Here is a 143,323-nt window from a genome sequence, read left to right as displayed (position 1 = left end):
GTCGTACCTTTTTAATATCAAGTGCAAGTATTGGATATAATACTGTATACATGCTGCTGGAACTTTATCATGTTATACATTATTTAAAATGTGGCTCTACATTTGCGTCTGTTGCTTTTAAGATGTGCTTACTAAAACTACTCCGTATGCTTACGTGTTAGCGCCATTTGTTCAGTTTAGCAACTTTCTCCGTACACACGTTCCATTCCCGTTTTTCCTGGTGTTCCTGCTTTTGAGGTGTGTGTTCGGAATATCGTACAGAAGGGACCATACAGAAAAGCCTGGTAAAGACAACTTACAGCGCAAGAGCTGGAGGATGAGGTGGAAACTGACCCAGTACCATCCGAGTAAAAGGAAGCAGGGTTCATACACTAATCATTGTGACGATGTAAAAAAAAAAAAAAAAATGAATGACTCTTCCAAGTGTCCAATACATTAATACATTCAATACAAAGCAGCTTGATAGCAAAATGACGCCAGACATAAAAATAATGTTTCTGCAGTGTGCAAGGCCATCCTGCACGTGAAGGCGTACACGAATGTGGAGGGCCGTTCTGGAGGGCGGGGCAGGGCGGGGCGGGGCTGGGCGGGGCGGGGCGGGGCTCCCGGTCATAAGTCTCGTCTCCAGCTCGGCACAGCTCTGTGAGGGGTATGACACCACGCACGGACACGTTAAGCTCAGCCAATGAAAACGGACCGCCGGTCGCGTGCATCTGCATTACGGGACGTGAGAAGTACCTGTGGAACCTCTGCGACACGGGTCCTCCCCCCGTCGGCCCGACGACTTTGGTACGTTCCTGCCACCCCTGGGTGGGCTTGCACAGTCTGGACGGGTCGCGGCTGACGTGCGCTTCCACCTGCATCAGTTCGGCAGACGGCAGACCGTGACCGGGAGAGCGATTCTCAAGGTACACACCGCTAAAGCTGCATTTTGTCTAAAAACGTTTCACGTGTATACATAATTACATAAGAGCGGTGAGCTTGACTGCCACCCACTTCAACTGAATAACTCTGATGGGCTGCAGAACATGAGCCATCAGTGACTGACGGACAATTTAAGCGAGTAACCCCGTACGTTGGCACGGCATGTATGCCCTGGGTTGCCAGAGCATATCCCGTATCCATACAGAACAGAGAGTTTTCCGCTTTAAATTTTAAACAGCTGGCTGCCCTACGCGCTGCACCACACGGTCTACCAGCTCCGTTTTATTCCACTCCATAAACCCCGCAGAGAGAGATGATCCGGCCCACTGCACCCCACTCACTTTCTCCTTCATCTTGGCCAGCCTCTTCTGTCGTTCTGCCTCCTCCTCCTCCTTGATCTGTTTCTCCTGCAGTTTTACCTCCAGCCTGAAAAGATCCTACAGCCACATATACGTTCTCTCACCACTTCAGTAAAAATGCTCAAATGTAATTTCATTAGAGTACGTGTCATCATAGCTTACATTCAGTCACAGCATAACATGTTACGTGATAAGCAATGCACCCTTCCTTGAAATGACATTCAGATTCCGATGACTATTGATGACACACCCCTTGACTAGGTTAAGAATGAGAATCTTAACCTAGACCCCATCACGATAAATATTACTATTTTTAAACAAATTTCCAGAGTGGTTTGCCACTTCGACATATACTGCTTCCGGCAACTTTCTGAAAGTGTTCCTGTTCCCTGAATAACCCTCTCCTCACAGAATTAGCCACCGCAGCTGTGCACTGAAGCTTACCCTTTCCTGGAAGATTTTAATCCCGACGGCAGCAGCCCTCTGTCTCTCCTCCATCTCCTCCTGCTCCTGGTACTCCCTCTCCATGAGGAGCAGCTCCTGCTGCTGCCTCCGCGCACGCATGTGCGCCTCCAGGGCCAGCTTGGCCTCCTGCTGCCTGCGCCGCTCCTCCTTGGCCTTCTTCCTGTGGAGCACCTCCTCCCGGACCTGCTTCTCCCGCTCCGTGTCCTCCTGGGCCCTCCTCTCGGCCTTCCAGGCCTCCAGCCGAGCTGCCGCCTCCCGCCGCTCCTCCTCCTCCTGCCGCTGCTGCACCTCCGCCAGCTCCGCCTCCTCCCGCCTCGCCGCCTCCTCCTCCTCCTTCTGCCGCCTCAGCTCCTGCTCTCTGCTCCGCTCCTTCTGAGTCCTCCATTTGAGGATCGCCTGGCAACCACGCATTACCCAGAGGAGCACGGAACAATACAAGTTCAGTTAAATAGTCCTGAAGCAGCTTGTGCTCGAAAGACAAACAAAAACATCCTGGGTGTTGATAAGACAGCCAATCAGCAACAAGATCGCACAGCTTCCATGTGATCACGTGATGTGTTTTTATCAATCACATGGACGCTGCAGGATCTTCCTGCTGATTGGCTGTCTTATTAATATCCAACAGATAACAGTATTGACGTTTTTTCTGGAAGCATTTCACAAAAAGAAAGGCAATACACCACACGGTAGCAGCAACCATTATTCACTCTAAACTCAACATGTTTATTAAACAGAGAAGAAGTGAAAAACAGGCGAAGGGGAGGCCTCACCTCCCTCTTCTTCTCCTCGAGGAGGAGCAGCCTCTGGTACCACTCCTCGTGCTGCGCCACCTCCTCCCCCCGCTTCCCCGGCACGTGGGGGAGGACGTCCCGCCCGCTCCTCTTGACCCGCTCCCGGAGGAAGACCTCGTGGTCGTACTGGTCCCACCCCCCCTGCCGCCCCCCCGTCAGCAGGAGGAAGCGCTCCAGCTCGTTCACCTCGGGGGGCAGCGCGTTGGGCAGGCACACCTTGGCCGCGTGGGCCGGGGGGGCCGGGGGGGCCTTCGAACCCGACGCCCCGGCCAAGGCCCACGCCCCGATCTTCTTCTCCAGGGTGCACACCTCCTGCCAGCACGTGTACTCTCTCTTCAAGAGCTCCTCGTAGCTGAACCACACAGAGCACGAGGGGGGGGGGGTGGGGTGCTGTGTTAATATACTGCAGAGCGGAGGCAAGCTGCGTCAATTTCTGGATTTCGTGCCAACTTAATTATTTAACTGGGCTGGCCGTTTATAGACCTGCCGTTTTTGGTAAGTCCGTTAATAATAAACCCATGAATCACAGCCGATAGCCGCTTTGAGTCCCTGTATGACACATTTTACCGTGAGCTAATTTATGAGCGAGCCGCCGTTCGTGTTCAGAGCTAATTAGCTAATTGAGCCTGGGTAACCGCTGGCAACAAAAGCCTGCAGACACAGCGGCCCCCCCAGGAATGGAACTGCCCACCCCCACTGCAGAGACATATCACTACCACCATCAATCATTATAAAACATTAATGATTATACAATGTTACATGTGTAAAATAATGAAGAGGCGTATACAGAAAATATGTTGCACCACTGTTTTAAAGCGCAAAAGTTAAAATGTGCGAGGAGTTAAAATGTAAAGGCAGGCCAACATCAGTGAGAGAATGCTATTAACAGGCAGTGTAATGCTTCATGCTGGAGGATACAATTAATTAGAGTGAAAAAAGCACTTTAGTGACAATGTACAGTACCACTTGTTATTCGGTAAGTCAAAGATGTAAAATTTCTATATTATTATGTGTAAAGTAAAATATATATTTCTCTTCACTGTGATCCTTGAAAATGAGGATTGTTAACTACGTTATACATTAAAGTGAAAGAGTGCACACTTTGACAAGGCTGTGGAAAAATGTATGCACAGGTACAGGGCACGCCGCCCCGCCAAGGCATAACTTCAACTCCCGCTCGCGTACCTCTGGTGTTTATCTTCTTTGAAAGTGCGGATGGAATTTTCAACTTCGGTCATGATCTCTTTCAGCTTCTCAATTACTGAAAAACACAACGTCAGGACTAATACAGTTATTTATTTATTTAAATTTTTTATTTCTGTATGAATACACCTTTGAGTTTTTGCGTTCACTCAGAGCACATGTCTGTAGCACTGCCGAAGGAAGCCCTTACGTTCTGGCGTGGGCTTCACATCCATCAGCTGTCTCTGGAACCGGGTCACACCGGCGCGCGTTTTCTTCAGCTGCTGCTGCAGCTTCGTCACTGTCGGGGAAAAGGAGGGAAAGAGCCACTGTAACGGACGCTCTGGAGCGCTGCCTCGTCTGCACTGCAAATCCCAGCATCCCGCTCTCAAACGGACAACGCTACCGTTACCGTGGAGCTGGAACGCGTCTTTTTGAAGAGGAAAGTTTTTGGAGAGTTTTATGAGAAAAGAAAAGAAAGATCTTAGCGCCCACGCCACGTCCACAGCATCGCTCAAGTGGACCGATGGATCAAAGCAAAGGAGAAAACTTCAGCAGAAAGGTCACTGTCAGTAACTGCCTTTTAACGGAACATTAAAAGACTGTTTGTGTGTTTCTGTGTGTGTGTGTGTGAGTGTGTGTGAGTGTGCGCGCGCGTGTGTTTGTGCGTGTCTGATTAAAATCAGTACCACTTCACATATAAAGTGAAATGACTTCCAATTCATCAAAGGTCACAGCACCAAATGAACAAGCATACACGACTGAATGCGTTTTAGTTCATTTTTTAAAATGGCATTTGAATTGCCTTGCCCTATCTCTTACCATTCAGATGCATTTAAAAATATATATTTAAAAAAAGCAAACAGCAATGTGAAGATATGGAAATGGTGGCCTGTAGAGCAATCGTGCCAGAGCGCTCAAATGATTACAGGTACACAGATAAACTGTGGGCTGGCTAATGGAAAAAGGACAGATGAGAGGCACTTTAGAAGGCGATGTGTTATCAGCCTGTGACCTAAAAAAGCTTTTAAAGTGAAGAGCCAATCACCGGCCAAGTGAGAGACTGGTGACCAGGGCGAGATTTTTTATTAACCCTTTATTTATCCAGGTAAAACCAACCGAGACAAAAGTTTATTTTAAAAGGGGCACCTGGCATGACAGAGTTCAGGGCAGGAGGAATGCCTTTTTCTGATAATGCCATTGCCACAGGTACTGAGAATATGACTGAGGGGGATGTGGTGCAGAGGATGCTGGGATTTGGAGTTTATGAAGGTGGAAAAACTGAACTGTTATTGAAGAGAACGTAAGATTGTTCAGTCCACCATTAACTACATCTGCTGACATACCAGTTTTATTTAACCTTCAATTAGAATGAAACTACAATTAAAAAAGATGAATTATGTTCAATCTTAAAAAATGAAATTAAAATCTACAAGTCTTAAGGGCACACACAATGCTAAAACCGATGGCTAGCATTTGGAATAAATGAAGAACCTTGTGTGTCAACAGCTGAGATGCTGTAAACCACAAAATCATTCATGTCTGGCTTATTATGTCAGCAACCACAGCAGAAACAACAAACTGAAAGAAGCATATTGAGTGCAACCTGTACATGAATAATTGAGACCATAATATGCAATTCCTGCTGGTTTTTCCCATTTTAGCACTTAGCCTAAGTGATAACAAAATCGTCAATTGGCTAAAGAGTCCAAGAGTTACAAGGCATTAGCAATCCCAACATACCCTCCGTTGTACGGTCATGCGTGAGCTTGCTTTCCAAGTCTTCTATCGTTCCGGAGTCATCTCGAAACAAATTCCTGCTTTGATTACTGAGGCCCTTTTCTTTTTCAAGTTTGTCAACCCTGGATTTGCAAATTGAGCAGAATGATAGCTATAAATACAACAATAGCTATGATGTCATTTCACAAGCACACAACTTTAAACAAACCACGCAAATTCAGATTTCATTTCAACTTTACAAATAAAGCAAAAATAGCATTTCTAACAGCACTATAAGGTAAGAGTCGAGCAGTTCAGCATTGACAGTTAGGACATATATGGAAACTTCCCATGTCCGATACAGTGCAACATGCAATATTCTCTCTCCAAATCTGGGCTGCATTTTTCTGCGTGCAGATACATACTGTCTCCTGAGGTTCTCTGCGGTTCGAAGGAACTGCATCTTTTTTCCTTGCGAAGCTTTCTCCATCCTGTTCTGATTACCATGGTGACCAGCAACCCTGAAGTCATCCCCATCCCCACTCTGTGGAAACACACAATCGTGGATAACGTGGGAGTCAACTTGACAATTATTTGAATGATCCTCGTTTTCGTCCAAATTCTAATTTCAAAACAGGTGGGTCTAGTTATCCTTGGAACAGGTCTGTAAATCAGAAGGATGTTTTATTTGTTGCATTATTCCATGTGTTGAAGGGTGCTAGTCTAAAAACACATCTTGATAACTGGTGTACTGCAACCTATATAGTATACAAGTATAGTCTAGATTTACTAGCTATCTAGGTATAATTTCTAACATGGTTAGTCTCCCTAACTTGCAAGTGCTGTTAAATCAACATGTGCCAAAACATTTAAAAATATATATTGTAAATGGATAATATTTTACATTACTGAATTTAATTCAGCTAAAATTTAATTATATCTCACATTAAATGTTTCAATGAGACTAGCTACAGTACATTGATTAGTGAGCAAAATCATAATTTTAGCAAGCTGGAATAGCAGCCGGTTGCTGTAGTTACCAAGCTAGCAACGGAGCCTAATTAGTTTGCCAGTTAGCTTGCCACGATTTTATAGCGTAGCCTCGGTAAAAAGTCGATGGGACGCTAGCTAAGTAAGTTAGCTGAATTAACAATATACACACAAGCAAAGGCGTCCATTAGTAACGTCCTGTACACCTTAAATTTGTGCGATAATTCAGACAAACTACTTACGTCGTGAAGTGCATCTCCAGACGCCGCGGTTGCTAGGTCAGCCATTTTCTATTTTGAATAAGAAAACTTTAGTGACAAAGCTGAAGCAAGATCCTGTCGCAGACCAGCATTTGCTAATACCATTTTACACCAGCAGGGGAAGCTCACCCCATAGACGTACCTCTTCGCATATGCGAGTGTCTATGGGAAAAATACCAAAAGGAGCGGACTCCGTTATTGCTCAACAAGACCGTAAATGGTATTCTATCGCTCTAATACAGTAGAATTCCAAACAATGTTCTAATTCCATGTCTGCTCTGAAACATATGGGAAAAGCAAGCATTTACTTATATGGCCATTGTACGCGCAATTTACTGTGATAAGCCTTGTGGGTTGTCAAATATATTGGAAATTCATAGTCATATTATAGTAGACTTGAGCTTGTTTCTTTTAAAGTCCAGTATGGCAAGTGACAGGTTTCATTTTGAAAGTTCACCAGGCCTGTGTTGAATCTAAAGAGCTTGTAACTATGAATAGCAGCTCAAATCCACCGAGTGGTGACATCCGAAATATTCTGTGCTCTTGGTGTGAAGTCATAGTTGTCCTAACAACATAAACAGCAACCAGCCCTAAGAGATTTTGGTAACGGGAAGCGGCTTCCTAATTTTGCCTCCAACTCAGCCAGAAAGAATGGATCTGTGGAACAAAGACACAGGCGTCACTGGCAGTTGTTCACAGCACTTCCAGGAACGGCCACCATTTTCATGGGAACCGCATATAGGCAACCAAGTGTCTGTGAACCTCCGAATTCCTGAATATCGGATGTCTGTGACTACACAGGAGCTGCAGTGCTTACCTCTGATTAATTTACAGAGGGCTAGATTCCACAATGAAGCCAAATATTCTGCAAATGTTCAGTGTACAGTAGTAGTTGCACTTTTGTGCTTGGTAAATTGATACCCCCTGGCTGAGTATACAGCAGTCACCTTTTCCAGAGTTCAGCTGCTTTGGACGTGGTTCTGATAGCATCAGGCTAATTTGGGATGAAATCTTCACCTGTCGCTGCTGTGCGCTTGCATGGACATGCTTTCTCATGCTGGTATAATTTTCTAAATGGAAATCATCTTTTTTTAGTGACCATTGTTAAGCGTAACCAACAGAAATGATTTGTGTTCTGTCCTCGGCAGTCCTTCCTGTCTTACAGATTTTCATAATGGTCTGGTGATAATTCAGTGTGATTGCTGAAGGCACAATAAGACAGAGATCGTGTATTTATTTCAAAGTGTGATTGAATCTGAGTACTTTCTTCAAAAAAATCTGTCTGACTTCACTGTTGTGAAATAATATGGTGTTAAGTCTGTCCGGAAATTTCCTGTCTTATGATTCAAACTTAAAGAAAACAGGAGCTGTACAGGCCTCTACCTTCTTTAGACCTTTCAGCCCTACCTGCCTTTGATAATCTGTGCAACTGGGATATTTTGTGTCATGAGTGGCTTGTTTCATTTTCATTCCCTGTTCGGTTGCTCCCCCCCCCCCGAGGAAGAGGTCCTTTTTTAAATAATTTGGCCTACCGTGGGACAGTTTTTCCTGATTGCAACAGTCTCAGTCTCACTGGGTCGACGCCCTTACGTCAGCTTAGCGTAGCCTGTCACCAACAGCGCTGTTGGCCTCAGACTTCGATGGGCCCCCGCTCGGAGTCGCAGTAAATTCAGCTGTCGTCAGAGCAGTGCCACTGCTCCGTGTGTGAAATTTGAGCGGAGCAAGTCCGTTGGCGATACGCGCTTACATCTTAAAGGCCTCTTAAGGTCACCCTGCACCACATCGGGGTGAGCCTACAATCACCGGGAAGAAAGTGCCCGTAGTGTGAATTTCCTTCGGTGGCACACGCAGGGAAGCCCTTTTAGAGAAAGATCCTCCTCAATAAATATCTCGGGATCAGGGTGGAGACCCCTGCAGGCCTCTGGTGGAGGGGAAGACATGTCCCAGTGGGTTGTTGAGAAAGAATCTCAAGAAAAACCGGAAGGAGATTTATTTTTGTAATGACCTAAATAAATGGCATACAAATGTCACCAAAGTGGCGATGCTTATTGTTTCTTCGTTCTGCAGCTCTACAACAAGAGGATGATTATACCTAATTTAATTTTTGACAAGAATAGGATAGAGCAATGCCCTTTTGTCAGTGTACATATCAAATCATTGGCCCGCTTATTAAAAATGTCAAATGAGTCAAAGCTTTGTGCAGATAAAAAACCCACTTGTTTCAGCCTCTCCCTTTTTAAAGCACTATAAAAAGGATAAATGCAGCATCTAATCTAACATCACAACAGCGTGGTTTTGAGAGGAAATAGGAAATGGAAACACCCAGAATGATCTCGTTTTTATAATGGGGGAAAAAATAGGTCACTCGAGATGGGAAATGAGGTCTGTGTATTCGCCGATCTCTTAAAGTCAGAAGGCTCTTACACGCTCAGCACCTGGTCAGGCGGGCATCAGGACTAGCGCTGGTGAGTGAAGGTGTCTGAACGCTGCACACTGCGACGTTGAGCACTCCGTTTACAGTGCACCTGCGTAAACAAACTGTTTGGTGTCATAAAGGGCAGCCCTCAGTCTTCAGCGCTGACAGGAGCCGCAGTCATCAAAGGTTATCTGGCCATGAAAGTAAAACATTCCTTTGAGGACGGAGAGCATTTCTTTGCAGTGTGGGTGTGTGTGTGTGTGTTGAAGGGTTTGTGGCCAATAGGATATTTGTGACTGACGAAACCTTACACTACACGCCCCTACATTCTACCCGTGTATGAATGGTGCTGAATTACTTCTGTTGTTTATATTTTGTCACACTTGAGGCAAGGATGCCAGGCAAGCTTCTTACTGGACCAGTCAGACCTGACTCAGCACTTTCAGAAACCATTGTTCAGGGTCCATGTTTATTAAGCACCTCAGATTAGGAGTACTGATCTAGGATTCCCCTGTCCATCTGCGAACCAAAAAAAAAAAAGCTGATCCTAAATCCATACTCTCAGTTTGAGATGCCTTTTAAATATCAGCCCAGATATTCATAAACATTCTGGGGCACCAGTGGCCTGTGACTGCTGTCAGGATCTTTGGGTGGTGATCAGTCTCGGTGCAAGTAAACAACTTAACCCACACTGTTTCAGTAACTCTTTGAGTGTTTGGGATGGATCTCCGAGCCAAAACTGCCAAATTTCCAATCACTGCACCTGTATTCTCATCACTGCATTTCATAAAATGATCACCTTTACAATGCGCAATTACAATGCCACAATAATTGTGTCGTTTCGTCAGCCTTTCAGGCCTGGAGTTACTGCGCACAGTAATTTGTTGCAACCAGAAACTAAAGCATCACTTCAGTTGTGACTCTGAAGTAAGATTTAATGGAGGTTTGGTTTATCTGTTGGTACCAAAGTTATTGGGCGCAATTTTAAGAAAGATATTAAACATTAAATAATAACGACTAAAACCTGATATTCTATCAAAATTGCTTCTTACGCTAGTTTTAAAGTACTTTTTTAACTACAGAAACTCCTTTGCCAAATATGGAAGGAACACCAAGTGCTTAGACGAATTAATGATTAATATGATATTAATATTATTCCATATATAATGTGCGGACTGCTTGCAGGGACTGCTGCTGTAAAACAACATATTTTTTAAAGGAATCACTGCTCTAGTACTTCATAACATGGCCTGACCGATATTAAAATCAATCATCGGCATTAATAACAGATGTCACAGATGTAAACCACAATGGGCCTTATTACGCACACATTTAGGCAGCGCCACTGCACTGATGTGTCCAGTTCCAAAAAAAAAAAAAAGAGTACAAAAATACAAACTGCAGACTGAGCTGAGCTGTGGCTAGTCTGCCCTGCAGCGGCGATGAATCAGCAAAATAGAAGTATCGGGCAGGATTTTATTTCTCATAAGACATGCGCTCAATACCTACAGCGCGAAACCGTGACCTCTCTCCGTACCGCCCCAGGGCAAGGGGAAGGTGAACAGGGCAAGTAAGGCGAGTGCTTGGGAATCTTCCATTTAATGAAAACGTAACCCGCCGTGGCCTTTTACTTCTTCGCAGGGGGAAAAAGGTTGAGGAGGTCATGAGGAGGGATTGCTGCGTTTCCAGGGCTATTAATAAATACGTCCAGAAGCCAACCGCCACACGAGCTATTCTGAAATCATGAGGACTGTATTTCTTGGAACGGTATTTGCGTCACAGAGCGCTACACGAACACGCTACCAGTAATATTTTTACCCCTGTAGCCCCTACATCTGCAAGGCCTCTTCTGCGACAGTAGGGCATGTCCGTGAAGAAGCTATCAGACGGGGTCACGGCGGGATAATTTCTCCACGAATAAGACTGTACGAGACTTCATACTTAGCTGGGTAGACGAAACACAGGCTGTTGTGACACGGTCACGCTGATACTAGCTTTCCGCTGATTTCAGACAGCTCCATTAAGTTTACTAGCTCTGGGGAAACGCTCGTCTGTTTTCCGAAGAAGGGGTCACATGATCATATACTAGGAAGGTAAACAACCCCTATGTTTACTTGCCGATGCTGACGATTCATAGAAGCCATAGGCTTATTTTTCTGGTGTGTCTGACACTTCATAGAAAACCTAGTGAGAGAAACTGTGGCAATGGTCATGCATTGGCTATTTTGGGCCAGACTTTCGTACACAACCAATCAAATCATATTTGAAATTATACTGTGTTCTTAACTAAATTAATTGTACAGAAGTGTCTTACACAAAGTAAATCGCATTCCTTTAAATCTGTGATCAGATTTGCCCCACCTCTTAGAAGAAAGAGGATGTGGTACAACTCCAAAAGATAAAGACTCAAACAGACAAAAGCTTAATTTCAAGTTTACTATTTATTATATAAATGTTTTTTTTCTTTTTAAACCCAGCTATGAAAGTCACAACAATTCATTTTGGCTGGACTAGTTTTGTTTTCTTTGCCTTAGTGTGCAATTCACAGCTGATTTTTAAAATATTTTTAATGCTAACAGTGTGAAACAGTGTGGAAAAACTGCTAACAGTTTATGAGCCATTATCTGTCATTATCTATATGAGCCATTACCTGTGGGAGTGGTGCCTATTTCCCATCAGGAGGCTGGGAAATATGGTTTTTCTCATGCGACCCAAGCTTGTTCTCGCAGTACGACTGTTTCTAATGCACATATTTTGAGTAAAGTAGTGCAAAGATGCTTTTGGTAATGGAAAACAAATCCCCGAGCGTGATAAAAACAACAAGATCATTTTTTATCTGAGACAGAGGGGTGTCCTGGTGGAATACCATACTGTCATATGCACCTTAGTACAGTTTCATATGAGCAAATTCACTTCAAAGAGTGAAAGTTCCCAAGAAAACCTCATACTTTAGCTAAGAAATAAATGAAATATTGTTGCTTAATCCCCCAGTGACAAACAAAGGCAATTGTGGAGAGCTGATTCACTTTGTCTGTCAAGGCTGACCGCAAAACAGAGCAAACCTGAAGGGCAACCAAGTTGCAACACATTCTCAATTCACAGCGTCAATGGTGATGTACAACAAAGATGTAAAACGCATGCACTGTACACGCATGAACACATACGCACCGGCTCAATTTGGTTCGATTCGCTGCAGTATTTTAAAAGAAGACAAAGGCGACTGCTATTTTTGCTCAAGTGATTTATTCAGCCTAACCCGTGAGCATTGAAATTGAACAGTGATGTAATAGCAGCTGTGGCGAAGGAAAGTATGTCATGGTCATTGGTGTACGCTGTGTGGGTTCGAGAATGGGGGAGCTATGCTCAGAATGGCTTGCTGTGTGCTGCTTAGATAGAGTAAGGTAGGTGTTGACTGCCAGACTGCACATGCAACCTCAACTGCATCCGGTAGTGGGGGGGGGGGGGTGTAAATGTATAAGGCCAGTGGGTCCCCCGTAGCGTAAACGATTCAGTCCGTGCCAAGGTGATATGGAACCTAACACAGCAGCCTGCTATGTATCATATCCATGGACATTGCATGACAGGCATTTAGCAGTTGCTCTTATCCGGATTTTTACTCAGGATTTAAATTGCATCCATTTACATTGCATCCATGTATACAGCTGGAGATGTACTGAGGTAATGCAGGTTAAGTACCTTGCAGTACACAGCAAAATGCAGTACACAGCAGAGAAGGGCTTTTCTGCATCGTGTGTGTGTGTGTGTGTGTGTGTCATTTTGACTCAGTTCTTTACAAATACTTAAAGCCCTTATTTTAAAAAACATGGAATTCCATTGTTTGGTGGAACATTTTTTAAACATAAAAAAGGCCATAGAAACAGGCAACATGGAACAAAAAGGGAAATATTCCAAATGTGAAATTGAAAATGAGAATTAACCAGAGAATAGTAAGCTGAAATTCATTATAGAACGCTAGCCGTATAAACATAAATATTCAAAATAGATAATAATCAATTTGGATGAAGTACTGAGAAAATGTCAATGAATACTGAGAAATGTAATTCACAGAGCAAGTGGCAGGAAAAGATGACTGGTTTGATCTGGTTACATTTTAAAATGCATACCTCCGTGTAGAGAACGCAGCATCATATGCATGTGTTTGGTAATTTAGGCCTCTGCCAGATGGTTTTCAAACTCAGTCCCAAGGACCCAACATGAACTCTGGTTTTCGTTACAGCAAATCTCTCGATCAGTCGAGGTTGCTGAAAACATGTGTTTCTGTTCAAACACAAATTTTTCCCTTAAATGTGTTTTAATGTTGTGCAGGTGTTGCTCATTTCCACTGGCTTTGTCTTTGGACTCTTCATTTTCTTCAAATTATCTAGTTTCAGTGACTAGGTGCCCACACCTTAGGACCAGTTAGGACCCCAATAATTGTGAATGTGAATGTGTGACATTTAGCCTTTATGGCATAGTGCACATATCAATTTCTGACATAATGTGACCTTTAATAGACAGCTAATTAGGATTTAGTTTTGTTTGCAGCAAAAAATAGCGTACAAATTGGTTTCCCGGTATCAAGCTCGAAAACCCCTAGACTTGGCCATATGTGAACCTATGGCTTCAGATTACAAGCCCTCGTCTGCTGTTGCTTGGCAACATGGAAGTCCCATCAACACATTTCACAACTGTCAGATTTTCCTAAACAAATATTGAAAACACACCCTCATCTGTACATTACCTGGAGCTACTATTGCTTCCAAATGGTATCTGCTTATAGCCTATATACTGGCACACTGAAATGCTTGTAAACAGCTACATACACTATGCTCTGAATGACCAGAGAATTATAAAAATATTACAGAAGTGTACAAACATGGTTCAGAAGCTCATATTGTTGTGGTTGTTGAATCTGAGCACAGATGGTACCTGCTTCCAGAATGGGTGTTTAAATTCACACAGTATTGGGAAGATTTATTCAAAATGGGAAGATGTATTTGAGGTACTAACAAGGTCCTAATTAAATGTCATTCCTGCTCCTAACTAATTTAGTTGCAGCAACTGAAATGAATTATAAGACACTTAATAGCCTAATATATTTTAACAGTATGAAATTCACAAGCCCAAGGCTGCTCATAAATGTAAATCAAACAAATGGAAAGAAACCTAAAACATTATTTATTCTTACCTGCTGAAGCTGAGGTTTCTATGAGTATGAGAAACATTTAGGATTATTAGGATTAGGCAGTGAAATTCATAGAAACACATTTAAACAGGCACACATTTTATTCCAATTCATTAATTTTAGAAAATTATACAAAGCTTGAGGCTGATCCAAGAGTAGCTTTACCCTGAGCATAATATATTCCACGTGAGTTTGTTGATCTTTGATCAGCTTGCCACGTGGTAAACAAATCCTGTCTTTAGCCAAGGAAGAGTCTCACTCTGTCCTGGAAACTAAGGCTGCGGTTTGCTGTCTGACGTCTAACCTTGTTCAGTCACGTCTTATTGCCGGGCTTCTGAGTCTGAGAAGTATTACTGAAGCTGGGAGGCAAAGCAGAAGTTGGCCTGAGCCTGATTGCTTAATGTGGTGATGGTTCTCATTTATAAAAATAAAAAAAAAATTTTTTTTTTAAAAACACTTCCCACGCGATTCAAATTTTTACCTCAAGTTAGAGACTGAACAACACAGTGGGCGTTTGTGATACAAATACAGTCAATTCAAAAAGATTCTGTTCTGTTACAATGCATTTGATAAGAACATGGGCTCCCTGATGCTGTAAACTAAACACAGGTCATTTTCTCATTTGAAAAACAGGATTGCCCACAACTTGCAATCTGTTACCTGTATCGGTTTTAAATTAGACAAAAAAAAAACAGAACGTCTTTGGTGTTACCATGTTAACGGGTAACTGTTCTGAGATTTCATCACATAGCATGCGATGGTTAATTCACTCACAGATTTGGCCATACTGAGCTAACCCCATCTGTCTATCTGGCTTTACAGTCATCTGTCCTCACTTAGTCACCAGCCATTACAGACGTTCAGCTCTGCTGAAGTTTCCATTACTCTGAGACTCAGTAACTTAATTTCCTGGCTGCCACTTTGAAAAACTCCTTTCGTTTTGTATGGCCATTCCATAATAAGCCATTACTACTATTTAAAAATCACTGCGTTCACCTCTAATGACACTCAGCAGTTCTCATTTTCGGAAGTTCTTTTGAAAATAAGTTTCCCATTGTGTCAGAGGGCGAGTCCCTTTCCAGTGACTCACACACACAAGCTGCCCCTGCTTGTTCAATTTCAGCGCTCACGGGTTAAGTCAAATAAATCACCTGAGCACAATAGCAGTCTCCTTTGTCTTCCTTGAAAATATCACACCGATATCAAGCCAAATGATACTGCATGTGTGCACGTGTCCGTGTGTGTGTAATACATGTGTTTTAATCTTTGCTTGAAAGTTAAGTTTCGTGTTTTTTTTTTTTGTGCCCCCACCCAGACTCCCCAATCACCCCGAGGTCCGCAGAGGTGGCAGCTGAGGATGTGGGCAGGCCAGACAGAGCCCCCCGTCAGTTATATAATCTCCCGGTTAGCCGAGAGCCATGGCATGGGAGGATCGCGTGTCGGCGGCTATCGGGGCTAATCGAGAGTAACACACACCGCCCGCTCGCGCCAGGGCCTGGATGTCCTTGCCAGGCCGCTCGAGGAGAGACTCTCGGGCGGATCGAGTGCCCGCCTCCCTGGGCTTCGCCGTCCCTGGTAAACAGGAGCTCCACCGAGACTCCCCGGCTCTGAATGAGTCCGCCCTCCTCAGATCAACCGAAAGGCAGAACTGAAAACTTAACCACTCCAGGCCTAGCTCGGCGCACGCCGAATTCGTTCCTCTTGAAAATCCCCACAACGCCCCAGTCCTCCTCCTCACCGCCACTGAAAAATTCAAGTCGCTGGTAAAAATCTGTACACAATGTTATACAAATAACAGCCAAGGAAGAATGAACACACACATCATCATACTTCACTGTGCTGTAAAGCACAGCTTGCAGGACAGTACTGGAAAAAAATGTGTATTAAAACATTACAGAACTGAACACATTGAATCTGTACAAATATAGGAAGTAGTGCAGTTTCCTTTCTCCAAAGTTTTTGATGACTCACATACACATGGTATATATTTCAATGGCATGCTTACTGACCAAGTTGAACACTTTCCTTTTTATTTTTTCAAATATGTTTGGTTGTCAGGCCAGGAATCTAAAAAAAACAAAAAAACATTCTTAACAAGAGCAACTTGATATCTCTTGGATTATACCAAATGTTTCTAAAATATATCTTTGTTTACATTGTCCACCACTCTCGTGTTACCAAAACATCATGTGCACTGTCATGAAATTTTGCCAAAAATAAAGTGTTGCAATTTTGGCATTGCAGTAGCTTACTGAAAATATTTTCTTCTGTCATGGCTGGAAGTGAAGGGACACAAGTTTGTTTCCCAGGATACATGCAATTTAAAATGTATAAACATCAAGCGATAATTTGCTGTTACTATGTGCACAGTGTCCCTGAATTGGTGTACTGGAAATAGAAATGTATTTTAAAACCTGGTTATATTAAACATGAAAATCAGTGGATTACTATGGATTATTATAGAGTGGGTGCAGCATTTCGGGTAATAAATATGTCACCTTTTGGAGTCTGATTACTTAACACCACTGTCAGGTTCACAGGGAGGGCAAATAACAAGGAGAACATTGAAAATGTTCATAACGAGCTTTTTTCATAATGCAAATTAATTCCATTACAAAAGATGCACATTGTAGGACCTGTTTTTTTCCCCATTAAACGGACTCATAGATAACTTTACTACAATAATATCCCTTTTAAAAGGCTGCACAGTCTATGATACTGAAGCCAAAGGTGTGCAGAGATTCATCTTCATGTCTGCGCCCTGTCAAAAAAAGAATTAACCTTTACAATGTGAAGACACAGGGAGCAACTGCAACACACCTCAGGCCCATCTCCCCAAACCACAGAACAGCACTACGGCAGGAACAGCTGCTCCTTATCGCACATATTAGGAAGTAACCGTTCCAAATGGGATCCAGTTCTGCGGTGTAATAAGAGGTTTAATCTGCTGCTGAATTAAATTGGTTGCAGTTGCCCCGTTGTGGCCATATTTCAACAATTTGGGGACCACACCGGGGGTTTGTTGTGCCCTGTTTGTCAGCAGACGAACGCGGGAGGAAACCAGATGAGAACAGAACAAACTCCGTTTTCCCAGGCGCATCGTATCTCCCTTTGAAGCGTTATCAAGACATCGGACGTCACAACGCCACGGCGCTAGCGCTGGGCAGCCTACATTTCCTCATTCGCCGCCGTATCGCGATCGGAGTCATCTGACCCAAGTGCTTTATCACGGTCCTTTTGAAGAAAATCAAGAACCATTATACGGGTTTGTAATAAGGAAACTGCTGTGCTGTTCTCAGGCCGCGGGATTTTGTTTTTGAGTCCATTAAAAATATTCAGCCCTCCAGTGAACTCGCCAGCGTTGCCACGTGACTAGGAGGTAAAAATATTGTTTCTCTTTTTGGTCGCCGTTGGGGGGGCTTTGGTGTTTAATCCTCCCTGTGGCACGATCGCCCGATCGCTCTCAGCCGTCGTAAATCATTTTGTTTTACGCAGGAATCTGACACCGGGGCGAAAGGGTCTCGCCCGACATGCAGGGATTAATCTCGGCTAATGCGTCGTCACAAACCGAAATAAAAAGCTCCCACCTGTCGCAAGCTTGTGCTGCAGTTAAATACAGCACCGACACCGCCCCTGTTAAAGACGGGAGAAAAACAGAATCTGTAACAGCGACGTCAAAATGGCCGCCCTTGAATCCCGCCGCCCTCGCCCTATAAATACGATGTCTGTTCTTCGCACAGACGACCGAGGGAAAAGCGGCTGCGCGCGGCGATTGGCGGATGCCGGCCAGCTCGTGTGTCGCCCTCGTCGATCGAAGCATTCTCGCCTTAACGTCCCGCTGACATCCCAAAGGATCTTCACCGTGGCCCCTAGTGTTGGTTTCAAAGCGGCTCCATGCGTGCGGTTAACAGCTGTCCATTGAGGTGTTGTTTTTCAGACCTTGGTAAAGCATCCCACAACACGAGACTGGCTGAAGCCTACAGGAGATGAGGGTGTCAGCTGGCATCAGTAAGCTCTGGTCTTAAGAAGTTCCCCCTTTCAACCCATGTGTTGTCTCCATATTATGTAAGCACCCCGTGTCCATGACCCCCCTGTGATAAAGCCTCTTCGTTGAATTTTAAACCCTAAATTCGAATCTGTAACTCGTTAATATCGGTCAATGACAGTTTTTAGTGATCCTCAACCCTGGTCCAGAAGAGACACCGATGAAACAAACTGGCTTGAAATAAAGATAATGTCCTTCGTAGCCAACAGCTACTCCGGTTTCACCTATGACAATTAGCACTTAGGAATGTGATTTTGGAGAAAACCCTTTAGAACAAAGACATCCCTGCACCCATCATACAGTAGTGAGATGTGGTCAGAGGACAAGGTGTCCCCCCTCGGAAGACCATTCCCTGTCACACAACCTTACAATGCAAAATGTCAGTTAAAAAAAAGAGCGGGAAAAAAAAATCCCTCCATTTTCACAAGGGCTTCATCCTTGGCTTTTATTTGCCATGTGACACACACACACACAAGGGGGAGGGAGGAAGGGAGATCCAGGAGCAGGAAGATATGAAGTCAGTCGCTCTGAAAGCAGTGCATCTCATCGGAGCGAGTGTGCGGAGCGACGGGAGGGGAGGGACAGGGACCAGGAGCGGCCGTGCGCGATGGGGGAGAGCTAACAATAGAATATCAATTATACCCCGCCGTGTCCCGGCTGAAAATAGAGCGCCCGCCGCGTCTCCGGGGACCCTGCGATCCGTCCCCGCAGAGAGGCCCGAGCCGAGCTGCGAGAGGAATCTGTTTATAGCCCCCGTTAAGGACAGGCCGCCTGGGCCATTCCTGTCAACGCACATCCGTCCCACCGTCCGACGCTCATTCCGGTCCGTGGAATTTGTAATGGGCCAATTCTGTGGATGGATCCCCACCGCCCACCTCACACCACAGACTCCCCATCGAACATGAATGGCTTTCTATATTTAATGGTCGATCTCAGCTTGCAGGTCTTCCAGCCATAGAGGAGGAAAATCCCCTCAGAGAGACCCTCCCCCACCACTTAGAAGGTGGCCATATTGCCCATAGTCATGACAAAGTGGAAAAATAGTGGTTAAAAAAAGAAGCCTAAGCAAAAAATGTAGAAACACAACCTATTCAACATGTGAAGACTTGTTCATGCACCTTTCCAGATAAAGCCAGTAAGAGCATTTTGAAACAAGAATGGAGAAAAAAAATGCCATACGATATAAACCAATTCGTCAGAGGGTTTCTAAGTATGCTAAAAAAAAAAAATGGGACATTGAGTGTGGAGTCACAAGGCATTTACCCTAGATCACAAATGCGTGATCAGAATGTTCTTAACTGAACATTCTAATGCTGATGATGTCACAGTCACTACTGGTGACTGAAAGCGGTGGAGTTCTAGAACTCTGAACTGTGTAGCAGGGGGTTTACCTGGCAAGCAGCAGGACGATTCGGGGGACATTCACGCAGGGGGAACGGGCTCGACGTGCTCCTCTCCCTCCTTCGCACCGCCTCCTGGCACCTGAGGGGGCGCTCCGGAGCCGGAGCCCGTGAAAGTAGGACGCGCTTTCAGCGGGGCATTATTCAGAGGCTATTTTAAGACACAACAGAAGTAGGCCGAGCGTCAGGCGCCGAGGCCGAAGAGGAGGAAGAACGGGGAAGACTCCGGCTTTCAACACCCGAGACCGGGGCGCACCTCCGTCGCGGGTGAGTCACCTGACAACACGCCAGCCCGGCCAGGTTCACCGCGAAGGCGCGACGCGTGACTGCGTCTCGAAGGCGAGCCAGAAAGGAGTTACACAAGACCTGGAGGTCTGGATGGCGCAACGCACGGGACTCAGGTGCCATGGAATGGGTCTTCCCCTCTTTCAGATCACACAGGTCACCGATAACAGTAAAGCACATGGCCGCCTCATTACACGCTGGGGGGGAAAGTCGGAATATTACAGCACAGGTATAATTCCTTGAAGAACATCCCAGAGCAGGACTGGAGAACAGACTTCAGAGTGAACTCTGAAAGCGAAACTGGCCAGTGAACGAATCCCAAACACGATTCGGGTTTTCAAAAATTTTGACCCACCCGTGGGACGGGATGACGACACACTTAATGCTGACAACCCGGGTCCTGCCTCGAACCTGAGAAATGGAGTAACTGAGTATTGCCGTGGGCCCTCTCCGGTCCTGTGCTTCACTGCCCTCCAGGCAACCCGGATCAGAACCGCCATTTTGGCTCTGTGACACTCATTACAATGGACATCTTCTTTCAGGTTAAAGTCTTGAAAAGCCTACTCTATTCGGTTTGCAGTGAGTGGACCTCAGTATGCTTTGTTCCTGCTCCTCTCTTGATCTTTTTCCATATTCCCGTTAGACTCCAAGGCACTGGCAATTCAAATGCGTGGTATGTAAAGTCGTTCTTAAAAACTACCGAACCAGAAACTCCATCTCGCCCTGTGTCACATTTTTGATGAATGCAATCACGAACGTTAACAGAAATATTTCGCGAGTCGAGTTTCTGGGAGGAAGGGTGAGAAATTTGATTTAACAGATTTCAAGGAACCTTAAGCATTTACAGCTATCGGTCTGGCGTGAAAAATCAGGATACGAACGGATACGGCTTGTTCAGCCATCCTAACGCGGCTGGTGGAGACAGCGAGCACCTCCACGCTTTCTAAAAATAACCTCCATACACCACCTTTCGCACCAGACTGGTGAGAACACTTCAAGTACGAGACTAAACAAACAAAAAAATAAATAAATAAAAATCCCATTCACACTTTTCATTCGCGTACTGGATGAACAGCCAGTTCAGCATTTTCAAGTATCAAAGCCAACGGCCATACAAACACCCCCCCTCCCCCACCCCCACCCCCACCCCGCCTCCCTTGGCAGACACTACAACCCACAATAAAAAGCCCAGGAGAACTGCACGGTAAACATCGCCGCGGCAACTTCACGATGACTCATCAAGCAGGGAACATTCCGTTACAGCCGTGTGACATTCTGTAGCTTCTAGGAAGTGGAGAGGCCGACAGAGCTCACCCCCACGGACCAAACGGGCGAACGAGTCGCAAACCAACAAGCCGGCTGGACGTCGCGTTTCCGCAAAACGTCTAACTCAAACGTACGATGCCCAAGAGTTGGGGGGGGGGGGGAAAAACTGAACACACAGAACAAGTGCAACATGGGTTTATTGTCAAATTTGCTCTTAAGACATTAACAGGACTTATGCCATACTGCCATATGAAGTATTGTACTCTGTGGTAATAAAGTGCGCAATACAGTCAATCACCTGATGGTCTGTCTGTAAAGTTCCTTCGGTAGGGAAATCTGCTCCTAAAAATATGAAAAGCCCTTTTTTTCGCCACATGACTAAAGCTAATGTGCATTTTTAACAAAGTGCTGCCTGTATGGAAAAGGCAGCGCGTCCGTTGCCGACTTCAAAACGATGTCAGCAGTAGTAAAAACAAATTTTTGCTCGACCTTGACATCGGCGGAACTCCTGACGGTTTCTGAACGATATGCCGCATAAAGCTCTAGAGGTGAAAATGAGAAATTACTCGAAAAAATTTTAAACCACATGCACATTCCAATCCTAGCGCTGGACCGACCCCTTAACACTCCTCGTCTCGTGTCGAAGGGTTTGCCTGACGACAACAGGGGGGGGTCCACAGAACATGACAATGCATTGTTAATGTTGCACACACATCATCTCCTGCTCACAAGACATTCTTTGTTGGGATGCAATAAAAGCACTTCTGTTACTTAGTCTGCGTGCTCACTTACACTCATTCAAGACGAGTCTAGCGAAATCCGTACACCCTAACCCATTTTTGCGTAGTGTAACGTATTCTAGAAAGTTCTGAGAGGAAAAAAAAAAAAAACAAAACAAAAAAAAAAACAAAACAAAACACAATCCATTCAAAGAAACAGGCATTTATCACAAAAATCGTAGGTATTGCACAGACGAGTGCCAACACAGAACAGTCGCATATCATAGCCTGTGCATAGGAAGAGTAAAGCACTTACGGTATCTGCAAACATGAACATCCAAACTTCGTAAAGCTTCTTTGTGGCTGGACAGAATTAAAAAAAAAAAAACAGTCCATTCCGTGCACTCTACTCAGTTCCGTGCAACCGACGCTGACAACATAAACACTGAATTAAGAGCACAGCAAGCATTTTACAGGGATGCAAATTTACAGAATGTCCTTCCTTGGCAGAGGAATTCAATTTTTTTAAAAAGGTTTACCCAAACGAATCCCACAATTCCCTGCAACCTTTGCATAGTGACAGGAACGGAAAGCAGAAGGGGTCACGGAGAGGGCTTTCACGCGGATCCTCATAAGTAGCGTGAAATATGAAGAAATCCTTCAAGCAAACAAAAAAATTTTAAAAAACAAAACCAACAAAAAAAAAGAGAAGCAAAACAGAAAAACAAAGAAAAGCCAAACTTTGTACAAAATTCTGTGTAGGCCAAAGTTACAGAATCTTCGAGGAAGTGAACTCGCCGTCCGATTCTGGCTTGGCAGGAAGCCATCGAAAAAAGTCTCACAAAGTTGCTTTTATTTTTGTCTTTGTACAATCATGAAGCACACAGTGGGGGGGGTGGAGTGGGAGGGGGAGGAGGTCACTGAATTCAGCCTCGCCATCCGGGCAGCCACTCTCGGCGGTGGGTTTTGGGTGGGGGGGGGGGGGCGGTCACTATCTGTGCAGCAGCACGAAGGCCTCCAGCTTCTCGGGGATGCAGCCGCGGTAGGCCAGCCCGTGGCGCACGATGGCGCGGGCGGCCAGGCACTGCAGCGTGGTGTGGTTGATGGGCTGGATCAGGTTCTTGGCCATCTCCTTCTCGTCCAGCAGGTCGCAGGCCGTCTGCCGGAAGGCGTTGGTGGCGTCGAAGTGCGCGCCGCTGGCCACCAGCAGGTTCATGATGTCGGGGTGGTTGTTGGCGGCCGCCACGTGCAGCGGGCTGCTGTCGTCCTCGTCGCGGCTGTCCACGTCGGCGCCGCACTCCAGCAGCACCGACGCCACCTGGTAGGACGGGAACTTGCAGACGGGGTAGCGGCCCACGCAGGTGGTGTTGCGGTCCACGGCCAGGTGCAGCGGGCTGTAGCCGCCCTTGCCCCGCGGCCGCAGCTTCAGGAAGCGGTAGATGGCCTCCTTCTTGGCGTGGTCCTCCTCCGGGGCGCAGGGCACCTTCTCCAGCAGGCACACCAGGTGCAGGATGATGGACAGCGCCTTGCTGAGCTGGGCGGGGTCCGGCGCGGGCTGCGGCTGCCCGACGGCCCGCTCGATCTCCAGCACGCTCTTGGTCAGGATGCCCATCAGGTCCTGGAAGGAGACCTGGGTGCCCAGCAGGCCCTTGGCGCGGTCCTGGAGCATGAAGGAGAAGAGCTCGGCGAAGGACAGCAGGCTGCTGGCGGTCATGGGGCTGAGCGGGTCCAGGTTGCTCTGCTGCATGTCCAGCGCGTACTTCCACAGGTTGATGCAGCGCTCGAAGTTGCCCGAGTCGGCGTACACGGCGCCGCGGTAGCGGATGTAGTAGGACGTGTCCGGGTGCGAGGGCCCCAGCACGCGCTCGCGGATCAGCAGCGCCTGCATGCGCATCTCGTCCGGGTCCGAGATCAGGCCGTCCAGCTCGTCGGCGCTGTCCACCTCGCGCGCGTAGTCGTACGCCATGATCAGCTGCTTGGGCTCGGCCTTGCGCAGCACCTCGCCGTCGTCGCCGCCGCCGTCCCCGTCGCCGTGGCGCAGGTCCATGGCCCGCTTCCAGTACTTGAGCGCCCCCAGCAGGTCGCGCTTCTTGTCCACGAAGGTGGCGCCCAGCAGCTCCAGCGCGTTGATGCGCTCCAGCCGGCCCGTCTGCTGGTGCTGCGTCAGGAAGTCCACGATGTTGGTGTGCCCCGTCACGCTGGCGGACAGCAGGGGGGTCATGCCGTACCCGTCCCGCTCCATCCGCGCCCCGTACTTCAGCAGCATCTTCATGATGTCCAGGCTGCCCGACTCTGCGCAGTCGTGCAGGGCCGTGTTACCTGGGGGGGGGCGGGGGGCACAAAGAGAGGCCGTTAGCCGGAGCACAGGCGGGACACCTCGTCCGTTTCAGACGTACCGGAAAAAGACGGCACAGGTAAACCAAGAACCACCGTACCACCCACACACACACGCACTCACTCACTCGCTCGCTTCAGCAAAGTTGAAAAGTTCATCGCTTCAGAAAGGATTAACAGGAATTAATTATTAATTAAGGAAAATAAAAACACCAGCTTCAGCAAAGTTTATCACTCCAGGAAGAACTAACACTTTGAAGGAGGAAAAGAAAAACAAATGCTGATTAATGGAAACAAAATGTTTCCTCATCACTTATCCAGGCTGAGCAGGTGCCAGACGTAAGGCCACGCCCACTGTGACAATGCAGAAATGTATATCTTTACAGCCGAGCTATTTCTAGCCTGATAATGACACATTACTTAATAACTCCCAAACCTGCCATAATGCATTCCAACAGCAGCCAAAAGGCACTAGGGGCCCACACAGGGCGTGAGGGGCCCACACAGGGCGTGGTGTGCGGGTTCACCTGCCGGGGCCAGGTGTGTGCGGAGTCTGTTCAGCGGCGTGAACGTGTTCGCTGGGTAAACCCCCGGGAAATCCAGGCTGAGCGGGCAGCCAGACGGACAGCCACGCCCACTATGACACTGCTGAAACGCGCAGCCTATCTTTACGGCCGATCTGTCTCGGGCGCTGATGATGTCACGCTGTCTATTAACCGGTGAACCTTACCCGGCTCTCACCGCTGCCAGCGACCACAGACTGACTGCGGCCGACTGGATTCAATTTATCAATCAGAATCTGCTTAACCTGGGGGGGGGGGGGTGTATAGAGTCAACATCTGCAGCAGAGTGACGTTCCGTGCCCCGTTCAGGATGAGGGTGCAGAGAGGGGACTCCGAATTGGCGCAGAGAAACCACCAACGCGTTCTCAACCCTGCTCAGAGAAGCAAAGAGATGCACGCGCCAGATCGAGAGAGAGGAAGGCGCCGTTGTCACGGGAACGCCACCGTCATGGCGGACCGTCGCCACCTGCTCACTGGCAGACGGCTGCAGGTGAAATGATCCTGGTGTCCCACGACTATTTTGTTTTCCTCTGCGGGGCGGGGGGGGGAGGGGGGATTTGCGACATTCGCATGTAGGGCGAAGGTCAGCCGGCCTGCACAACGCAGTCTCCCTGCAGCACTGCACTGTCTGAAATTTACTGCATAACTAACAGAGAACATAATGAACTTAAGCTATAAAGTGTCAGACCACTATTCCACCTATTCAACACAAAAATCAGCTAAGACCACTGTCAGCCAGGGAAAAGACAGGCTACAGGCTCCATTTTGTACAAGGCCATTTTGTCAAAAAGAAGACATGATTTGGCCTGAGGATGACGTTTTGCATAATCCAGCAGCTATTTATGCATAATAGCCTATTTGGAGAACAATTCTCAGTTCACCTGCAATTCACACCTAGTATTTACAAACTTTTTCCCTAATGGGGGGGGGGGAACCCACTCATTCAGATACTGGCCTTCCTGTTTGCATAAATGTCAACATCAGCCTTGAAAAAAAAAAAAATTCAGTTTCAGTCAAGTGCTGCATCATACACGTGTTTCAGAGTGGGGAAAAAAAAATTCCAATATGGTAACAATATCACTTCTCATCCTTAGACAGCATCACTTCAGAAGGAAAAGATCTTTGGAAGTAAGTACAATAAACTTCCTTGTTACGGGTTCAAACTTTCTGACAGAAATCACAACCGCCAGGTATTAATCAGGACTTTAAATAGCCTTCCTCCCAATTCACGCTCCTCCAGTGCGCTCGAACACCTCTGGGATTTCTCACGCGCGTCCGGGATTTCACAAGGAGAATCTCGTCTCCGGGTCACCTCCACCTACTACGCCGTCGCGCCGAGCCGACTCCGATGACCCGTAAGACGGGACAACATCGGCCCGGAGCGACAGCCCTGCCGCTCGTCGACGTGGCTGCTCGCTAACGCGGCTGCTCTCTAACGCGGCTGCTCGTCGACGTGGCTGCTCTCTAACGCGGCTGCTCTCTAACGCGGCTGCTCGTCGACGCGGCTGCTCTCTAACGCGGCTGCTCGTCGACGCGGCTGCTCGTCGACGCGGCTGCTCTCTAACGCGGCTGCTCGCTAACGCGGCTGCTCGCTAACGTGGCTGCTCGCGAACGTGGCTGCTCGCTAACGGGGCTGCTCGCTAACGGGGCTGCTCTCTAACGGGGCTGCTCGCTAACGCGGCTGCTCGCTAACGGCAGTTCACCGGGGGAATCGCGCGCGTCTACAGCGCTCTCCCACAACCAGCGGCCGCTGAGACGAGGGTGTGAACAAGAACCCGGAGCCCGGCGTCGGCTAATTCCACCAGAAAGACAGGATTCCCGGCCACCGACATCCACGCCCACAATCAGCTACACCTCAGCGCCAGCATCTCCAAGCCTCCCGGCTAAGGACCCGCATTAGTTCCCAATGGCTCTGAAGCATTTCAGAGATCACAAATGCATTCCAGTATGCCAAACAAAACACTTTTCTTTCCAGTGCTTTAAATTGCTGTACAACCCATCACACTTAAAGTTGTATAACTATAGGAAATGGACCATCACACAATTCCACCTCACACTCAAAATGAAGTTTTACAACTATAGGAAATGGAGTATCATACAATTCCACTCCACACTAAAAATAAAGTTTTATAGCTAGGCTATATGAAATGGTCCATCATACAATTCCAAATCCCATCAGCAGCTACAAGCACGCCCAGGTAAATTTAAATAAAGAGTCAATCAAATAACACTGACAGCATTAAAACTATAGGCCTGCGACAGCATTCTGTGTGGCCACTTGGTTTAGAAGAGCGATTCTTAGAAGGCCTCAGTCAACAGTGATGGGAAAAAGGAACTCGCAAATCCATGCAGAATATTCACAAGACAACTTCTCCATTATGAAGGCTTTTCTCAAGATCCCTCAAAACACAGGAAAATGTATTTGCTGTAGTAAGTCATTTTTAAATGTCGGAGGGAAATTTATTTAGTCCCATTTGTTGATCCCGATTAATCACCCTGTGATACACGCTCAGGCCCTCATATAAAAGACCCTGAGCAGTAAAAAAAATATGACTTAATAGATACTGTACATAAAAAGTCAGTTGAGATTTGAATGAGGCTCACACCTGTAACTCAGTACTGCTGTATATTCAGCGCTCAGTACACATTCAGAAAGTGCACTAGGTCTTTAAAAAAAAGGGTAGCATGTCCAAAATCACAACTCTCGAATGATTATATTATAGAATATAATATTTAATGTTGGCTAATATTCGGGTTCTGGTGGCAGCACATCAGAGGTGACCGTTCAAATGGGAAAAAAAACAGGAATAAATTGGGCCAAATGGCCCAACGTGGAAGAACTTGAGAAACTTTGATATGGAAACACTCCATATGTAAAAATTACAAGGAAGTGATGAGAGAGAAAAAGCCTACAGTTTAAATGCAGCACAAATATAAACAGTCACGTTTCCGTCCCGCTCAGAGAGCGTTCCTGTTGTGTTCCTGTTGTGTTCCTCTGGGGAAACTGCTATGCAAGCAGGCCACATGGAAATGAACAGGGGCTCCCGGGCAGTGTCCCCATTACTGCAGAATCCGACCTTAAAAACGCAGGAAGGTCGCGTCCCCTCGCGTTTCTGAAGCGCACGTTAAACACACCTCACACAGCCTACTCTGTTTACCGCAGTCACCTTCGAGCGCCACATCAGCGCGGCCTGTGCGAGGCTTCCCCTGCCCCCAGGTATTCCGCTGTAAATTCCGCTGAATCTCCGGGAACAGCTGAGCGACGCGTTGCGCAGCCAACTCCCCACACCGCAATGCACCGCAGCTCGTTTCGGAAAGCTCATAGGCCGGGCAGGTACGGAGTGAATCGCACAGGAATTCCGCTCTCCCTGATTGGCTGAATTGGTTCCCGATTTGACCTCGGTGACTGACGTCGCTAAACGGATGTAGCAGCTCATAAAAAGGCTGTGCTCCTGACAGGTAACAAGTACACGTCGTGCGAGCTTTTGAAATGAGCACGTGCCGTATTTGGATAAAAGCCACTTTCGATGGCCGACGTCATCCGCCCTGATTGTCAAATTCAATGGATGTTCCCTTTTGTATTAAAATGGTTTAGTAGGCTACAGTTTCCATCTAGGACTCATAGCTCAACTGTGTACCAGTTTTAAAAATTTTAAACGACATAATAGCCCATGCTAGTGTTAGCTGATATTAGGCTTGAGTACTGCCCTTAACAATGACAACAGCATCCCATGATTCATACTCGAGTTGAACACTTCGTAATGACTTTGGCTATAGAAGGTTGGGAAGGAAATGACCACTACGGCTCCGGGTAATTTGTGCAAGCCCCTAATAAACAGAAGATCATTGAGCCCATTTGTTTGAGAGAGACTTCTTAGCTCATAGGTGACAAATATACAAAATATGAAGTCGTTATCAGGAAGGTCCAAATCATCTAAGTAAACATAACACATTGTGCATGGATTATGCAAATTAACACACCCTCATGAGTTGAAGAACCATATAAGTCCACAATTTTCTAAATTTGGTAAATATATACTTATCATTGGACACTGGACATTATCAAGTCATTCACCATTAAAATGCTAAGTGCGCACATCATTCAAAGCTATGTAGTAAGACACTGTTCCAGTTATACCCCTGAGGTGGTGTCCTAACCACTACGCTATATGAAGCCAGCCATCTGTATGTATATGTGTGTGTGTGTGTGTGTGTGTGTGTATGTATGTATAAATAATTGTGTGACTAGTGAATTTCCACAAGCCAACCTGACTGGTTCAATCAAGGTTGAGTTCAAGCCTTGCTATGAGGCCAACATATCAAACACAAAAATAGACACTTCAAAGCCTCAATCGCCGTGATCTACATACGGAGCAACTGGGGACAACATGTTGAGGGCCTATCAGGGCAAAGAGGCCGGCCTTACAACCGGGGACAACATGTTGAGAGCCTATCAGGACAAAGGGGCCAGCCTTGTAGGAACGCGCATCGTAAAACCGACATCTCAATGACAAAGTCTTCCCACGATCCAGCTCAACGATGGATCCTGCCGTCCCATTGACCGATTACCCACAATTCCACTGATGCTTCAAAAGTCTCCCCAAGAGTGCGGATTTAAAAATGGTTTTTGGTTTTGGTTCACGGCACTCTTCCAGTCATTCCACAGGACTGAATGGACTTGCAGTGCATTTACCGTCCTCCAGTACACAAATTCTCCAAGTTCACACCTCTTCTCTTTATCACCCCCCGACTGGCCAACAAATGCACCGCTCACATCTCAGCAGACTGGTGCTGGTGAACCTTGTAGCAGTGAACCACACTGCCAGTATTACACGTGAGCCTTCATCTCTCTCTCCTTGCATGCACGTGCTTCTAATTACCGGCCATCTCTGTCAGTACCTCTGTTCTTCCTCCGCCCCCAACCCCCCCCCCCCCCCCCACTGTAGGGACCTGCTCAATTTCTGACCCCCTCAGTCAAACTGTCACAACCAACAGCATACACTCATAGTACTGGAAGTTCTTACGAAGCTTGCCAACCAATCATACTTTTCCCAGCTAACTGGCCAGTGATGGGCCTGCACCATATTAATTTTCTTTTGCATACCACAGGTAGTAAATCAAATCATTTTAATCAAACACACACAACTAATTATCTTTGTAATAAATCTTGTGCTGGCTCCAATTTGAATGAATTTGCTGGGGGGCCCTTGTTCAGCCTGCAAGTTGAACAACCAGTCTGTGTTAAACACCAAGTCAATATTGTATTACACAGACATGAAATGCAATTTCTTACCTTTAACACTTTTCCTATTAACATCTGCACCTTTTTCCAAGAGGTACTGGGCAATCTCCTTATGTCCTTTGTAACACGATATCATGAGGCAGGTGTGCCCGTGTCTGTTCGCTACTTCCAGATCAGCCTTGTGCTCTACCAGGTATTTCACAATGTCAAGATGCCCGTCAAAGCAGGCGGCCCGCAAAGGGGTTGAATTCGTGAGCGTCGTATTGTTCACCGCGGCACCGTGACCCAGTAATGACTGCACCACTTTCAGGTGCCCGGCAGCAGAGGCGGCCCACAGCGGCGGGGCTCCCTCGATGGTTTCGCCATCAAAATTCACTGACCCACCGATTTCAACCGGGGCAGCACAACACTCCAAAAGGTACTCGACCAAATCCAGATGCCCGTAGCGCGCAGCCATCAGCAACGGAGTCGCTCCATTGGTCTTTTCTTCCATGAGCTTGGTAACTTCATGTCCAGCTTTGTTCTCCAAAAGCTTCTGTAACAACCGCAGCTTGCCGTCCCTGGCTGCGTTGTACACTGCCGTCTTGAGATCCATTGATCTAGTCAACTAGCAAACGCCAGCCAATTACTCTTGAGGTATTACACTATCACCGCGTCGCAAGCAGCAAGAAAGGAAATAATGGGGTGTATCTTTTACGTTAGCTCCTTGCTAGAAATACGTTGTCCATCAAGCAAGTCAAACTAGATTTGTTAGTCCGGACAGGTCAAGGTACCTGGTTAGCCAACAAGCATCAAATAATTAGCTAATCAGTATTCTCACATATAGGCAAGTTAAACAACCACAAACGATTTCTAGGGGTGGGTGGAGATCTCCCAATACAAACTACACACTGCTATTATTTCTTTGATAATCGTGAACCATTCCCTCCCCCCTTTGTCTAACAGGCTTGCTACGGCAGCTTATGCTGGCTAACAAGCTACTGTAGCTAGTTAGCGCGCAAGCTACTCTTTCAGATCGCTTGCTAGGTCACTCTGCTATATCCTCGACGTCGATTTCCATAACAGCAAACTGTCGCTCCGCTTTCGATAAAATACAAGGACGAGACATTTTCTTAAAGAATCAATTCAGTTTGTTTAGACATGATACCTTAAAATAGTACTCCCGATTAATTATCAAATTTAACGTGGGCCAAACCGAGGTAGCTCACGGACTGCTAGTTAGATGCTTCCACCCCCGCTTTGGTTTCCTGTGTGTATCTCCAGAAAAAGATGATGATGACGTCCAGTCCCTTCTTTTGGTCGCCGTCTTCCTAAACACTTTATCAAAATGCGATTTCTTGGTGATGCCAGTAAATCAAATCCCCATAAATCTCTATTAGGTAAAAATAAACATTCGTCAATAACAGTGTCGATATGTATACTTGTTCAATAGCTAGCTACCAATCACCAGGGTGTACCCGTCCACCTACACGCCGGTTTCATCACGACCTAATACCCACAGTACAATTCTGCCTGATGAAAAACAAAGCTTTCTTAACTCTCCTGTTTATTGACAGGGCTGTGGTCCAATCACAGCGCTGATATACTGCCACGGCATTCTGACGAAAAATTACTACCCCGTTGCTTAATGGAAAATGCTGCAATATCCAGGCGGCTAGATTCAGAACTTTTCGATACTAGTCAGCTACTATGATCACGATGTCGATGACGCTGATGAATATGCAACACTTTTTAAAGCAAACAGACTATTGGAGTTGAACTGTTAAAACGGTTTGGTCTTGTGTTATGGCAAAATGTTCTTGAAGCTATTTGAATACATTCCTATTCTCTCATTAAAATTAATTCGCGAAGTTCCAAAGCCTGGGTGGAAAGTACATTCGTTGTTAATTTTATATTTACAACTTTAGAGGTTTCGAGTATAAAATAATCTATTTGGGAAATTTTGAGTCTAAACTGCAGATCATTCTGATTCAGCTTGGTGTGAGGTATATGGACAGCCAATTTTTTTGTGACGTTCATTGTTTGGTGATGGTGACTAATAACAGCTAAACAATTAACTTTTACTAGTTACATAGTAATTATATGTGAGCTTCCAGGTGAAGATGACGTCAAACAAGACAGGTAGTGCTGGGAGGCTTACTTGACCATGGTTATACTTCGAAAAGCGAATGTTTCAGCATTTTATATATAATCTTCCTAAGTGTTCTGTGATGAACTTATGCGAATTGGCCACTGTCCACCATGAGGCAAAGCTAGCCCCTGTAGACCTTACATTTAAAGCTTGGAAAGTTATATGAATATTTGCAAATGCAAAGTTGTACAGGCTGGCAATAATTTTGTCAAGATTATTTAATCTGATTGGCTGACCCTGGCTGATACTGTAAAAATGGCAAATAAAATATATAAATATAATTATTATAAGTGTATAAGCAAAAAAAAGTTGATAAACACAAAGAAGAGATCAGCTCTGCGTATTACATTTACTCTTATTAGACTTATTACAGCTCTGGGTGTTAAAACACTTAAGGTCTTTAGCATCAGCAGTTTAAAAAAAGGCATTCATAAAGTGGATTAATGAAGTCATTTCAAGAGCTAACGACAGAACGAGAGGACGCACGTGGACATGAGTAAAAGGTAAATTTAATAGCTATAGTTGTGAGTTTTTCTTCACAGACAGTTATTAACGGATAGAACAGCTCACCAGGGGTTCCAGTGTTAGCAGAGACTTTGAACTATTCAAGACCAGGCTTGTCATAGTGTTGGATGTTGTACCTAGTTAAGACTGTAGACAAAATGAAGAGCCTTATAGGCGGAATGGTCTCTTACAATTCAGCTTTCTCATTAAAAAAAAATGTTCATATGTATTTTAGGACAAAGCTCAGGGAAGGTTATGATTGGGGTAACAAAAATATACAAAGTGTGTAGTCCTACAAATAATGTTTGATATGCATAATAAAATGTTCCTTGTTCTGTTTTAACACAGAACCTACCTTGTCACCTTTTCCATAGTCTATGAACATTGTAAAGAGTAAAGGTGTGATGAAGAAACTGGTCTTGTATAATCTGTATACACCACACCTTTGGCAGGTGTGAGCTCATTGAAGAGAGCACATGTACAGGCCAACGCCCATGACCAAATTCCATTTGAAGCTTGTCACCTATGTCACGTGATCGTAAGTTGTGAATCAAAACTGGAGAGAAATTAGTGTCCTACTTCTTAAACCTTTGACTCATTTCCACTTGGGTCCTGTTGTATATTTATATTAAAATACTATATCATATTGGTTTATAATTTTTAAAGGACCACAATTATATGGAAATATGTGGAGTAGTATTCACTGAGGAGTATGTCTTGAGGGCCACCTGTTTCAACACAAACTATTACAGTCATGTGCATTTAAAAGGCTTAGTGAAGTATGCCTTTTTAGAGTCCTGACTCTGAAAATGCTTTTATATAATTAATAAATGACAAGCCCATATTGAACGAATGACCTGCCATCATTATGTACTCTTATATTTATGTAAATGTAACGCCTGATAAGAAAATTTTTTGTTATTGATTTTTTGATAAAATGAGCAAGAAATCGTTGAATTGGGAAAAAAAGACAGGAAAGATAACAGTTCTAAGAAGAAGAAAAGGAACCATTCAATGCAGTGGAGCAACAGACACATTTATAGGGTTTGCGTTGTCACACCTCCTCCTAGTGGCTGAAGGAAGAAACACAGCGAAAAAGACCGGCGTTATGCAAGCGGAACAGAAAATATAGATCGGCACGCTTCCACAATTGAACGTGGAACAATTTGCACAATTGAATGCATTCAATTCAAACATTACAAAAAAAGTTAAATATTGATGAGTGAGAACTTACCTCATCAAGTACTACTTTAGTATAAACAAATGAAAAAAATGTGTTTGTGAAACAACAGTGTAGCTGGAGATCCCACTGTATTTTCACATTTGCTTTATTAAAATATGTTTGTAGAAAGTAAAAGTGCAGACCAAAAATGGACAAATTTTCCATCAATTGAATTTAGATGACAAGCCCAGAATTAAAAACTAGCAACTGCGGTGTTGAATTTTGGAGGTGCCAGTCCATATCATTTGAATACTGCTCCTTGCAAAAATTGCACAGCTCAATAGCCTGGCAAAAAAGCTAAACATTCACATTGGCTAACTCTAATGTTAGCAGTACGGATTCAATTCATACCAGAGTGCAGTTATTTTTTTTCTTTTTTTCCTTGATATTCAAGGTCTAAAAACTAAGAGAACTAAATACAGTGATTTGAACCGAGTTGGCCAAAGGTAAGTTGAACTCGTTGAAGCAGTACAAACTGATCCTGTTTGCATACCGTTTGTGCTTTGCACAGTGTTTTGGCACAGATCTGTGCAAACGTCATCCTGGGTGTAAGATTTGTTCAGTAAATGGGTTACAAAAATAGTGGGGTTTCACACAAAATGTTTATTCGCCATTGTGAAACAGACAGATGTCATTGCCAATGAGTTCTGACAAAACCGTCTGTGTGTGGAAACAATACGAACATACCCTAACAGCGGAAACAAAGACCACATAATTAAAAGAACGGGCTAAAAAACAATACCATAAAGTTATGTGCTTACAACTTTTTTCAATTTATTTCCGATTTCACTATACATACCAGAGAAGGGACCAATTACGTTCAAAGAAAGAACTTGCTCTTGAATCAACCGATAATGTACGAAAGCCAAATTTACAAAAACAACTCAAAAGTGGGACAAAGTAGAGGCCAATCTCCCAACTTGTACAATTTTGTACACCAAAAATAAAAATTCTGTAACCTTAGCTTACATTTCGGTTCTGACTCAAAGGTAGGAGTTGTATCGCTGTAGACGGTGCAGTGAAAGAGATTTGGAACATGGGGGAGGAGTCTCCTTGTTTGGACTGCTGGCACGGCATGAGTGGTGCATTCTGAAGAGATGAATTAACTTCTAACACTACAGTTTAACATCTAATAAAGAATCAAAAGCATCTCAAGTTCAAGACCTGCAAGACAGAATATTAGTATTTTCATATATTCAGGTCCACAGTGGTGTAAAAAAAACCAAAAAAAAAAAAAAAAAAAACCCATATCCTTATTATAATAAATTAATTTGCAACCTTTCCAGGTAGCATTTCCTGCACTTACAACCTTTAGAATAATTAATTGGGTCTTTAAAAGTAAATACAGAGCGTGACTTTTTTTTTCTTCTTTACGCATTAACAAAGAAAATGGAATCTTAAAAAAAAAAAAAAACTTGTGAACTTCCACTGGCTGTGGTCAGTCTGTCGAAGTCCATCCGGCATGGGGCTCTGAGCCAGAGCTCGGGTGGGGGTGGGTTTGGGAGGGGAGATGTTAAGACCCCACGCGGGTGGTGGTGGTCTTCTTGTCTGAGAAGAAGCTCCTGAGCAGCACCACCTGGCTGATGCTGACCACCAGCAGGATGAAGGCCTCGCCGATGGACCAGAAGGCCACCCTGGTGTTGAGGTCTTCAGCCCGGCTGCGGCCCTGGGCCTCCCGGAGACGGAAGTGGGTCTGGTAGTCGATGACGGACTTCAGGGCCTCGTGGATGGAGACGCAGGCCGATTCCATCTGCCAGGGAGGACATCGAGCCAGAGTTAGCGGGAAAGCGCGAGGCACCCCGCGAGGTTCTCTACAGACAAACCTGAGGGGATTCAAGTGCTCTCTCCCACCCCAAAAAACACAGCAATGTGTTATAAGTACAGCTTTGCTTTAAGAAACCCATACGTGTAATCGGCATCAATGACTTCTGGCAAATTTCCACCTTTTAATGAGGGCTTAACAAAGCTGCATGCATAGCATCAGATACCGTAACACATGCTTTGCGAAAGAACAGAAGCAACATAAGAGCGATACTTCATAAGGAAAACAAGCGACAGATCAATCGGAGCTCAAAGTAGTCTCCTCTTCTTGGCTACAAATAATATGCCTGGCAGCCTTCTGTAGGAGATTAGAAATAATTTAAGTAATTCACATTAGTTTGAAAAGACAGTTTGGAAAAGGCTGTGAACACACAACGTTCCAGACGACATGACAGCCCAGTGTCCACCCTTTGAGATCCCAAAGGTCTCCTTTTTACCAGGTAGCAGGTGGTCATTTAGGTCTACATTTACCATGTTGCCCTCGCCCCTACAGGAATGCATTTGAGAGAACTTTCAACAAACTGTGGCCATTATCTGTAATATGTGCACTTTGACTGAAGGAGCCTGTCTGGAGTCATTCTCCTTTCAGTCAGAACCCGTACTCACTGCTACTAAACCCAAGACAAATTAACCCTTTACGTGAATAGAGTACCCTCCCAGAATGCACAGTGACATGCTTTCCCACTCAAACCGCGATTAACTCTTAGATGACGACCACGTCTAAATTTGCTTATTACACTCCCCCATAACCAACCTTAACTAGTCCAGATATGAGGCACGTAAAAGCAAAGGCTGGATAAACCGGTAAAAATTTAAATAAGCACGACAGCTGACACAATTTCAAAAAACTGAATAGCATATCTGGCAGGAAGCTAATGTGGGAGACGGTCACGTAGGAGTGGAGGAGGAACGGATAAGGCTTCTGTTGACAGGTCATAAAAGTCACTGTGACTACAACTGTGTTAACTGACAGAAAAGAGATGGAAGCTATGAAAACAGAACAAGTCATCCTGAACACTAGATGAACGTCAAATTATGATTTATTATGAGTTATTTGGTAGAATTCTTTGTAGTTACCTGTAACTGTCTCTTAGGATAGCGGTACCCAAACTCAGTCCTCATGGAGCACTGCCTATGCTGGTTTTCATTCCAACTACAATTCCAATCCCTGAATTTTAACAGGCTGTTATTTTCCTTAATTAAAGTGCTTTTCATGTTTAGGGGGATTTTTTACCCACTGTTAAAATTCTGGGACTGCAATTGTTGTTGGAACAAAAACGACCACAGGGGTCCCTCGGGACCGAGTTTGGGAACCACTGTCTTAAAATTAAATTTAAAAAAAAATCACATGAGGTTTTGTCATAGATTACACCAAAACACAAACATAGATACAAAAATAGACATTAGACACCAATATTACAGGCATTTCCTAACATTACTGGAACAGGAAATAGGAAATAGAGCATTGGGCTCATAATTGGACTCAAATAGTTCAACTGTAATTTTACCAAAGACCAAAAGTTTTTTTTTTTAATTCCTTGCATACCTGGGTCAAAGCAGTCACTCTGTTCTCATTGGGAAAGAGAGGAGGATCTTCTCCGACTTGAAAATCAAAGTAGACCGTCTTGTGTGTGAACGTGGAGAACTCGTTGCTGAAGCAGAACTTGTACGTCCCGTTTTTCGCAGCCGTGAAGGTAAAGCTGTCGTACTGCTTTTTCATTTCTTTGTACAGGACCACCCCGTCCGCGTCCTCCAGGCGACAGTCAACGTCATAATGGCCTCCGGTCACCACCTGTGCGTGATCAACACATCCTGTTTTCACGCGCAAGTTAGGCTGGACACGTCTCAGAGTAGAGATCCACTTAGCAAAATGACTTTCAAATGAAGCACTCAGCTATGACATACAGCACAGTTAATGTGTTTGTCTTCACTTACTCCAGATTAGCCAGGACAGTTTGCAAAGTAATTCTAAATGTTTATCATCAACTAAAATGGCAGAAGATATTATCGCATCCAGATTTGATTTCAGATCAGAGCTTTCAATCCACTGTGTCAGTTACGGTGTGTTTTAAATTCATTAAGACAGGTTACTTATGAATTTATTCTTAATGCATGGGTATCAATAACTGAGAGAATCCATGAAAACATCATACTTTAAAGACTGGAATTATCCTCAACTGGACAATCTGATACCAAGTGAATGCCCCAAGTTTAATTGGCAAGCCAACTGTCTGCATACTGTACTGATTTTAAATTCAATTCAGATAAAAATGGGAGATGACCCATTAAATGAATATACATCATGCTGACACCACAAACTGTATGATGATGATTATTCTTATAGGTGGAGGATGTGGTAGTAGTTGCATGTATGCACGTAGATTAAAACAAACAAACAAAAAAATATATATACACACACATACATACACATATATAAATCATTTTTACATCTTACTCTAATTACTACCACACCCGCCTCCACATATAATAATAACAATATAAAACGTCTCGTCCACCGAAATAAATGTATACCTGAAATTCAAGCGTGCACTTCGTGCCGATCGTGATGTCTTCATAGAAGCACTGCTTGGCGTTGTCAGGAAGCTCGAAGGTTAGTTCCGAGCCGAACACCCATCCGAAAAGCAACTGGGCCCACAGCACCTGAACCACTGCTCTGACGTGTCCGTGATGGGCGCCGCACATCTTAATGACTGGATGGCAAGGATATGCAAAAACTGATGAAGTAACACGCTCCTGTGGGTTAAAAATCACACAGTGTAACTCCGGCAACACCGACTCAAGAACCAAACGAACATTTAGGGTATTTATTAACCGATATAACGAATAAAATGAACACACGGATTGACAAAGCCAGCAAACCCGGATATAGCTGGCTAGCCCTAGCAAGCTAGCTCGGCCGATATCGGCCAAGAAGAATTTCCAACGCTTAGTTGGCTCGCTGACTTAGCTCGTTGAATTAATTGCTTTCTAAGGCTGTTCCGTTGTTAACACAGTGGTTTAAAATAAATTATAGCTAGCGACCGAAACAGCTGTGGCAGGTCAAGACATATATTCTATTTTACGTTTAAATAATTGTCATCACAATATGATTTTACGCACAGCTTACCTCCAGTTCCTCACCCGGATGAAAGCAAATAAGCACCTCCTGCGTGGCAAATGATTATTCGAAGATTATATATTTTAATAAGATACTGAACTCTGTATTGTTAATTCCGGAAAGGTCGGTCCCTGCTCTGGTTCTATCGTCGCTGTCGTAAAACCCGGATCTTAATACTATTTAAAGTTCTTCAGTGTAAACCGGAACTTTCTTATTGTGCAGAAAAGGAATTTGGAGAGTGGATTCTCTATTGTGGCGGAAGTGTTGACCTTCCATCACGGAAGAAATACCAACGTTACTAAAGAGAAGAAGCCACAATATCTCATCTAGCGCCCCCTGCCACTAGTAAGTACAAACAACCTCTTAAATGACGGGGCGAGATAGGGCTAAATTGTTAAAGTTGTAATTTTTGACTCAGAAGCATTTGATCTTCATTTTTTCCAGGTCTTGGAAACTACTGAGTACAATATTATTCACACGACCACTTGTTTCTGAATTTTTGAGATTTTTTCTTCTAACTTCCGTAGCGCTATGTGTCTAAAGACATGTCAGGTGAACCTGGACGCTTGACTGCATTACGACGAAGCATATGGAGCCAGTCGTTTGCAATGAGCACAAGCAAATGAACACTTCTTAAAAAGTGTAATAAATATTTTCTCTGAGCAAAATGCACGTGCTGTTCCTTCTTTGTCTATCCGACACTTATTCTATTAAGTCCCTGGAATTATGCCTGTCATTTTATTTAACTTAAGGAACACATAAGCGGGCATTATGTTGAAATGAGTTAAAGATTCTGCGTAACTAACAGGAATTATTTCTTAACACGTAGTTTTCAATGTAAGCTATACAACAACTCGCCAGATCGTGGGGTAGATGCAGAGACTTGGTGTATTCCTGGTCTGCTGCATTGCTATAACAGTGTCCACCAGATAGCAGTAGAATGCTATCATAGGAGTTACTGGACGGGTGAGTCGGCAGTGAAATATGCAGTGGTATTCCAATTACATTCTGAGCAAATATTGTCCTTTCTGAATTATATGGACTATATGACAGTATAATAATAATAATAATAATAATAATAATAATAATAATAATACATAATAATAATGTGTACAGTCTGATGACGGATTGTGCGGTCTGATGACGGATTGTGCGGTCTGATGACGGATTGTGTGTTGAGGTGTTGTGTCCTTGATCACTGTATTTGATTTTATCTGTTTAATTGTCTTCCTTTCCTGTGGTGGGGAGGGGACCGGTGGGGGAGTCTTCCATACATTATGCATTGTGTATCCCTGTTTTATTTTGTGTTCTTTTATAAATTTTGTTTTCTTATTTCAGTAAACCACTGCACTTTTCATGCAGAAACAAAATTAAATCAAATAAATAAATAAATGCACGCAGTAGTAGCTAGTATAGAAAGGTAAAGAAGAGGTAATAGAATATATTGACGTATTCTAGGAGGCTGGTCAACAACTGAGCCTCAAATTTCGGAATAAGCGGATATGACCAGCAGAGACCAGCTGACACGCTTACGGGAAGGTAACAGCATTTGCCAGAATTCAGCGGGACTGGGACCTGGACCAGGAGTTGGGTAAAACTCAAAGTGAGAAGGAGCGTGACTTCTTATCTTAAAAAGGGTAATAAATATTTTCTCTGAGCAAAATGCACGTGCTGTTCCTTCTTTGTCTATCCGACACTTATTCTATTAAGTCCCTGGAATTATGCCTGTCATTTTATTTAACTTAAGGAACACATAAGGGGGCATTATGTTGAAATGAGTTAAAGATTCTGCGTAGCTAACAGGAATTATTTCTTAACACGTAGTTTTCAATGTAAGCTATACAACAACTCGCCAGATCGTGGGGTAGATGCAGAGACTTGGTGTATTCCTGGTCTGCTGCATTGCTATAACAGTGTCCACCAGATAGCAATAGAATGCTATCATAGGAGTTACTGGACGGGTGAGTCGGCAGTGAAATATGCAGTGGTATTCCAATTACATTCTGAGCAAATATTGTCCTTTCTGAATTATATGGACTATATGACAGTATAATAATAATAATAATAATAATACATAATAATAATGTGTACAGTCTAATGATTGACTGTGCGGTCTGATGACGGATTGTGCGGTCTGATGACGGATTGTGCGGTCTGATGACGGATTGTGTGTTGAGGTGTTGTGTCCTTGATCACTGTATTTGATTTTATCTGTTTAATTGTCTTCCTTTCCTGTGGTGGGGAGGGGACCGGTGGGGGAGTCTTCCATACATTATGCATTGTGTATCCCTGTTTTATTTTGTGTTCTTTTATAAATTTTGTTTTCTTATTTCAGTAAACCACTGCACTTTTCATGCAGAAACAAAATTAAATCAAATAAATAAATAAATGCACGCAGTAGTAGCTAGTATAGAAAGGTAAAGAAGAGGTAATAGAATATATTGACGTATTCTAGGAGGCTGGTCAACAACTGAGCCTCAAATTTCGGAATAAGCGGATATGACCAGCAGAGACCAGCTGACACGCTTACGGGAAGGTAACAGCATTTGCCAGAATTCAGCGGGACTGGGACCTGGACCAGGAGTTGGGTAAAACTGAAAGTGAGAAGGAGCGTGACTTTTATCACGTCGCAGGGGACAAATCTGCGGCCGCTGGCACAGCGTCCCCTGCTCATGTTCGTCACCGGGGGTGATACCACCCCGGCTAATCCAGGGGACTCCGGGAGGGGAAGTACAAAATGTTTGTCCAGTTGTTGATGATTCACTGAGCATGTGTCATTTTATCTTTTGTTTCTCTTTCCAGATGATTCAGGTTACATTACGCTACCTTTTTTCCCTGCTAAAGTAAAGACAAACTGCTAATCTGCTGACTGCTTCACTGAATCAATCATTTATTATCCCCATTATAACATTAGTAAGAATTATCCATGCACAGTCCAACGCCAGTTCAGACATTCCGTTTCACTGTGGAATGAGTGTGATAATCCGACACCATGCCTGTTAATGAACTGAGGAAACTTGAATTGTTCAACTCATCACTTTAGTGATTTTAAACACAATGCTTTGAGACTTCCAAGTGAGATAGATACAGTGTATATAGTACTGGGTTTCTGGGTTTCATGCTGTTTCGGAGGCTTTCGTAATGGCTTTTTCAGGGAAAAGGGTCACTGCTGACATGAAACACCCAATCGGATGTATGGGATCTGAGGTTTCAAGCAAATAAACACTAATGTGGCTGTAAAAGTAGCGCCACTTCCCTTTTCACTGAAGTTTTGTGCTTTTTTTCATTTAAACTGAATGAGGTTTATCTTTTTGCCCATGCATGCTTTTTTTCTCCGGTGAAGTTGCATTTTACCTGCTTGTTTAAATTATGTTAGGCTTTTCAACACATCTGCTGCAGACAAAGAGCAGTAGAATGCATTCAGAATCAAAGCTGCCTCAATGTCCTGGCGGGTTAATTAATGTACCTTTCAGTTTAACGTTGCCTGTTCAAACTCACCACTTTAAAACTATAGTTAAAATTTTACCCATAAGGTCCTCCGGATTCAGCCAACCGCAAATGAAATATTTTGCTTTTTACAAACACAATATATGTTATCATTTAATCAATAGTAAAGAGTTCAGTGTTCAGAAGAAGCCATGCAATGTTTGGAGTGTACTTATACTACCCTGCGACCCAGCAATGAATTTTTGTCCCCTGTTGGGGACATGAGTCTTCATCTCAAGAACAGGATATTATATTATACTGAAACCTATACTACAAGGGACATTCAATAAAAATAAAACGAATAATATTTTTGAAAATGTTGTCACTGCAGCATGTTTCATTTAAATCCAGGACACTTGAATTTTGTCAAAAAAATGTAAATAATTTTTTTCCGCTGGTGTCAGGATAAAGAGTGCAAATGTCATTAATATTTTATGGTTGATGCCAGGTTAAAGTTTCAGTGAAAATCTTTTACAAATACAAAAAGCTAATAAACCTATTCTGTGTTTTGCAGACATAATGGTGTGTAAGATTTTGGTACTTAGGTATTTTGGCACCACTACCAAATGTCTGTGACTGATGTCGCTGCATGAACACAAAGCCTGCCGTGGACCAAACAGTCTGTAGATTCATGAAATGGTGGAAATTCTATGACTCATTGGCAAGATGCATTTTTATGTATGTCCAGGTTGATACTTTTCTGTTATGCATCGACAGTACAAATCTTTCAAACATTGGGGCTTTTGCCTTTGCTTGGTTCTTGTTTAATGAATGGGATTAGCCTTTTTGCCATTTAGTTATTAGTATTATATCATCATCACCATCATCATCATCATCATCATCATTATTGCCTTCACCAATGCATCATCATCATCACCATCATCACCATCATCATCATCATCATCATCATCATCATCATCCCTGCCTTGGCATGGCATTGGGCCTGGACTTTCGCCCCATTTGAAGAGGTGCCCAGTCATAGCTGAAAGCTGGCTTGCAAGTTTCCAGAGGAACTTGGGTCAATTCCAGTAGTACTCAGCCCATTTGAGCTTCCCTTTTCATAATGAATTACCCTTCCAGGAACGGGTAACCTGTCAGCCATTTGTTGCCAAACTCTTATGTATAGTTTAATTTTGTCTTTCAGCTTGCCACAATAAAGCTGCAATCAGCATGTTACCCTAGAAGTCTATTCCATGGTCTACCATAGTCTAAATCTATACGAGATGCTTCTAAAGTGATTTTCCGTCTTAGAAAAGGATACGGGCAATTATTTAACAGTTGGTGAAAAATGTAATATTCAAAAGTGGTCATGCACAGCTTGCGTTGGGGGCATGTGTCACGTTAGTTCTATATTGGATGGAATATTCTTTTTTAAATATAGATATGCATAATAGGAACGAGCATTAAAAATGTTTTATGAAGCACTCACAAAATCTCTTCCTAGGGACATTTGATGACATTTACAGATGTAATGATATGCAAAATCTTGCTAATTATCTCTATCAAATGTCCACTATTGATCTTGCTCCATAAACAATATGGCAACCCTCGACCTAACAGATGACAGCTTTATTAAATCATTTTCTGCTGGGTCACAGCATTTTTGAATACGGTGTGATATAACATTATACCACATACACAAACATATTTTTTTTCTGTGAAGTACCAGTGTTAGCGTCTGTGATTTTTACATAATTATATTTGTTCTGATCCATAAATTGGCCTTATCATGATTCATTACTAAATTGCGAGTGCACCATTATAATGCACATATTAGTACATCATTGTCATCATGCTGACCGTGAAAAAAATCTCTCTTGTCTTGTGTCTGTCTAATGCATGTACACACATTATGTCATTAATATTTGGTTGGGCCTGTTTGTCTGTGCCTGGTGGTTGTTTCATCCTGGGGTGCTGAGAGAGGGAAAAGACCCAGTTTTCTACTCAATTCAAATGTATCTACTTTCAACACCAACACTAAGGCTTCAACCTCTATTTGTTTCATCGGCCTAAACAGTAGAAATAAACCACCCACGTTTGTGCAATTTATTTCTGCATGACACTGCCCTTATCGAAACCCCCCCTGACCTGAACTTTCAGCCCTGAACCGTCCAATGAGGCACACTCTCTCTCGACAGCTAAAGGCACCCTTCCAAGTCTGCCCAAAATGACGTGCGTCCCTTCCAGCAGACCGTACACTGCCCGACAGATAACGCTTCACTGAATAAACTCTCCAGTTTATGATAAATGATCTTCTGCCAGGAAGTTTCAACATGCCCTCCCGCCCCTAACCCCCAATTTCTTCATTTCCCTAATTAGGATTACTCAAACATATCTGCAAACCCATTCTAACATTGCGACATCCGCCATCATCTGGGGAGTTTGTAGGCTTCTGGTGCAAGTGCTATTGCAGCCGGGCAGGGAATATCCAATGTTAGGCAGTTGCTTGTTGCTGATAATCTGGTGCTGATTACACAGCACTAATACATCTTCTGAATGACCCTGGACACATCATCAGCAATATAAGACAGTTTTTGGAAAAGTTTCCCCACTTGCATGACTTTGCGACATGTTACAATTCCAAAAAATAAACAAATGAATAAATAAATAAAACATTCTTGAAACCCTGACGAGGGCTCAGGTGATCTGAAACGCGTCCGTGTTTTTAAACCTTTTTGTGATGTTCGGGTGGCAGTGCCTGCGATGCTGAGACAGTACTCGTCTACGACTTCTCCTTTCTTCAGAACCTGGGCTGATCACAGTTATTTCATGTTTGTGATTCAGTTAGCACCAGGGACTGGTGACTGGTAGCATTTGTATTCAATTCATCTGTTGTGACAGATTCAACACCTCAGTTCCCATTTAAAGGGAAAATTGCCGAAGCAACTTGTAATGGACAGACTTGATATTTTCATTCCTATCTATTTTTACACAAATATTTTCATCGTGTTAGCAGAATCAGTATTGTTCACACAATCAATCCCAAGCATTAGTTTAGTAAAAAGAACACTATTACGCATTCATCCAAACAAAGATAAAGTATATCCGTAGTCACACGAAATACAATATTTTTTACCACAGACATCCGTTTTGACAAATTGTGGTTGAACAGCATTCTGAAAGTGTGATTACTAAAAGCCTAAAGACATTTCCTGGCTTGTTCAGGCAGCATGAAATGACAGATGTACAAACTCAGCAAAAGTTTATTGACTTTCCTAGTGCTAAATGTTTCTAGAAGGATCAAGGGGAGTCTTTATTACTGTACACAGTAGAGGGTAAAAATAGACATCAACTCAAAAACTCTAGTTTGTCTCAGCGAGGGATAACTGGGTGTTCTTCATGCAAGCTTTGACTTCTCTGTAATATGAGTGAAGATCTTTGCACAAAGGCAAGATGGTGCTCAAAAACCCCACATCTGGGTATGTTTTTTGAGTCCAACCCCTCCCCTTGTCTTTTTTTGGCTGTTTTCATTGGGTTATGTAAAATTATGGCAGGCAGCCAAATTTCCTTTGCAAAGTCGTCTAACTAACTGGGAACGATATGTACTTTTGGATCAAACATTATTATTTTGGAGGGGAGCAGGAGCATGCTGCTTTTTCAGGATTGCTCACGGGAATGTTGCCAAAGTTTCAACATGCAGTAGATATTTACACCCGCTCTTTTATATTTGTGGGTGATCATTCGAGTTAAAATGAACACGGTTTTAATTTAATTTTTAATGTCTGAACACAGTGAATTCAGAGGAGTGCTGAAGCCATTTATTGGTGGTCCAAGATGCCTCAATAAAAGCAAGCAAGTGCCATTTTTGACTCACAAATTAATGAAGATACATATTGTATCATAAAAACAAATAGCAGGCTCAAGAGTGGCTTGGGACAGGAGGCAGGTGCCCCTACCTGAGGGTAACAAGAAACAAAAATTGGGAGTTAGGGAAGAGCTATGGGTTGCAGATAGGCAGTGTTGGGGAGTAGTTTAACTACATGTAGTTAAACTCGTAGTTGCAATAGTTTACTGGCAGTTCAACTACATTCAACTATTAATTAAACGACAGGAACTATTAACTACTTTTGCCCCAAAACATTTTTTTTCCAAAACCCTTCGACCCTTTGAGCAAATATCACCGTCTCTCTCTTTTCCCTCTAATCCTGATTGGTAAGAAGCAGGCTGCTCCACCATAGCTCCCAACGATCAACTGACAATCGCCACACATTGCTGGTGCTTCCCATTGAGCTGTATGATTCTTGCCTTGTGCAAAAAGAAGGCACTACTCACCCCATGGCTGGGGAGCGTGATAATAATAACCTTTCTTGATAATTTTTGCATTTCTTAGTCGTTTGAACTACAGTTTTGAGAAGTTAGGTTTGCAAGCTACATTTCTCCGTAAAGTGGCTTTGCTGTAGTTAGACTACCTTCAGCGAGAAACTACTTCAGCGCTTTTCCAGCAGTCTCCCCGACACTGCATGTGGGAGATGGCCGCACGGCACCCCCCCCAGGAGTATAACCACTGGGACCGGGCCTGAGAATCTGCACAGTCATGAGAAAGGCGAGGAATCCACCTTCCCTCCTAGAGCCTCTCCATTAAGAAATGGGGTCACAGCTGTCGACAGGAGACAGTAAGGAAAGTTTATTGCCCTCCCAAGCGGGTAATAATCCTGCCCACATCTCCTCCTGCTCTGTGTCCATACTGCGACCGATCACCGGGTTTTCTGTAAAGGTTTGCTTTTAATCCGCACTAACATATTAGGGATTGTGTCTGATTCCCATGCATGTCTCGGAAGGTTATTTCATAGTAAGAGGAGCTCTGTAAGAAAAAAGTTCCACCCATTATGTTTGTTGAAGTTCTCAGGATGGCTAGATAGCTACTCGCATAGCGAGCAGCTGCAGGCCGGGTCTGCTCCCTATTCCAGAATCGGCCCAGAGTCAGCCCAGATCCGGCCCAGATCCGGCCCGGAGTCACTTGCATTCTGGGAAGCATGTTGGGATTATGTTCCCTTGCAGGCTTTAAGGCAGAAGCATGGCTGATAGGTACACTGGTGCCAGTCTTTGTAGTGTTTTGAAAGTTTGGAGGAGAACCTTAAAATCAGCCCTTAATATAAGCTATAAATGAAAATTCTCTGTAAATACTGGTTATACATGTACGCCTGTGATGTCATCAGGTTAGCATATGTATTCCCTATATTTCCTGTGAAATCATTGCATGGTTCTTCATCTGCTTGTTGTAGTGTGATCATGTTGGACGAGCCATATTCTACGGTACAGAACCTACCAAACCGTATGATTTATTGTCTTTTCAATTCATCGACACAATGAATAGTGCACCACTTTTAACCGGATGAAAAAAAAAGAAAAGTTTCTTTGCCGAAGAGGCATCAGGAATTCATTTTTCAAAATCATTGTTTCAAATATACAGTGACTTGTTTGTATTGTCTGTGTGGCTGATCAAGCTCTAACTGCAGCACTGCCAGCTGCGTGGGGTGCTGTGTAATGTGCCAGGGCTTCGCCCAGTGAGGAAATATTTGTGATGGTAGGACTTTTTCTCGCCTCGTGACCCAATGACAGCCTCTCTGGTGTGCTGGTGGCCCGAGCTTTGGCTGTTCCAACTGTGTAGTCATCCAGGACAGTAACGCCACTTTGTCAGTGTATTGCAGAGATTCCACAGAGTGCGGACATGCTGCGTGTCGTCCTGAATCGAATGACACTGTTGCAATGACAGGAAAAGCTACAATTACCGATAATTATATAATTATTATATGATATAATTATTATATAATATTTATTGTAAGCACAATTTCACCGAGTCTTGTGGAAACAGAACGTGCGCATGAAATGAAACTTCTTCCTCCTTTCAAGATATCAGCATTTGTCTTTACAAAAGAACAGGAGGTTTATGGCTCCCTGCTTGTACCTTTTTCGAAGATAGTCGCAGTCCCCGGCGATAAGGGCTATGAGAGTACAATGAACAAGCCGATATCTCCCCTCACAGTAGGCGAACCAAATAACCATAAAACGAATGTTAATACAGCACTTCAATGGAGATTCGCTGGAATATATCTTCACTCATTATCTGTGTTGAAAGATATATTGCATTCACTTTTGAACCCACTAGAAGTTCTTGTTGTTTTCCCAAACTTTTGCTAATACTTTTGACCATTAGTGTGACCAGAATAACAAATTACGTAACTACGGATATTTTCAACTTCATTCGATGGTTTTGGTTTAGTTATGACAGAACTTTTCTGCTTGTGGAAAGTATCTTTCACTGGTATGCTATACTCCATATGATAGACTCACATAATTGCTATGAGATCATTAGTAGCATGTGGAGCTATGTGTGATGTGTGTGTGTTCTCACATGGGTGTGTGTGTGTGTGTGTGTGTGTGTGTGTTTGTGCTCACATGGGTGTGTGTGTGCGGTGGGGAGAGAACAAAAAGTACTTAAACCATTTTTCTGCAAATATCCAGCAGACACTGCCAAGAAAACAGATGGGAATGTTTTAAGTGCATTTAAAATTTTCACCACTGGGCATTGTCAGATGTAGTAGGTGGAAAAAAAAACTGAAACAGTCAATTGAACATACAGTACTAACAGGATAATAGGGAAAATATTTCAAAAAGACACTTTCTGTAAAAGACTGCGCATGATTTGTGAGACAGAACGTTTGAGGTCCACACCTTGTGCCAAACCCAGATACAAATCCATCTGGATTAATGTGCTGTACTGTATTACTGTATTACTGTAAAGCGACAGCACTGCAAGGAGAGAGAGAAAAAGGCTCAACCAACACCAACCACCACCACTCTCCCCTGCCCACGCTGCACCAAAGTACGCGGATCACGGATCGGCCTCCACAGCCATCTGACGACCCACAAGTAGAAGACCCCATGGCGAGGACAGTCATACTCACCTCAAGTGACCGCCGATGATGACTGTATTACTTACTGTCAGCATCTTACAACCGAAAGGGAAACCTGTCTGCCCTAACTTCCTTCCACAATCACCAACTGTACATATAGTACAGAGTTATTTCAGTACTTCCAGCTTCCAGTACATGAGCGCCTTCCTGCTTCTATTTTTTGAGTTTCCAGGTCATTTTTCTGGAGAAGCGCTTTACGGACCTTACGCAAGGGGTGGCTGAAGATGGACGCCGGATGAAGATTAATTTCACGAGCCTTCGTTTTGTCAGCCTTCAGAGTGCGTCTGATCAAAGAGGCACAGCAAATCATTCAGACTGAGGCAGCAGTGTCCCAATAGTACGCTTCAACTAACGATCATGGTAAATGGTAAATGGACTGCATTTATATAGTGCTCTTATCCAAAGCACTTTACAATTGATGCCTCTCATTCACCCATTCACACACACACACTCACACACCAACGGTGAAAGGCTGCCATGCAAGGTACCAATCAGCTCGTTGGGAGCAATTAGGGATTAGGTTGCTCAGGGACACTTTGATACGCCCAGGGTGGGGGATCGAACTGGCAACCCTCCGACTGCCAGACAACTGCTCTTACCTCCTGAGCTATGTCGCCCCATCATCACCTGGTGGTCCAGAAAAGTCCAAAGAAGAAAAGAAACATTAAAAATACACAAGCACAGGCGAACGTACAGGAACATACTAATATTAAAAACCCAATGAGAGCAGGCCATGTAATGGATTTGGGATTTGTTTAGTATGTGTATTGCTGGAGCAGTGAAAGAACAAACACAGCTCTGCCCAACCCTTACAAAACAAAAGACTCTTCAGTGACATTCAAATATAAGGTGATAATTTTTTTACTTGTCTGAATACTGCACGAGCATTTCTTTATCCTGTCATTACCAATCCTTAAAGGTAAACAATGTCTCACTGAAGTTCAAATGCACATAGGTTAGGTTTGCATAGATATTGAATTGGGTCCCATGATACTGCCGCAAATTTGCCATCAGATAAAAAGATCACGTGACCACGATTGATGCCCTATAGATACCTTTAGAAATTATGTAACGCTGGATTCTGTTGACCATGCAACTGAACGAGAACTCTCTTGATTAGATTCTGTGTTGATTTTTATCACTACACATGCACATATACACGCACACACACAAACACACACCCAGGCACACCCACAATTTGTATTGTCCTGGCTTGTTACAATGAACAAGTAGCCTTGAGTTTAAAATAAATTGATAATTTGCTTGATTATTACATGAACTGCCTCTCACACAGTTATATGAAGGCTTTCTGTCCTGCAGGTTACTATGGTAATTATTAACAAGTCTCTGTCCAACTCTGTCCAGGAATTGTTAACTGACAACAGCAATCACCTACCAACACGTGTCTAAACCCTGTTCTATACCAATAGTTAATGTGCTCTTTCAAATGTGATGTATATGACACATCAGTGCAAGTGAAAGGCTGGAAATAATCTGCAGATAGTGACTGACATCCAACCAGGCAGGTACAGATTTTCAGTAAAATGTTCAGTGTCAATGTAACTTTTACTGTGTATACGTGGTTCCTATTGAAAAAAAAAAAACTTGTTAGGGTTGAATTAATACTGGACGCTGTACTGTCTAACTGGGTCCTCAGCAAAACAGAAAAAGTGCTTGATATACACCAACGTTTACAATAAAATATTTGGTCTTGTTACATGGAGACTAACTACAAGGGGGAATCATCCATCATCAGGGCACAAAAAAGAAAGAAAAGTGGAAGAAAAGCTGCTGACGCACATTTAAAAAATATAAAGGAACTGATCAAGTCACATTCAGTATGTACTCTATGAGTCAACACTCGACAAAAAGGCAGAGATCCGCCATTTACACAAAGTTCACACACTTCTGGGAACCGTTAAAATGGGTTTTAGCATCATCCACGGGGTTGTGAACTTTCGGGTGACCGCTTGCCAATGCTCACAGATGAGTCATCTGATGCCAGGAACAAGCCATTTGACCAAAGTTTTTGGAAAATGGTTTTAAAGTAATTACCAGTAATTAAACGGACAATGATTGACAGTGTGCTTTGCAGGCAACGCTCTTGCTAAATTTAGTCCGGTTATTTGCGCATGTGGCCATGTGGCAATATTTTAAAATGTTGGTTTTTGTTAGTAATTTTGGGAAAGACACATTAAAATGAAAAAATAAGTAAATAAATAAGTGATAATGAAACTGTTTGCAGCAGAGGTGTATTCAAAAATCAATGAAAGTGGGAATGTCATGTGCACAGTTCAAATGAAAATGTGAGGTTTTTAACTCTTCACTCCAACCTTAAACTCTAGGCACTCTAAGTCCTCTAAGCATTTCTCGATTCGTCCACGACTGAAGACGAATTCATAGCAGTGAGGTACACTTGGTTTAGTGCATCAGCGTGGAAATGTTTGAATCACCTGGAATTTCCTTCAAGAATGAATAAAATATAGAAGCGTAACTGTCTGGCCCATCTGCTGATTTTGCAGTTTTTTTCGATTTTGATTTTATGGAAAACAGCAGTTTGTGGCGCATGCTTCTGTCAAAGCTACCTTCGATCTAGGGCATGGATACTCAAATCTGCACCTCAAATCCAAACCTGGCCCTGATTTTCTAATCCCTCAGGTAATTAACTGAACAATTAGAGCTACTGATTGGCCACATGTATTCACACCTGACTCCCAGGAAAGGGAGGGTGGAAAACCAGCAGCTCTTGGACCATAATTTGAGCAACAGGGGTCTACGGGGACCCCTGTGTATGCTGGTTTTCATTGCAACCATACTGTCGCTCAGAACTCCATTTGATGGAATGTGTTCAGTACCATTTTTTAAATAACCCCCAGGGTTGCACAACAGGGGCTGATCTGAATTGGTGCTAAGTTCTTCTCTTATCTTAATTATTCAATTAATCATATCTTAATCTGATGTCGTTCCAGCTACAGCCACAGACTGCAAGTGTATCCTAAAGAGTTTGCTGTTCTCAGGTACAGGAGTGACTCAGCATAGTTTATAGAGCTGTCAGAAAACTAAAACAAAGGTAACTTGTGGGAACAAAAACCAGAACGCAGACTCTCCTCCAGGACTGGAGTTGTGCACCCCTGTCTTACACCTTAAATCAGGGGTGTCAAACCAAATCCCAAAGGGGCCACAGTGTCTGTGGGTTTTTGTGGTTTCCTTTCAATCGGCTGCCAATTAAGGCCTTTAGAACAAGGTGTGTGGATTTCTTAAACAATCAGTGACTTAAATGAAACACCTGTGCCAAGGACACCCCAAAAACCCAGCAGACACTGCGGCCCTTCAGGACTTCAGTTTAACACCTGTGGTCTACAGGGACTCCTGGAGGATGATAACTGAAAAAAGTTGTTTAAATTCTGGTGAGTCATGCAACTGAGAAGCTGTAGATCTACTCAAAGTATAAGTCATGCATCGGGTAAATCAGTCATGTATAAAAAGTTGAGAAGCTGGTCAGTTGTGGTGGGGGAAAATGGTGGATATGTATGTCTGTTGCTTTTCTAACTTCACCTCAATGCCTCAAAATTGCTCCAACATTCGTTATGTAACAGTCTCTCTGCCCTGTTGAATAAATACACGTGTGTGATATCCACATGCAATTACAATCTTACAGAAGTCAAGTTTATTTATAAGGATAGCATGCACTGTATCAATAATAGGTAGTAGAGGTAATTAAAGAGTTCATTGACTGGGTGATGTTGAGTGGTTGCATCAAGAGGAGATAAATTTAGCTTGTTTTTGAAGCAGAACTTCTTCAAATTCATTGTCTTTAATGAGATGTTCCACATTCTCTGTTGGCAGGGTTAACTGTGTAAGTTAATTTATAGTTTACATAAGTGTGTAACTATAGGATAAGTTTAATCATAGTTTCTCATTGAATTCTTATGCATATGGATCATATACACACAGTATACTTCATTTTGCAAAAGGGAAAGGACATGGAGCGTGCTTGGTGCAGATTTCATCTTCGCAAAACGCAGTTGGTGAATCAGTACTTGGATCACTCTGGTGCTCTGTTACAGTGGGAGTTGTTTTAGTTTTTCGAAAATTGCAAATGTGCTTGCGGTTTGTCCACCCTGTGGTTTGTGATCTGGTACAGTGCGAGAACATTACAGTACATTTATTTCCCGGACGCTTTTATCCAAAACGAAGTACAGTAAGTGCATACCGAAGGTCATTGGAAAAAATACAAAACACGGTTCCGATAAAATACAATACACATTGGGCTATGAAACAATTATTCATGGCCATGAACACAGTAGCCGAGAACAGAGCAGCGTTGCAGAGTATGCAAAGATGATTCTGGTGTTTCTGTCATATGTGAACAAATATTTTTTATAGAGAAAAATGAGGCGAGGCCTAAAATGACAAACGTTCGCAGTAAACGACATTTATCAGCAGCTGGCAAAAAATCTGACAGTTGAATGAGTTCCTGCCCCGTTATTGGAAAAGACAATGACAGTTATTAAACAAACCACCAAAAAAAAAAAAAACGCTATTTGACAAGAGGAAATATTTAATGGTTTACACTCACAGCAGGTCATTCCATGATCAAAGTCAGCCAGAATATACATTAAAATAGATACTGATTTTATTCTCTTGCACTGCGAAAAAGCGTTTGTAAATATAGCTACAATTACAAAATTAGCAAAAGACCTGAGAGAGAGGAAGAACGAGAGTCTTGTTCTACAGAACAACTCATTCCACATACAGTCATTATTTTAACCGGCTATTATAACGCTCTAAAAATCCAGAGGCAGTCATACAAACCTATAATTCACCTCTACTAATACTTATCAAAACAAATGTCCGGGCGTGGTACTCAAGTAACAAAAACCAATTAACACCAAAATAATCTGTTTTGTAAATATAAATTACCTGTATTGCATTTCAAAATAGTACATCTAAAAAGCTTTAATGCTACCATTTTAAATTTCCGCTTGTTCATGAATTGCTATGTCTGTACATTTTAAACAAATGTTAAAACAATTTACGTTTAAAAAAAAAAAAATCAATACATCTTAAAAGTGCTCAATTGTGTGTAAAAGAACAATATTGATCACAGAAGGCCTGCAGATAATCGTTTTTACATGTTGTCAGCATGCATGACTGCGACCAGACGCACGCTCTTTTTTTTCTCTACTTTTACATTATACACGTCCACCACTTTCATCCCCCATAACAGTACAAAGGTGTAATTACACAGGTCACAGAAACATAGGAATGCCGTTATTGGCAAGGGGCTTCCTCCAGCCTAGCAAACAAAGAGCAGATTCATTCCGTCGCTCAACCTAATGCCGCTATTCACTTGTCCGCCCCGCATTCATCAGCGTTTGCCAAGCGTACACCGGGCCGCGATAAAGCAGCTCCAATTACCGACGCGTCCTTTCAACTGACCCTCGCAATTTGTCGAAGAGTGGGCTGTTTTTTTCGCTTTGCTCGCTCGTATATTTTTATTATTTATTTATTTATTTTTTTTGCCGGTCTCCTTTCACCAGAATTTTCCGCAGCCGTGTTCGTACAGTTGCTTTTTGACTCCGGTGGCCTAGTTGTTTTCCTGTGAAACTGTGGTTTCCTAAAAAAAAGAAAAGACACGGAATAGGATAAGTCAGCATCAAATATTAGTAAAACCTCAGTGAAAGTTAAGCCATCGCCGCATTTCATTTTTGTACTAATGTGTCTATAATAACACATCTATCATGTTTATAACATTATAATGCATTGTTGCAATAACAAACATCATGTTAACATGCCACAACACAGTTTATGTTCTCCAAAGATAATCTACATATGAGTCTAATACAAACATTAAATAGAAATTTGATATTGCATTCCCTTCAAGCCCTCTGATCAAAGACAACAAGCACTTCAAAAAATGAAAACCCAGTTAAATGTGTTGTTGGGCGAGCGATGGTCCCTACTGAGTGGGAATCCTGTATGATGTTTGGGGGAGTGGGGGGGGGATGCATTTCAAGTACAAGCAAACACATCCAGTTCATTCTGTGTGCCCTTTAAGACCATGAAGTCCTGACAAAGTAAATCACTAAGAACAACAAGGAAAGATGGGGAGGGTGTGAAGAGGGAGGGGGGGAGAGAGAGAGAGAGAGAGAGAGAGCAGGTGATGGTGAGGTAAGCGAGAGAGAGGATGGTCCAATCTTATCAGAGGCCTGGTGTTGTAACGATCTCGGGGCCAGAAAGCAGTTTACTCAAGGCAAGCTTAAGCAACGGCAGAAGCTCCAGATAAGCCCTCTTTATTTACCAAAAAACTGGCAGAAACGACCCCCAAAAAATACGTGTTCCACATTTATTACAGTGCAGGCTTTCACACGTTAAATTCATCACCCTCGCCCCCCCCCCCCGATGGAAGGAACGGCCTTTCAGCCACATATCTGCTGACTTGTGAAAACAGATTCCAAGAATTCTTTCCTCGTCTGGAAAAGGGACCTCAGATATGTATTTTTTTTTTAAAAGAACCCTGAAAATACTGTACAGCGAGGCCCCTGAATTTCTCCAGTGACCGTGTCTAACAGGGAGGACGTGACAGAAAAGCAGGCCTCGCGCTGCTCATTTTACAGCATTACTGGCGGCAGTGTAGTATAATGGCTAAGGAGTTGGTCTTGTAACCTAAAGGTCGCCGGTTCAATTCCCCGGTAGGACACCGCCTTTGTACCCTTGAGCAAGGAATATAACCTGCATTGCTCCAGTATATATCCAGCTGTATAACTGGACACAATGTAAGTCGCTCTGGATAGGAGCGTCTGCTAAATGCCTGTAATGTAATGTATTAGGCTGTTATGCCCAGATATTAACCGCCAGTGAACTTATGTTCATGAACAATTTGAACTTTTGTTTAACACGTCAAAAAAATGTGTTCGGGCTTAATATTGAATGATCAACACTATCACCAGTGCATGTTGTGTGAGTATAAGCGCACGTCGATCATTTTAACATAAAAAAGTGTGACAGTCTTAATTAAATCATGATTCCTCTCAGCACTTTCCCAATTTCACAGGAAAAGAGAATATTGTGATGAAGGGACAGGCTTCACTTTAACCTTATATTCACTTAAACTATGAATATAAGGTTAAAGGGCAAACAGTAGGCTTTAATTTGAGGGTATTTATACCTGGGTAGAAATTACAACCCTGTTTATACAAAGTTCCCACATTTTAAGAGTACCAAGTACAATTGGACATTCAGCTATTCAGCTGTTTCTTGGCCTGCTTGTGGGTCATTGCATCACTAGTCCATGCACAACAAAGGGTCTCGAGTTGCCTCTTGGAGTCTGTTGCTGTTGACTCTCAACAAAAGGCCCAAAGACGTATCAAATCCACTGTGCTCGAGTACGGAGCCAAAACAACACAAATCGCGTCACTGTCCGAACACCGCATCGTAAATTAAAAAAGGAAAAAAAAATCACATTCGGTATAAAATATGCAAATTACAGGGCATATATTTCAACAAATGACAGAGACAAACACAGGAGGAATACAAATATTTTGCTTTAGGAAACTGCTAAGGGAAAATATTTCAGTTAAACATATCTTGCTGAGTCTTTTTTTTGTGGTGATGTTGGTTTTCTGTGCTGAGCTGCTCTATATTCTAAGCTCTGAAATGCAGGTGTTTCCAGTTTTGTCTGTTGTTGCTACACACAGGTCAAAGCATCGAACCTGACTCAACCTCTCCTATAAAACGTGGCTCTCTTTTTCCACTGCCAAACTGAGAGACAGAAAGGTTTTGCCAAACTGTGGCAAAATGAGCTATGGACACTAACTTTTTCACAGTGAAGTGCACAGAATTCTAACTCTCTAATTCTAACGTTCCTACTTGGATTGACAATTACTTTCATTCAGGAGTACCTGCATTTTAAAAAAATATTTTGTGCTTAAAAAGAATGCACAGAATGTGCAGTAGCACTGTGTGCTCAACACATTACGTGAATGTCCAGGGGATTCGCTCACAAAAGGTAGCTCAAAACTCATTCTGACATTTGTACACACATTTTACAATAGGCTGCTTGCATGACTCCCAAACAGAAGGGTGACACCTAACCTATTTTCACCTAGTTACAACAAAAACAGCCGCATTCTGATCAATGGTGTTTTTCACACGGACTCTGCCGCAACATGACTTTTCTTTCCCCTTTTGCACAACATCTCGGCTCCTGACTCCCGCCGCTCGCCTGATTTCAACCCAAGCAGGCGAACACGTGCCTGCCCTAATTCATTAAAGCAGTGCAGCCAGAAAGCGCTTGTCATAAATTACCTGTGAAATGCAACCTTTGGTTTGGAGGACATAATTCATGGAGGAACTTGCCAGTGGAAATATTAGCGGCCTGCCATTTAAACATTTAACTGCCGCTTTGAGATCTGAGGTTATTCAGGCCCTATCAGTGAGTTTATGACTCTTCTCTCTGCACTTTCACACATTGCACCCGTGTGCTCACACTCGTTCTAATATAAGAGCTCATTGGCACCTCGGCCTATAGGGCCAGTCATACGTGTGTGTGTTTCAGAAACGGAATGGTTTGCTCATGATATTCTTTCAAGACATAAATGTTACTTAAATGAAACCATAGATCCAACACTGATATTTTACGCGACGGTTGACGGATGAAATGAAATGACACTGAAGTCTTCAGTCAAGTCAACTGGCATTCATCTGAAGCTTGAGTGTACTGAAGGTCAGCCCCTCAGCTTTATCTGCAGGAACAATAGAAGCCACTAATGGCCGTGTGATTGGTGGGGTCGGAGGATTTGGCGGTAAGTGAGTGAGTAATTTAAAATGGTTTCCTTACAAATGGAGTCCTTTCTCCGTATTTACTCCAGAACGTCATCTTGACCACGTTTTTGTGTCCCGTGCGCTGGTCGAAGGTCTGGCAGTGCTGGAAGGGGGGGCTGTAGAGGTGCAGGCTGGCGGCACTTTCCGTGTGGCTAACGTTCTCCACGCGGTGCAGGCCCAGGGAGTCTGAGTCGGACAAAACAGAGCGCGTGCGCAGGACGTTCAGTCATTCGCCAGCGGTGCATGTATGTGTGGGGGAGTCCCCCAATGAGGAGAGGACCCCTTCAGCACAACTCACATCTTACGCAGCACCAAACTGGACCGTGTGCATGGAGACAACAGTGACACGGCAAAAAATGTTCTGTTTATCACGCATGTTTCAATCTAATGGCGGCTGTACAGTGTGGCAGTGTTAAAATGTGTAAACTCAGAAAAACACACACAGGGCTATATGCTGACAGACACATATAGAAATACACTGTGCTCGGAAAAGCACTTCATTATTTCTGTATGTTGTGCAATAGAGGAAACGCAACACAAGCGTTTAAAAGTGCTTTGGTCTTAATTTGGTTCAGTGTAACGTACCGGGAAACTGGGGCTATAAAGCATAGGGGTAAGAAGCGTTTCGGATCTCACCGTTTATGTACGCGCACTGGTTCTCCTGCAGGATCCTCTGGGACCTCTGCCTCATCTCTCCCTGTGACTTGCGGTCCGGCCACTCGTACAGCGTCTCCTTCAGCTGGCCCTGGAGCAGCTTCATGAAGCAGTGGGAGTCTGTGTGGTCGTGGATGCTGCTGCAGGTGGGAGAGAGGACCCGGACACACGTCAGAGGGGGGGGTGGGGGGGGTGGGCTTGGGGTTGCCGAAATGTTCCCGCACCGTCCAGGGGAAACCTATCACCACCACCCCTCAATTAATTTTTTTAAGCAGCATTCTGAAACGCCAACTCAGCCTCAGGGTTGGTGCTATGACACCCTCCCCCACACAGGGGGCACTGCAGCTGAAGCATGTACTGTACGCTCCTCTCGTGTGCCCACCTGTGAACCAGTCATTGTTTCAGACTGTACATATGACAGAGCTAGCGCTAACTGGAGTGGAAGCTAACTATCAACAACTGCTAGCCTGTGGGCACCAGTTCTGTCCAAGATTCAGTGTTACACGCTAAGCTGATTCGCGTTCGGTCGTTGCTAATTAACTTTCTGACACTGGATATGTGGCGGTCACTGTATATTACTTTAGGTAATAGTATAAGCTGCAGAAATGTTTATCAAAATATTATTTCCATTAAATAATGGATTAATTTGCAAGCAGATATCATCAAGGGCCTCCCCGTCTCACCGAACTCTGGTTCCTTAACGCTGCGAGCAAACAGGACTTCACAGAGTTACATGTGTTTGTAATTAGGCGTGGAAGTCTGGCTTTCCGACTCGGTGCTGAAGTACAAAGTTCCTCTCTATAATAATACAGGAGAAGCAGTCTTCGTAATCAGAAAGAAACACTTTGCTCCTTGCTGTAGCCTTGAAAAGGACCCTGCTTTTGAGAGATTGTCTCGTTCCTGCTGACTGTAAGAGAAAACCGTCTTTATATCTTGTTACCATGCGACAGTATCATTTCTGGGCTTTTCTGTAGGGCTGAAAACGCACGAGTCACGGTACAAATGATGCACCGTTTTCTGACAGCGATCCCGGGGTGCAATCTCGTTACTCACCGCTCTCCGCCAGGGCGGATCGAAAACGTTTATTAGAGACTCCTCACCTGCCGTGACCTTCACCCCAGCAGAGGATCATGAGATTGAATTTTCCGTTCCCCTCGTCCACCAGGTTCCTGGTGTACCTGGAGGAGGTGAGAAGAACACTCTATCAAACAGTATACTTACGGTAGTCATACAGCCTTTCTCTTAAAGCTCCAGTCTAACAAGCTCCAAAATTAGATTCACAAACTCACATTTTTCATCATACCACATAGAAAATATCATGACAACTAAATGCCCAAATCTCACACCAAAACCAATGTGTAGCTCAATGTGATCTTTAACACCCCAAAGTAAGAACTAGTCCATCCCTAACCTCCCCTTAGAAGCAAGTGATCTGGAAAATTTGAGAATCCCTTGGTTCTGTGGCTTACATGTTAAATTCACAAGAAGTGTGGTATACTTTCTAAAACTTTTTCAAAAATGACCTTTGGTTGTTTTCAAAGTATATTTTCAGACCAATTCTATCGTTTATGTCGTTGCGTCTCGTTTCAAGGTTCACTTGCAGCAATGCTACATGTTTTTAGTGAGACCTGGAGTTTAAAACGGTTGCAAATCAGCTGTTCTTTGGAGAGGGAGGGGGGACAAACACTGAGAGGGGGGGGGGGTCATTGTGGTTGGAAATTCAAAGCGGCAGTGAGACTGCTCTCACATTAACAGCTCTGGCTCCCAGCCAGGAGACTGTCGGTCTGAATACCAGGTGCAGCACCGTTTCTGAGCTCCAGAGCAATATACCAGACAGCCCTATCGCACGCGAGCCCGCCCCCCCCTCTTCTAAAAAAGAACATGGAATCTTTAACAACGTATACGCAACGCAAGCGATTTTTTTTTTTTAACTGTTCACCCATGTGAATAAACGTATACCATACGTACGTATTCCTTTTCTTATTGTTGTTTAATACAAATGTCAGTTTAAAAAAAACAACCCATTTGTTAAAACAGGGGAAAACATAAAATTCTATTCCTCTGCAATTATACTAAAGTTCAACACGGCCAAACGTACATGTATTTTTATTTATGAGCAAGAAAATGGCTCATGAAAGTAGGCTACACCTTTTTTATGGTGCGCTAAATATAGTTCATAAAAAATAGACAGGTATCAACTTGCATAGATCAATTCGGTTAAATGGGGATATATTTATGAACAGTGTTCGACAGATCAACGCCCAGCATAAGATATCAAGTGACACAGAAAACAGAAAATGAGGTTGTCTTCAACGCGCTCAGAATCCTTTTCGACGCATTTTAACAAGTGTACGCGTGCAAGAATATCTCATAGGCCAATTTAGACGCTGATTTCAGAAGCACGATAAAAGCACAGCAAGCTATCCGCGGAAACACTGTCACAGACGTGCGCGAGAGACCGAACAGCAAGAAAAACAAATCTCAGTCGTTGCAGGTTCGAATTTCTGGACGTACAGTTCTTGGTGTTGCAACTACGTCGACGTCATAAAAAACCCCACAGCAGTGCGCAGATCATATTTTAACCAGGTCCGCGGGTGTGAGCTGTATGCGGACTCTGATTGGTAAGTTTGTCCCCACCCTCCGTTGCCTCCGCAGTCATGTCCACTCAAAAACGTTCACGGGCAGACTTGAAAAGCCATTTGCCGCCACCTACGTTTTCACGTTGAAATGAACGCAGAACAGTTATGCGCACTCCACAAAATCATGTCTATTTGTCTTAAAAGCCCGTCTTAGACTATTAAAGAGGAACGTGTCATGAAGCAGTCGATGTTTTTAAGTAATCCAATATTCTATGTTGTAGAACTGACCATCTCTACATATGGAAAATCATGCATTCAGTAAAAAAATAAAATAATTAAATAACATAATCTACGTCAATGCAGTTCATTATAAGTGTTGATTTTACTTTAAAAAAACAGAACACAACGAAATATCGATAAAAGAATCTTTGAAATTATTTTATTTGCTAACCAATACATGCATATATAGCCTATGTATGTATGTGTGTATGTACGAATGTATGTATGTACACACACATAAAAGCCTTGATTACCCCCAAGTAAACCTTTTAAATGTGATTCTAAATCTACCCAATGCATGCAACGATATAGTCTATATTTAGACATGAAACTGCAGCTCTTAGCTAACTGTTCTCTTGCTACGTCCCTTGGCTCACCCTCTGTACGGGACAAACACGTACACGCAGACAAAAAAAAAAAAAAGATTATGATAAGGAAGGCTGTTATATGTGATGGTTTTGTTTCCATGAAGGATTTTCCTTTGAAGTCCTCTATAGCCCAAGTCGTTCATTTCTGTGAAAGATTTATATGAATGGCAGACCTTTAATTGTGCTGATTTGTTGGTCAGTAATTTAAAGGTTAATGTTCTTCACCAGTTTCACTGAAGTAGTCTACGCTCCATTCGATTATGACTACCCCACAAATAGCACTGCCACAGAAAGGGGGTTTCAGCTTTCCCCCCCTGAAATATTCAAATAATTAAGCTAGAAGTGCAATATTTTATGCAGGACTATTTGACAGTGATTCAACAACAGGAGCAGCAATCGCAAAAACAACACAGTAGGCTAGCAATCACCACCAATAATAATGATCAAAATCATTACCTGAACTGGTCGAATTTCGCGTACTTCATCCATTCGTGCGGTTTACTCTCATAAGATTCCATAATATTCTGCACCTCCTCAACATTAATGCTATCACCTTCAAAGAGCTTGTGCAAAATCTTAATCAAATCTTCTAGTGTTTCAGGTTTCATGACTTCGGTTTGCTCCATTGTTAATCGGGACCGTTGCCACGCCGAGAGTATTTAATTAACGGGCATTGCTTACTCTTTATAGAAATTTTGGGTGAAGTTTTGTTGGACTGTACCAATACAATCGATGGTGAATGCCAACTATATTGTAGCAGCTGAACATATTTTTAGGGAAATCCCATGACCAGGGTGAGTTAAATTAATTTAAATATAGCATATATAGTAAACAATAAAAGCTCTATGCGTGAAATTATTATTTTACCCAAGAAAAAAATCACAAGTGCCTCACTCAACCCCCTCATAGCTGTGGGGTTATGGTTTAATCCTCTTTGTCCAGTGCTCAGCTCTCAGCTCTGTGACAATAAGCTTAGCTATTCTAAAGATTCCTTTGAACTGATACAAAGTCCTCTGAAAACTCAGGGCGAGCAGATCTTCGTCTTGCACCAGTATAAGCAACTAACATTATTTTCTAAACTATTAGTTATGAGAAAAAATAAATACACAAGAAAGGGAAGCAGGCAACGACCCAGCTCCCTTACAAAAAAAGTTGTTCTTATCTAAGCAGAGCTGATTTGCAACATATTTAAAATTAGCAAGTATAAATGATCAACATTTTGCAACCTTTGGGTTTGGGTAATAATAATAATAATAATAATAATAAACAAGAAGAAGAAGAGGAAGAAGAATGTTGTGTTTAATCATGTTGGGGAACTGAAACTTTAATATCAAGATCTACAAGATCAATTATCATTCCACAGCATATGATAATATCTTTTTTAAAAACCATACGCCCACACATCTTACTGTTATCCTTGGTGATCTGATTACCTACATTTTAGCAATGAAAAGAAGGTTATGAAAGTAATCTGAATGTAATAATGTGATGTGAAAAATGTTTCTCTCACACATTGGCTTGAAAGTTTTCGCAGCTGCATCACCACAAAAATATGAAGATTTAATTTAAAATGCAACTAAAAACCTATAATTCATAGTCATTCAGTATGTCTTCAAAATCAAAGTGTATCATTTTTCATACTGGCTCTGGAAAATACCTTGAGTTTGAAAATAGCAAAGTAAGCAGCAGCCAGTAATCTACCTTATTATTTCTGACAGACTTACAACCATTGGCAGGCATTTTCAGTTGGCAGTGGACATCGAGGGGCAATGATCTCATAGATGTAACTCTTTAAAGGACAACAATGACCTTACTCTTGCCCTTAAACTTTTGTTATGTAGAATCGCATCACGGTTGGGCTGAGTTGGATCTGGCTGATGTTGAAAGTCTTTTGTTAAATTTTTTACTAAAAAGCTATCCTCCTCTGGCAACCTTTCTTTTATGTGAAAGCAGATTCAGAGTATGTGACAGTAGCACAAATGACCAGAGTAATTAAGAATGCATATTCATCTTTTTACTCAGTTTACTTATTCAGTGTGGCAGCAAGCGTAGATGAACGATTTCATAACAGAAACCATGATTTTAGGACATTAAATTTCATTGTTGTGTTTTTATTATTTGTGGATTGATGCCTCTTCTCTCCTCCTCTCTGGGTTGTGCCTGTGAGCGACTGCTCTCCACAGGGCAGTCTAGAAGCTCACACCTGGACTTCAGGTCAGTCACTTTTTTTTTTTTAACCAGGTGAGCCTTTTCTGATGCTTGGCAGGTGAGGTAGATGCAGTGTGCTCTCACTGACATCCAAGTGATGTATGTTCTCATGAAATCTGAGTTATAAAAGTGTGCTGTAAACATCCACAAGACCATGATAATGTGCACGTGTGCGTGTGTATGTGTTTGTGTGTGTTTGTATGTGTGTGCGTGAGTGAGTGCATGTACGTGCATGTGTGTGTGTGTATGTATGCATGCGTGTTAACTACTGTATATATATTTTTTACAATATTCATTTTTCAAATGAAATACATACTTATTTTTACGGTTATTCTTCAATATTGGGGCACGTGTTCATTGCATACATTTTTTCAGTGCTTAATAGACAATTTAAACAAATCACAAAAATTTGAACTGTCACAGAAAGCTGAGATATGGCTGAAAAATCGGACACTTTGGATTTCCTTCCAGTTTCATCGATGTTTAGTGTCAGTCATAAAACAATGTTTCAGCCCTTTCAACCACCATCAGGGTTTCCAGGAGGCAGAGACAAATAAATTCTCTTCAGTTTTGAATTCGTCATTACTCAATCATTCTCCACCCTACACCAGTCTTCGTGTGTCATTCACAGCAATAACCAGTCCATTTCTGCCATCTGGTGGACAAAATGATACATGACAGTGTTCATTGTTCAATTCTCTAATTATATTGTAATAAGAGATTGAATATTTTATATGCCAGATTATACGTGTATATAAAATTACTGTTTAAAAAAATCATATGAACAGTCATTGCTGCTGTGAGTCAAATACCCAACTTGTTCATGGTGCAAACAATAAATGGTAAATCAGTGCAGAGGACCATATGTTTAAATTCAGTAAAATATTTCATGAGTAATGAGAGTAGTTTCCATATTTTTTTCATTATCAAGAAATGCATAAATATAACAAACCAACAGTACCATCCAGAAGCACTGGCACACTCTAATATGAAAAAAAGGGGGGGGGGGGGGTTGTGGTAAGTTGGGGGGGAGTGCAAAATACACTTTCATCCTCCCCCAGGCAGGATCATCACAGCTCCAGATTCTTTAAACATTGTAATGATTGCTCTAATATTGGAGATTGATATTTTCTGGACTTTGTTCTAGCCCATCGCCTGCTGTTTGAAGCAACCATAAACAACCTGTTGTCTCATTACATTTATATTTATGCATTCTGTCACCTTCATGTTGAATGATGACTAAGGGAGTATGGCATATGGCAGTATACCGCCTCATATTTATACCCCAGTGAAATGGGAAGCCTTCACTTGAGCGTTCCTGAGGACTCTTGAACTTATACAATGAACTTATGAAATATAAAAGACAATATATTTCCTTTAAATTTCTTTTTTTTTGTAAGAATTTCTGGGGAGCCAATAATTGTGACAGGAGGCCTCTCGAGGCCCTGGCAATACTCAATATTGATTTGTTTTGATATTACTGCCAATGGGTTTGTTGGCAGCGGTGAAATATTTGATTTTGGGTACCTCTTTGCCTGGAAGGTCATCTTAGGTCTCTGTCTGTCCCTGCCTCAGCGTCTCGCTCTGAGCTAAAATTTACCCCCTGGATTCCTTCCCTTAATAAAACCGCCCCGCTGTGCATTCCTGGCGTCGGTGTTCTGGGAAGTACGATGTAAACCCTCCTTGGGCTCCCAGATTTCCTTAATCTTGGGGTTCTCTGGACAGAGGCCCCCACTGTCCACTCCAGTGCCCCATTTTCTGTCTTAGTCCTCTGTGTAGATTTTCTCATTCTCCATCCTCCTCTTTTCCCACATTTCGACAAGCTGCTCTCATTTTAACAGCCCTTTCCTCACACACACACCCCAGCCACCCATCTTGAAGTACACATGTTGGTCAAATTTTTTTAAACAAAGGACTAAATTCCTTTATGTGACAACTGGCTTAAAAATCTTGGCTAGTGCATTCTTATGTGTGCAATTAAATCTTCCATCTATCAGTACTTCATACGTTTACAGTATGTTTATTTTACGGGTGCATGCATGGATTTCTACACTCATGCATTTTATGAGGAGTTGTGACACATCAGTGTTTATCGACGTTTAAAGGCACTGCTATTTTCTTAAACAGTGCAGCTCGACAAGTGCGACGACTCATTGAATAACAGTACCGTGTGCAATCGTGGCGGTCTTGTTAGGAAAACGCCAAATAGGAATAAATACGGCGCCTCCTTTCCTACGTCGAGATATTTACATGTGACCGCAGTTTTAGACCCTCTTCGGCGCCCGTACTTGGAAGAAGATGAATGGTTTGACGTGGAGTATTTCCGCTCTGAGATGCAGTTGAGAGATATTTGCTGCTAGCCAAGTTTCAGGTAGATTGGAGATTAGAGGGTTAAAACTGAGAGAGCCGGTCTTAAAAGACTGATCGTTGTATCGTCGCTCCCTTCACATTTTTGTGAAACCATGATTAAAGCCATATTAATATTTAACAACCATGGCAAACCTCGGCTGTCCAAATTCTACGAGCACTATGTGAGTATGGACAACAAGAAATCCATCTAGCTAGCCTAGCTAGCTAGCTAGATGTGCGTACTCTAGCCGGAGTCAGTGATTGACATCTGTGTAGCTGAACTCGGCTAGCTAGTTGAAGTATAACAACAATGCGTACGAAGTGAGTTTTTCTAGTGGTCAACCACTAGAAAAACTCAGTCAGTAGCAAAGCTACCGAGCCATTTCGTTTGTGTTATGCAGTAGGAAGTTCCTTTTCCAATGGTTAGCATGATGGCTAAATTATTGTCTCAGCATTTGCATCATAGCTATCTTATTGGCTAATCGGGTTGGCTAGCTATGTTACTTGTCATGATACTCAGAGAAGCGAGCGTTAATGAGCTAACTTAGTTGTGTAACATAGCTAATGAGCGCATGGTTCTATTTTAACTTCTCTCTGAAATGTAAGATAGCTTTTTGTCTTTGTGTTCCGTTAAAATTTTGACGCGTTTTGCCTCGAGACTGTCACAAGTGAAAACCTCATACTTCCTGGGTGTTTCGTGAAATCATGGGCACAGGGGCTGGATGGATGGTGTTCTGTTATGACCGTGGCACGAACCTAACGTTAGCTAGCTTGCTCTTGCTTGAGTGACTTTTTCTGAAGTCCTCTCCCATGAATGTTTGGCACTGTGAATTAATGTTATGATTTTCAATGGACCTTTCAAATCTCAAAGCATTAGGTTAGCAGACTAACTGACAGTTATTGTTTAAAATGATGTCCAGTTTTGTGACCTCAAAATGGATTATACCTTGCGTGTTTTCTTTCTGCGTTTTGAAATGGAAACAGCTCGCAGTCAGCTGAGCTGTAGCCAGCCATGGGGGAAAGTGAGCATCATTTCAGATGTGATGTGATGTCATGTCATGTGACTCGCGTAGCAACGGGCCGGGGATGGCAGATGGACAAGGTGAAATGCCAGTTTAAATATTGCTCTTGCTGCTGAGTGTCCATACTGTCTGCCAGCTGAACACATACCAGCCCAAAGCATCTGGACTTTATGAAGCCTGTTTTTATTTTTGTTTTTGTTAGAGTGGACAATGAATGGTCTCTGCATCTGAGAAAAGTACAGTAGTACAGTAAGTTGCAGCAAGCTCAACTTCTAATGCAGGACCAGAAGTTTGTGATGCCACAGCATTTTGCAAGCGTTTTGAGCAACAATACCTTGCAGGAATCAAAAGGTCTAAGAGATAAGAAGGCCTTTTTTGGTGCTTGTTTTGAGTGTCAGTGTGTTATGAGCCTCAAGAAAAAGTTGGCTAAAATAGGGTCTGGTTGTAGGAGAATCCCGGCAAAGAAAAGCAGAACAGTCTGCTGATTCGGGCAGGATTTTATTCAGTTACACACGACCTCCTCTTTCCCCAAAAAACTGCTTTTCTGTCCTGCAATAGCATGGTGACGGTGATGCAACTCAGCCGTAACGTGATTGGGTGAACACTGTAACAGACTCGCTGTTGTTATTTCTGCACGCTGAAGTTTTGATATGGCCTGGGTCTTAAACTAAACAATCTCGCCGGTGGCAGACTGAAGCGGAATGATATAAAAGGCTTATCGCACCGCTGGTAAACTGCTGAAATATGCTCGGCCTGTCGCTCACAAATTTTGCACAGTAAAAAGAAGAAAAAAAAGAAAGAGAAAAGCTTCTTCTGAGAGCAGCGTGATTGGCTGCTGGGGCTTGGAACAGAAGGGGAGCGGAGATAAGGAAATGTAATCAGCTCGTCTCCGGGCCCTGGTGTACGGTGTCGTTTCAGAACGGAGGGAGGTATGGCGGGTCGAGAGGAGTGAGGTGCTGTCTCTCTTTCCTTCCACCCCCCCCCCCCCCCTGCTCCCTAGGCCTGGCCTGCCCCTCTCGATGTCCCATGCTTCCTATCACCTGACCAAGCGTAGCCGTTGCTCGACCATGAGAGGTTGCATTGTAGACGTGGCCTTTACTCACAGACACGTCTTGGTAGACTGCTGGCGCATTTTAATAAGCACTTTCTGTAAAAAAAAAAAACAACAAAAAAACCCCAAAATTGGCTATTTTCTTATTCCAAATGTGAGCTCACACAAAGGTCAAACTTAGCCTGCACACTACAGTTTCACCCATGGTAGGTTGCTGTAACAGTTGGTAAAATAATTGCAGTTAGTAAAGGGTTACATGATTCCCATGTGATCTTACTTGGTGTGACCTATTTAGTTTAACGTCTCAAATCCACATTAGGCCCATCAGTTTGAACATTTCTGAAGTCCATCAACGCGCACTTCAGGATGCAGAGTTGTTTGGAGACAAGTATTCTACGGTGTGCTTTGTAAAGAAAATTCATGCTTTGGCTTCTTGTTGACATTTACAGAAAAAAATGGCCTAATTTGTGGAAGTCGTACGCATGTGGTCACTTTCCCAGCTCTGCATAACAGCAGGCAGGTTCCCAGGTCTGTAGGGCTCTTAAAAAATAACATTTTAGCACGTATTGAGTCGCTCTCAACCACGTGATGCTTCCTCTTCTGTTCAGTAGGGGTTGAGAGGTCTCTTGTTAGACATTGGCACTTTGAATGAGAAAACTGCAGATTTAGAATCCACTGAGATGAATATAAGTTCCAAGTAAATGCATTACTTATTGGCATATGAGAAGTAGAATGTTGAAGTTTTAAAAAATTTTTTTTATAGAAACAACAAAGTAGTCTGGTTTTGGCGAGTAGTTCATCTCAGGGGTAGAGAACCACCACAGATATGAAAGAATGACAGATTTCACAGTGGAAAAAATGGAAGACTCTGCCAGCGATGATTTCGAGAAAATGAGGGGAGATTTAAAAAAGAAAAAAAAAAGAACAAGAAAGAGAAAAGACTGAAGAGAGAACACAGGGCCAGGGAGGACTTTGAAAGTCAGTCTGCTCAGCAGTGCACAGCCTGTCGAGCCAACTGAGAAAGAGAGCGCAGTGAAGGGAGGAGAAAGAGAGGACAAAATTCCTTATCGGTTGGAGATTATGTGGAGCGTCTGTTTGAAATGAAAATGTTCGGCCTTCACATTCCTGGCATTTGCGTTCCTCTCGAGTGTTTGTACTGTTTGTACTGACTTGTGTGTAATTCTGAGTGCGGACTGAAATGCTACAATACAGGCCGTTTAATATACCTAAACAATTTTTTTTTTCATTTAAAGGGTGAAATTCTATAATTGTTGAATTTAATATGCAAAACATTGTTCATTGCCTAGTGGGTGTTCATATTGGGGGAAAAAAATATTGATTTAGTTTCGCAACTTGGAACACCAAAATTTGTTGTTCAGTCATGTTGTTGTGAACTTCTGACCTTTCGTACAAAGCCCAGAATGCACTGCTGTGCCCTTAATTTCCTCTGTGGATTGTAGCAAATCTCATTTTGAAAATCACATATTTGTTATTAACCCTTTAAACAACCATAATCACTTGAAAACCGGTGAATACGCACTCAGAACATTTAGTAAAACTCAAGGCCAAATAGCAAACTGAAGTAGGCCTAATGGCTGTCAGTGGAGTTCCATTAGCATTAGACATTCCACATTTTATTTATCTTTTGTGTCATTATTTTCTGAAGGCTGAGAAGCAGTTCATGAAAACATCCCATTGGTTGTGTGCGCTGCGGGTCATCTTGAGGGATGTTATTAATGAGTGAAGTTCGACCAGCTGGTGTGGCTGGGCCTGAATTGTCAGCCCTTTGGGTAATCTGTGGATAATGTGTAATCGGGTTTAAGCTTACCCTACTGTTAGCAGTCATGCTAATTGTCTCTGGACTGAGGCCATCAGTGGTAAATGTACTTTGTAGTTGTGTAAGCACTGAGGGTTTTGAACTGTATGTTATTTAAAAATGTGAAATCTTGCTATTGGTTGCTGAGTTTGCTAACTAGCTAAAGTAAGCAAAAATGTACTGTAACGACATGTAGAACTGAAATTTTGTGTGAAGAGACTCTTCCTTTTTTTGATCTTATTTATCGACTGAAGGGCGAATAAAGAAAGAACGCTGTCGTCTGATATCCCCCTAATTTTTCTCCTCCGTTTCGGACAGAGCGAAGACACGGAGCAGCAAATCATCCGAGAAACTTTCCACTTGGTGTCGAAGCGCGACGAGAACGTCTGCAATTTCCTGGAAGGCGGAATGTAAGCGCCTCCCTCCCGTTTATTTGCAGTTTGCGTCTGTGAGTGAGAGAGAGGTCCTGAGACGGGCCTAGCCGTTCCATAAATCTCACGTCTTCTCCAGAAAACACAGGCACCAGGCTCTCTTCCCATTAAGGCACTTTTTCATTGCTTTTTAGAAGAAGGGCCGCTTTCAAAAGCACACACTGTAGCTCCGAGTGAGGCTAGACGTTACTTTAATGGCGAGCGTCACATCTCCTTAATTCAGTGACAGAGTGCGTTGCATTTAGAGCAGGGGGATGAGATTTTATCCACAATATTGAGCTGAACTGCCATTGTACACCTCTTTCTCTGGCTGTAATAGGAACATAATTGGAGCACCTCACAGAGTAATCTTACTTTGAGGGACATAAAACAAAAATCTACCGGTAAAATTACAGCCTCAGAAACGACAACATCTTTATTATTTAAAAAAAAAAAAAAAAAAACCGTCTGAGCTGCTTCTAACGGCTTTTAAAATGATCAAAATATACTTTAAAACCATCCTCTAATGTCCACTCTTGCAGTGGATGTTTTAACCAAACGAGACATGGTATTGCCCTAAAATGACGAGATATTAAATATTCAGTGGGCGAAGTTAACTTGCCCAAACACAAAGCTGTCTCTTTTTAAAAAAAAAGAGTAACAGTGAGGAACTGTGCAGCCTCATGGAATCATACCTGGGCCGTACTGTGCATACGAACAGTTTGATACCTGGGCGAGCCCTGTAGGGAAGCGCTCGATAACTTATTCATCCGGTGGGCTCCAGGGAGCGGATACTGAATTACATGTGCATTGTGAGGGATCTGATATTTGATCGGATGTGAAGCGGCCTTCTGTTGCCTGAAATGTGAGAACGGCTGAGAGCCGATTCGTTAGCCTCCTGTTTCGCTCATAGTGAAGCTGGACCCACCCGTTCTCCCCATCACCTGCTGCAGTGCCGGGGTTTCAGTAGATGTGTATTCATCATAAGTATTGTTGTCATATTGGCTTTGCTTAGCTCTTTAAATATTATGAAAGCAACTGGGGGGAAAATACTACCTTTAGTTATCGAATTAATGCAGCGTCCTCGCTTCAGGTGTTTTTCGAAGGGAAATTCGACAAGATGAGAAATCTGGTCACATCGTTAAGGCTAAATATGAGAGAAAGTTTATCCTTGACTTTATGGTCTGTCTGGAAAAAAACACCTGTCATCTTCTAGTCTGTAAATATTACAGTAGTTACCAGTTACACTGTCATAAAAAGTTCATGTCACATGATGTCTGTGAGCAGTATACATAAAAGAAGACTTCCAGTTCAGAAAGATTTTACAGAATGTGATTTGAGTTTTTCTTTTTATTTATTTTTTATCTCCTTAGCAGAATGGCCTTATCCACAGACAAGAGCTTACAGTTGCTAAGAGCTCAGAGTTGTTTTTCCCATCCTATCCATTTATACTCCTGGGGTTTGAACCTGCAACCTCTCCACTTACTGGGGCAGTTCCCTAACCTTTACACTGCAGTAGCGGTCACCCCTGCTGCTGTAGGTTAACACAGTAATACAAGTACAATAAAATGCATTGGTGGTGGTGGATGTGTCAGGAAGGTAGCAAAGATCTTTTTCTGTTCATCACCAAGACTATATACTTTTAAACTTCAGCTGTATTTTATGATTGTCCACATTAGATTTTTATGCTGACATGATCGACTTTTTCTATGATGCATGGTCTTGTATGTGGATGTTAATGTAAGCGTAAACACTGAAACACGCCTAAAAATGTGATGCAGTCACATGATCATTGATAATGATTTTGCCTTTGATGTCAAACTCGTAATGGTCAAAAAGACTTCAAGAAGAAATCAACAAGCACAGTGTTCCAAGATGTTTGGGTCTCTGGGGCTAATAAATCTAGTTAAGTTAATTTTAAATGAAAAATAAAATGAAATAAAACTGAACCACAGTATCTTCAACGTTTCGATGATTGAAACATTTACAGTAAATGTAAATAAATGTAGGCTATGTGCGGAAGGACGTTTTCTTTATTCCTGAGGCAGAAAGAAGTCCTGAATTGAACCTGCAGTGTTCCATAAATAGACCTGTGTGTCACTGTGTACCTGGCGTATAAAGGCACTAATCTGTTTCACCTGTTCAGGTGGATCTAATTGAAGACGCGTCGGTGGCAGCGCGGTGTGTCTGATGCTCTGTAGGGGTGTCGCTTTGCAGTGTGTGGCCTGGCCAGATGGCTCGGAGGACTGATCTGCGTAAAACCCCTCTTTTGGCCGGCTGCCATGTTCTTTCCTGTCTCTTTGCAAAGTCATTGCAGTCTTATGGCTGCAAACTTGCGGGTAGTTCGTCCTAATGTCTCCTTGGCACACATACATAGCCATCCCCAGCTCGTATCGAAAGTCGTGTTTGCTCCCAGTCTTTTTGAATTGCGAACATGTGGCGTCCGTGTGTGTACGGTAATTATTGACAGAACTTGTGACTGCAGTGCGTGGTGTTGCACATTATGATTAGAATGGTGTCGCACTTTAAAGTTGACAGCTTGGTTGGTAAAAAGTCCTTCTCTTCAATCATGGATGTACCTGAAATATAGCCTAGTCATCAAAGGCATCTCTGTCTTGAAGAGAATTTTGTTCCCTTCAATGTGTTATGATAGCTAATTTTTTTATTTCTGTTTGTGTTCAGAGGGTCCTAATTATTACAAAGCTCTTGGTTGAACATTTATGCATTAAACATGTTTTAAAGAGGAATAATGCTGGACTGAGGCACTCAATTAGTGTAATTATGAGATGATAGATTTCCATGTATTTTTTATAATATTTTTTAATGGGAAAGGGCATATTGAACATCTTCATGAATTATTGGTCACTATGAATAATACAATAATAAAAATTATTTCAGCAGATGGTATGTGCTGTTGGTTATTCATTGTGAACAAACCTGGGTTAATTAATTATAAGAAATGATGTAAACCCGTGGAAACGAGTTTATTACCGGCTGATTATTGCTGATTTTAAAAGAAACAAATGTTTTCACCAAAACTCAGAACAAAAGTAGGCTATTCCTTCATATGGCTGTATATTTGGGCAGGAATTTTCAGGGACTTCAAATTTTACCTACATCCGAAGAGATCAATTATACAAAACGCATATTTAACCGAGGTCTGATTTAAAATAGTTTATTGTCATTACTGGTGGGCCAGAGTTACTGAAGGATTGTGCTGCTTTTTGACTGCCAAAGTAGTTCCCACAGGGTTGTGCAGACATGTATATGAGAGCATTTCATTGCTCTGATTGCCTATTTGGGCATCTGCTACTGCAACAGATGAAATATTGGAAATGTTTTCGTGCCACAGGCTTTTTCCTCAGTAAATGTGGCTCTAAGGGTCAAGCAAAGTGGTCCCGTAAAATACTAAAAATGTGCAATGACACTGTAGGGTCATTCCGTCTGAAACCAAATTTAATTTGGGAGTTTTCTGAGCGCTGGTCTTCTGCTCCCTTCATAACGTTATTTATTTTACAAATTCCGAATGGTCTGTTCGTGTAAACAAACCCAAGCTTTGATGGTGATGTTCCTCCTGATGTGACGGGCGTTTGTTTCCTCAGGCTGATCGGGGGCTCTGACAACAAGCTGATCTACAGGCACTACGCCACGCTCTACTTTGTGTTCTGCGTGGACTCCTCAGAGAGCGAGCTCGGCATTCTAGATTTAATTCAGGTGTGTAAATCTTAAGAAGTTTTAAAAATATATTCACACACATACACACACACACACACACAGAAAGAAACACCTACACACACACACACACACAGTATGTATATCGTATTTTTTATAAATATCTTTCCCATTATTCAGTGATCTTCATCTTGTAATTTCTGTGACACCTCAATATTCTCTCACTCATACTGCTCGTGTGCTTCAGCAGAGGTTATCTGTCTATCCGTTTATCCGTTTATTACCTCCTGCCGTTCCCTCCATCTCGTCCTTGGTTGTCCCTGTCGCTTGACCTTCCTTTTCCTCCCATTCCCCTGCACTGCTCGGTTTCCTGAAAAGGCCGTTGTGAATGTTTTGACAGGTATTTGTGGAAACGTTGGACAAATGTTTCGAGAACGTGTGCGAACTGGACCTCATTTTCCACGTGGACAAGGTGATGAATTTTATATGAAAGCTTCACATTGAAATTTTACATTTCCTGGCGTTTTGGCTTGAAGCGACTGTTGCGACTGTTTTTCAACTAAAATTCTGACTATTTTGACAGGGGATAAAAAGTAGATTTATTTGTTAAAATGCAGCATGCATGTCTAGAATCCTTACAGTGTAGTATGGTAATTTTCCACAGTGTAGTATGGTAATTTAACACAGTGTAGTATGGTAATTTTCCACAGTGTAGTATGGTCATTTTGGTCTGTGTGACTTTAAAAAAAGATGCGTATAACTGAATTTTTCAAAAGGTTACCGTGATACATCATGGGGAACGTTGTGCTGACAGAATGATGTTACAGTTGTATTTGCCTTTTGCCGATAGGTCCACAACATCCTGGCAGAGATGGTGATGGGGGGCATGGTCCTGGAGACGAACATGAACGAGATCATCATGCAGGTGGACGCGCAGAACAAGATGGAGAAGTCCGAGGTAAGTGTGCCGTCGTCCGCGAGGGCTCCCCCTGCAGGTCTGTGCCGGCATGACCGCGGAACTCTGCATGTTTCCCGCGATGCCCCCCCCCTCCTCCCCCCTTCGCTGCTCCGCTCCCCCCACCTCCCGCACGGAGTGCACGAGCTCGCTGGCCGGCTGCCCCCGCCCCCACCCCCCCCCCCTCCGGCCGCTGCCCCCCCCGCCACTGCCGCTCGATTCTGCCGCGCACTTGGGACAGACTCCGCCCCCAACCACCCCGTCAGGTCCAATCAGAAAGACTCAAATCCGTCTCAGGTGTCCACCGGTATTACCACCTGGGCATCCCAGCCGAACATGCAGTCAAACCCGACTCTGTTCCTCTACATTACAGTCCTCATTAGAAACACTGGCTCCTCCCTCCTGGAGAAGCAAGAGGCGAATAGCAGTGCATTTCACCACCACTTCTCATTGCTACTATTACACGATCATTGAGTTCCAGTCCCAGTTATATTTCCTCTTAGAATATGGGAGGAATATTCGGGTGGGGCTGGGGGATGGGGAGGTGAGTGGGTGGAGGGGTGGTGAACAGGGAAAAAAAAAAAAAAAATCAGTGAGATTTGATGGTGCTTTAGTCAAAGACAGCTGGAAGGCACAGAATCTGCCATCTGGTCTGAATGATTCAGCCGTTTTTTTCCCCTAAAGCTGTTCTTCTGTTCGGAGAACGTGCTGTGACCTCTCTTCCACTGAGGTAAAAATAGAAGTCCTTAATTTGCAGACCTCATTCCATATTCATTTGTGGCTTTCGGTGTCCGTTCGGTAGTATGACACTCATACGGAAATATTGTTCTTTTCCCAAACATTCATTCAAAGGGGCAAATTAAAGTGAATTTAAAATGGGTGCTATAATCTCCACACTCGGACTAGCGCTATCACTAAATTTGCTTCCTTAGGCCACTGCTATGCAGGCAATGAATCCAGCTGTTGGGTCCATGTATCCCTGTTAAAATAATGAATTCCTGCATAGCAAACTACGCAGTGAAGCACCAGTATTTTGTGCGATACCTCATGATCACAGCATGCTTTCTGAGGCTCCTGCTGCCCGTGGCTGTGAAGCTTTTTTAGGTTATCTGTTATTTACGCTACAAATCTGCTATTCTTCAGGCTGTGCCGAAGTGCTTGTATTGTAGCCAAAATGCATGCTCGTCTTTTGAGTCCAAACACATATCGCAGCAATATTTTGAAGGGTAATTGTGTCAATTAAAATATTATCATTATTATAATTTTAAAAAAATGTTTATGTTGCATCATCACCCTTTTCTGTATTCATAACATCACTATTTATTTTCATAATTATTATTTTGCTCTTTTTGCCAATGGCAAATAATTTGCCTCATCCATCAGATCCCTACTGGAGTGTCAGCTGGTCTGTGATTCAGGCAAATTATTTAGTTACTCAGTGATTTTTTGAGTAAATTTGATTTCATGTTTTCCTAAACTCCTGAAATATATTTCCCATGTGTGTCATACGTCTGAACTTTTAATTTTTGTTTTGCAAGGACGAGTCTCCGGGTTCAGGGTTTTAAGCTTATTAAAATGAAATTCAAAGATGCGAAAGGGGATTAGAGAAGGTCCTCAGAAACGCGAAGAATTATGGCATCCTTACAAAAAAAATGAACAATGACTTAGACGCATTACAAATGTTATTCTACTAATTTGGCCGTGGCATATCGAGCATTTTGGCTGAACGCCCAGAGCCGCTGGACTGTAGCTGTTACTTTGTGACCTGTTTCCCCGAAGATGCTTGGAACGGGTCCATAAATCATAAAGTTCATAAGTGTCTGAAAAGGGCTGACGGTTGCCTTTGTAAATGGCCGTTTGCATGTTATATTTCCTGTGGATCCCAGTAGTTTTTCTTGCGATTATAATAGGCATAATTCATGTGGGGAAAACGGTTTTTATTTTTCAGGAACAAAAAGGGGATATAGACCACGAACTTAAGAACTTAACCGTACTTTAAATAGGGCCCATTGTGTGGTCTCAGCATCAACAAAATAGGGAAGGACAAAAAAATGAAACTATTGGTTTCTGTATTCTTTATGTATTCTTTGCTGAGAACCAGGGATGGATCTATAAATTGTTTGTGCAGGGAGAAAAATATTTTAAAAAGTGTCCCCTGTATGTACACACACACACACACACACACACACACACACACACACACACACACACCACCCCCAGGGGGCGCTGGATCTGCTAGTGCCTAGGCAAACTCATTATACCCTCTTAGCTCCATCCCTTCTGTGAACAGTCATAAAGTCAGTTGATTTGATTTTAGGTGACATTATTTTTTTTGTTACCTTCTTTTAAATAAAGGGCATTACCCCTGCAGGTTTAATTCCTCTGTGAATATGCAGATCAACAGAACTTCAGTCCAAGTTTTTTCAGTGTATTGTATTTATTCCTAAAAATGAGTCACTGAGTTGGTAAAAAAAAAACTGTTGAAATGAGCCTGGGCCCCTAACCGAAGTCCCTGCCGATCCAGGCGTGCGTTTTGTCATTAGCTGACTGCGAGCAGGAGTCCCAAACAACGAGACGCAGGTGACATGGCAAAGCCAGGTGTGGGCTGCGCAAATTGGGGACAAAAAAGAACCAAACAAACTTGGTGACCATCAAGAAAAGGACAACTGTTATGCCCTGACCCAGATGAATGTGATAAGAAGTCTGGGAACTATTTTGTCTTTTTATAACCAAGTGATTTAGCGATATTTCTACACCAAAGGTATTAAAATAGGTTCTATTGACTGCAGAGCAGTGCTCACCAAGCTGCCATAGAAAATGAGTCTTATAATCTGACCCCAAAAGCACAGCCCTTGTGACTAGCATTACGGTGGTCGCCCCAAACACGAATCATTCTGTTGTTAAATAATCATACAAAATCCATCCAGTGTTTCGGTCGCAAACGTCTGCTCCCGTCGAGCGACAGCAATGCTTTATCCACGGCCTGAGTCACGACGCGATGCGCTCATATTTTTAGCCGCGCGGCACGAAACCGCGTCATGAGATCTAATCGCGATCCAGAAAAGTCGCGGGAGATTAATTTTTTTCCCCCCAAAGCGTAGCCTTGAAAAGATCTCCGTGCCAAGAATAGAGAATTTAAAAGCTGGGCTCAGACCTGCCGATGCTGTGTGAACAGCAGTTACAGACAGTACTGCTGGGGAGCTGCCCTTACAAATGACACAACTGACATTTGATCAAGCCTAGTTTGGCAGACATTGTGTGTGAAAACAGATGGAGAAAATATCAGCAACCTTTCACTGTATTACCCATATCGTGTAATGGGACATATCTCCAGAAGGTAAGTATGGGATGACTGACAGAAAAGCCGTCCAATGGGAAGTAGGGGTCTTAGACCTCACTGTAGTGTTGGGGAGGGCTGGTGGTAGAGACTGCAAGCTGTGCTGCCTGTGCATATGTGCAGAACTTCAACACTTTGAAGAGCAGGCTTTTTGGGATGTTTTTCAAAATTCTGAGTGAGTGTTCTAGAATTCCATTGCTTTCGATTACCAGCAGTGACTGTTACATCAGCATTAGAATGTTCAGTGAAGAACATTCTAATCATATATTTGTGACCTCACACCTAAAAGGATTAAAGGTGAAGTGAATAGTTAACAAGTGAATCCTCTACATTTCCAGGTAAAAGCATTGGCTTCTATTTATACAGATACTAATGTATTAGCTGGATCGAATGCCCCCCTTTAAAATCAGATCATTAGCATTTGCTTCTGCCTTTTTTGACATTTGGCTGCACAGCACTGCAGTTAGTAGTACATGGTTGTGTGAAAATGTGTAGTCATGTGTAGTGTTTTCAACTGATTTGATTTTTAGATGCTGTGATTTAACAGTGTTGAGACTAAAATAAATTAATATGAAGCCATTTAACCCATGAATGGATTTTTACAAGAGAAATTTTATTTTTTTATTGTTGCCTTTTCTCAAGGTATTGCATGTTCACATATTCCATTGACATTGAACAATCATGCGTCTACTACCAATAAGCAGGATTAAATATCAGTTACATGGATGTGAATACTACCTTATGTTTCATAATGGAGTTGCGCAAGCTGTATTCTCTGAATCATTCTTGACAGATGTAAGATGAGTCTTTGACAGTTTCCCAAACATCAAATCTGCTCTCTTGACGTTTCCTTCTTGGACCTACCACAGACCGCAATATCTTAGTTTTAAATATCATAAGTAGTTCATTGGGTAAGTCTCAATCAGATCTCAGAAGATCACCATAAGAAAAAAAAAAGCCTTGTTTAAAGTCATCACGTCACATCACATCACAAAACACTTTTTTAGTCTGTTATTTCTAAACGGAACTCTTCTGTTAGATGGCAAATAGGAAAAGTTAATTATTCCTAAACTGTTTTAAGGACTTTTAAATGCACACAAGGGGTCTCAGTAACTCACTCATTCAATCATTAATTCATTCACCGACTTACTTGCACGCACACACACACACACACACACACACACACATGCATAGGTTTTTATCTCATGCAGTTTGTGTAAAACTGAGCTGTTTTTTACTTTGCTTCAAAATTTCTCAGCTGAAATTCAAAGTACCGGAACTTGAATTTAACTGAAAACCACTGTGAATTTTATTTATTTTTTTTAAAAGAAAGCTTATTATGGAATTGTTAGCAGCCAGAATTTGGGCAGGTTCTCATTCTAGAACCCTCGGTGGTAGTGGCCATTGATGGTTCTTAATGAGTGCTTGGCGTTTGTATTTTCACCCGTGCGGTCTATGGTAGGTCACTCCATTCTGGTCCTATGATATGAACTGTGATTAATTTTGCTATGTTTTTAACAACCATTCCTCATTTCTCTTTCCTGACCTTGTCTAGTTCTTTCCATTCTTCTCTCTTTGCAGACGTTTATCTTTCAGTCCCCCAGACAGGACAGGTAGAACACAGGTACTGCTGAACCTCATGCAAAGTAACCTGCAGAACACGCGTTTTTAGTAGCTTTCCGAAGGTTAACGCTTCACGGTGGACCCAAAAATGCTACCTGGGAAAAAATGTGCTCCAACCCTGCTTTTGTTGTAGCTTCAAACAAACAAACAAACAAATAAACAAAAAAGTCTGTTCTTTGCCAAACCGAAGGTAAGAAATCTGCAGTTAGTCCTTGCGTGGGACAGTTTTGTTTGTTGTGACACTAATCATAACGTAACAGAATTTCTAACATGGCGGTTTCTGTCTCTGTAATCTGTATGCTTTAATATTAATGACCAGATGCCTGTTTGAATATAATATAGGTTCCTTTGCAGTGCATCTTTCTGAGTTAGTTTGAATAACTGCCCTTAAGCCTTATCTTTAAAAGGTGTTCTGGCAGCTTCTGGCAAAACAGTGTAAAACCCAGGCTAAGTATTTTCTTGGCCTTGCAAAGCAGCTATAATTTAGTTTTACAAAATTCATCCACTTGGCATGTGGTTTGTACAATCTAACACATATACCTTCCCTGGGGTTGCTTTCAAGGAGATGCTGGGGTTCTTTAAAAAAAAATAAATAATAATAATAATAATAATAATAATCTCAAGTTTTATTCAAATATCCATTGCTAAATTATTATTTTATGGCAGTCAAGTGATTTGTTTCTGAACATCTCAAGGTCCCCAATTTGTTTAATGAATTATTTTCACTTGCTGGCCAAAGCAAAAGCTTTCTAAAAAAAATAAATAAACCCCATTTGATATATGATGACATCACAATGGGCTACGCAGGGCTTCATGAGCTGCTAACCATTTGCACTAATTGCGGTTATAATGAGGCTTTATTGATTTGATTCTATCGTCGGTAAAGTCATTGACTCGGGTTGTAAAGTATTGTGTAATGTGTCACTGCCTCCCGCCCATTTGCTGTTGACACGTCTGTTCATTCTAACCGCGAAAGTTCGTTAGCCGTACCTGCTGAATCGACAATTAATTTAAGCATTATTTCTCATTTTTGAAACTCGTTCAACCTGTTTTCTAAATGTAATGAAGCTGTAAATGACTTTGTTAAGCATCCTATAACTCACCACTGTTGTGCAATTGGATAGATGCCTTTGCTGGTCAGTGGACTGATGCCTTCAGAATGAGATCATTCAGACATTTCAGAGGTCCACGATTGAAACTATTAATTGGTCACAACTAATGTAGGCCTACATAAAAGGGGAGGAGCCAAGTAAATCGCATGACCAGGAACATTTCTTGAATTAAATATTTCACATTTTTTTCTGCACTGTAGCGTGTCTTCCATAGTCTCCTAGTTCCAGCAGTTGCTTTTTTTTTAATTCTTTTTTTTAAATTAGCTGTAGTATTCTTTGTATTAGACCCAGACACATGCTGGTAGTTTTGCCGGTGATTTTAGGATAGACGTTTGGTACTGACAGTTACCGAAAAGCTTTAGATTGGAACGTTTCACGGTTGTTGCGGCGAATTAAAAGGCAGCGGATCTGGTGACACCTCGCGGCGGGATGGCTGAGGCGCCGTTCCGCCGGTACGGCACCCGCCAACCTTACCTCAGAAGAACGGCCGCGGAGCGACCGCGATCGCCCGCCGTGACCGCTGGCACTACCTGACAACACCGCCCGCTGCAGTGAGATCTGGATTTTTAACTGACTTATCTCACTGTTGTTCTCAATCAGAGCCACTAGCACTGCCCCTTTGTGTTGAAATGGGCTGAAGGGAAGTCACCGTGGCAGCAGTGAAGATGAGAGCACTAATTTAGAGGCACAGCGGGGCAGTGAGCATGTGGCAAATGCCAAAAATGTATGTGTAGGCTACAGAAAAGGGCGTTTTAACATGCAGCTGTTGTTGTACATGCACTTTATTTATCCATCGCGGCAGCCTGCGACTCGTACCAGCGTGCACGTAGCATCTTCCTTTAAACTGGGGGGGGGGGAGGGAAAAAACAAAAAAACTTGGGCAGGTGTTTATGAATATTCATTGACAGAAAGTCTGTTATTGCTTTGGATTGTATTCTTGTGAACATGTGTAGAATTATTTAGGACCGAAGTCGATTCCAGATTCCAGCGTTCTCATGAATATTCATTCCGGCCGCAGCCAATCAGACTGACTTTAAAGCCGCAGCCAGGCCCTGTGGCTTGACTGGCGAGGAATGTGGAAGGCAGCCTTCCGGGTGATTTATGGTCTCTGCCTTGGCCCAGCAAGGTTCACCGTACCACTTAACACCACGATAGCCATCGGACAGTTGGCTGGCAGCTCACCAAGCGTACCTCCAAGTTGTCGCGGCCTGGAACACGACTGCCCAATCTGGCTTGCTCTAACTGGGATTGTAAAGATTGTATATTGCGACCTTGCGAGAGCAACATCAAGCAGGAACATTAAAGATGCACTGCCTGTACACTAGCTTTTAGGGTCACATACACTAATATGTAAAGGAGGACCTGTACATATTTTTCAATAATCCGTTGTTCTCAAACGATCTGAATCTTTTTGGTAACTGTCAGTATGCTTTATGGAGCTAATAGATTAGAGAGGTGATATTCTGTCTGCTTAATATTCATTTTTGGGTCTGACTATTGAAGATGCCCTTAGCGGGTTCCTTAGAAGAGCTATGATTCCCAATCTGTTCATTGAAGATCTAAACAACAACAGATCAACCAAATGCTCAAAATATTGAATCTGCCGTCATGTATTTTGAAGTATTAAGCAATTCAGGTATGTTGGGATATAAATCATCTGTAAACATGCTGCAGCCAGACTGCAAACAAGACTCACAAGTCAAACGTGTCATTTCACCATGCATAATCGCTAGATTTGTTGTGAAAAAACCAGTGTATATTATGTATTGATTGTTTTTGTATTCAATCTTTGTCTGGGACCCCATCTGGAGCACATTTTTGTTCTGACATTTGCTTTAAAACACCGATGCCTCGGAGAGTCGTACTTCGATTACACGGCTGATTTTGAAACCCAGGGTGTGTTTCGACGAGTGAATCTGAGCCCAATTTGAAACTTGGGACATAAACTTTCAAAGATAAAATTAGACACAGCCCTGAATGTAAACTTTCAAATCATAAAATTTTACATTTATCAAGCTGTGAAATGCTCTTGGAAAAAGAAACGAGTGAATTCCATTAGAAATTGGCACTTCATTTGAAAAGTCATAGGGGTAGGATACATTGAGAACATTATATTAAGCATGAATTGTAGAAAGGCATCGAATCATTTCGGGTTTATTTCACGTCAGACTAGGCCAAATGCCCTACTTTTTAGAGCAGTGTCCCCCCATAAGACATCCAGCCGTCTCAGAATGGAGACAGCTGAGATGTTAGACCCCCTTTAGTGGCTCAGCTCAACGCCAATTAATTCCTGCGTAAGAAAATTTAATAAAACTCTGTTTTGTGGAACTTGTGCAACTTGTGCGTTTCATCTCAACTTTTGCAAGATCAACCGTTTCCTCTCGAGTAACGGAAGCCTTGCCTCTGTCTTCAAAACGGCTTCACCACACTCCCCTCCGAAAATTCGGATGAAAGGATTATGTACATGTTCCTGTAGCTGGCATATCTCCTCTTCTCCTTCATGTCAAAATCCATTTTTCTGCTTTTCCGCCACTCTCTCCTTGCATTTTATCCCTTTTTTGCAGTCTACAAGAGCTTGGTGGGTTCCCTTTTTAAGCCGCGCTGCCTCTGCTAGTATAAATTTGCCGTATGTTCAGTTTCCTGAGATACGTCTTATTCTGTTGCCTACGTTTCTTTGTAACTGGCTGTTGGTTTGAATCGAAAAGACATTTTTGGCCGACGACACAATATTGCATGCGCGTGTGTTAACGGAGGCGTGGGTATTTGTTTGTGATGGCGTACGTGTATGCGTGCCGTGGATGCTTTGCACACTTGTATGTCGATGCCTGTGTCCGTGCAGTACGTCGAGTGAGTTTGGCGTGCCCGTTGTTTGCATTGTGGACGCGCACGATGGCGACGGTTGGCGCCGACTCTAACTCTGCGTCTTGTGCCCCGTGTGCAGGCTGGCATCGCTGGGGCACCAGCCCGCGCCGTATCGGCCGTTAAGAACATGAACCTCCCAGAGATGCCGCGAAACATCAATATTGGAGACATCAGCATAAAAGTGCCAAATCTACCCTCGTTCAAATAGTGGGACGGCTCTCGCGGAAGTTGACAAATGTTTACGATTTAAATTTTGTTTACCAAAATCAAAGACATAACTTTTATCAAAGAAAAAAAAAGAAAGAAATGAAGGTACTGTTTGATTTATCTTTTGTGTTCCTTTTATGTACCCACGTTGGAAATGAATGTCAGTTATGTGGCTTTTTTTTTCTTACAGTATTTATTTATTACATTCCTTTTCCCTTTCTGAAGATGTGCCCTTATGACTTGGCTGCTACAGTATTTTAAGGAGAAACGGAGTACTTCTGCAGTACTCCCTGTGAAGCATACTAAAATATTCTTGTATTCAATTATCTAAAAATCTGTACTTATACAATATATGGTATTGTTGTTTTGTCTTATATGTATTCGAAATCTTTTAAATGTATAAATTATATCTTTTTCAGGGGCTTAAGTAACAGTTTTTCTTAGATATCTGGTATTGTTACATTCCAACAAAGCCCTCGTTGTCACATGGTTCTTTCCCGCATTCTGAAGCCTTAACAACGTAAGCTGGATAGTCAGGTGGTACACGGTGCGTTTGCTTGGCCAGAGTGCCTTGCAAAGTCCTGTCATTACCTGCGGTTTACCTTCCCGTGTGACACCGAGCAGGTTATGCGAAAGTAAGCCTCTCCTCTCTACTCTGATGGGATGCTGGCCTTGTCCAGTCAAACTGCTCAGTTCATTAACAGTCTGACAATCACGGGGGAAATGACGCACTGCCTTGTAGCTGTATGATATAGAGTTTATTTTTTTTCAGTTTTTTAGTACGTAGCTTAATTCACCCACTTTCTGCTTCTCTCTCAGCCACTGTTTTTTGTAAACCATTTTTGAACCTCCTTTGTTATCATGGGGATGGTTTGGTAAGACCAAGATTGTGAGCTGATACTGAATCACGTAGGTGTGTCTGGCGGACATTCAAAATAAAGTCATTTTGTTATTGTCTTATACATATAATTATGGCTTTGGAAAACAAATTTGCAGAAAATGGGGAATGGCATGTCTGATGAAATGGTGGGAATTATTGGAATGCAGTGATATTGGATGTCTAATGAAAATGGTCTCATTAGTACTTGAAGCCGATTATATGCTGTTTCTTTTAATCATTGCATGTAAGGATTTGTTGTTTTGTTTTTCTTTTGCATCATAATAAAGTATTGAATCATATGTATGGTGTCAGTGTATTTGAATTTAATATTTGTTTCACAGGGATGCTGTGCAGTTTGAGAGTCACCTGTAGGGGGCTCTGTCACACTTTATTCACAAATTCCAAAATCTGTCGAATTACTCATTGTGGAATTTAAGTAAATGCATTGTATTGCATTGTGAACTTCCACTTCCTACTTACCAACTCAGAACTTTGGCTAAAATAATTTTTCAAAGTTTTTTTTAATGCTGAACATTTCTTACTTTTTAGACATTACAGAGAACCATTCCCATATGAACCACCAATACACTGTGAAATGTTAATTCAACTCTTAACAGATAACATTTGATCCCACTCTGGAATTATCTATTGAGTGTTGAATTAAACACTGGACATTTTACTGTATAGCCATGCATATAAACTGTGCATTCCAGACCGTGTGTGGAGGTCAATGATCCAAGACCATCCTCTCGTCTCTGTCGTTCAAACCTCTATCTGTTCATTACATTTAAAACATGGCCCCTGAAATTCTAATCACATTTGTGTTTCTCCCCCCTCTCATTTGACATTACAAATTCTGTAGCATTAGAGGATAGCCTTTAATAAGATAAATTGCAGCAGTGTAATACCGTTAAATGTTGCTACATTTTTGGTGCCCCATCTTTCATAATGAACCCTGGGATGAAAGTGTCTTTAAATGTGCTTAATGTCATTTTACTGAGACTCTGTTTAACGGCTCATAATGGTTTAATTTCCAGTTTCTTCCACTTCATTAGCTCATGTGCCAGGTCCTGCCCGAGAATGAATAAATTCAGCCTAAAGAAGAGCGCAGTATATCTTTTATCTTTCTTCATTGACTTCTGTAAATGAATTCTGCGGGGGAAGGTAATGAAGAAGGATGTCCAGCTGTGTTTCCTTGACAGATTTCTCATCTCTCTGCGCTGAAGGTAATATTGGTCTTCCCCGTCGCGCGGCCTCCTCTGAAGCTGGTCTGCGATGATGGGAGGACATTTTGTTGATTTCTTCCCAAAATGCATTGCAAAACTTTTTTTAATTAGATTTTGTTTCACTGTCCTTAAAACATTTGTCTGCATTTGGTGGTGACACATAATCAAATTGATATCTGATACTTTTCTTTTTAGCATAAATGTTGTTCTTGTTTATATTTTATATGTCCTCAGTAGAAGCCAGCGATGGAAAAGAATCTAATTTCTGGTACAGAGGGCTTGTTTTTTTTTTTTGGCTGTTGGAGAGAAAACTTCAAATTTCCACCCTTCAGGTCATTAATTTATTTAACTGGAACACACAGTCCTGGGGAGTATTTCTGTAAATGTGAAGTACTGTATAAGAGGGGGAATAATTAATCTGTTATGAAAGGAATTATATTTGCAGAGTAGTCTGGGCATTCTCTTCTAGCAGACTTAAGCCTCCTTCCCATGGTTAAATCCTCTAAATGCTGTGGCCTGGTGAGAGTTCTAGCTTGCATAATTTAGGAAAAGGGTGTCATATTTTAAACTGGATAAACAGTGTGACTGTGCTGTGATGCTCCAGTGGCAGGAATAATACATTAGCAGTACCAGTCACTGGAAAATGAGATGTATTTAATAACTGCAGTCCTTTGCCATACCAAAATCCACTATGAAATGCTACTTGTTTGCAAACCTATTTAATCATATTTGGCGGTTGGTGGATGGTAGCCAGGAAGTTTAAATGTGTAAGAAGACATGTTCTAAATGTCATTTTAGCAAATTGGTGTTACATCTCTGTTCCAGTTTGGCTCAATGCCACATAATACTGTTCCATGTTTGTCTCCAGCCACTTGTTTCTAAAAACCCCTACAGTAAAAAAGCAATTTTGGGATAGTGAAATGTTTCAAAGTTTAGGCCTAATAGTCATAGGAGGCTTACATTACCTGGGTATTTAATTAAGGATTATTGTTTTTGACATTGCTTGTGTTAGATTCTAATTTTGAAAACTAAACCAATAAATAAATAAAATAAAAAAATCTACATATTTAACAAATCATTGCATTGCAGTCTTACTTTTATCTGTAGAGATTTACAATCTTCTTACAATTTTCACGATTGATCACAATGGTCACGTAGAATGTTCTGATGAACACCTAAACAGGTTAGAACGATCATGAAAGGTTTTATGGTGCTGTTCTTTTCTTTGGTGCTGAAAGGTTTTTTAATCCTTTATAACATTAAGTGGCAATCTTAAAAGATGGAATTAAAAATAAATTAATAAAAAGCACGTATTTGTTTTTTAGTCATGCAAATGCAGTAACGCAATTGTTTGTAACGACAAATAACGCAAAATAACATTTGTTCGTAGCTGTTTTGGGGGACGCCGACGTGAACACAGACTGACAGAATGCGATCGCTTAAACATTTGTACTGTTTGGTACCGCGGGCGTCCTGTCGAAACTGATGATACAAAACATGTGACCGACTAGGAAGTAAAGTAAAATGGAAAAATAAGAAAATTATATGCAGCTAGCCGAGAAGCCAGCTTAAAGCGAATACATTCCTTAAGTCATTATGGCATCTATTATCAAAGAAACCCCGAGGTGAGAGAACTTGATATGAAAATAGAAATGCAATTTGTATGGATTTAACTTGCTGGTTAATGATCGGGGATATGAAGGGAAAACAGCAACTAGCTTGCTAATCAGACAGGTAGCTTAGGAAGCAAACGTTAGCAAGTTTTGTGCAGCATCCTGCTTTATATCTTTTATTGTACTCCTTCAAAAAACGATGCAGACTAGTAATAAGACTGTAGTGTGGACCAGGTATCCGAACTCAGTCTTGATAATTCACAAAACTCTAGATAGTTTATGTTATTGCTACGTTAGACTAGTGTCTAGGTCTCTGTTGAGTGCTAACTGGTATTGAACTAGCGTGTGCCCACACACACTATCCAGGTAAAATTCCCGAATCACCGTTGGAATATAAAAAAATGGATGTCACACCACCAGGATTTAACTTTAGATTACAGCACCTAATTTCCTACATTTAGCTGGAACAGTGATACAGTATGGCTGAATATGCTTACTGGTTAGCTGTCCCCGCCTGTAACTTTGTATTAATAATAAGATCCATATAGAACCGGATGATTTTTGTTTAGATCAATAGATAGGTTCGACCAGTATGACATGTCATAATATATGTAAAAAGCGAATTCAGGTTACTGAATAAATTTCAGAGGGGTCCGCATACAGTATAAACATTTTGCATTACAAAGATCAAATCAGGTTATCCCATTACCTTGAAGCCTCCCGACAGCAGGATGATGGCTTGGATTGCATAAACGAAGGGCATATGTTTTCCACATTTGTGCAGTTTGCACAGCGGATCTACCAAGAACACAAAGGCAAATGTGCTTGTTGCATCGAATTCTTGAACGATTTCAACTGTGTAAATTCGAGTGTACTGGCAGGGTGTTAATGAAAAATGATATGAAACATTTTTCGTGGGAAAAAAAACAAACAAAATAAAACGTGTGCCTCTTGTTTGTACTCAGTATGGTTCTGAACTCCGTTTGGAGTTAATTGAGGTGATGTACTTTCACCGGTTTAGGCTATAGCTATATGCTGATGTGGCCCAGTAAAGTACAATGCTGAGGTAGCTGGGGGTGAAGACGATGACGTGACACTTAGCCATCTGTCTTCTGCCGCTGGCGTTATATTTTTAGCTGAGACAGAAGGTGAACTCTGTAAAAAATTAACAAGAATTTTTCTGCTTGGTGTCCTAAATGGACACTCTAGACCATGCAAAGACCGATTATGGACCTACAAATTCATGGCATTGATTTTTTTTCAAATATTAAATTGTAAGATAATAAAATTAATTAGACTAGACTAAATTAGACATTAGACTAAATATGAAAAGGACCCTTGCCATTTTTAGGTAGTATTCGTTGGGGGGATAAATTGTTCACCTTTGTACAGCTTTGTCACCTTGTACAGATGAATAGTCTTTAATTAGAATTTTGACAATAAACAACTGTGCTCTTTGGAAATGTCTACGGTTCCCTGAGGATTCTGAGTGATTTAGTCAGTAATGGTGCTTGCTATGCACACAGCTAATATGTTAAATAATTAGAGTTCACCACGATGGTTGAACACAGCCGGCTTTGTCCCGAAAGAAACAGGGTGAATTGAGGTCAGCCAGGAGTCCCCACGGTTCCGGCTGTAGCTGATGAAAAATACGCCTGTCCTCCAAATCGGCACTTTCTGGTGCTACTGTAGTAGTGTGTGGTGTAAAAAATCAAGCACAGTGGTAACATCAGAAGTAAAATTTTAGGGGAAAAAAAGGAGTTGCAAATATTTATTTCAAGCGCAGTGAGGAAATTGGGCTCGCACCCAAACTGTGAACTTACTTCCTGGCAGAGGACGGCCCTGTCCTTCTCTTTTGGTGTGGAAAGCACTTTGGGGGCCGTGCTCTGAGAAGTGCTGCATAAAAGTTATTATAGATGTAAAACCGCCCATAGTGGAGAGCTGATATTTCACCTTTACAGCGAGTCGAGAAGATTTACTGCGTCGCTGAAGCCGGAGAGGACCTTTGTGTTCATTTTATACAGGGATGTGTGATGATCCCTATTAAAAAGTGTTCAAATAGGGCTTCAGAACCAGCACAGCACTTTCTGTTTAGTGGATATCGGTGACAAAAGCCGTTTACCGTGGGAGACCGTTAAACTTGCACGCTTTGTTAATGGCACACGGACTAGGCGGAGGTTCTGTTTGTGTCCGCGGTTCTCCCGTTATACTGCGTGAGAAAGCCGATCCGATCTCTTCGGCTGATGCGCAGGGCTTGACTTTATGGTGGCTGATGACCTCGCAATGTTTACGATCATGGCGGAAAGGCTGTGGCATGTGGGGCTGATTACTGTGCAGTTTTGTGTTTGTCTGACTAAAGGTTTTTTTTTTTGTTTCACATCTGAATAGCATTAAAGAAGCAGTGACGCATATCAACGCGATCGACATAAACAAGTTTTCCCGACTGCTGTCCCGGATCCTGCAGAAGCTCCACCTTAAGGTATCGTATTAAATGCGTTAAGTCATTGCTTGTGAATGCTTCGGTTAGAAAACTTTCCCCCTCTGGAACATGGACTGAAGTAAAAAGTGATGTTCAGGGTTCTACTCAATGGAGTTAACCAGCTGACTCAATAATCCTACTTTGTGAAATACCCCCAAGGGCCCTGTTTCGCAAAGGAGGATCACTAAGTTAGCTGGATAACAACACAGAGTAAAACTGGGAACCCTCACAAATCTGGTGAAAGGTTCCAGGTTTTGCTCAGCGCAAGTATCCAGCTAACTCGGTGATCCAGCTCTGTGATACAGACCCCCAGTGCAGTTATCCAGCTAACTCAGTGATCCAGCTTTGTTGAAAGATGCCCCTGGACTGTACTGAATGAGCAGGTGCTTTGGCTGCGTACATTCCCCACGAGCCCCACTGCTCAATTCATTTTGCTCTAATAACCCTGCGGCGTATCGGGGCGGGTGTGTTTGTGTTCGCAGTCAGCCTGCGCGGCTCAGCGCTCTTCCAGGGAACAGCAGATCTGATTAGATTAGATTAGGTTTTGATGAGGTTTCTTCGGTCTCCGGCTGCAGTCAGAGCTCGCCTCTGCCCGGGGCCCGGGCCTCGGAGTTCGTCGCCGGTGATTGATGTTCCCGTGTCCCCCCCCCCCCCCGTAGGCGGAGCGGTCCTTCAGCGAGGAAGAGGAGGAGAAATTACAGAGCGCGCTGTCGCTGGACAAGCAGGCCCTGGGTCTGGTGCTGGAAACCATCTCTTTCATTTTGGAGCAGGTCAGTGGGCCGAGGCGAGGGGGGGGGTGCCCTACCCCCGCGAGAGAGCCTTCGGGTGCCAGCACTCCCCCCTGCCCTCCAAAAACCTGGGGGACTTTGATAATGCGGTTTTTCAGTCATGAAATGAGAACTGAGAAAATTGCCTGGGAAAGTATTTTTTAGTGTTTAGGTCAAAGCCACAGGTTCTCTGGTCTGAGATTGCAATCTACCCCCTCTCCCCAAAGTCTGCGATTGCAAAAATACACCCCCCCCCCCATTCCCCCCCACCCATCCACAATTGTAATGAGTGTCTCAACCCCAACCTCCCCCACCCCCGGTCCAGGATCAGAGTCTCCCCCTCAGTATATTACTGATGTTCCTCACATAAAACGTGTGTCCTGGAAAATATTGTCTTGAAATCAGTGGGCACCCTGGATTAACCAACATCACAGGTGATCGCGCTGCAGGTTATGCTCAATTTTACATTATTATGATGTTCCTTTCAGTAGCTGTGTACTGTATGTAAGGTAAAGGCATTGAACAAAGATATGAGCAACAAAGTCATTTGTGTGTCATTTTGACTTGATTCAAAGTCCTGGGGGCGGCATGGTGGTGCAGTGAGTAGCGCTGTTGCCTCCCAGTCCCGGGTTCGAAATGCAGACAGTGGGTGGCATCGCAGGGTGAACGGCAAGGTGAATCATGGGATGCTAGAAGCTTATGAAACCAAAAGGGAGAGGGAGGAAAAGTGTTTCCAGTTCATCCGATGCATCGTCAAGTTGGTAAATGACAGCTCCGATCGAAAGACAGGCTTGATAAATAGTTATTGCCTCGGTCGTTTACGCTACCATTATGTCTCTGGGCCTGCAGAATATTACTGTACATAAACAAAGCTTAATCGCAGCTAAATGGGCGAATCTGAAGCATTGATGTTTCTACAAATTAGCTAGCTGTTAAGCAGTGGAGGGGGGGAAATGTCTACTCAAAATCTGTTCCGCAGAAATTGCTTTGGAAGCGCGTGATGGCGGCGATGACATTCACTGTCTCCTCTCGCCGGACGCGGGACGGGGAAGGTCGGTTCGGACGCTCGCGCTCCGTTTCGTGGCGGCCATTTTGTAGGCGAGCGGCCGCCGTATGTCAGCCGCCTGTGGAGAGCCGATGATTTTTTTCCATTAGCCGGTTAAACGGAGGCGTGATTAACCGGCCTGATTGGTTGAGCCGGTGTTGTGCGAAGATGCCGTTGCCGGCTCGTCCTGCGACTGCCCCGACTCACTGAGGTGCAGTTTCCGATTTAAAAAAAAATTATTTTTTACTTTGTCAGGGAAAGCGAACCTCCTCCTACTCATCAGTTTCTGTGCAAACCACATGTTTATGAAAACCACAGATGTGATTTGTCAAAGATTTTTCTTTGATCCCAGCCCCTAGCCCCCCCCCCCATGCACTGACGAGCCCAGCTCTGCTCAGCTTAAGCCGTCTGACGAGCACAGGCTGCAAGGTGTCATGGCTGCCGGCTCGATTTGGGCTCACGCTTTTGATTTCTCTTACCTTTTGCCCCTCGTTCTCATCGCACTGAAGTCTGAAGTGCTCGTAGGGGAGATGAGCTCTTGCAGCCGAATCCCTTCTCTGCTCTGTGAGAGGTCCCAGCATGCTGGTGGCTGTTATACTTTGAATACGTAGATGCCACTGATTAGGCGACATCACACAGGCCCGTGGGCAGAGGGGACAGGTTTACAAGCCTTCGCTGTAATAGATTTGAGCCTTTGTTCCGGCTGCATCCTGCTTGAAAAATCCATCAATTTGCCGACAGAGCACACGCCTCGTAGTATTGCTTTCCTCCACGGGAAATCCTGTATCAGCGACGGAGGCTGACTTTTTGAAACGGAAGCTAAGAGCATCTCACCGGAACGCATCAATGGTTCTAAATTCTACCCTTTAGCCAGTGGTGGCTGCTTTAAAAAGGCTTTGAGCCTCAAATTAGACGAATTTGGTCCGGTTCCACGGTTCCATCCTGATCTTGGCCCAGCCTGACATTTGGATCAGGCACAGTGTACTCTCTGTACTATGAAATCTCTCTGATCGTTGCTGAGGAATAACTGATATGAAATACTGAAAATATTCATCATTACCATGAGAAATCATCTGAGAAGATTTAATCGTCCTCCTAGCGAATAGATTTTGCAAGTGTTCTGTCCTTGAAATGAAAGAGACTCAGGTAGATATCTTCTTAATAATGGCAGTCTCTTATACACAGTTGGCCATGTGCTGTTTCCAGATTGAAGCTTCACATTGTTATATATATTCTTTTACATCTCTGTCTTCCCAAGGTTATGGGAACTGTATTGAAAGTAACATTATTTATATATTTCTTTGGTTTGCTGTGTGCAGTAAAACATTACTTTCAATGGCAGGCTGCTTTTATCTCCTCCATATATATAATATTTTTTTACTCTGTACACTTTTTGGTCTGCAATGGTAGACTTATGCGTGTTTTTTTTTCGATGGAGAACTGAAATGTTTGGGCCTTGTCAGCTGTCCCCACTGAACCTGTGCCCCCCCCCATCCCCCCGCAGGCGGTGTACCATAACGTCAAACCTGCCGCCCTCCAGCAGCAGCTAGCAGGCGTCCATCTCAACCCCGACAAGGTCGACGCCCTCTCCCAGGCCTGGGCCTCTGCGGGCCCGGACACCGTCGAGAAGTTCCGGCACGGGATATTCGCCCCGAAGAAGGTGAGAGGGACGTGGGTTTGGGGATCGAAGCGGGGTAGGCTGGCTCCCCGTGTCTCACTGTCCGTAACCTCATTGGCTGGAGGTTGGGTTGCCGGGCAGAATAGCAAGTATCTGGGCCATATGGTAAGAGGGTTAACCTTGTTCATGAATACCTGAATGGGGTATGTATTAGATGGATGAGTGTGTTGTCCCCGTAAACAAGGCTATTGGATGAATGTAGTGTGGTACGTCATACAGGCTTCATAATAGCAGTATAGCAAAGTGTATGAGCCAGGGCTATGTAGAGGATTTCTATATTTTTTGTATGTCTTTATATACTTTCCCCTGTTTGTTTTCTACATTTTTTATTTTGTGAGTCTTGAATATGTTATAACCTTGTGTATGTTCCTTTATTTATGTCTCTTATAATTGTTTGTGCATTTAAAATGGTTGTATCGAAGTTATTGTGACTGTTAAATACAAGACACTAGTTGATGAAATGGTACAATAAAAAAAGTTTTTAAATAGCAAAAACAGGCATATTTCAGAAGCTCTGAGCTGCCTAGCTGCTGATGTGTTTCGCTCGGGGGTGTAATAGCGTAGCGGCGTAGGTACGCCTGACCCGCCAGGCCACTGTCGCTCGGATAGATCTGTAGCTCTCGGGCCTTTGAAAAGCAGACGTCGTGACTAAGCTCACCTGGCGACCCCAGGTGCACCTGCGGCTGGGTTTTCTGTTCGGTGACGTCTGCCGTTTAGGGTTGCGCGTTTTCCCTTTGGCGAGAATGATGTCATCACAGGTGGACGAGAAAACGAAAAAAAAACCAGGACCCGTGGTGTCATCGCGGCTCGGAAACCCGACACGGTTTCAGACGGAAAAACCGGCACGCCGCGGAGAATAGTCGGAAACCGTGACTCGGAATCACCTGAAGGGCGCGCCCGCGACGATGGCGTTTGGCGGAGGTTCGGAGTGCTCGTGCGGCTCCCCCCCCGTGCAAACCGCGCTTCTCACGCCTCCTATATCACCACCGGGATGGGATGGGCGCGCCAGGTTGCCTCACTTTTTAATGTGTCGGCGAGCGCCCCGTAAAACACTTAATGCTGTTCCTCCTCACCGGTCTGTTAGTCCATCATCCCGGGCGGGGCAGGTGGACGCTCCGTCTGACAGTAAATCAGGTGTTTATCACCCCCATGGTCTCCTGTTTCCTGGACTAGGTAACCCCCATACATAACATCCCTCGAGCCTGTTGCCTGACAGTGTTTTTCCATTCATGTTTTTTTTTTTTTTTAACTCTCTATGAATGTATCAGCAGTGAAACTGACAGGATGAAATGGTTCTCTGCGGAGTGTTAATTGCGCCCGGATCCTGTGATGTGGTGCGATGTTTTGTGCTGAAAGCGTTTCTGTGTCAAATGTGCATTCTGTCCGAGCTTCTAAAGCTAGCTGTGTGTTCTATAAAAACACTTCTTGGATTGCTTGCTTGTCTGTCCAGCATGCTGCTTGCATCCTGGTTTGTAAAGTGAGCAGAAGAGCACTCTCCTGGGCTTTCCTGTATACGTAGGACTTACACTGGCTACATACAGCAATTAAGCCGTAGGTTAGGCTGAATAAAATGTTACTGAAATCAATTATACAAATACAAATTGGTGTTACAAATGGTTACAAAGAATAATATTACCAAGGAATTGATCTATCTAACCGTTGCGAGGAAACCCACACGCTGCGTAGCCGCGAGGCTGAAGCGAAATGTCTCTTTTTTTGGCTGGACCGCAACGGCGGGGCCAGCCCTATAAACGCGAATGTCTGTGACTGAGTGACCGAGTGATTGATGAAGTTACACCGTTGGTCGTACAGACACTAGCACTGGCTGATCCCCGTAACAAAATTGGCCAGAGTTTTGCACGCCCATGCACGGTCCAGCCGTGTGCTGGGTTGTGACCCGGTCTCGTTTGTTCTGCAGCTGGAGCACGTGGGCTGGCAGCTGGACCTGCAGATGGCGCAGTCCTCGCAGGCCAAGCTGAAGTCGCCGCACGCCGTGCTGGAGCTGGGGATCGGCGGGGAGGAGGCCGAGGTAAAGACTGCGTCCTTTACACCGAAATAATCCAGAGAATTTAAACAAAACACGCACGCACGCACGCACGCACACACACACACACACACACACACACACACACACACACACACACACAAAACAAGGCTGTTTACTCTGCGCGTCCTACAGGGAGCTCCTCCCGCCTTCAAATGGATGCTAATTCTGCGCGTGTCCCTCAGGGGTGAGTTAGGGGGTGTGGAGGGGAGAGCTCGTTAATAGCGGTCTCCAGAGGCCGGGCTACAGCGCTGCCTTTGTGAAAGGTCTCCGCGCGTCCGCAAGAAACCGGTCCGTGCTCCTGCGCCCGGGCCACGCCCACCGGCAGCCTTCCGCGCGCACGGAGAAGGCGGGACCACGCGGCCGCCCCCCCCCCGCACCCCCCACACCCCCCCACCCCGCCCGGCTCGCCGAGCGTTCCCGCTAATCCTCCGCGGATAAACCCGGCGACTCGCATGCTGGGTAAGCAGACGCGGGATCAGGCTTCTTAGACACGGCGTCAGGTGCTTTTCCCCCGATAGCCTCGGGGTTTTTTTTTTCATTCACGGTCACGGTCGGTCAGTCGGCGGTTCTGCGGGTTCTGCACGGTCAACAACTGGATCAGAACCAAAGGCCCGTCTTTGATGATGAATGGACCACCCGCAGCATCCTGTCCGCTCGTACGCTGCAGAGAGCTGCATGAGGGAGCTGTCATAACAACGTGACCCCCCCCCCACCCCACTCCCCCCACCCCAGCCTACCCCCCCAGGAGAGTGAATCAGGCCCGCAGCTCCGCTGGCTGGACTCGGGGAGATGGGTTCCTTCGTGCCGTGGCGATGGCGTTCGGTTCGCCCGGTGCCCCGTTTCCCCCCCCGCTGCCGACTCAACGCGGTGCGGCTGCCAGGTGTTTGTGGGGCACCGATGCACGCTGTGCCTGTGTACTTACAAAAGCCTAATCACCGTGGCGCTTAGGCTGCGCGATATTGCAATTTGGCCTTTTTAAAACGTACGCCGCTTGTGTATTTCACACGTCACGCGTTCAGCTAACCGTAAGACCGAGAACGGTTTAGTTCTCATGCATTTGCAAGCCGATAATTTCTCTTCTGTCTGTCTGGGAAGCTGCTGGGGATACCCTGGATATCTCTCCTGTGCGAGTGTCATTTCTTAAAACAGGGATTCATTTATTTGAATCTAATGACATTTCATCTGGTGGGAATTAAATAAAAGCCTGGAGCCAGCCAAGGTAATATGGAAACAGTAGCGACAGTTTGCCACGGTTTATTGCCGAAGTGCTACGCTTCTGTTTCTCGACAGGGGGCGCTGTTGCTACATATCAAAGGCAGTGTGAAAGGGCTTTGTTCACAATCTCGGCTGGAGATGAATTGCCTGTATGTTATTCAGATGGAATATGTGTTATATTTATCTTGCCTCTGATAATGTAGACATTGAATTTGCACTTCTGGCCCATATTCTACAAATCAGTGTTTGGTGATTCCTATTTCCTTTCTTGATTTTTCCAATTTCTGCAAGTACGTTTTTGACATCAAGAAATCATAATGCCAAACAGGCACGCAATGCTTTTGGGATAGAAAACATGGAGGTCCCTAAGCCCAGCTGTTTATTTTTTAAAATGTGTATTATTCAAAAGAAAAAACAGCCATAACACAAAAACATATTTTAATGTGCATGAATTATACAAAGAATGAAATGCAAGAGAAGAAATAATTCCAGCATATTAATAGTTCACTCAATATACAGGTACACTAAAACATATTTCCCACACAATTCCAGTAAGCTATGTGGTGAAAATGAAACATGTAAAAGGCCTACACGTGTAGCCGTTGTATAATCAATACTTTGCTCATATTACTAGTTTGACCTGGTTTTTATTGCCTTTTTTTGCATGTGTTATGTGGAAAGTAATGCTTCCTTTATGAGAAATGAATCCAAAGGATTAGTGGGTTTTTAAATACGTGAAACAATGACAAAGGCTACTTTCACTACAAAAAATATTACTGCAGAAGGAAGTCTGTGGTCATCCGCACTGCGTTTTAAGCAATGTGCGGGTCTGATAGTATCACTCGAATGTTTATGTGAGGAATGTTTATGTGAGAAAGCAACTGGACTGAGGTGATGGAGGACAACTGTGCTTTAGGTACTTGGTAATATAAGTCACTGTGAAGATCATATGCGATTGCTGTGGTTCATAACCTGTGCAGAAAGAGAGCAAGCAAGGAGAGCTGGTATGACTGGATTGATAATGGTAGTTGCGTTTCCAAACACAACTTAATTACCTGCTGCAAAGACGCCAGGAGATGCTCTCGGATGAATGTTATTTTTGAGGAGGCTGGCAGATAGTTCTAAGAATTGTATTGGTGGGGGTGGGGGGTCTGGGGGGGGGGGGGGTGTTCTCTTCCTGTTTTCTTCTCCCTTAGCATCATCCGTTGCTCATCGTTCTAAATATACCCGCACCGAAGAACCTTTCATTTATAATACATGTTGTTTGTTGACACTCTGTATTGTAACATTCATTACAGGCAGTGCGTATTTCTGAGAAAGTTTACAGAATAGACTAGCTCTCCTCGCGTTGCAGAAGTTGCATCTAACATTTGATGTTTTGAGAGTTGCGAGCCTGGCTTTGAAGCTGAAGGCTTGGGTTTAGAAATCATCGCTAGGTATTTATAAAGTCTGAGCCCCGGCATTTCTGTGCGTTCCTAAAAGAAGACAAACATTCTGTTCATGTCAGCTTTGGATGCCAATGATTTTTTTTTTGCAGGCATAGTTATTACGGGTGTTTTCATGTCTGAGTGTGGATAAAAGGTCTTTTGAAATTAAGCGTTTGCAGGATTGCTTATGGAATTCTGCAGATGATTGTTCAGTTACTGCTCCGTGTCTTTTCATATAAGATGCTGAACAAAAATTGCCCACAGCTGGGTCATGCATTTGATAATAGATTTATTCCCCCACTGAAACTGGAAATATCGCTGCAAGCGCAGATGAACTGTCAGTACTGCTTGTGCTGTTCATTTTTAACAAAATGCCTCAATACATCTGCAGTCTGGAGAGCTCATAGCTGCAGTATTGCTGCATGCATAATCCAGCAAATCTTCGAGAGCGTGCAGAACTGTTCAGGACTAATGTAACGCCCATGTGTGGCGGTTAATGAGGGGGTAATTTCTTTGTGACCTCAGGGAATGGAAACATGAATTTCTTTTTACTGGAATACTTAACGGGTTGCATTCTTCGTCTGTTTACGGACTACAACCCGTAGTGTAGATACCGAACGTGACCCGGATCGATACAGAGGTGAATGAGATGTGCAAATACGTGTTTGACATGTCAGCTCCTGCTTTTGAATTTGCGTGAAGGGGCCATTTTGTTTTCAACGTCCCAGCTTCGACAGAGTCCATTTGTGATGCCTGAAAAGATTGGCGTGACTCAGATAGCAGCTCCCGAGAATATATTAGGCTATTATTTAAAAAAATGCACATATTTAATAATCTGTCATGGAGCTGTTATGGCGAAACCAGCCAATGTAAATTAGAAAAATGTTACAGCAAATGGTATTATAGGCTGCCGTGTCTAATGGTTGATTGATTGCAAGCCTTTGAAAATGTCAACTTGAAAAGTGGCTGCCATATTGCATTTTGTTGCTTTAAATGAGATGTTGCTTATCGCTGTCTACAAACGCTCCGTTGTCCTGCTGTTTGTGAGTGTGGCTGGCTGGGTAAAAATAAAGAAGGAAAGAAAATTAAAATAGTGTGCCTGTCCACCTTTGGTCCCTGTGCCCCCATAAAGAAATAAAATAAAACAATTAAAGTTAAATAAAACTTTAGCACCCTGGTGTTACCTTGTACTGCAGGTTCATATGCAGTAATACAGTTAATGGATGCAAAGTAATCTTCGGATGAAATAATCATTGAGCTCAGCTCTACCGGATTGAACACGTTTGCAGTTCTCTCGTTTGCTTCAAAAGCAAAATAAACTTTTAAAACAAAGCTGAGCTGGGTGGATGAATTGTTTATGAATGTTAGCCAGTTCCAGAATTTTAGGTTGAAGTTCAGTGTTTCAGTGTTGTCAAGTGCATGGTATCTATAAAGGCCTTTTTACTCATTGTATAGTTCCCTGATACTGCTGATATCTGGATGTCTTTGTAGCTGCTGAAATTGCTATTAACAGCACTACATAAGTCAGTCAGGCTGTGTTTAATGTTGAATACTAAGGTTAAGAGAGTCAACCATAATCCATTTTGTGTTGTGCAACAATTTGAGCATAATTTTTTGAGAATGGAAGAAAGAACTTTTTAAAGACTTCTCTGGGTCAACACTTGGTTTTACAGAATAACCTAAAAGTAAAAATAGCCCAAGTTAATTTTCTGTGTGGCGCTCGAAGACAGTCTTTTGTTATTAGTATTAGTCTTACATCATCATGATTCATGTGTCATGTAGCTAATTGTTTTTTTTTACAAATATTAGGAAACATTTTCAACAACGGAAGGCCTGTGCTGTAAATCAAATCATGTACTGACAAATCACTGACTGCTACTGGTTAACGTGGATTGTTTTATTGACACATCTCGAAAAAGGCCCTGAATAAAAATGTGTGGAATAAAATGTCAATAAACGCATGAATCGACATGCGATTGCACATAATTAGTAATAATTAAATGACTAATTGGGGGTGAGTCAGACGCCGCAGTGGGATGGCGGTTGAAGATCGCTCGACAGGTGGCTTCGCGAAGTGGCGGGGTTGGCGGTTTACCCTCGGAAGGGGCTGAACGGCAGGCCAGAGAGAGAGAGAGAGAGACAACGCAGGGCAGCGCCTGCAAGTTTCTGCTGACCTCCGCACTTTCCAGCCGGGTCGCGGAGCTCGGACGGAGTTCACGGTGCACATTTCCGCCCAAATACTCCAGGGTGCGCTTCAGGTGCTTAAGTTCAAACCGGTATTGACCCCCCCGGGATCTGTTAGCACCGAGATGTGATTAAAATGATGGTTTTTTAATTTATTGTTTTGCATTTGCAGTAAGGTGGGGGATACATGCTGCTGAGGTAATGTTTTTTCTTTTGGCATTTGCTTATTTGGGTTAAGTGGGGAGCCCTGCCACAGCCCTGTGATTTCATCAATGTTTAATATGTGTCAAATCCTTTGACAGGTTCCAAAGAGCCCATGAGCTCAACATCTGAAACTTCTCTCGTTTGTAGTGAAACGAGAAAGCGCGCTGCATTCGCAAGCACGAAGCGTCTGGAGGAACCGTTAAAAAGTTGATGAGTTGTCTAACAACCGTGTGTTTTGTAGCCACGGGGAAAGTTCGAGACGAACTCGGTTTTATGTGTACTTTGTTAGAATTTGGAATCTCCTTTTTGTCTTCTGGGGCGAACTCTCTGAATTTTAACAAATACAATCCATCAAATTCCAGGTTTTTTTTGCCAGGCTTTAATATTGAATGCCTGTAGGTTTAATATGGGCTGACTCTACCCTATTAAACTGCAGACCGCCGACTGCTCCCACTCCCTAGCCTTGACTTTAAATGACCCAGACAGGGGTGAGAACAAACGGAATGCTAAGTGTAGTATAACGTGACATTTCCTTAACTTCTGACTATGGTGGTTGTCTTGTATTTTTATTATTATTTTTTGTTTTGTTTTTTGTTTTTGTGTGGGGGGGTTTCTGCAATTTCCTTGTCTCATCTGTAACTTTCAGGCATTTTACGCAAAAGTGCTTCCTAATCCGATTTTCCCACTAAACCTTCATAATTGTTATCGGCGCATCTGACTTGAAAAGCGCGCTGATTAGAATTTGTTTTTTTCTGGGTTCAGCCGCCGTGGAGCGGAAGCGCTTTGTCGGAATTCACATGGCGAAGACTGTGACCTCATTTATTATCACCTCGAGATAAAGAACACAATTAAATATCCAATTTTGACTTGTGAAGAGGCGCTGTGATCATTTCATTGGAAGCCATCTGTGGTTCTGACATCTTTGCCACTGATAAACACTGCACCGCAGGCCCCATTCAGAGCTCCGTAGGAAGTTATGAAGAGAGAGCTTCGGCAGCGACAAACCCGCAGCGTCGGAAAGAATTCCCCCAGATACGGCACCTTTCCCTATAATTTAAAGCTCGTGCTAGGGTTGCGCTCAACGCTCGGGAAGAACGAGTTTCATTACCCGTATGGCTACTTCCCTGAGCACCGGTGCTAATGGAATAATTAGAGCTATTGTCTGTGTTCAGGGCACAGAAGGATGGAGAAGAAATCTGGCTGTTCTATTCTAACTTGTCTCGCGGAAAGGCTCGCCTATCGAGTTATAGAGCAGATCAGCTTCCAGAAACTGTTTACGGTAGCAGGTGGATAAAAGGATTGTCAATTAACCTTGAAGCAACGAGACAACAGAAGCCGCTTATTGCCCCCGTGAAAATATCGCCCTCCTGTCAATAATACAACCGCATCTACTAAATTGAAATGACTTTGCTGGGTCTGTTGCCTGGGAAGTTGTGTGCGAGTGCGCGGCAGACAGAAAGTTGCGAAATGACGTAGCCTTTTTTGTGACTCCTCGGCATTTAAATTAAACCGCTAATGAGCTTAGCTCTTGTTACGTCATGCAAGTAGGATTCATTGAGGGGTGAAGCGCTGCTCAGATTGCACGCGCTGAATGTATCTTTGAGCATTGTCCCATTTTATTTTCATTGTGTATCCGAACAAAACAAATTGTCGTGTGAAATATCACTTTTTTCCAATTGTCCTTTTTAAATAACATTAACACGTAATTGCCAATTGGCCATTGTAGAATGTGATTCATCTTAAGGGTAGGCCTAGAGCATTCATTTATTTTATTACAGGAGTTCCCAGCCCTTGTCCTGTGTGTGCTGCTTTTCATTCCAGCCTTAATTGCGACTCCTGTTGTATAACAAGCATTAATTGTTTTTAATCAGGCACTTACTGTCTAATGAGGCATAACCTCGGTGAGGTTCACTCTCTTAAAGCCGCGTTTTGCGGGCAACAGAGAGTGTGACGTTGCCAACAAGTATTCCACATTTACTTTAGGATTATTAGCCAGTCATCAATTCTAAAACAACTAATGCTTTTATTTTTTTTGTAATATTCTGTGGAACGGGGTTTCTTTCGAAAGAGGGTAGACTACATTTCAGACTGCTTAATCGCAATAGATCTAGGCTACAGATGAAATCAGTGATTAATTAATTAATTTATTTACTTAGTTTTTTAACAGAGAATGAATAGTTAAATACAAAGAAAAGGTTAAAATCAGTTGTGGCACAAACTTATGAAACTTATACTTTTTCAATAACTTCAATCAAGAAACTGGTTGGAATGAAAAAGAAAAGAGCCTCCAACACAAGCATTCTTGAAGACTAGGTATTTTAGATTAGATGTGCTCAATGCTAATTCTGCTGGGGAAGCATTCGTTTTCACATGATAAAATGTGATTAAAACGAAATGCCAGTAGAATGTAGGCTAGCCTACTTGTTGGAATACTGAACTAATTTTCTGCTACGTGTAGCTGAAAATGTATCCCCTAAAATTTGTTTGACAATATTTCAGTTTGTCTGACTGGAATGTGATTTACGTTTCTTTCAGCGGAATCCTTCATTTTAATGCTGCAACAGATCCGTGTTGTCACTGCTTTTTTTCGACGCTCAGAAGAACGTATTGGGTACACTTGCGGTTTGACGTCGGCACACAAAGTTTTTTGTTTTCTCGCTGAGTGTGGGAGCGAGCGGATGCAATTGCGGGCCGGAGCAATGCCTCCTGTGTTCTGCGCGCCATTAGTGCTCACGCGAGCGCGTCAGCCTTATCAGACGGTGTCAGTCCACCGCTGCGCGAGAGTTAAGTCCCCGTAGGGCTCCACAATAAACTGCCTGTCCCGTGGCTCGTCCCGGTCCTCTTTCCCTCGAATGCTTTTTGCTCCCGTCTTTCTGGCTGGCTTCTCCCGGGTGATTCGTTTTTGTCCTTCGGGGATCCTGCTCTGTGCTCCCATTGTTCCACGATTATCCATTCTTCTGCCGATGTGCACGGCCCAGTTGGTGTAATGGTCTCTGCGTCCCGGCCGGTGATGTCACATTTTGTGCCTTGCCCATTGATTTCCTCTGCTCTCCCCTCATCTAACCCCCCGATCCAGCGCTTCTTTTCAGCTCTTTGCCTTTTTCTTTCTTAACAGCTTGCCTGGGGGTCCTTTTTTTTTTTTTTTTGGCGCGCGGACGCACGCGGTTGTGAGCGCCTCCAGAATTCCCTTTTTTTTTCTTTCTCTTGTTGGTCACCTCAGGAGGATAATTTATTCAAATTGCTCTCTGGATTGCCTCTCGGTACAGGTTGTCAGGTCTGCCCTGCAAGTACGTGCAACTGCACGCTCACAAATACGCTCGCAGTGTTTACGCAGAAATCACTCACGACGGGTTTCAGGAGTTCATGCAATCCTTATTCAGGGTGGTATTTAAATTGACTTGGTATACGGGTATGAGCACTTCTTCCTGTATTTGGATATTTAAAGAGTATAGTGTGGTAGTTCGAATATTTGTGCTTGCAAATTATTTTTTTAATTAATGCATATTAAAATTGTATTTCATTTACATGTTCTCTCATTTACAAATAGATTGTGCCCCTTTACATACCAAGTTTTGATCAGGCTAGAGAGTGTCTTTTTGTAAAACCTAAAATGGTGAAATTTTTCTTCTCCTATGAATGATGTAAATGACATATTTCTGTACTTTGGTAGGCAGATTATATTCTATGATTTCAAGGACTAGAGACTGAAAATGCAGTGATGCTGTGTTTATCTGACATTGCCATGAACAAAGAATTGTGTTGTATGCATTTTGCCATTTTATTCTTACAAATTCGATGCAAGGTGCAGATTATGGGATTTTTTTTGTCACAAAATAAGGTCAGGTTGTTTACCCCATTTTCCAAATAGTAAACAAGTCTACAGTCACAATTTTTGGATGGTTCACAAAAGGAGATACTGTGGACTAGTTTTATTGGGGTGAGTTCATTTGAGGTCTCTAGTATGCACTCGCTGGCCTAAGGGTGGAGTAAATTAATCTGGAGTGCACTGATTGGATATACTGCCATTTCCCTGATAGCACAGTAGATATTAATATCTTAAAAGGTAAAAGAGTCAGTAAAAGACTCTGTATTGCCTCTGCAATGTTTTTAATCTAAAAGTGAGTAAAAACATAGTAGGCTCTGCCATGCTGGAACACGTAAGCGTGTAAACTTTTATCAGTATGAAAGACTTTGAGCTAAAATGTTATTTGAAATTTCAGAATTTTTATTTTTTCTAAATAAAGGCTGTTTTTATCAGGCTAATCCCACTTGCTTACTGGAGTTGTTTTTTTTTGCTGTTATTGGGCTATAGAACATCAATATTTTGAATTACTGTGTGTGTGTGTGTACGTGCGTTCCTGCTTCTGTGTCTGTGTATGTGTGTGTGTGTGTGGGTAGAATCGACAAAGAGGGAGAATGAGGACTTGTAGTGAAGTGACAGGGTTTCACAGGGTTAATTTCGTATTTTCATGAATAATTATGGGATGTGTTATTGAACGTTAACAGGTCGAGGACATCAAAGGGAATGGAAGGCATCGACTGTAAAAATTGTGAAAATCTTGTATTTAAAAAAAAAAAAATCTTGACTTGATTGACACTCCAGGGTTGGATGATAAAAGTGAAGTTGAGAATTAAAAAAAAAAAAAAAAAATTTTAAACCCTGCGTATAAATAATACTGTTTGAACCAGAGACGTGCCCCAAATAATTAATAATGTCAACAGTAAACAATATAAATAATAAATATCTTTGGGAGGAGTCTGCCTGGCCCCTTGAGTTCTTCCCTGTGGATTGTGCCCCGCCAGCTTGTGTCACTGCACTGCTGCAGCATTGTTTCATAGTTTGCCAAATAAGACGTTTTTAGGTATCAGTTGTACATAAATTAGGCTTTCAATTAGAGAACAACACAACACGTACAAGTTTGCTTAGGGTTGGGGTCGTGTAGTGACCACAGCTTGCCAGTTTGGCTAGGTGGGGTTATTCGGCTGAATTGCTCTGACTTTTTTTGAATGTGCAATGGTCTTTGTTCGCCACCGAGCGATTTTACTTCTTCACCAGCGTTAATTTAATCTGAGGAGTTTGTGATTGAAGTTGACAGTGAGTTCTTTCTTTAGAGAGAGCCCCGAGAAATTCCACAGCCACTCTGCACTCGGTTGTTTGCTGGCCTGTAAGCTTTGCGTGTTAGGGATTTGCTTTAATGGATGTTGGTCCATAGAAAGTTCCGCACTGTTTGTCACGTTAAAGAAACCTTTTTGTTCCCTTCGCTGATTTGTTCTGTGAAGTTCTGTAAGCCCACCGTTGTGTACTTGAGATTTGCAGGATCCAGGTCCTCATTCCAAATCAGGTCTTAATCATGTAATTGAGGTTTGCTGATTGCAGGGGAACAATGTGTGGTTTATTTTCTATAAAACATTTGATTAGATCACTCGCTGGTTTTGTGTGTTCGTATTGTTACGGCTTGCTCCTGTGTGGTGCTTGATCCATGGGTGGCCAAAATTATCGAGAAGGGAAGGGGGGCGGTTGTTTGATTCAAATACAGTTGCCAAATTATTAATGCATTTCGTTGCCATGGTTTTGCTGTTGCTAGCTGTGGCCTAGTGCCATTGCTATAGCAATGTCGAAGAAGAAAGCCTCGACTGACGTATAGAGAGGGAGGCGAAGAACATTTGCGGTGTATGCAAATGCATTCATTCACAAGAGGGGTCTCCAGCTTTTACCCACAATGCCTTGCCTGCATTAGCAAACGTGAAAAATGTGAATCTGTGAAATGCAGCTTAAATGGCGTAAAATACATTTATTTATTGTGTGTTTAATGGGTTGTTTAATCTGTCTGCACACACTGTTGATTCATGTTGGCTTTTGCAGTCTTTCTTTTTTTCCCCTCATTTATAAATCCGCTTCTCGTCCTCATTGCATTTAGATTTGTTGTCTGTTGTCGTTGGTCTTGGTGTGGACCGGCGCTAATTCTCATTCCTGTACTGTGACAGGCCGTCGCCTGAGAATTATTTGCATGCCTCGTGGAATTTTTTTTTAGCGTTCGCATCGCAAAGTGACACGGGCGACGAGAAATTACGGACAGACAGCTCGGCGTTTAGGCACGGCTCTGCGGAAGAGCTGAAGGCAGCAGCTCGTTTTTCTTTTCTGTTTTAGACGGATTCCGCAGAAATAATTCGGCGAAACGTAGTGCGGTCGCGGTTTTGATGTTGTTTTTTTTCGACGGAGGGGCGCCCCCTTCTGGCCTACGGCGTTGGGCGTCCAGCGGGTCAAATGTCCACCCATTTCCCACAAGTCTACTGTAAAAATAAATAAATAAATAAATAAATAAACGGGATGGGGGGGTCGGGGGGGATTGCGCTCTCTGGCTCTCCAACGCTGTGGCATCTGCATTCCAGAAGGATTCGGAGGGGTGCCTAGGCGATCGTTCAAGTCCCCCCCCCATACCCCCACACCCCCCACACAAGAGCGGTTCTTCTGCGGTTATGAATGGCGGCTCCCCACCCCCGGTCACGCCGCACATCGCAGACAATGGCCCAGCGTTTCAAAATGGAGGCCCGCACGTTTCCCTGTGCGTGCGGTCGGCGACGACGCACGGAATTCGGCGTGTCGCGGCTTCTGGCATTTTTACCGTGGCGCTTTGTCCCTGGGCCCGCCGTCGCCGCCACCGTTGTCGCCGACGCTGACGCTGAAAAGGCTGCTAAGCTGGCAGTGGGAGCGAGCGCACGTTTGTAGCCTGATCAGGCGGAGCTCCCCTTAGCCGCTTCACTGCGGCTTATGGTAATGGCGCGCTTGTTCTCCCCTTCGTCTCTGCGGAATTAAAGCGTTAATCTGTTTTGATTGTGCTCTCTCCAGCCAGCGTTAAGGACTTGTCGTGGTTAGACATGCTTCCCGGAACATTCTCTCCAGAAAGGAAGATTAGTTAATGCTTAGATTGTCCGGATTAGGACGAGTATGCACTTTTTTTTTTTTTTTTTTTTTTTAGGAGCCCAGTCGCAAGCTTGCTGAAAGTTCAGTGGGGAAAAAAACAACCCACAATAGGATCATTGTTGCCTTTGTTTCATGTGTGGCTGGGCCAGGAAGGGAGGATGACAGAGACTTGCACAAGAATGTAGATGTGTTTCTTATCTGGTCTTTAAGGAGAGCTGTAGCCGTTTGGGAAACTGCTCGCCCCTCAGTGGAGTCCCCTTTCGCAAGGACTATAAAATTACTGGAGTGGAATGTACTCGTGAGACAGAAGCAGGCCGTTTTCTCCGGTCTGGTGTAGATTCTAGACCCCCGTATACGACCAAAAAAAGCAATTATGATGTTGTACACGTGAAAACACGACACACACGGGGCCACATTCTGTGCGTATGCCACTGTTTTACGCTTTGGCTCAGTCCCGATTCTGAATGAAGCGTGTATAATGTGAATGAGCATTGGCTGTATTTGTCTGTTGGCATACACGTATTATATAATAAAGGCTGTTGTTTCGGCTTTTGTAAGCTGCTTATCTTTGTGCCGTTCTGTGCAGGACTCTGTCCAGAAAAGCATGTGTCAGGCCATGCATTCTGGCCTGGCTTTCTTTCTTTTTCTCTTTCTTTCTTTCTTGTTTTATTTTAAATTTAAGAGCCATAGATTATGGACTGTGAGCCTGCCAGATTTAAGTCTGGCAATGCAGTCAAATTGAGTGCTTAAGAAGAAGAGGCAGAAGAAAATAGGAAGAAAGAAGAAAAGAAAAAAGAAGAAAAGTGAAGAAAGAAAGTGGCCCTTTCAGCCTCTCTGGCTTGAAGGGCTTTTTTTTGTGTGAAACATTTATTTTTCGTGTGGAGTTGAAATTCCTGAAGTTCCACAAGACCGTATTTGATATCGTTTTGGTGTTCTTTTTTGTTCAGTGATATATTTATTTAGCTCTGTAATCGTTTTTTAATACAATTAGGGCGCAGATTATGTGCGCTCTGTTCTTTTAAGTGGTCAAAAGTAAGTTGGGGTTTAAGCGTTCCAGGAGAAATCAATCTGACAGTTGCTTATTCAGATTGTTTAAATGACAGAGCGCAGTTTGTAGGGTTGAACCTGGGAGATTTTTAAAAGACATTTTTGGCACTAGTGTGTTGTGGCACTTACTGCCAGTTACTTCACTGTAGAATGGTTTTATCCACCAAAATGGTGGTTTAGTTTTTGCATGATGCTCCACTTTGGGTGCACTTTGAGAACTTCTCTTGTGGTTAACCACTGCGAGATCCCTCATAACACTGGCCTGAGTACACACCCCTGTCTGAACAGAACAGTGAGCTTCATTTTCTCTGTACTGTCTACGAAAGCATCATTCTTCACTTCTGAAACAGGGGGAGGGAACATATAAACAGCGTTGCATTGTTTCCCTTAACTTTTTGTTTTTTGTCGTTGCATGATAAGGGATCAGGTTTGAAATCTGCTGGAAAAAAACCCTGATTTTTTTTTACCTTGTGACTGAAATTCGACTCACCCATGACAGTGTCCTCTACCCAGGAGCAGGGAAATTGTCACTGGCCTGCAGTTCTTAGTTTTGTTTGAGTGGAGACCATTGCCATTTCTCTCTTTAAAAAAAATAGAAATAAAATAAACTATCCTTCGCCAGACAGGCACTTGGCTGTTTATTTCAAAGTCCGTTTCTAATGAATTTCCAGCGAATGTTGTCGAGCCCTTCAGGTCCTGTAATGGCCGTCTCTTAATCTGTTTTCGCGCCGCCCCGTTCGGCGTCCAGGGCGACGCTGTTATTCCGCGTTCAGGCGCGGCCTGGGCTCACCGCCGTGCCCGTTTGACATTTGGATCCGTCATCCCTCCAGGTGAGTCCGTGACTCTGTGGGGAAGCGCTTAGATACCACCCAGCACTGCGAAAACACCCCCACCAGGTACGGCCAGCAAATTCCATTTATCCGCCAGTGGAGTAAAAGGCTGCGGAATCCTGCATACTGATCTCCGTTTAGTCCCTAAAATTGGGAACGGGACCAGGTGGTCTTGCTGCACAACACATTGGGTTTGAAATGCACAAAAATGCAGACAGTCAGCTTTCATGTGTGGGTATTTAAATCCATATCAGTTGAACCATATACATAGACAGATGTGCATTGATAGATAAATAGATAGATATATCGATAGCTAGACACATTAGTGAATGGGGAATCTCAATATGGCTGCCCACAGAGTAAGCAGGCTTGTTACCATGTAGCTAACCATGCAGTTAAATACTGGAGAGCATTAAAGGTCATTAGCTGCTGTGTAGCTCTATCTGAATGACATCACCCTCCCTCACAGCTGTGATGGCCTCAGTACATTCAGTACGGCACTGTCCCACCCGCACAATTCATCCATCCATTATCTATACCTGCTTATCCTGGGCAGGGTCCATCCATTATCTATACCTGCTTATCCTGGGCAGGGTCCATCCATTATCTATACCCGCTTATCCTGGGCAGGGTTGCGGGTGGTGCTGGAGCCTATCCCTGCGTGCACTGGGCAGGAGGCAGGAACACACAGTGGACAGGCCACCAATCTATTGCAGGGCCCCACACAATTCAGTGAACCCAAATTATAGTACAGGGAATTTCTGAGGTGTCCCGACAGGTTATGCCTCCAAACTCATAGAAAAATGATTAGCTGGCAAAAGATTTTGAGTGAGGTTGTCTCGTTCTGCACACCCCCTGCCGCTTGCCAGGGTACTTTGAGGTATTCTGTAAGCGTGAAACTTCTCATGGCAACGTGATTGTTTACAGGTGTTGAGCGGGGCAACAGAGCAAGTGCTACATCCTCATTTATTTTTGACGTGTTGCAGGTACACTGTGATGTAGCTGTCGCTGCTTCCATTCATACAAAGTGCTTTTGTCTGGGTTTAATTGCCTGCGCTGACTGAATTGTGTCTGGTGGAAGTTTCCACGCGGCGTGTTGATGAATTAATTTTCCTATCTTTGGTTTTGCATGTAATAAAACGAAAGTGTTTGCACCGTGCGAAAACAAGAAGACCATGTCCTTATTATGGACTTACACCTGGTTCTTCCCAGATACATAATTATGGTTAATATGTTTTAAATTTTTGGAGTATTATCTTAGAGCAGGACAATGTGTGCATTGTTCTCTTGGTGTTTGTTTTAAAGTCTGGAAATGGTAAAAAATGTGTACATTTTTGATTTTTACATGGATTTTCCCTTTAAGGACAAAACTTGATCGAAAACAGGCCATACATTCAGTTAATATTTTTAAGTTGCTAGCACAAGAGCTCGTCTTAGTTATAGGTAGTGATGTTACAGCGACAAAAGCCTATTCGCTGTTTTAGTTCTTGAGGGAAAAGAATACATTTTGTGTACAGACTTTATTGCTCAAATAATATTTTTAACAATGGATGTGTTAGCCTGGCTATCTATCATATGTTTCAGGCTTAAATTATGTGGATGAGGACAACAGGGATATGTTTTCATCTAAATTTCTGACGAAGGTTCTAGATGGATGGAATACACCCCTTTGAAAAGCTTTCTCCATTTCAGCAACTTCCTCATCATCCCCGCTATCGTGGAGGATGTGAGAGGCATTCATTCGTGTCCTCTCGCCCATTGTAAGCATCTTTTGTCTGGCAGAATACAGCTTGGATTATGGCTGCAGCACAGGTAGCGCTGTCAAAGATGCTATACGGCACGTGTGCCAAAGCAATCGCGTAAGCTAGAACTGAGCGCGCATTGTATCAGGAGTCTGCTCCAGTAAGCAGATGGCTTATCCCTGTAATTAATTTTCTTCTGAGTCGCAACACATGTCCATAAAAGGCATTATGTATTGTCTACATTGGCGACTTTGAAAAAAGAATTGTGTTAAATTAAGATCTGTGTGTGCAGTGCTTTGCCTCGACTAAATATTGAAACCGTACTCTCTGATTTGGTGTCATATTTCAGATCCAGTGACAGAATATTATAACATGGACCTCGCTCCATAACGTTGAGTAATTAGTGGAAAAACACATTAAGGTTTTGGGGCGTTTGCCTGAACGCCATACAGTCATACTGTGGCCTTGACTACACGCATGCCTTTTTTTGGGTTGATTTTTTAATTGTGAATAAAGTCAGCATCTGCCAAAATATGTATTCTGAGCTGAGGGTATGTTTTGGGAATAACCCAATTGCATATTTTTTTATTAAATTAATTTTTTTTTTTTATGCGTATCGTTCAGCCGCGCATGGGATTACCGAATCCCCGGTTGGCGCTTGCCTCTCGCTGTTTAAACACACACGCGTTTTCTCAGAGAACGACGCCGGTGGCTGTGTGCTCTGCCGGTCTCAGCCCTCTCCGTCGGCCTGCTGAGGAGTCGGAGCGTTCTAATCGCTCTGAACCGTTTTCGCTGATGGAGGAACCGGGGACCGAACGGGAGGAAGCTGTTAGGGTTTCGGCGCGAAATCTTTGACCAGAAGATGAGTCAGACCCATATAAATAGACCGAACGAATGCCATGAATCAATAAATAAACAAATAAAAATAAAATATAAACAGTGTTCTGCTAGCAGCCTGTTACTGTGAAACAAACACAACATCTGCATTTCCTGTTCCTTTTTTATTAATTTATTTTTTTTACAAATGGTATACAGAAAACATGTTTTGATAAAAGTCAGAAGGCATCATTGCAGGATCATTGAAAGATTAATATCATAATAAAAATGGCAGTGTTGTAATATCTGGGATTTCTTGGCATGCAACTCTAGCATAAGAGCACAGAATTGATGAAAGTGTTTGAATGGTGGAATAAAAAATGTTGGCAATTTGAATGAGGACAGAGGACAAATGTTTGACCAAATCTCATATTTCCCTGCCCTTTTCACATGATGGGATGAAAAAGCACTTATTTCTGACCTTTTAAAGTGTGAATACTTCCCTGACTCTCTGGGTAGCATGTCTGCGTTTCTTCTTTCTTGCTTCTCACTAATTGATTTTTTTCAGTCGTCTTTGATCGTTGTGGGTGTTGTAGCTGTTTGGTGTTCTTTTTTTATTGTTGAGCATCTATTAGAGGGCTGGTTCACAACCCTATTCCTGGATATCTGCCATCCTGTAGGTTTTCATTCCAAAGCACACCTCATCCTACAGCTGGAGCTCTTGTTCAATTGCTAATTAGTAGAGTCAGGTATGCCAAATTAGGGTTGAAACGGAAACCTACAGGACGGTAGATCTCCAGGAGCAGGGTTGGTTACCACTGTCTTGGAGGCTGGCTGCACTGAAGGTACAGCATGGTGCCGTTTGCTGTGTGCGCCATAAATTCTGGGTACGGGTCTGTTTGTGCCGCGACATCATTTGTTTAGCCTCTAACGCAGGCCTGTGTGAGCTCAGCTTGTGCTCTGTCCAGCGATTAGAGACGGCCTCAGTTACGTCACTGTGTCCCGAAGCGGTCTGCGCCCGAACAGGAACACTTAATAATGCACACCCAGATGATTATTTAAAGAGACTGCGGGGGGAGGGAGGGAGGAGGGAGGGAGGGAGGGATAGTGAGAGAGAGAGAGACACTTACCCAAAGAGTGCCTCGGATCTGACTCTGTAGAAGTGCTCCCAGGTCACCGTTGTCCCCCCCCCCCCCCCCCTCCCCTTCCTCTCCCTCTTTCCATCTCTCTCTCTCTCTGTCTATCACTGTCTCTCTCTCTCTGTCGGCCTGTCTCTCTCTCTCTCTCCCCTCTCTGTCTCTCTCTCTCTCTCTCTCTCTCCCCCCTCTCTCTCTCTCTCTCTCTCTCTCTCTCTCTCTCTCTCTCTCTCTCTCTCTCTCTCTCTCTCTCTCTCTCTCTCTCTCTCTCTCTCTCTCTCTCTCTCTCTCTCTCTCTCTCTCTCTCTCTCTCGTGTATGTGTGCAGTCATATTCCTGTGTGCTCAGGCCTTTGTTTGGAGAGGGGCAGATGAATTATAGATACAGAAAAGAAGCGGCGGCATCAGTGTGTCGCTTCGTGCTTCCCCTACCGTATCAGAGTGCACCCTGGGAAACGGCCAGGAAGGGCTGTCACATCTACCTGGAGAGCCTCAGGGGTGGCCTTCAGCTCCGCACGCAAGAGGAAGCTTTCCCCCACTCGGTAACCCGAGGGGGGGTGGTCTGTGAGGATTGAGAATGGCGACCGTGTGACATCACAGTCGCCGGTTTATAAACGCGTCTGCCGCGCCTCCTCTGTGACATCACGCTTTTTTTTGTTCCTGAGACCAACGCCGATGTTCTCCTTCGAGTTACCATGGATTTAGATCGTCCGCTATAAGTGACTGTGACGTCGTGAGATGCAGAATGGATCTTTGAGACGTTGAGGAAAATAGATATTGAAACGCTGGCTGAACGTCTTTGATGGTTTTCTTCTTTGTTGCGAGAGACCTAATGTGGAATAAATAGGCTGATGACATCTCCCCATCACTGAACGATGCCTGCATGTGTACAGTGTATTCAGGAGCATTTAGCTGTTGCTAACGTTCAGTAAAGCTGTTCATATTCGGGTGAAGTCTTACAGTGTCAATTATGATGGTGTGACATCTCACTGTTTAGCAAAAATGCATCTGTCCTGTCCAGAGCACCTTGTGAGACGTTGTGATGCAACTCTGGGTCTATTTGGGCTTGTGTAACTCTTGGCTGGTGCTTTATTCAAGCCATTTACTCGGGAGCTGCTGAGGTAGAGGGTAGCTGAGGTGAAGTATTTCGGTCCGAGGAGATACGCCAGTCTGGGGTTCCAGCACGTGGCCGGAGAGTTCATCTCTGGCGGCTTTTTTTTCACCCTTCTGATACCGCCGAGCGAGCCCGGCACCTTCCGCCGGTGCGTGTGTCCGCCGCCGAAGCGGTCTCTGGTTTCGAACGTGAGACCTGCGTGCGGAACTCGATGACACCTGGCGCGAGTTCGGGTTTAAAGGGCGGACAGGGTAAGGTTGCGGAGGCTGCCTTCATAGAGGTGTTCTCATTTTCGGACGCTTAAGGTGAAATTGTAATGTTGTGATGTGGAATTTGCATGGAGTGTTTCAATAATGGAAAAAAATGATAAGTGTAGTGCAGTGATGGCCAGTCTTTTTCAAAAAGGGGACTGGAGTGGCCTGTGATGGACCTCTCCCGGCTGTATTCCTGCCTCTTGCACAATGCATGCTGGATCCCCCGCAACCCTGACCAGGATTAGCGGGTTTAGATAGCGGATGAATGGATGGATGGACTGGAGGGGGCTGCCATGGCTCTGTTCCAATCAGCACTTAAAACACTTGATTGAACTAATCAAGGTCTTGATTGACCATGATTAGTCCATTAGTTGAATCAGGTGTTTGAATCAACATTTTCCATAGTGTCAGTGCTTAGGACACATATAGGAACCTTCTTACAACTTACATTTATTGTTTATCTGCAGCATTTATTGTCTTCTATATTCACTGTATTCTTTCCTGTTCTGTTGTCTTCATAGAGATGGGTAGCAAGCCACTAACCAAGAACAACCAGGAATTGTTCAGTATATACCCCAAATACATTACTAAAATGTAATGTGCATCTGCGAGGCGATGTTGTACATTTTCTTTCCCCAAAGTGATGGGAAAACATAAAATGTATTTTATTTGAAATGTTTTAATTAAAAACCTCATTGTCGTAGGAGCCACCTGGAGGTAGTGATTGTACACAGTCGTTTGCGACGTTCCAAATTGCGCTGTTGAAGAAAGCCAGCCACACAAATGGAACATTAGCAACGGACACAATGAGCGCAATTAGGCACACTGTGTGCTTGAACATTTGTGCGGTTCTTGTCGTGCTTCTGTCGTTTTACTGCGTGGACCTGGTGCTCCCCGGAGCTGAACTGAGCGTTTGTTTCCCACGAAGTGCGCCCGTCTTTTTCTGCGGCTTCCACGAGCTGTTCTTCGCTTTCCCGATTACCTGCCCATAAATACACGCTCCAGTGCTTTAGGTCTGCATTTCTCAATGAATGAATGAATGAAACGTTGCATTTATATAGCCCTTTTCCAGGTACTCAGAGGGCTCTATACGGTGATGTGGGGGAACTCGCCTCAACCACCACCAATGTGTAGATCCCAGCTGGATGGCAGCCATTTTGTGCCAGAACGTCAGCCATTTTGTGCCAGAACACCAGCCATTTTGTACCAGAACACCAGCCATTTTGTGCCAGAACGCTCACCACACATCAGCTAAGGCGGAGGGGAAGAGAACGACTTTTATTTTAGCAAATTAAATTGGGGGATGATTCGGGGGCAGGTTGAGAGAGCCAGGTTGGGAATTTAGCCAGGGACACCAGGGAGAACCCCCCCCCCCCACTCAAATTCTGAATCATGATATGCAAGAGCGCCCCCTCTGGTCAATGGGAGACTACTGCCTGCTCTCAGGCCCAATGAGCAAGCAGCTGTCGGCCAGCAGAGTGAAAATAAGCAGTGGCCGCTGGTGTACTGTTTTGGGGGGAGGGGGGCTCCCTTGGATCGGCAGAGAAAGCTGCAGTCACGTCACCGGCCAGACGGTGTTCGAAAAAAATAATTATTTGGCTTTTTATTGAACTGTTGATCGGGGTTTCACATCGCTTGAACAATATCCGCCCATGCACTCCCCCGCCGAAGAAATGTCTTGTTGGAACGATGTTCGCGGCACCAAGAAAGCGGGAACAAAAGAAACCTCGGCACCCTGGGATTTATTGGAAATCTCTTTAATAGCGGAGCTTTCAGGCTCCTGGACGAAAACTTAACAATTAAAGAGACTCGCCATAAATCCCAGTGTGCTGTGGTTTCTTTCATTCCTTTATACGTGTTTATCTTTGTTTTCTGTCTCTGTTGCACCTGGGATAAAAGTACTTTGGGATGTGTGGGCACCCCCTCCCATCCCTTACCAGAAAGCAAAAATAGATTTATTATTATATTTCTTTCGTGGCCTTGGAACGAACAGTGGGAACTCGACTGAATTTCCATGAGGCCACGTTGACTTATTGAATCTTTTGTGCGACCCACTGCTCAAGAGCATTTCGTTACTGAATGGTGGGGTAATGCAACGCTGGGATAAAATACTCAGTTTGAGATCTGCAGTACTTTTGTGCTCATCTGCTGTGACAAATATTGGAGGAAATTGCGATTTAATTCAAATTGAATTATTTGTATTTATATTTTTTAATTCATGCAATAAATTGTTAAAAGGAGAAATGGAGTTATAATTTGAGTTCTGTAGGATTTATCAAAGATGAAGCATAGTGTGTGTTCTGTATGTCGAAGGCAATACTGCTGTTGTGTTGGATTATTATACACACAGCAAGGTCCTTATAGAAATGGTTTTGTCGAGAACGGTGTGGCGGAACCTGACTGGCCCGCACAGAACCCTGACCACAACCCCATCCCACTTCTTTGGGATCAGTTGGAAAGCCAACTGCGAGCCAGGCCTAATCGGCCAATCAGTGCCCTACCTCACTAATGCTCTTCTGGCTGAATGGAAGCAAATCCCTGCCGCAATGCTCCAGCATCTAGTATAGAGCCTTCCCGGAACAGTCGTGGTTGTTATAGCAACAAAGGTTGGACCAACCAACCATATTAATGCCCATAATGTTGGATGTCAGGTGTCCACATACTTTTGGCCATGTAGTGTATATTGCTGATTTTCGGTTTCTGTCCTGGGCATTTGTAAGGTGTTTTTGGCCAAGTGTGTTTCATTTATGGAATTGGTTGGACTGAAATGAGTTGCAACAAAGTAAAAATCATGAGTTAACCCAGTTTGATTTCACACTGGTTGGCCAATGGCTTTAAAAAGCTTTATAAAGTAAAAATTAGCATAGAATTTTACACCATCCATCCAAAAGATGAAAAACAAACCATCCACTGGGATACTTTTTGATCATTTACTTTCAGGATTTCAAAGACGTTATGTAGGTCAGGGGCAGTGTGAATGCTTTCGCTGTTTTTGTGTGGCAGGTACTTCATAGGAGAATACGGTTTTTGGAAATATCAATGAACATTAAAGTTCCTTTTCATTTTTTCAGTCTTCAGTTGACCTACGTGACCAACATGATCGTATCCTTAAAAGTGTGCAGTTTCTTACGATGCAGAGTCCTCAAAAATACTCTTCAAGGGGGGCTACATCTACAAGAATCATGCCAAATTTTTTTTTTTTTGCTTGTTTGTTTTGTTTTGTTTTGATTGGTCACCGGGGGCCCTAAAAATCAAAGCCTTTCTTTGTTTTTGGGGGGGGGGGGTCGGGGACGCATCTATTCTCTACTGTCAGAAATCCCCAATCTGACCGGTCGAAATGCTATGCAAATAGGACATCCATTAATTTGCAAGAATCCTGGCTTCAAATAAACATGTTTTTCATCATTTTTTCATTAAAATGGTAATTCTGGTGTCTGTTTATCTTTAGACATTGAGAGACACTGAAAGCAGGTCTAAGGGGGGCATTCGATGAAACTATTATGGCACTTCATCTCCCGACTTTGAGCTGTGAATTAAAGTAGCTGTTACACTTGTCTAAGTGATATTATATCTATTATCGCTGTTTTTAATTTCCTTTCACTGTCACTAATTTCAGTGGCCAGCAATCTTCCTGGTCTGGTGGTGGAATAATATAAAAATATAAAACAATCCCGTCTGAACTGATGACAAAGTGTCAAAACGGTTTCATTGTAGCTTCCGCTGAACGCTGAAAGTGTACAGAATGGTCGAAGCGAAAATGAAGACCCTCTTTCTTTATCGGTTCAGCGACAGGCTGATCTCCTTTCCCGTCTCCGTGCTAAAATTAGCTTTCAGATAGTTTTGAGGAAGCAAGGTCATTTAAAAAATTTTGGGAAGCCAAACTTTAACGGAATGTAGCCCGGGTTGTTAATTGTCACGGGGGGAAGGGGTGCAGACGAGAAGGTGGCACGGCACAGCCGAAGAAAAACAAAAAATCGGGTGCGTCTCGTAACCGAAACGATCGCTATGCAAGCGAGCGCGCGCACTCAACGGAACGGGAGCGTAAACGCTTTTAACTTTTAACACGAGCCGCTGGGCGACGTCATCCAGCGACCCGGCAGCCGCCGCCGATGAAGCGTAGCCTCCCGGTGAACTCGCGGCCCGGCCCTGAAAGACGCGCGTTTATGAGGAGCGGCGGGGTTGCTCGGCTGCGATGCGAGGTCTCTCTCCCACGGGAACCTGTGGAACAACTCGTAAAACTGTACGCCAGCTGCGCGACTTCCTTCTATTTTATCTGCTGTAGCTGGCGAAATGAAAGGCTGCTCCAGTCAGCTTCGCCTGTATGGCTGCAAATTATCTCTCGTTTTTTTTTTTGTGTGTTTGTTTTTCTTCAAGCGTTTGACGGTGGTGTTGGAACACTTATGCGGCACTATCTTAAAATGGCATGTTTATGGAATTTGGAAACTTTTTTTTAAAGACCTGCAAACTGTTTCAGGGCCTGTGTGGAACTGGGGAGCTGTTTCTCAGCTAAGTGGACTGTCATGGTATTTATGCCGTAAATGAGCAATGACGCGTCAGGAAAAGTGACAGGAGCGTAAATATCTTGTAATTCCCAGCCACGGAGCAGAGGTGGTAGGCAGCGCTTGCCACCACTGGCCTTCCTGTCCCCACCACCTGAGGAGTGTATCTGTCTCTGTCTGTTTGTCTGTCTGTCTGTCTCTCTGTCTGTCTGCCTGCCTGCCTGCCTTTCTGTCTGTCTCTCTGTCAGTCAGTCTGCCTGCCTGCCTGCCAGCCTGTCTGCATTTCTGTCTGTCCATCTGTCTGTCTGCCTGTCTCTCTGTCTGTCTTTCTGTCTTTCTCTCTGTCTGAGAATGAGAGAGAGAGAGAGAGAGAGAGAGTTGGGCGTCGGCTGTAATCGCGTGTTTCGGTGGACCGCCGTGGCGTGGCGGGGCGGGGCAGTGGGCGGGGCGGAGCAGTGGGCGGTGCTGATGTTGCGTGAGCTCATCCAGGCTCCCCGCGACGGGCCGCTCACGCCGCTGAGCTCTCGGGCCCCGAGCGCGCGTAATCAAGGTGCTGTGCGCATTCCCCCTCTAAATTATTCATCCCGCATTTTAAGGGGGCGGCCATTAAAACTGCATTCCTGTTTACGTGCCGTTTTGCTTAATATTCTTTTTCTTTCATCAGCGACGGTCCTGAAAGCCGCTTTCATGTCTGCTGTCAGTGGAGAACTCGCCCTCTTTAGAAACGGAGAGATGGCGGCATCTTAGCACCTCTCAAACGCCTCAGACAGGATTAAATTAGTCACGATGTATGGCCGTGAAGTGACCTGAGGTTAACCTTTATGCAGATGCTCTCGCGCGCACACGCAAACATTCACAGACATGCACACAATCGCATGCACGCGTACACTTAAACATGTAAATGCCTATACAAGGACACACATGCACACACAAACACACACGGACACTCACACGCAAACATGGACACACACGCACACAATCGCATGCACGCATACACTTAAACATGAAAATGCCTCCACACAGACACACATGCATGCACAAACACACACAAACATGGACAACATGGACAGAGATGCACGCACTTGCATGCATACTCCTAAACATATAAACACCTGCACACATAGACACACACATGCACAAGCATGCACAACCTTGAATGCATGCGTACATCCAAAGATATAATGCCTGCACATGCACACCCACGCACACACACACACACACACATGCACACACAGGAAAGACGTCGCAGCGGGCAAAAACATAAATCAAGAGCGAGCGCAAGGAAAAAAAAAACCCTAACGAAATGTAATTGTTATGATAAACTAAAAAGGAATGACAAATTAGTTGCGTATTGCTTCGGTGTCAGAGATGCAGTGCAGAGGCCGGTCCAAACTAAATAGAGAGAGCCGGTGATTACATCCCGGCCTCTGGTACCGGATGACACGGGCCGGCCTGGCGCCCGAGAGGAAACCGATCGCGTAATGTGGGACTGATCGCCACGGAGACGCACTTCATTTGGGCCCTGAAATAAATACGCGTGAACTGCTCTTCAAAAACATTATGTTCAGGCGCGTTCAGGCTCTTTAAAAATGAAACTATGGTAGGTGAAACAATGTTATGTCGTCTGTGAAACTCCCTGTAATTACCTGTGCGTGTGTGTGTGTGGATGGGGTACATCTCATTAATGGTGCTGCAACCCCTGTCTGTCTGTCTGTGTCTGTCTGTCGCCGTTGACTAGACCTCTAACTTATAACTCTGTATTACTCCAGTCTCCGACATCCAGGCCCCAAATCAGATTAAAATGAAATTATGAGGCGAACTGAAACATCCTGTCTAGGACGCTGGGACGATGAAGCCGAAACACGAAACAAACGCGATCGCTATCGGGCATTTTTTAAAAAAACGGTTCGCTGAGGTATCCGCGTGCGCCGTCCGAGATGCGAAACAGACGCGAACGCGGGAGCAGCTGTCGTCAGGCCCGCGGCCGCTGAGAAAGGCAAGCACGGAAAACTGGCATCCGAACAGACGCCGCCAGGTCGCGACGAGAGGCGTACTTTCCTCCGCGTAGCAACGGACGGTGGGGCGTGAGCCGAACGCGTTTCGAGAAATTTGGGTATCGTCCGCAATTTCTCAAAACGGCAGGGGAAACGCGAGGCTGGCAAAATTGGTGTGGAGAAGGACGGTCCGTAACCGCTTCTGGACTGTTAGTTTTTTTGTTTTTCGTGTTTTATTTTGTTTTTTTTTGTACTTTGTTACGTAGCGTCCGGCGAATGTAGCGCATTAAGGTCCATTCGCCGTTTTTCGCGGAAGGCGAGGGGTTCGGCTGAGCGCCCCCCCCGGTCGTTAGCCGTGCGCGCGCTAACTGGCGCGCGGGGGTTCGAAAGATGTTCAACTTTTGCGCCGTGGTGGTCCGCGGAGTCTGTGACTGTAGCCGTGTGCAGCCAATCAGACAAAGGACCGAGGAAAATTCGTGTTCCAGAATGCGGAGAGGGACAGAATTATCATCCGTCATTTATTATCTCTGTTTTATTTCGGAATTAGCCCGATAGCGTGTCGAAACTCCTACTGGGCCGTGCGGTTGATTGCTTTGTTTTTATGATTGCTTATTGGTTTTTTATAGGCTGAAATGGAGAAAAAAAAAACGGTTTTGTTTTCTTTGGGTGTTGCTTAGCAACAGAAAAGAGGACACACGAAGCATCCTCACCCTTTTTACATTTCCTTATCAGTGCTTGGGCGAATGGTAATCAGCACTACTGCTCCCTTTCCCCAGGACTTTACAGTTGCCCAACTTTTCCCATCTTTTTTCCTCAAAAGAGATTTACATAATTCAGAGAGGCGGGTTAATGTGTTCCCATTGTGGTTTAAACCGTCGTAATGATCCCGGTCGACCCCAATGCTCGGTTCATACGCCAGAGAAGGCAGGTTTTCTGAGAATATTTGGAGGAGCTCGCTATAAACGTTCGGTCGAATGTTTAGACTTCGACTGCGACTGATTGGCCCTTTATATTCCTGTAACTAACCCACGACTGGAGAAAAACCTCCTGCTAATGTTTCACAACCCATCAGAAATGACGCGGATTATATTGAAAAGCCTTTTCTCTCTCTAGCGGCTTCTCTGCTCTGTTCCAGGAGTAAACGCTGTGAAAATGACGGTTTGTTTTTGAAACTCTTCGTTGGACGGGCACGACTCTCTCTCCCATTGTTCTCCTGGGCCTGTTCATTCCAGGAGAGCGGTCACGTGACCGTATTTGCGAGGCGAGGGCTTCCTGGACGCGGGCAGGTTATTTCCGAAACCGTATCCTGGGGCAGGAAGTCCGAGCGTGACGCATCCTGCAGGTGGGTTGTCGCTGAACCCTGGCCAAGGCTTGTGGGATACGCCATTCCTCCTGTCTTTTGTCTCCTCCAACTCGCTCACACACACACACACACACACAGGCGCATCCGCTCGCTCATATTTGGTTGCGGCTTTTTTGCAAATGCGTTCACACACGGACGGACGCCCCTATTCCGGAAAACCCGAAAATCAAAGGCTGCTCAGGCAGGGCGAGCGCATTGTTCTGCACTCGACATTGTGCACTTCTGTTTATTGTTTTTTTTTTTTTTTTTGCAGCCCTGCCTGTCTAAGCAGTCAGAGATTAAGGCCTCTGGGGGTTGTTTTGATGATTAATGGTAATTTTATCCTGATATCCTGTGAATCGGGCTTCCCAAGGCTGACGGGCCGTCTCGGCTCAGACTGCGCCTGTTCATACTTGCGGAGCAAGGTCACCTTCAGCAGTCGAGCGGAGTCCTTGGGCTTCTGCAGAGAGTCGCGGGGCCTGAGCTTGTCCCGCTGCTCAGGGCTATCCGGTGTCACAGTCAGCAGTGGCTTTTTTATGCTGTTTTTGAATCGCAGATTTGGGACTCTGTGTACATATAAACGCGCTGTAATCTCATCCACATATATGCCGAGACCTGTAAGCCAGACCTTGCTGGGCCTGATTGCTGGGACCCCCTGCCCCCCTCCTCCCTTAAATTTGAAACAGGAGCTACGCTAGCTTCCCCATCTGTGTGTTTTCCCGCTGTGTAATGCATTTTCCGGAGCATTTTTGCAGTTCTGTCACTCGCCCGTACATTTACATTTAGTCATTTAGCAGCCCCTGTTATCCACAGCGGCTTACATAAGCAGCGTGCGGTACATCCAGGTCTGAATCCCCGCCATCTGGGTCGCAACCAGTGACACACGACACGTCATCCTACAACATGCCTTTAGATGCCACAGGGAGGCGCAAGATGGGGACAGAGAATACAGAATTGGGGTGTAAGTGGGTTTGGGAATGTAGGTTTAGATTTGGCATGGATACAGCCGGTAAACCCATGCAGAATGTTTTGGTATTAGGCGAGCCACGGTGTAGTTTAAATAAGTCAGTTTTCAGTCTGTGGCAGGAAATTGGCTGTGACTGACATCCAGATTGTAGCTTGTCCCACAGCCGGGGGGGGGTCGGGAGGTGGGGTGTGGGGTGGCAGGGTAGAGAAGGCCAGAGGAGGGGCCCTTTCCAGAGGTACAGTAGGGCTAGGCATCGTTAAGGTCCCGTCTAATTCGACTCACCCCTCTCTGCAACACTTGACCTTCGGGAGCCTCTGCTGAGATCCACTGCTGCTTTTCGGTTTTTTTTTTTAAACGTTAAATTCCGCGACCAATTCTGGCCCAATTAACAGGCAGAGAATCGAGCGTAACTACATTTTGTCGACTTCTTTAATTGAACAATTAATGGCTGAGTAACAGTGAAATCCAGCTAAGAGTGAACGCCGCTGCACTGTGGGCGAAATTGGGCCAATCAGCTTGCTCCGTGTACTTCCAGCTATCGATGGCAATAGATTGTTAATGAAAAACAGAGCGCCGTCTCCTCATAATTATGTCTTTAAGTACAGAAACAAACCAGAAAAAGAACTCATTACGCGCGGTCCTTCCTATTATTGTTCATTAAATGCAACGAAGCAAGAATGCCTGAGAGAAATTATACTGTGCACTGGTGAGAGCGTGCGTCTGAAGCAAGCAGACTTCATCAGAAATAGGAATGTACAGACACAGGACTGAGGAAGGCAAGTTTATGTGTGTGTTTTTCTTCCGGTTTTGTTCTCCAGTTACTTTGAGGTCATTTTTATGCAGGAAAAAGAAACATTTTCGCCCAGCGCTTGAGTGAAACATATTTAAATGATTGAAGCGCGTTTCGGCGAAGCGCGTTAAAATGATTGAAACAACATAATATTCAGAGGAGGAGAAAACCCGTCTGAAAATACTGGCCTATCTCGGATTGGGAAGGGCATCTCCATCCCCCCCGTAATATCACACAGAGCGCCCGGCGCACATTTCACGCGCCGACAGATTGCTGCCGTATATCAGGTCCAAACCGTTTTTTCGGAAGATTGAAGCGAGAGGCAAAAGAGAGAAAAAAAAAAAGGAAATATGAAGAGGGGAAGTGCGGAGCGGGGTTTTTTGGGGAAAAGAAAAGAAAGAAAAAAAAAAGGTGCGCACGGTGCCTTGAGGAGGCCGCGAGGAACGCCATCAAATCTTTCGTCTGACACGCCGCCGCCGCCTTCACAGCACGCGTGTATTTCACCGTCTCCCTGTCAGGCCCGCGGTCCCGCCAGCACGCGCACGCGAACGGTTTCATTCACGCCGTTCGGCCGCCAGCACAGAACAGGGCTCTGAAATACGTGCGCGGTAATTACTAAAGAGCGCCAGGCCAACGTACCGGGCGTAGGCCTGCACCCTCTCTGTACCTGCCTGTACAACGTTAGCATCGTTCACTGTATTATAACTTATAACCTCCAGTTCATGGAAACTGAAAATGCGTGGCATACATGTAATACTTCATTAAATATTGGTTTTAATGATTGGTTGGTTTCTGGCTACTGTAGTTGTCATCTTATGGGTCATTTTTTGTAGTAATCCTGCTTTGCGTATGCTACGTAGCGCGCGCTAATATTGTGTGCAATGTAGAAGTAAATTTAGCGCCGATGGTTAATTTTTTGGGGGGAAATGTGTGGGGGACAGTGGGGGGGTGGGGTGGGTGTCGGCGCGCCGCTGTCGTCCTGCTGTGAAAGGGGGCGAGCGGGCAAGGCTTTGAGGGGTGTCCTGGGCCCGGTTTTATGGGGGTCCTGCGGATCCCCGATAAGACGGCGAGCTCCAGAAGCCCCTAAAGAGGCGCGTCGGCGCGGAGCCGCGTGAAGAGATAAAACTCAGAGGCTGGAGAGAAGTCGGCCCTGGGCAATTACCCCGACTGGCCGCCTTTCTCCGAGCCCACGTCCCGACCTTCCGGAATCCGTTTGGTCACAGTCGCGCGGGGAAGAAAGGCGCTCGGGAGGAAGGCAATTTCCCCACTCGCTTTTCCGGGGGCGCTCGCTCGTCCGTGGAACTTGCCGCCGTGATGCTCGCCTTCCCTACCTGTCTCCCGTCGGTGCTGGAGAGCGGACAGAACTGTGCAGAGTGTGTGCAGTTTTATGGAGGAAAGCTCAAGACTTAACTGGTCGGGGAGGAGGAAGAAAAAAAAACAGCCATTCAAAGCACTCTGTAGTGTTTCACTTACAGTACGTTGACAAGAAACTGTTTTTGGTTATTCGACGGCCCGAAGGCAATGCGGAGCAATTCACCCGAAACCATACATTCGGAATGTTTGCCCTGCAATATTTTTAAGGCGAAAGCCGGTGAATAATTCATGCTGAAATGCACACGCGCAGGTATTTCTCTGCGTCGGATCAGGGAAGCGTTTCCACAGGGCTGCCGATAGCAGGATATCGAGGGGCATATCGAGCCCCCCCCCCCGTCGTTAGGTGTTGACGTGAGCCTCAGAGCCAGGAGAGGTTTTAATTTCCTTTTGCTTTTTCACTGTGGGCGATATAAAATCAGGACAGACACCATCCCGCCGAAGACTGGCGCTGGAGCGAGTGATTTATGCTCCTCACCGAACGGCCAGTTGGGCTCGGTTTTGTCAGCCGCACGGTTGTTTTTCTTCTTCTTTTCCTTTTTGAAAGTTATTGTTAAATTTCAGAAGTGTTTTTTACGTGCTCGTGCATTTTAATGTTGAAAGATGAGAGCTCTAAAACCGTGTGTTGGTCTGGTTGTGGCTCCGCGCGAATCCTCTGAAGGTTTTATTTACCGAGAACACAAAGAGGCCCCCGCTATCTTAGACCGGCTAAGGCCGCTCTCCAGCCGAAGTTTGCCTGCTGCCAGTCATTTGTGCCATCCGCGATTGTTACGTAGCGTCCGGCGAATGAGGCGCATTAAGGTCCATTCGCACGGTGCTATTTGTGGGACGTTTTTCGCGGAAGGCGAGGGGCTCAGCTGAGCGCCCCCCTTCCGCACCGGAGTTGTGTGGCGTGTGTGGTTTCTGCGGCTGGTCCGTGCGGGACGGTCCGCGAGGCTTTGCGGTGGAATTCTACCCTCGTATGGTAGAAATCAGTAAACGGCGCGATAGAGATCGCAGCCGAGCTGGGTTATTGCGCAAGAGTGGGGGAAAAAAAAGAAGTCCCTGGAGACTCTACTGGCTGTAAGCAAATCAACATCTTTTTTTCAAAGTCTTTAAAAAAAAAACTACAGAAAATTGCTTGTTGGGACTAGGCCTATTCGCCTGTCACGCACGCTGCTGTCTAAGAAAACGTTTAGCGATTCTTTGACGTTTGGCTGCTTTGTGGGAAGAATGATAGCTTGACAGCCAGCGCAGTTTGGACAAACATACGCTATGTAATTAAACTGTGTAAATATTGATTAATGACACCTTTAATGGCGTGCTCGGGGGAGTCGGAACGAGGAGAACTTAAGGCTGTTATGCATTTGCAGTAATATATTGACTTTAATTAAGCCGTCTGCTGTCCTTATCAGAGCGCGTGTTGGCATAATCGAGGCACTTATCCTAAGATACGTGCTTTCAGCTTTAAAGTTTAAAATGTTTTTCACTAATCGGAGGTGAAGACACCTGTGTAAATATGCGCAAGATATGGATTTGCATATGGATCTTTTCTGACAAAATACAGGATGTCATGGCCTTTAAGTGCTTTCAACGCAGTTTGAATCCTTATCGAAATAAGATTGTGTATTCCCTCTAATGAGTGTCAGAGCGCACGCAAACATGGGCCTGTATGCAGACCCAAACTTGCAGATGCCTTTTCGCATTGCGAGCTGCTCTGAGTAAGAGTGCCTGCTAAATGGCAGTGAAGTTAAAGTACAGTGAGGTGCTGTTCCACTTAACTCATTTTTCACTAATGGATTACCTGACGTCAAGTGAAAAAGTGAAGTCAAAAGGACCTGAATCCGAGTGCAATCCAAATACGGGTGACCCGTTTAAAAATCCAGCTTTCACGTTCGTTTAGAGCTGCTGCTTGGCTCAGCTTCTCCCATTAGCATGGGTGAACGTGCTAAGTGTGCTCACTCTGAAATGAACTTTCAATATTTTGACTAATTACAAAGCCGCTGAAGCAATTAGGAACGTGTGTTCGCTCTTCTGAGCTCCTCTACTCGATCCGGCAGTTTGAAATGGCAGTTGGAGTTGAGTCAGCCATTTTGATAACAGGCCGGTGTCAAAGGTTAATCTGCTCCCCCCCGGAGCCCAATTCACAGAAGCAGTCTCCGGAGGCACGGGCGAAGCGGTCTGGCCCTCGTCTTTTTGGTGCGGCCGCGTTCCGACACGCGCCTCCGCGGAACGTTCTGGAAACGGCCCCGCTTCCCTCCGCTCGCCAATCGGGGCCCGACGCCGGTGCAGGATTCGTTAAAAGCCGTATCCCGTCCGGCGCTTCCGTTTCTCCGTAACGTTTAACATTTTTTTTTTTCCCCGCCGCAGGTTGATCTGAATATCTCTGGGCTCCGCGACTTTCGGGGAGCAGCTGCGCGGGAGCTGAACCGCGCTCGCTCTCAAACTCCCTGCCCCCCCCCTTCATTCCCACACCCCCCCAGCTAACCCCCCCCCCCCCACCCCCACGCTCTGCCTGGCCTCGCTCTCTCTCTTGCTCCCTCGCTCCGTCGTGTGGAAAGGCCTCCGTCGTTGCGAGGCCCTCCCGTATGCTAATTAGCCGCTAATTTCCTCCGCGGCGGCGGCGCTAATGAGGGCGGGCCGCCCTGCGCGAACGCCGCGTTATGGAAATGCGTTCCGCCGTGGGACGGGGGGGAAATGTGCGCCTTATTTCCACTTTTAAGGACCGCTCCCCCCCCCCTCCCCCCACCCCCCCTCTCCATCCGCTTTTTTCTCTTTTAATGAGGCGCGCCGTCCTCTGAGACGGCGAAACCAGAGGAGATGCAAACAAACAAACGAGCGCGATGACTCGATGACGGAGTGATGCGTGCCCTGTGAAGTCTGCGCTCTCTGTGAAGGCACACGAGTAGGTGGTGTAAACAAGTCACCGCCGCCGCCGCCGACGACCACGACGTTCGGCTGAAAGGGCACCGACATCAGACCCGCGAAAAAAACAAAAAAAAAACACACAAAAACCCTGCATATCTTGAGGAACTATTGAAGGGCATTCAAACAAGCTGATAATTACAAGTCCCTGTGATTATTTACCGAACCAAAGCTCGGGATGTGTAACGTTCGATGCGACAGGCTGCGCGTGTTTGTCGAGATTCTCGCATATAAGCTTTTTGAAAACACTAATGCTTTGTGAAGAGTCTGTGAAATGGCAGCTGCTGTATTACAGTTTGTTCCAGTCCAGACATTTTTGCATGATGTTTTACAAAATGCCCGCCCTCAGGAATATTTACTAACCTTTGTGACACTAGGCTCTTTGCAGAACACAGGGGTGGGCTATATCGAGCTTCTCTTGTACACAATTGACGGGCGACGCTATGCATGGTGGTGTTAGTTGGTGTTTTTTTTCACACAGGTGGATCCTACTTGTTCTCAAGTTCAGAATCGAAGAGCTTGCGTGCATGTCAACATTGTTAAAATTGACTAAACTGACAACTGCATTTTGTCAGCTATCATTACTTTACTGCTTGTCACTGTTGCCCTTTCCTTAAATCTGTTTTATACCCTGAAAAATATGTTTACAAAACAAATAGTTTAATGGCCATCTTGAACACTAGTGAGATAAATGCATGGAAAATAATTTAAAACTCCTTTTTTGGGTATTTTTTTATGTTGAGCGTTATTGCCAGCCATGCATAAATTATGGTGAGAATAACTCCTTTTTCTGAGCTCTATATTTGGATAATAAGCAGATTAAAAACAGCGGCAGATGCACAGGGTCCATTCCAAGTCCTTATCGAAGGAGGGAGCTCGCTGTTTATGCGTTTACGTGTAACTGGGGCGCCGTCCGGCTCGTGGAAGACACTTACTCCGCAGGACGCTGCGCCGTCCACCAATCAGACGCCACGTGCGGGATATTACCACAGGAAGTGGCGGTCTGTGCGTGTAAGCGGTGGGGGGGGGCGGTGGCGGTGGGGGGGTTAAGGGGGGGGCTGAAACACCCTCTCAGACGGTGGGGGGGGCGGTGGCAGTGGGGGGTTAAGGGGGGGGCTGAAACACCCTCTCAGACGGTGGGGTGGGTGGCAATGGGTTAATGGCTCTTGACCTAGTGGGCTGGAAACACCCTCTCGGACGTTGTGGGTTGGCTCAAACACCCTTCAGGTGGCCCGTCTGGACGGCCTCACTCAGAGGAACACGGGGCATGGAACTCTGGGAGCCCCGGCAGGTTTGGAACAGCACGCTCCGAAATGAAGTGGGGCGCGCTACCTGCCAAACGTGGAGCAGCCCCCCGCCCTCGGGTTTTGGGGAGCAGGGCGCAGTGCCCTCGGGTTTTGGGGATCGGGGTGCAGTGCCTCGGGTTTTGGGGAGCAGGGCGCAGTGCCCTCGGGTTTTGGGGATCGGGGTGCAGTGCCCTCGGGTTTTGGGGTGCGGGGCGCAGTGCCCTCGGGTTTTGGGGATCGGGGTGCAGTGCCTCGGGTTTTGGGGAGCAGGGCGCAGTGCCCTCGGGTTTTGGGGAGGGTGCAGTGCCCTCGGGTTTTGGGGATCGGGGTGCAGTGCCCTCGGGTTTTGGGGTGCGGGCGCAGTGCCCTCGGGTTTTGGGGAGCAGGGCGCAGTGCCAGTCCCTTGGCGTGCGATTGAAGGGGGGAGGCCCGTTCCCCGATGGCCCCGGCCCGGCCCCCTCGCGTTTGGCATTTACCACTGACCCGTCGGCACAAAACCCGTCAGTCAGAGCTCTGCTCTTTCACACGTTTGACTGGCACCCCCCCCCCCATGCCCATCTCCCCCCCACCCCCCCACCCCCCAAAGCTCTCGACAGCCTCTTTCAATGGACACGTCAAAGAATGTCGAGAAGACAGAGCGACGGGAAAAAAACCCATCAGCCCGGGCGACGCTCGGAATACGCCACATGGAATACGGCGTGCGGAGTACGGCTCGCGGATTTAATTCCCTCGCTGTCCGTGCGGGAGCGCGGCACCGCTAACGGGCTAACGGGCTGTCGGAATGACGTCTCGACCTGATTTCCTGCTCCTCTCCTCCGTCCCGAGATTGGAAGAGCCCTGGGGTCGAAGGAACCTCTTTCCCATAATCCCCGGGAGGTCCCGGGTCAGGCTTGGTGGGGGGTGGAGGATGGGGGGGTATTGTGAATTGGCGGGGGGAGGGGGAGCGGGCTGGGATGTTGTGGGGAGCCGAAAGGGAAGGTGAGACGTGACCCGTGTCCAGGGATGAGGCCGTGTCTGAAAGGGGGCTCTGTGCGCCCCGGTCTGTAATTAGGAGCTTCTCGGCGCAGAGCCGCTCCTGACAATCGCTGCCTTTGTGCCGGGTTATTGCTCTCCGCTGTGTACTGTACTGAATGGGGTGTGAAAGCCCTGCGAAAATCCCACCCCCCCCTCCCCTCGCCCCCCCCCACCGGGCTGTGGTGAATTCAGCCCGCTTGGGGACACAAGTCCTCAATAGGACAATAAACCTGTTTTCTTTCCACTCTCCCTCCCTCCCTCTTACTCCCTCTCGCTGTGTCTCTCCCCCTCTTTCTTTCTTTCTTTCTTTCTCTCTGGCTAATTGAAGGCAGATTGACCAGACGAATGCCTCCAAGGCCCCAGACCCTCAGCCGGGCTTCAGCCTCAGGGAGGGAGCGGCTCTCTCTTTCTCTCTCTCTCCCTCCCTCTCTCTCGCCTCCATGGCCCCAGACCTCAGCCCCAGGGAGGGAGCGGCTCTCTCTCTCTCTCTCCTCTCTCCCTCCCTCCCTCTCTCTCTCTCTCTCTCTCCCTCCCTCCCTCCCTCCCTCTCCTCTCTCTCTCCTCCATGGCCCCAGACCTCAGCCCCAGGGAGGGAGCGGCGCTCTCTCTCTCTCTCTCTCCCTCCTCCTCCCTCCTCTCCTCTCTCTCTCTCTCTCTCCTCTCCTCCTCTCCCTCCCCCTCCTCTCCTCGCCTCCATGGCCCCAGACCTCAGCCCCAGGGAGGGAGCGGCTCTCTCTCTCTCTCTCTCTCTCCCTCCCTCCCTCCCTCTCTCTCTCTCTCCTCCATGGCCCCAGACCTCAGCCCCAGGGAGGGAGCGGCTCTGGCTGTTGCGGTCACCCCATGCAGATCTTGCGGGCGGCGGGAGACGGATGTGTGCGCACGGGACGTCTCCTTCGTTACCGCCAGGCCGCCGTGATGGAGGATGTGGGTTTGCTGGGCGGGAAGGCCGAGGCGGGGGGTGGGGGGGGGAGCACACGGCTGTGAAAATGGGACTTCCTGTTTGGGGTTTTGAGGCGAGCTCGGTTATGAGGCAGCACGTTCGTCACCCCCCCCCCCCACACACACCTGCTCGCTGTAACCTGAGGGTCACCGTTCAGTTGCGCCACCACCCCCACCCCCCCGCGCCTTTGTCTGCTGATAGCACGCTCCAGGAATCTGGATGATCTGCCTATCTATTTGAGATCTTTGCAAGTTTTACCGAGTCATTTTTTGTTTGTTTGTTTGTTTGTCCCCCCCCCTTTTTGTAAAGTCACCTTTGGTTTGCGTTCTTTGGGGCGATTATTGGTTTGGTAAACAAGAGGAGGGAACGGCGCTGCTCCCTGACTCTCGACTCTCGCTGAGCTCGGCATCTCAGCGCACCCCACGCTGGCGTTGGCTCCGGAACGCCAATCAGCCTGTGCGTGACATCACTTCCTCCCCCCTCAGATGTCTGATTGGTCGCTTGTTCTGCGTGGCGGCTTGAGTGAGGCTTCATAAACGCTCTCTCTTGGGATTCCGGTGATGCACCGGGGGGGTGGCGGGGGGGGGAGGGGCGCTGGGGGGAGCTGTTATTATGAGCCAGCCACTTAAGGGTCTATTCATCCGAAACCCGAATGCTAGATGTCAGCCAGGAAACAAACAATTTCCAAACTCGGTTGAGGTTTTCATACGAGCGCTAGTAATTTTCCAATAAGGTGGGGAATGTTTTTATTTTTTATTTTTTATTTTGACCTGTGCTTCGAACAAGCCTCTGTGAATGCATAGTGAATGCCAGAATTTGATTTAGCTGTCCCTGTGCCTGGCTTACAATAGGACAAGCCTGTCGTGTGTTTCTAGGCGAATGTTTGATCAGTGACAGTGCACTGCCGCCACGCCGCGCTTGCACACACACTGTGTGCCCGCGTCTCTCCGGTTAAATTTAACCGAAAGACGGAAATTAACCAGGCGGCGGGGTGCCAGACGTCGCCCGTTTTGCGTGTGTGTAAATCACAACGGCTTCGGCAAAAATATTATTTTCCAAAGGGACGGAACGTTTCCGCAATAAAGCTGAAAAGAATTGCTATGCAATATTAATCAGTCCTGTTGGAGTTCTCCTCTGTGGCGTCTCTTCCCTGTTTTATTTTCCTTTCTTCCTCAGCTGTCACTGTTTTTCTCTTCACTGGCTTTGTACTCTTCCATCTCTGTCTTTTCTTTCAGACTCACACACACACACACACACAGACACACACAAAAACACACTTTTCTGACAGTCTGCTGTGGACCGTCTCATTGAACTTTTCTTCAAAGACCAGAGGCTTTTGTCACTGTTCATGGGAGCGAATTGGTCACTGTTCCTATGAAATGATTGACACAGAAGAAAAGTAAAATGATTTCTTTCAAAAAAAATTTAATTATTTCCCAGCGACCCCAAAAAAAAGAACAGTTACATTTATATTGAAATTTATCTCATTTGCTCACTATCCAGTCAAAATTAATAAATAAATAAATGCCAGACATCGACCATACAGGAGACTGACTGAGACAGCCTAGTAGTATAACAAGAAGGGTTTTAAGAGCTCGGTGTCCATGGCAACTGGTTAACCCGGGAGTCCTGGATTTTATTCATAATTAAGAATGTTTGGGGAGCTGAGGGTGAAGTGCCAAAAACAAGCAGCTCTGCCCTGAGCTCCTGTTTCCATCAAGATTTCCACGAGACATTCGCGAGGCAAGACGAGCAGGAAGACTGCGATATTTTATCTGTGTCGGTATCAAAGAGGAAGCGTGTTTCCTCAGGTGAACGAGTATCAGGAGACAGTCAAATAAATATGCTCACCCTTCACTCATATCGTACTTCGCTTAGATATTTTATGCATATAATGAAATACGCTCAGTACAGTCTGAAAGGTGTAGTGCCAAGTACTCCACGTCATATTAGATTATTTTACAAAATATATTTGCAACATACCTCTCCCAGTGAATGTGTCAGATCAGTATACTGTTCATATTTATGGTTTAACCTATTTTAAAAGTATTGATGACAGTTTTATAGTTTGTGACCTGACCCTATTGTGCACTATACATGCAGTATCAGGATGAGGAAGCATTTGTTAGTGCCATTACGATAACTATGTCTTCACAACATTTCACATTTTAGTTTCTCTCTTTTACGTTTTTTTTTGCGTATTCTTCCGCGTGTACATATTTCTCACTGAACCGTAAAACGTCTTGGTCTCGTGAATCTGAAGTGCAGTTTTCACCGGAGTGGTGGCTCCTGTTTGGAGCAGGCCGCTCTACGTCCAGCAGAGGGCCTTCTGAGGAGGAGGGGAAAGAGGGAGCCGGAGGGAGGATGAGATGGAGGGAGGACGAGAGGGAGGACGAGATGAAGGAAGGATGAGATGGAGGGAGGACGAGATGGAGGATGAAATGGAGGGAGGGTAAGATGGAGGGAAGCTGAGAAAGGGAGGACAAGATGGAGGGAGGATGAGTTGGAAGGAGGACAACATGGAGGATGAGAGGCAGGGAGGATGAGATTGAGGTAGGCTGAGATGGAGGGAGGATGAGAGAGGGAGGACAAGATGGAGAGAGGATGAGATGGAGGGAGGACGAGATGGAAGGAGGATGAGAGGGATGGAGGATGAGATGGAGGGAGGGTGGGATGGAGGGAGGACGAGATGGAGGATGAGATGGAGGGAGGGTGGGAGGGTAGAGAAGACTAAGGACAGCACCAAGGGAGCCTGTGGCTTGCAGTGATTCATGTATAAATCCATCCTGTTATTTTGAAGGTATATTTAATTAATACGTTTCAATTCGTATTCTAAATACTCCCAAATATACATTAATAATGGGTTTTAAATTTTTCATTCCACACATCATTGTAGCTCTAACTGACATTTCTGGAAAGTGTGGCAGTTGAGAGGATAATTAAAATACTTTGTGGTTAGATTGAATTGTACCAGAGAAAGAGGGAAAAACTTGCTTTCCCGCTAAGTTAAAACATTGTGGACTTGTTTTCTGGTGAAATAAATTCAACAATTTGCTTAATGTTGGCCGACCAGGATGGTTTGTGAACGGCACCCCCCCAATAACATTGTAATGTCCTCAGGACACTTTCAGTGTTATCTTATGGAAATGTGATGCCTGGTTGAGTGCATTTTGGCATTATTCAGCATACGGAGTCATTTTCCATCGTTACTGTGGCTTTGTGATAAGGCACACAGGACACAGCGCCGTCCCCTGCTCATAATGGAGCTTCATTATTTGCTTAACTCTGACACCGGGGTTGTGTATGAAATGATTATTTTACATGTTTGATCAGATTACGTTTTGGCTGAAGGCTCCTGTGTTGAGAAGCAGCTGCTGGGCTCCAGTTTGTATACAGTGGTCCGCTGTGTTTTGGCTAAACGCTGTTTAATGACGTGTAAAACGCAGATGCAGGTCGTGCAGTATTTATGAATGGCAAACAGCCGTATTTTGTCGATGTGCGACGTTCCTTAAACGGAGCATCCGTCCGTGGGACAGCTTTAGACCGCAACTTGTAAATTCTCCACAGCTGAGCCGGGCTTCTAAGCAAATTGTTTGTCCATGAATTAGAATGACAAATGAGCGCAAGGGCATTCGATGCAGGTGCAGTTTTTCGATGGTCACTGAACTGAACCCGAAGACCTTGGTAAAGGTCGGGAAACTAACGCTCGAAATGAACAGCGAATGAAATTTAGGGTCAGGTTAATAATCGAATACGGACTCTGGTAGTCTGAATCGGGCTTAATCAGGAGGAAGTGCCGTACCCGCACTTCCTGTTGATGACCGGGCCTTCCAGAGTTTTCTTCTGTGTGGTCTGATGGGGCCCAGTGGCTGTTAACACCATCCATTACATTACATTACATTACAGGCATTTAGCAGACGCTCTTATCCAGAGCGACTTACAGAACTTTTACAAAGCATTTTTTTACATTGTATCCATTTATACAGCTGGATATATGCTGAAGCAATGCAGGTTAAGTACCTTGCTCAAGGGTACAACGCAGTGTCTCCGGAATCGACTCGACTTCGTTAAAAGTCTAGTTCCTTACCCACTGTGCTACACTCCGTCCTGTCCAGCCCTGTAGAATGATCAGGGCCTCACTGTCTGTAAAGAATCTATGACTGGCCAATGAGCTTGGTTTTTTTTTATTTTTTATTTTATTTTTTTTTTTAGTCAAGGGCGCAAAAATGTAACTCAAAAGTTACTTCTGCCTCCCTTCTTTTCCAGAGTTTTCAAATCACTGGAGACAGCGGGGATATCATGCACCGTGACTCACTCAGAAATAACGAGGGGTCTCGAAAATACCAGGCAAGATAATCACCAGAGCAACGCGCGAGTCTAACGCTCTTCTCCCTGGTCCCCTATTTAGAAAAGATAATTGAAAACTGCGATTGATAACCTTTCAAACTGGCGAAAACACCTGTGACAGTTTGGCAGCTAAGAAGACCGGGAAGCAGATCCTGCCTCGGTTGTTGGGCAATTTGCATGATTGTTGGTTCCGCTGGTTTTGTCTTAAGGAAGTTTGGTTTTTATCAGGTTCTGGACAGGAATAATAGGTATGAGATATGAATTGTGGTCTCACCCTACGTATAGAAAACAGAGCGCAACTAATCGCTCAGAGATGACATAGGTTACAACCAATAGAACAGTGCTTATTGTGATTGGTCGATTTCTGGTTAGGCTTCTCGGCTCCCTGTTGGTATTATGAGGAAGTAGTTAGTATCCCCCAATGGCCTTCAGTGGTGTTCTTTTGGTTGTTACCAACACACTCCATGATTGGAGGAGCTCAACTTTCTACCAGTCATGTGGCATCAGGACTGTCTTACCTGTGTTTAATTGGCCCCTTGTTTCTGGGGGTCGGCTGTGGCGGTGTGTAGGGTTTTGAGTGCATGCCTGAGTTCTTCTGCTATGCCAGGGTTCTTCTGCCAGAGAAGGTCCTGTAAAAACACTAAGCATTCTCAGTACTGGTAGGGTCCAGTGCTTTCTCCATTAGCACTGAGAGATTCTAGCAGGGTTATTTTTCTGGACTTTAAACAATAATGAGCTCCCTCTTCTCACCAGAAACACTCTATGGCGTATAGGAACGAGAGTCAAAAATTTTATTTTAATAAAACCCCTGGAAACCATAAATTTTAGCACCCGGCAAATAATTCATGAGAAGTGCTTTTTTATGTCTCGCTCTCCTCATCAGCACCAACTCAAGGAGACATAAAAAAACACTACGTGCTGCAATGTCATCGGATAAATTGACATTAATGCCTGATGTTTAATTTAAAACTCATAAATAAGCCGTCTCTGTTGGCTCGCCCGTCTGCGCGGGGTTAGCGTCGTCCGAGCCCCGTGGCGAGATTGTATTTTAGCTTTTTCGCCCGGCGGAACCAAAGGCGGCGTCCTCGTCTTCGCGGCGTCCTGCTGCCCCCCCCCCCCCTGGGTTGCGGGCGAAAAGCCGCGAAACACGCAGCGGAACTCTCCGGAGTTCCCCCCGTCTTATCGCTCATCGTGCTGTTTTCGGCCGGCTCCGCCCGCCCGTGGAACCCGTCACCGTTAGCCCAGATATGTTGAGTCGTGCGCGGCACCTTCGCGTCGAAACGTGGGCGGGGGTTTAACCCTTACCTCCTGACACACATTACCTCCTCCTCATCGGGTTTTTTTTCTTTTTTTCCTTCTTCAAATGCTCCAGATTCCACATCATGACATCGCCCGCCTGACACTTCTTTATGAAACCAAACAATGGGACCGCGTGCTGGAGAAATGCGCACATGTTTATGTTTTATAAAATACAACCTCGGTATTGGAGAGTTCTTATGAATCACCTCGTTAATCCCAGTGGAGAGCAAACGCAGACTCATTACTGGTTTATATTCCACTGACGGCATTTACAGTCTGTTGAGTTTGATTGAGCCATCAAAGAAGAATGTAAACCTTCAAAAAAGCCTCAGTTGATGGGTATTTTCCCCCTTAATATGTTCACTGACAATCTGTTTCCATCTTAAATCAAATTTTAAAATGTTTGTTATTCCATTTTGTTTAAAACAATTAAAACATTTTTCAGGAACTCTTTCAAAGAGAGAATAGTTGAGGGCCACCTATCAGAGCTGTTGTTGCCACACATAAAATGACCATGCTTTTCAAATGAATTTTGTATTACTGAAACACTGCATAAATTCATTCTGTATACGCATATGTTTGTGCTTAGTTGCAGTTAATGTCATGTGAACTGTAGGTTTGTCCCCAGTACGTTGTCAGGCTTTGAAAAAGCCACCAGGCACCACATGTTCATAACTGAATCCTTTTAATATCACCCTGCAGCCTTCTTTACTTACTTTTCTTTGCTTTTCAGTTGTCCATGATCAGCTAAATCAAAATGTCTTTCAGCAGGTAAAAGAACATAATTTGGCAACAGCTTTGTGAACTGTCTTTTAATGAGGATTTCTTCAAACTGTCAACTAACAAAGACTCTTCAATTTATTAGCTGTAATTATACGTCTTGCATTTCTAAAAGATATTTCATTGGAACATTTTGTATTAGTCCCTTTCAGGTATTCTCAGAGTGGAAAATTGGTATGGTTGAGGGAGAAGGACGTTTTAGAAAGAGATATTCGAAAAGTGTTCGGGGGGAATTTGCAAAGAACAAAATTGTGCAAGAGAACAATTACAATTTACAGCTTACATATTCTTGGGGATGTGTTATAGAAGCAGAATTAACTTGTGATTGCGGGAAGTTTCATCGCTGTCAGAGATTAAACGATACAGATGTACTAATGCAACAAGCGTTCTTTGAACCGAGCCTATATTTATCCTAACTGGGTAATAGACTCATGAGAAACTAAATCAAATGTGACGCTGGTTAGCCGAACGAACTCCATTAATTTCTCACTCCAGTTCCTCCTGGAAGTTGCACACTTTAGCTACCTCTCGAGGCAATGGGAAATCCCACATTAGATTTCCATGGTAACTGAAACATTTTCTTGTGTCATTGTACGGTGAGACCGCTTCAGAACACTCGAGGTTTACCTGAGGAAAACTCACCATGAGGACTGGTGCGTATGGTGTAATGTCCTCGTGATGTGATTGGCTGAATGGAAGTCAGCCGTACAGGAAGTGCTGGCGCCGATTGACAAGCCCAGAAACGGGCACTGGCAAGCAGTGGATTATTTAACGAAGAATCTTAAACAATCCATCCTATATTTATTGACAAGTTATTTAAAACAACTAGTTATCCCAAAATTTACCTTGTGAAGTAACTGTTTGCAAACACTTTCTGGATTAAAATATAGGTGCAGTGAACCTAGAAGAGTATTGGCTGTGCATTGAGAGTTGTCCACTTCGCGCAGTGCGTTTTGGCAGTGTCATTTTGCACGATTCTGGAGCTCAGGGGGGGCGTGTTACATTAACTGCTGTTGTGCTGCAGCCACGCTTTTCACAAAGATCGAATAAATGATGTGATCATTAATAACTCGCCTGAAGATCAAATTAAGATCTAATTAAGGTGTGTGAAGATGGGGCCCCTCACACTTATTTTTGTCTGGATCTCTGCAGTGTTTTTTTTTTTTACCCATAATTCATTATTTTCACACGCGCATGCATGTGTGGAGTGTGTGTGCGAACGTGTGTGTGTGTGTAGATTTTCACCTGCAGTATCTAAAGTGTGTTTAAAACTAGACTGAGGTTTTCAGGTCTTAGGAATATTATGTTTATGTTTCTTTTTAGTGTCTTTTCCTCTGCCATCGCCCCCACACCATCCCTCCATCCTTCCATTTTTTTGACTTGCCACCCCCACATGATTAAGTGGAAAAAAAATCCAGATTTTCATTCTTCCAGTCCAGTGATATTGGCTGCCTTTCACAACAACGTTGTCATGGCCAGGACTTCTTTTTTTTTATAGAGGAATGACCTTAACACAGGACACAGGACACAATATGTGTTAACAAACAGTAAGCTGACGTATTAACAGTGTCGCAACATGCTTTTTTCTAATAAAAACCCACAAACCGTCCAAATCGCTATTGGAAACCGTACCTGCGGAACTCAAATATGCCGTCGGTCTCGTTGCCGTTTTCTGGGATGGCGGAGATATCTTTGTCGGAAACGAACGTAAAGGTCACATCGGCGTCCGCGGCTCCCCGTTGTTTGAGCCGCTCTTCCCTTTCGTAATTAAAGTGTGATATCAAAGGGCCACCCCGAGAACCAATTTCATGGTAATTCTGAAACGAATGAATGCTTCGTTTCACAAATGAAAGTTTCAAATCGAGAGCGTTTCAGACGTTTCTCTCTCTCTCTCTCTCTCTCTCTCTCTCTATTCTTTCTGTGATTGTGTTTCCTTCTTTTTTTGTGGTAGTTTTCTTTACAACAACGGTACACAGTTTGCCCCCTTCTACCATTTTATCACGACACGTTTAAATAAGCAGGCGTTGTGTTTTATGGCCTTCTTCCCTTCTATCTCATATAAAAAGTTTTTATTTATTAATTTTTTATTCTCGTATTGGTCGTTGTGAGGACCAGTGATGCAGCTTGTTGGGATTGATTCGCTCTCGTATTGATGGTATTAAAATGACTATTCTGCATTTATACAGTTCAGTGGAATGGAAAACAAGGTAGAAGTGTGGGTAACCAGTGCGTTGTTGAAGCAGATAATAGCTTGACATTTGTTTGCCGTTAATTTGCATAGAAAGCACTGTTGCTGTACGGTTTTTTTTGTTGTTGTTGTTTTATGCGGAGTAAAAACAGAAGCTGTTGCTCTTGTCTAATCCAAATCCAAGTCTGCCCTACTTTTCAACATTCGCACTTGTCAAGTGAGTTTGTGCTAAACATCACATTCTTCCTCTCGTTGCTCTTAATTATGGATGATAATGTAGGCTCTCATTAATTTCCCTCTCATTAATGTGCCCTGACACATTCCCTCCCCCGTTGTGGTTCTTGCCCCGAAGCGCTGACCGTTCGCTTTGGCGAGAAACATTCTCGCTAAAGACTTCAAATGATGTCGCTGACGTGCATGACTGCTGGATGGTCATGAAAACTGTGGTATGCAGATGCCCTCATAATTAGCTTTTAAGGGTGGTACTTAATGAAGTGTAACCGTGTCAGATCTTAACGTACAAAGATGACCAAAAAAACGTTTTTCTGTGCTTGCTGTTGGAAATGCTTTTCTGTGCATGCTGTTGGAAACTGTGCTTTTTGATTTGGTTATAAGTTGGTTGCATTTTATACGTGACAATATGGTGCCACTCCTAATATTTATGTTTCATTTATTGTCGTGTCTGAAAAGGTGAGAATCAGTGGAAAGAGGTTTTTGTGCATTTTCCAGAAAAGATGAAAAAGGCTGCACTTCCTTTATGGCGGGGGAAGGGAAATGGACTCTTTGCCTGGACAAAAACGCAGCAATTATTCATGGGAGGCTTTTTACGGAGAGCCGGTGGACGTGTTTGTGTGGGAGCCCCGTAATGCTCAGGGTGTGCCTTCTCTTCCAGAACGCCGAGAAGCTTTTTGTGGAGTTCAGCCACCAGGAACTGCTCCAGTTCTACAACAAGGTGGGTTCAGAATCTCTCTGTGTTCCCACACACAACCCCCGGAAATGCTGGCCTCTCTTTGGATGTTTTTTGGCTGGACCGCAACAGCGGGGCCAGCCCTACAAACGCGAATGTCTGTGAGTGAGTGTCTGAGTGAGTGAGTGAGTGATGAAGTTACACCATTGGCCGGCCGAGTTATGAAGTTACACCATTGGTCGACTGGATCACGTGTGTTAGGTCCAGCCGTATACTAGGTTTTGGCCTGGTCTTGTTTAATTGTCGGTTGGTCTTTGTCTTGCAGCTGGAGACGATCCAGGGCCAACTGGACTCTCTCACTTGATGGCGGTCAAACAGTCTCCCTTAATGGCGGGCGACAAGGTCCTCATTCTTGCCTGTGTCATGTGACCAGCGGAAGAACTGTACCCAGAATGCTTCATCTCCTTCGATGGCTGCGACGCGGAGTAATATTTAGCCATCGACAGCGTTGTACATACAGTGTCAGAGCCCATTTTGTCATTGTCTTGTCATTCCTTTGAAAGTGTCACCGTTGCTGTCACTCAGCATATAGACACTGCGGACACTGAAACGTCAGTCCCTTTAGTGTAAGTGGTTCCTGTGATGGATGTGTCATTGTTTGTCTGCATTAAACTTCATTTGCTGTTGTTTTTTAAAGGCCTTGTTATTTTGTGTATTTAACTGTTTATATATTTTTTTTATTTGACCATGCAAATGTAAATGTAAATGCAATATCACAAAATACGTACACAACAGCACATGGCATTTAGCGAAATAAAGTTGCAAAAACACTGACCACCTCATTAGGGAGGAGTAGAGGTTCCAGAAATTATGAGGTCATTTAACCTCTTGAATGACAATCATGGAGGAAAAGAAGAAAGAATACACTGACCAGTGTGCTCTGCTTCTGAAGAGAACAATGCTCACCCAACCCCCATTGGTCATTTGTGTGAGGTGGCAGTGTAGTATAATGGATAAGGAACTGGTCTTGTAACCTAAAGGTCACAGGTTTGATTCCCCCAGATAACACTGCCATTGAACAAGGTACTTAACCTGCATTGCTTCAGTATATATAGCTGTATAAATGCAATGTACATGTTATGTGAAGAAAAGTAAGTCGCTCTGGATAAGAGTGTCTGCTAAATGCCTGTAATGTAATGAATGATGGTGTGTGTGGCATCTGAAGATCTGAAGGACTGAAGATACCTGTGAATAATGTTTGTCCAGGATCTATGTGAGAATTGGTGCAAAATTCCACAAGAAAGTTGCAGATGTTTGATCAAGTCATGAATGTTTAAATAAAATGTTAATTTGTTAATTATATTATCATTATATAGCTTAATTGTATTAGCTTTGTGTCA

At 44.1% G+C, this 143,323-nt stretch overlaps 6 protein-coding genes across 9 annotated transcripts in view; 2 read left to right on the top strand and 4 right to left on the bottom strand.

Annotated features, from left to right (window-relative positions):
- LOC135233573 (coiled-coil domain-containing protein 112) overlaps positions 1–8,174 on the bottom strand; it is an 8,468-nt gene extending 294 nt beyond the window's left edge. The window contains exons 1-10 of the mRNA XM_064297263.1: positions 6,673–8,174; positions 5,866–5,984; positions 5,465–5,583; positions 3,933–4,022; positions 3,725–3,800; positions 2,519–2,891; positions 1,728–2,144; positions 1,266–1,361; positions 739–857; positions 1–640 (exon numbers count right to left, since the gene is read on the bottom strand). The exon at positions 1–640 is cut by the window's left edge and continues 294 nt beyond it. Of these exons, the coding sequence (XP_064153333.1) occupies positions 610–640; positions 739–857; positions 1,266–1,361; positions 1,728–2,144; positions 2,519–2,891; positions 3,725–3,800; positions 3,933–4,022; positions 5,465–5,583; positions 5,866–5,984; positions 6,673–6,717 (1,485 nt within the window). The 5' untranslated portion in view covers positions 6,718–8,174 and the 3' untranslated portion in view covers positions 1–609. The remainder of the gene's footprint in view (positions 641–738; positions 858–1,265; positions 1,362–1,727; positions 2,145–2,518; positions 2,892–3,724; positions 3,801–3,932; positions 4,023–5,464; positions 5,584–5,865; positions 5,985–6,672) is intronic.
- Positions 8,175–21,466: 13,292 nt separating this feature from the next.
- LOC135233572 (protein fem-1 homolog C-like) lies at positions 21,467–31,730 on the bottom strand. Its single transcript, XM_064297262.1, has 2 exons — positions 30,197–31,730; positions 21,467–24,325 (listed from the first exon to the last, which is right to left on the bottom strand). The coding sequence occupies exons 1-2, from the start codon at positions 30,738–30,740 to the stop codon at positions 22,998–23,000; spliced, it is 1,872 nt and encodes a 623-aa protein (XP_064153332.1). The 5' UTR covers positions 30,741–31,730; the 3' UTR covers positions 21,467–22,997.
- Positions 31,731–34,585: 2,855 nt separating this feature from the next.
- On the bottom strand, positions 34,586–39,103 carry tmed7 (transmembrane p24 trafficking protein 7). Of its 2 annotated transcripts, none has more exons than XM_064297260.1 (4): positions 38,951–39,103; positions 38,356–38,577; positions 37,370–37,615; positions 34,586–35,752 (listed from the first exon to the last, which is right to left on the bottom strand). In XM_064297260.1, the coding sequence occupies exons 2-4, from the start codon at positions 38,524–38,526 to the stop codon at positions 35,516–35,518; spliced, it is 654 nt and encodes a 217-aa protein (XP_064153330.1). In that variant the 5' UTR covers positions 38,527–38,577; positions 38,951–39,103; the 3' UTR covers positions 34,586–35,515. The 2 variants fall into 2 exon arrangements, with proteins under 2 accessions (XP_064153330.1, XP_064153331.1); XM_064297261.1 differs by having other exon boundaries at positions 38,356–38,534; positions 38,951–39,096.
- A 14,781-nt stretch (positions 39,104–53,884) lies between these two features.
- cdo1 (cysteine dioxygenase, type I) lies at positions 53,885–62,720 on the bottom strand. The gene is made up of 5 exons (XM_064297256.1): positions 62,504–62,720; positions 59,922–59,999; positions 58,804–58,961; positions 58,184–58,353; positions 53,885–54,961 (listed from the first exon to the last, which is right to left on the bottom strand). The coding sequence occupies exons 1-5, from the start codon at positions 62,671–62,673 to the stop codon at positions 54,932–54,934; spliced, it is 606 nt and encodes a 201-aa protein (XP_064153326.1). The 5' UTR covers positions 62,674–62,720; the 3' UTR covers positions 53,885–54,931.
- A 3,797-nt stretch (positions 62,721–66,517) lies between these two features.
- LOC135233570 (AP-3 complex subunit sigma-1) lies at positions 66,518–85,850 on the top strand. 2 transcript variants are annotated; one of them, XM_064297259.1, is made up of 7 exons: positions 66,518–66,786; positions 70,812–70,903; positions 74,506–74,617; positions 74,976–75,047; positions 75,426–75,533; positions 80,449–80,491; positions 84,544–84,771. In XM_064297259.1, the coding sequence occupies exons 1-6, from the start codon at positions 66,718–66,720 to the stop codon at positions 80,482–80,484; spliced, it is 489 nt and encodes a 162-aa protein (XP_064153329.1). In that variant the 5' UTR covers positions 66,518–66,717; the 3' UTR covers positions 80,485–80,491; positions 84,544–84,771. The 2 variants fall into 2 exon arrangements, with proteins under 2 accessions (XP_064153329.1, XP_064153327.1); XM_064297257.1 differs by lacking the exon at positions 80,449–80,491 and having other exon boundaries at positions 66,524–66,786; positions 84,544–85,850.
- Positions 85,851–88,241: 2,391 nt separating this feature from the next.
- On the top strand, positions 88,242–142,619 carry commd10 (COMM domain containing 10). 2 transcript variants are annotated; one of them, XM_064297254.1, is made up of 8 exons: positions 88,242–88,402; positions 90,779–90,869; positions 91,529–91,639; positions 94,186–94,341; positions 96,278–96,388; positions 136,669–136,749; positions 141,909–141,968; positions 142,249–142,619. In XM_064297254.1, the coding sequence occupies exons 1-8, from the start codon at positions 88,374–88,376 to the stop codon at positions 142,285–142,287; spliced, it is 678 nt and encodes a 225-aa protein (XP_064153324.1). In that variant the 5' UTR covers positions 88,242–88,373; the 3' UTR covers positions 142,288–142,619. The 2 variants fall into 2 exon arrangements, with proteins under 2 accessions (XP_064153324.1, XP_064153325.1); XM_064297255.1 differs by lacking the exon at positions 136,669–136,749.
- Positions 142,620–143,323: the final 704 nt, after the last annotated feature.

The sequence above is a fragment of the Anguilla rostrata genome, chromosome 10 (assembly GCF_018555375.3).
Source record: "Anguilla rostrata isolate EN2019 chromosome 10, ASM1855537v3, whole genome shotgun sequence".
Lineage (NCBI taxonomy): Eukaryota > Metazoa > Chordata > Actinopteri > Anguilliformes > Anguillidae > Anguilla > Anguilla rostrata.
The sequence above is the reverse complement of the archived record's forward strand: the minus strand, read 5'-3'. Positions and strand labels throughout refer to the sequence as shown.

Excerpts from the sequence above, each read along its gene's own strand:
- cdo1 (XM_064297256.1), bottom strand. The coding sequence starts at position 62,673 with ATGGAGCAAACCGAAGTCATGAAACCTGAAACACTAGAAGATTTGATT. Across the intron at positions 60,000-62,503 it reads GCGAAATTCGACCAGTTCAG|GTACACCAGGAACCTGGTGG; the intron begins GTAATGATTTTG and ends CACCTCCTCCAG. Across the intron at positions 58,962-59,921 it reads TGGGGTGAAGGTCACGGCAG|CAGCATCCACGACCACACAG; the intron begins GTGAGGAGTCTC and ends TCCCACCTGCAG.
- LOC135233572 (XM_064297262.1), bottom strand. The coding sequence starts at position 30,740 with ATGGATCTCAAGACGGCAGTGTACAACGCAGCCAGGGACGGCAAGCTG. Across the intron at positions 24,326-30,196 it reads TAATAGGAAAAGTGTTAAAG|GTAACACGGCCCTGCACGAC; the intron begins GTAAGAAATTGC and ends GCCCCCCCCCAG.
- tmed7 (XM_064297260.1), bottom strand. The coding sequence starts at position 38,526 with ATGTGCGGCGCCCATCACGGACACGTCAGAGCAGTGGTTCAGGTGCTG. Across the intron at positions 37,616-38,355 it reads AGTGCACGCTTGAATTTCAG|GTGGTGACCGGAGGCCATTA; the intron begins GTATACATTTAT and ends GATCACGCACAG. Across the intron at positions 35,753-37,369 it reads GAGTGACTGCTTTGACCCAG|ATGGAATCGGCCTGCGTCTC; the intron begins GTATGCAAGGAA and ends CCTCCCTGGCAG.
- LOC135233570 (XM_064297257.1), top strand. The coding sequence starts at position 66,718 with ATGATTAAAGCCATATTAATATTTAACAACCATGGCAAACCTCGGCTG. Across the intron at positions 74,618-74,975 it reads GCATTCTAGATTTAATTCAG|GTATTTGTGGAAACGTTGGA; the intron begins GTGTGTAAATCT and ends ATGTTTTGACAG. Across the intron at positions 75,048-75,425 it reads TCATTTTCCACGTGGACAAG|GTCCACAACATCCTGGCAGA; the intron begins GTGATGAATTTT and ends TTTTGCCGATAG.
- commd10 (XM_064297254.1), top strand. The coding sequence starts at position 88,374 with ATGGCATCTATTATCAAAGAAACCCCGAG. Across the intron at positions 91,640-94,185 it reads TCTCTTTCATTTTGGAGCAG|GCGGTGTACCATAACGTCAA; the intron begins GTCAGTGGGCCG and ends ATCCCCCCGCAG. Across the intron at positions 94,342-96,277 it reads GGATATTCGCCCCGAAGAAG|CTGGAGCACGTGGGCTGGCA; the intron begins GTGAGAGGGACG and ends TTTGTTCTGCAG.